This window comes from Pristis pectinata, chromosome X, assembly GCF_009764475.1.
Source record: "Pristis pectinata isolate sPriPec2 chromosome X, sPriPec2.1.pri, whole genome shotgun sequence".
Taxonomy (NCBI): domain Eukaryota; kingdom Metazoa; phylum Chordata; class Chondrichthyes; order Rhinopristiformes; family Pristidae; genus Pristis; species Pristis pectinata.
Window position 1 is genome coordinate 11,563,248 of NC_067450.1, and position 121,896 is coordinate 11,685,143.

The following is a 121,896-nucleotide window of genomic DNA, read 5'->3' on the forward strand; positions in this document are numbered from 1 at the left end:
TTAGAGAATTCTGTTGTGTTAGTTTGGGTATTTCCTTTGGTGCATTTTTAACCAATACATTTTCTACATCCTTTCTTATTTCTTCTACTTTGTTCTCAAACACGCTATTTTCACAATAATATTTGCCTTCATATTGTTCATTCTAGTGTGGCCAACAGCACATTCTATAGTTGTTTACAGAATGGTTGGTTTTATGCATGAAGCAGGTTCTATATAAAACATTCTCACATGGGGTTCTCCTAGTGCGGATGTGCACAATATTGTTACCATGTCATTTCACAGTTTAGGTATATGCACTGGTGACTATCACTGGACAATTCAACACTACGTTTCTCCTTTCTTTTACCTCGATCACATGTACCAAAGTTAAATTGTCTTTGCATCCTATTTTCCCTTCCAAGAACTGATTTTACTGTTAAAAGGTCTCTTTAGAGTATACTCCAATTTCAGTCACTCTCTCAGGTAAGTAACAGTTGATGAATATTGAATCTCCCACTTTAGGTAATCCCCACCCCTCTTCCCCACAAAACCACCTCCCCCCCCCCCAACCATGCTTCCACACTTCTTCCCTTTCCTAGCCCCCTTTTTTTCCTCTCTCTCCTTACCTTTGACCCATCCCCCGATGGATCTGTTCTCCACTCCTCCCCCGCACCTGCCTATCACTATGTGCATCTACCTATCACCTCCCTGTGCTCACCCCGCCTCACTGCTCTGCTTTTCCCACCTACAGTATATATTGGGCTTCCCCTTTTCCTATCTTCAGCCCTGAAGAAGGGTCCTGACCCGCCTGCTTTTCTCCACGGATGCTGCCTGGCCTGCTGAGTTCCTCCAGCATCATCGTGTTTTTCATCGAGATTCCAGCATCTGCAGTCCTTTGTTTCTCTAACAGTTGATGAGTTTTGGCAGTCACAGTCTCACTCCATATAGTTCCACTTCCCACTCTATCCTTCCCTGGAAAGATAAAGCAAAAGTTTATCTCTGCCTTGGCCCTTTAATATAATGCAGACTGTGAAGGTCTGGTTGATTAACTTATTAACATACAAAACCATTTCAGTATGTCAGACTCCTCATGTAATACATCCTGGGACTGATTCTGAATGCTCTTTCTGATGAGCTTCATGGTTTGTGCTCAGAATCAGCAATGGATTTTAAGTTGCATTGTAATGAGACAAAAGCAGTTCTTGAATACAATTGAATCAAACATGTTTTAAACTCAATTGCCTGATGACCAGCCACTAACCCACAACTAAAACCTTCAATTCGTACTATTAAAACTGATAGAACGTGCCAATGTCGTTCACAGAACAAACATAGAACAGTACAACAATGGAACAGGCCCTTCAGCCCTATCCCCCCCCAAATGCTTCCATCTGCCCATTATCCCTCCTTCGTCTGATTCCAATTATCACCTTCCTTACTTATCAGATTCCAGCATCCTCAGCCTCTTGTGCGTCCGCTTATCACCTTCCAGCCTCTGTCACTACCGCCACCCTCCCCTCACCTGGCCCCATCTGCTCAACATCCCCCTCCTCAGCTGGTTCCACCCAGCACCTGCCTCACCCCTCCCTCTCATCTCATTACACCGGCCTTCTCCCCTCTCCACTCTCATTCCTGATGCAGGGTCTTGACCCAAAACATCCACCATCCTTCTGCCTCCACAGATACTGCCTGACCTGCTGTTTGTTGGAGGGATATGGACATTGTGTTGGCAGAAGGGATTAGTCTAGTTTGGCGTTTAATTACTAGTTTAATTACTAGTTGGGCACAACGTTGTGGGCCGAAGGGCCTGTTCCTGTGCTGTTCTATATTCTATGTTCTCTGATTGAAATGTGCCATCCCAAATGACAGAATGAGTCATTCTTGACACCTTTCAGAATATCCAAAGGTAAGCAGGGCACAAAAATTCAGGAAATGCAGAAGTCCACGTCTGAAATTCAACATATTTCAATGTTGAGGTTTGTGCTCAATTCAGGCCACTGCTGGGGCTGTTTTAAAGAAGACTGCACCCAATTTAGCAATGATTTGAATTCGTATGCAAAATGAGCACAAGCCTCAGCTTCACTGGTGATTTGGTAGGTCCACAAAGTGGGAACTGGTACAATAGGCCAAATGACCTCTTTCTATGTTGTGTTGTTCTATGGTCCTATGAACAATGGTAACATTAGATCCCTTGATGATAGCACGAAGGATGAAGAGCGGGGGTATTTTTAGTTCGTGTTGATAAATGATCGGTTTGTGGCAGAGAAAAACCTAACAACCAATGTGCATGTTCAAATCCAGCAGGAGGCTTGATTAAACAAATGAAATTTGGGTGCAGCCCTGGCTTTGGAAATGCAGTGTAATTTTCACGTACCTGCATGTTTTGTAATGACCTGAAACTGGCTCCAATCCTGACAGATAAAGAAGTGACCTAACTTAATATCTTTCCTAAGAGGCTGCATCTTACCGTGGTGCAAGGGCTTGCATTCTCCAAGGTCTGTGAGGGCAGCATTGTGGTGCAGCAGTTAGTGCTGCTGCCTCACAGCTCCAGGGACCCGGTTTCGATCCTGACCTCCGGCGCTGTCTGAGTGGAGTTTGCACGTTCTCCCTGTAACTGCGTGGGTTTCCCCTGGGTGTTCCAGTTTCCTTGCACATCCCAAAGATGGGCGGGTAGGTTAATTGGCTAAATTAGTGTACGTTAAAAGCAAAAAAAATCAAATGGGTATGTGCAAGTGAGAATAAGTTGCAAGGGTACAGGGAAATAGGGGGGAATGGAACTGATTCCCTTGGGCTGGCACTTGATGGGCTGAATGGCCTCCTCCTGTGTTGTTACGTGTGTGTACTAGGGGAGGTCATCCAAAACAGACAGGTCAGAGCGTAAGAACTAGACTAAAGGCCCATTTACTACTCCTTCTGCTGCATTATTGCAAGCCAGCCAAGCACCTGCCTAGATAAGAATGCATTTTGTTATAGAAAGAGCACCAAGACGACAGTAGAACTGTGGCTGACTTACAGATGTAAACATCAGCTGTGGAGATCCAGGATCTGATGGAAGTACTTTGATTTAGTCGATGGATCGAGGCAGGAGATAGCCAAAGGAAGTTGCACATATTTATCACCGTTTGCGTTAGACAACAGTGCGGCACAGTGGCACAGCTGGTAGAGCCGCTGCCTCACTATATCAGAGATCAGGGTTTGATCCTGACCTCCGGCGCTGTCTGTGTGGAGTTTGCACGTTCTCCCTGTGACCATGTGGGTTTGCCTGGGTGCTCCAGTTCCCTCCTGCATTCCAAAGACCTGGGGACTGTTGGGGTAATTGGCCGCTGTAACATGCCCCTAGTGTGTGGGTGAGGGGTAGAATCTGGGGGGAGTTGATGGGAATGTGGGGTGAATGAAATAGGATCAGTGTAACTGGGTGGTTGATGGTCGGCACGGACTCGGTGGGCTGAGTTTCCATGCTGTTTGACTCTATGGCTCTGAAACATCTTGACCATCTTTACAAAAGCATAATCAGACACAATTTGACACAAAGCCAAAGAAAGAACTCTGCTTAGTCTGAAGTCATAACCTCCATCAGTGCATTTAAACAAGTCATCCAGCCCATGAACAAATTAGGATACTGGCATAGATTCATGATTATGGCGTGTGGGAGATTGGCTGGAGGAGCATTGGAATCCTGGAATATGGAAGTAACAAAAGCAAGGATGAGGGTTTCAGTAGCAGGTGGGCAGTGCTGGTGGTGTTGCAGGGATGGAAGTTGGTGCTGTAAGTAAAGGAGGGTATGGATCACATTCCAGAGTTCAGTAAAAGTGGGGCCAATCAGAGACCAAAAAAGGAAATGTTCACATAGAGGCAGAGGACATGGCTGGGTATTAAATGAGTTCTTTACATCAGTCTTCACCAACGAAGAAGATGCTGCTGGAGTCTCAGAAAAGGAAGCTGTAATTGAGATCCTGGAGGGGCTAAAATGAATAAAAAGGAGGCACTAGAAAGGCCAGTTGTACTCAATGTGGATAAGTCACCTGGTCCAGATGGGATTCATCCTGGGTTGTTGCAGGAAGCAAGGAAGGAAATAGTAGAGGTCCTGTCCATAATCTCCCAAACATCTGACAATTCAGAGGTGGTTCCTGAGGACTGGAAAACTGCAAATGTTACATCTTTGTTCACAAAAGGGTGCAAGGAAAAACCCAGTAACTACAGACCAGTCTGGATAAGTTTGGTGGTGGGCAAAGATCACAGACAGAACTTACAGTCACTTGGACAAGTGTGGATTGATTCGAGAAAACTAGCATGGATTTGTAAAGGGAGATTGTTTAGGACAGATGTGAAGGCTTTGGTGAGGGTGCAGAAGAGATTTACTGACAGGATTCCAGGGATGAAGGACTTTAGTTGGGGTTGCTCTCCTTGGAACAACGGAAGTTGTGAGAGATTTAGAATCATGAAGCATGTAGACAGAGCAGAGAGAGAGAAAAACTGTTCCCATTGGCAGAGAGTGTCATGGAATGAAGGTGATTGGCAAAAGAACCAAAAGTGACCTGAGGAAACTTGCGCAGCGGGTGGTTGAGGTGTGGAATTCACTGCTGGGGCAGTGGTGGGGGGAAGATTCAGTGTTCAGAGAGAGCTGGGTAAGTATCTGAAAGGGTAGAATTCACAGGGCTGTGGGAGAGGGTGGGGGAGTGGGACTGGCTGGATTGGCTCTTATAGAGAGCCAGTACAAACTAGATGGGCTGAATGGCCAAATTCCATACCAAAACCATTCTGTGATCCTGTGATGTGGAAAGTGACACTGCTGTATTAGCAGCACATAGGCAAGAAATAAGTAGTATGGTGGGGAAGGTGGTGAAATCGAGTGGTAAGTCTGTAGAAAGGGAAAGACAAGGCTGTGGGTACAAGCAGGTAGGCAAGGGGGTGGGGGGACAAGCAAGAGCAGTCCCACCCAGGTGATAATGGTAGGGAGCAAGAGATTGCAGGAATATGGTTAATCATAAAGGTTGGAGAAATCAGGCAGGATGAGGAGCGATACTTTACCACAGTCACAGAAATGTAGCCATTTATGACTTTGATGAGGACTTTTCCCATCCTGGGACAGGGATTGAAACCTAAGTGCAGGGACTTAAGCATGGAGATGTGGGAGAGATGGGCATGAGTTTGGGAAGCAACAACAAATTGTAACCAAGGTGGCACAATGGTGCACTAGTAGAGCTGCTCCTCACAGCTTCAGAGACCCGGGTTCAATCCCAACCTTGGGTCCTGTATGTGTGTGCAGTTTGCACGTTCTCCCTGTGACTGTGTGGGTTTCCCCCGGGTGCTCCGGTTTCCTCCCACATTCCAAAGACATGTGGGTTGGTAGGTTAATTAGTTGCTGTAAGTTACCCCAAGTGTACAGGTGGAGGGGTAGAATGTGGGGAGAATAAAGTGGGATTAGTGTAGGATTAGTGTAAATGGATGCTTAATGGATGGCATGGACTCAGTGGGACATAGGGTCTATTTCCTGCGCTGTGTGACTGTGACTGCCTATATTTAGGGACTGGAGGTTGGAACTGGGGTGTTATTTACAACACAGGGAGGTTGAGAGTCAGTTTTATTAGGGTTGGTGGGTGATGATAGAATGTTTTGTAAGGGAAGACGGGGAATGATTAATAATATAAGCTAGCATGCTAGACAGGAAGAAATATTTTAGTTCAGTTAAACCCACTTAATAAAATAATAATTGGGCCAATAACATCATAATGGAATTGAATGAACTGGATTGCTTTATGTGCTACTAGACGCAGGAGACTCTAACTAATAAGCATATTGTCAATAGTTCCTCTCTTGCTTTGCTCCCCTCTGTTTCTGAGTGGGAAGCACTTGGAAGAATTATATAGTCTCCTGCAAATGCTTTCCGCAATAATGTTGCCAAGTTCTAAACATGGCCCACATGATTGGCGTCTCCTAAGAATGTTTGCAGCAGTAAAAGCTGTTATTATGCTAACACAATTAATTTGCTGTGAACACATTTATTTTTCAAGTTATATTTTCAAACGCTCCTGAGGCCTCATTCAAACTTTCCTGATCTGGAAGATGTTGTGCCTGAAGGGACAGTAACGCAGAAGACATTTTCAGTGTGACGGATGTCTACAATTGGCTTCTGGTTGTGGGTGTCGTCAGAGCAAAATCCAAACGTGTGTGTGTGTGTGTGTGTGTGTGTGTGTGTGTGTGTGTGTGTGTGTGTGTGTGTGTGTGTGTGTGTGTGTGTGTGTGTGTGTGTGTGTGTGTGTGTTGCTTGCTTCCTCTCCTTCTCTCTAGCCTTTTGTACATCCATCTCATTCTCTCTGTAATTGCATACTCTGCTGTTTTTACAGCTCCCTGCTGCCTACTTGGAACACGGCCACCAATATACGAGAAAGCACAAGGTGCAGGACTTCAGTAAAAGTTAAGCAAAATGAATAAACTTTGTAATTCTTTCAAATTTTTCCCAATCAAAATGTATTCTATTGAATTATTCCCAATTCCTTTAAATGTTGAATTTCTACTCCCACTGCTACTCCTTGCACCTGCCCAAATGTGCACTTGGAGCTATGGAATATTATAAGGATCCATCCATGGGACTATCACTGCAGAAGGAAAGGGCAGGCCTAGATTCTGTGGTGCAGTGTAAAAGGCACACTACATGGTTATTGCATGGTGCATCAGTGATCTATTTGGAACAGGGTAATTGTGGGGGTGGATGGGGTGGGCTTCAGCTGGCTGGACATCCACACTGGGTGCAGGGCATGGGTGAAAGTCTGGGTCTCAGTCAGGAAGTTTGGAGGGGATTTGGATGCTGAGTGGGCTGGGGTGACAAGATCAGTGGGAGGGAGTGTAGATGGGGGCCATCAAGGGACACCTTAGGGAGGTCCCAGCCTGACATTCCATCAATGAAATCGAGTTGTCCTGAGAGTGCCCAATGGCAAGAACTTTCAGGATAATGTGGACTAATTTCCCTTGCAATTCTCCAAGAGTAACGTAGCATGGGGAATGATGTCAATTGTATACACTTGCAGAAACTGCAGAGAGTTGTGCACACAGCTCAGCACATCACGGAAACCAGCCTCCCCTCCGTGGACTCTGTCTACACTTCCCGCTGCCTCGGTAAAGCAGCCAACATAATCAAAGACCCCTCCCACCCCAGATATTCTCTCTTCTCCCCCCTCCCATTGGGCAGAAGATACAAAAGCCTGAAAGCCCAGAAACAATCATTATCGGGTTTCATTTCATTTTTAATATCGTGGCACTGAAATAAACAGCAATTTGACAGGTGCATCTTGCCAAGGTTGGTCACACGAAAGCCTCAAATGTTATGTGATCAGCAAATGTGATTGGCCACATCAAGTACAACTTATGAGTCTGTGCCTTAAGCACAGAGATTTTCCTAATGGAAGCTTGTTTGTGATATCAAGTGCAAAGATCATGACACTACCCTGCAATGCTCTGACTGTGAGCCAGCTTTCCCTTTTTTGCATTCTCCTCCATTAACTAAACTGTCTTGTGAAACAACCATGGCCTGGAAATTTGATCATGTAACATTAATTTTGTTTTAAGCACTAGGCACATGAAATTCAGCATTTCCCAAAGTGAATCGTGATTATGACCATTTCCTGGACATTTTACATTGCTCTGGAAATTGGACAGATTGTAGATTGTGCTTGCATGATGATGTGTTTTTGGTATGAGAAATGCACCTGTTGATGTCAACTATCATGCCAGCCAAAATTCTGAAGTTCGCCTGTCACTGAGCAGTCACACCCAAACAGATTTTCGGAACGCTCCTTGCTCTGCAGCTGAATGGTTTAAAGGGCCACTCCTGCTTTTAGTTGCAGCTTCTGAAGTCTGCTGAAGAATGCGCTGGAGGCTGACTGTACATTCAAAAAACTGTTCTAAATCACCAGAGACTCTGTATGTGACTCACTGCCATCTCAGCAACTGGCAGCTCCTTTCAGTGCGTGCTCAGATGGTGTTGTGGTGGGTAATGCCAGAAGACTTGGAACTGACCATAAGCTTGGTCTGGAATACACTTAGTGATCGAGCCTCCACAGCACTCTTGGGTAGAGAATTCCAAAGATTCCAAACATCATCTATAAATTCGCTGATGACACCACTGTTGTCGCCAGAGTCTCAGATGGCGATGAGGAGGCGTACAGGAGTGAGGTAGATCGGCTGGTTGAGTGGTGTTGCAACAACAACCTCGCACTCAACGTCAGCAAGACCAAGGAATTGATTGTGGACTTCAGGAAGGGGAAGTCGGGAGAACACACACCAGTCCTCATTGAGGGGTCAGCGGTGGAAAGGGTGAGTAGCTTCAAGTTCCTGGGCATCAACATCTCAGAGGGTCTATCCTGGGCCCAACACATTGATGCAATCATGAAGAAGGCACACCAGTGGCTCTACTTCGTTAGGAATTTGAGGAGATTTGGTATATCACCAAAGACTCTCACAAATTTCTATAGATGTGCGGTGGAGATCATTCTGACTGGTTGCATCACAGCCTGGTATGGAGGCTCCAATGCCCAAGATCACAATAGGCTGCAGAGGATTATAGATTCAGACAGCTCCATCAGGGGCACAACCCTCCCCACCATCAAGGACATCTTCAAGAGGTGGTGCCTCAAGAAGGCGGCATCTATCATCAAGGACCCTCACCATCCGGGACATGGCCTCTTCATGTTACTACCATCGGGGAGGAGGTACAGGAACCTGAAGACCCACATTCAATGATTCAGGAACAGCTTCTTCCCCTCTGCCATCAGATTTCTGAATGGTCCATGAACCTATGAACACCAACTCATTATTCCTTTTTTTGGACTATTTATTTATTTTTGTAATTTATAGTAATTGTATGTCTTTGCAATGTACTGCTGCCGTAAAACAACAAATTTCATGTCATGTAAGTCAATGATAATTAATCTTGTTCAGATTCTGATTCTGAGATTCAACAACCTCTGGGTGAAGAAATTTCTCCTGAATGTCCCACCCCTGAATGTCCCACCCCTTAATTTGAGACCTACTGTGCTCTAAACCCCAGGCAAGTGAAACATCATCCCCGTTGCTGTCTTCTCTGCAGGGTCAGCTCCATTCTCATGGAACAGCAGTCCGTTCCCACTGTAGAGCAATCTGCTCCTGGCTGAGCACAACTCTTGTGGAATCAGCCCCACTCTCCAGAGAGTAACAAAGGCCTTAAGGGTCTGTGCCTCCACGAAAGTTAAAAGCGGACCCCTCAGCAGCAGTAATGGAGAAGTGTTGATGCTGGCTGTTAAAGAAATGATGCTCTCAGGGCACCATTGCCCAATGCTGGAGACAGACGACTCTGCGCCTCTTGACATCTTTTGGATTTGGTCTGACAGGTTGGACAATGCACCAAGCAAATTAGTATGCAGACTCCTAACCTTCTCCTGAAAGCTTCCCCTCTGAGGTCATTATCTGGGTTTCTGTCTGGATTCCTCCAGGGAATTACTTTCGTATGGAGTTACCCTCCAGAGAGTCAGCACACTAGATTTCTTTTGGCTTCTGCCTGACTGCAGCCCACTAATGCCCTGACAGTGTCAGTATCTGAGCAGAGAAGATTTCCAGGAAGTTGCCTGGAATGGAATGTCTCAGCTATGAGGAGAGACTGGATAATCTGGGTTTGTCTTCCATGGAAGAGAGTACTCTGAGGGGGAACCTGATAGAAATATATAACATTATGATGGCATTTGCAGGGTAGATGGTGAGAAATGCTTCCTCAAAGCTGAGGTATCTATAACTAGAGGGCATAGCTTTCAGGTAAGGGGTAAGATGTTTAGAGGGGATCTGAGGGAGGTTGGAATCTGGATGAGGTGGTGGAGGCAGAGACTCTCACAACATTTAAGTATTTAGATTAGCACTTGAATTTCCAAGGCATAGAAGGCAACGGACCGAGTACTGGCAAATGGAATCAATATAGATGGGTACTCAATGGTCAGCATGGACATGGTGGGCCCAAGGGCCTCTTTCTGTGCTGTATGGCTCTATGACTCTAAGCAGGCTTTCCTCACTGCATCCTCTTCCTCTGCCGCCTTCTACTCCTTCTTCACCTCTTCCTTCTAATGTTCTGCAAATTATTTCTCTCTGTCTACACTGTCAACTCCCTTAATCCTTTTAAACATCTCAATTAATTCAGTGGGAATAAACAAAAGGGAGGATTTCCTCTGTGCACCACCTGTATTGAAATCAGCAACCTGTTTATAAAGAGCACACTTACAATGCAATTCCACAGAGAATGCAGAGGAGCTCCTTCCCCAAGGGCACTGACATAATCCCTGTTCTTGTTGGCAATCCATTGGTGTCTCAACCGTGAGAGTTTCAGTGACATTAAGAAGGAACCCTGCCATGGCTCAATATTTCCATTGATGTCACTGCAATGGATCTTGATGGTGTTTCAGGTGGTTGCACGCTGGTTCCTCCGATAGCACAATCGGACTGATCCTCAGGAGGGTCGTTCACTTCTCCTGGGTGAGTTCTTGCTGGCTCAGTGAACAACTTCATGCTGTTCGGAACTGAAGCTGTAAGTCCACTTCTGGAAACCGGATCCAGTGAATCTGGGCAATTGTTCTACACTGATGTATTATCTCAAAACTGGGACCATCCCTCCCTGCAAAAATCGACCCCACCTTACAGTTCGTTACACCCACCAGTTACATTGGTCTGTAACCACTCAGACACAAGCATTATGTCCCTTAATCAGTCCAGGTAGTTCTGCTATAATGCATGTTTCCACAATGAAAATTGGTTGTAATGTGATTGATGGATTAGGCAACACTGTTTGCAGCCGCATTGGTTATATTGTGATTGGGAAAACCTGTTTAAGTCTGTGCTTTGAAGGCAACTACAGCCTGTTCTGCTCTAATGTGATTTTCTATAATGCGTTAATTTCTGTAATTTTCTTAGGAACGCAACTATCATGTTATAGCAGAACTACCTGTACTGATTAAGGAACATAACATTTGAGTGATTACGAACCAAAAATAACTTCACTTCACCATCCCACCCCACCTCCTGCTCTCTGACACTACCTCTGCCTCTCAACTCTGCCCCCCCCCCCCCCCCGCCCTCCCCTACCTGGCTCGATTTGCCCGTCACCCTTCACCCCACCTCTGTCCACCAATCACCTACCGGCCCCTGTCTAAATCCTTCCCTGTCTCCTCCTTATACTGGCCGTCTCCTCTCTCCACTGTCAGTCCTGATGCAGGATTTTGACCCAAAACATTGATAATTCCTCCCCCTCCCCTCCCCCCCCCCCCCGCCAGATGCTGCTCGATCCGCTGAGTTCCTCCAACAGATTGTGTGTTGCTCCAGATTCCAGCATCTGCAGTCTCCTGGGTCTTCACTTCATGTCTCTTTTCTTTGCAATTTTTCCTCTATACCTGAAGGCATTGGCTTCCTTGCTGGGTTTTGAGGCTGCCTACCTTCATAGCCAAAAGGTCAGTACTCAGGAGGTGGCTGTGGAGGCTGGGCACTGTCATCATTATTCCTCCTCTGTCTCAGCTCCTGCTTTTCTGACGCTCTAGGTAATGTGAGAGCCAAGAGTTGCTCTGTTCCTTGGCACTTGCCACAATGCAGCAGGAGTATGCTGTCTGAGAAATACCTCTATAATACGTTTACTCATAGAATCACACAGCACAGAAACAGGCCCTTCGGCCCACCACATCCATGCTGACCATCAAGTACCCATCTGCACTAACAGTGACACACACAATGCCTGAGGAATACACATCCATGAGGAAGGGTCTCAGCCCGAAACGTCGACTGTCCATTTCCCTCCATAGATGCTGCCTTATCTGCTGAGTTCCTCCAGTATTTTGTGCGTTGCTCCAGATTTCCAGCACCTGCAGTCTTTCTTGAGTACCCACCTGCACTAATCTCATTCACCAGCACTCGGTCTGTAGCCTTCTTTGCCTTGGTGATTCAAGTGCTTGTCCAGATACTTCTTAAATGTTCTGTGAGTCTCTGCCTCCACCACCCCCTCAGGCAGTTCATTCCAGATTCCAAACCCCTCTCTGGGGGAAAAATTCTTCCTCAGATCCTCTCTAAATCTCGTACCCCTTCCCTTAAACCTGTGCCCTCTGGTTATAGACACCTTTGCCAAGGGGAAAGAGTTTCTCACTATCTACCCTATCAATGCTTCTCATAATTTTGTGTCCCTCTATTGGGTTTCCCCTCAGCTTACTCTGCTCCAAGACAAACAGACCCAGCCTCTCTGGTCTCTCCTCGTAACTGAAACACTCCATCCCAGGCAACACCCTGGTGAATCCCCTCTGCACCTTCTCCAGTGCAGTCACATCCTTCCTACAGTGTGGTGACCAGACCTGCACACAGTGCTCTAAGTACAGTCTAACCAGTGTTTTATAAAGTTGTACCATAATTTCCCTGTTTTTATATTTTGCACCCGTGCGAATGATGGCAAATATTACATATGTCTTCTTCACCCCATTATCTCACCTTATCTACCTGTGCTGCTGCCTTCAGGGATCCTTGGACGTGCACCAAGGTCCCTCTTTTCCTTAGTGCTTCCTACCATTTATTGTGTACACCCTAGCCTTATTAGTCCTCCCAAAATGCATCACCTCACATTTTTCAGAATAAAACTCCATCTACCATTGCTTTGCCCATCTTAACAATTCATCAATACCACTCTGTAGCCAAAGACCACCCTCACTATCAACACACCCATCAATTTTCACATCATCTCTGAACATACTAATCATACCTCCTTTATAAACATCCAGATTGTCAATGTCTATGACAAACGACAAGGGTCCCAGCACCAATCATTGTAGTACACCCTTGGTCACAATCTTCTAATCATAAAAAACAACCCTCTACCGTCATCCTCAGTCTCCTATGAGCAAGCTAATTTTGGGTCCAATTTACCAACTTGCCTTGGATCCCATGGGCTCTAACCTTTTCGACCAGTGTCCCATGTGGGACCTTGTCAAAAGTCTCACCGAAGTCCATATAGACCATATGGTGTGCCAGGGCAGGGCTGTGGAGGTTCAAAAACTGCAGCAGAGCACACTTCTGCAGGCACGCATCAACAGAAGCAGTCCTGAAACGATCTGAACTGACACCTTGGAGCAATGTTTCCCATTTTTTTGTTTGTTTGCTTTTATATCTTGGTGTTAGGTATAATTAAGAGGAAATATTTTCCAGCACTCTGAATGATTGGAGTTTACTGACATCAGCAGGGTTTAATCTGTTCATTGGGCAGATGTAAATGATGGCCCATAACACACACATCACTGAGCTGTAAATGGCCAAATGGGTGCCCCAACAGGATCAAAGTTTCTTGCACTGCAGCATGCCCACATATCCATGCTTCAGAATGTTGCCAATTAAATGCAACACTCGATGAAACGCACCAGACAATGACTTTGTCCAACAACTGTACTTCTTTGTAAATCGTGATTAATTCAAACAACTCAAAGATTCACTACGTAGTTTCAGACAAGACTCATTAACCCTTTAGTTACACAACTCTTCAGTTGATTTTCACAATTTGCAGAACCCACGACCTGTATTCAGGTATCACCCACTGTTGGTGAACGTGGCCAGGGTTCGATCCTGCTGAGTTCTTCTCCGAGTCCCTGACTCAGGGTCCCCTTCAGTGGTTGTTCTCCAGGGTCACTGCTGCTGCTCATCTCATAAGGCAATGTTTTGTACGTTTCTCTGCATACCTTCCAAACATTGCTTACTTCTTTATTGTCATTTGGACAGCTGTACTTCCAATCATTCTCCATACGGCTATGTGTTTCCTTAACAGATTCCTGCTTGTGCCATTCCACAATTACTTCAACCATTTGGTTCCTTAATTATCAGAATGTTTGAGCTTTTGTAATTTATCAAACTCTCCTTTCCACAAGATGTCAGTTCCCAAAACGTCCCCATTTGTGTTCTGCCCTCCGGATAGCTCACAGTGGGATGTTTACAGTGGAATAGTTCATAGGGCTGTAAAGCTGTCTCACCAACGTTCTCGGTCAATGCTGATTACGTGACCTTCCTTCACGGTGCTGCTTTGTTCTGTGGTTCGCAGCATCTCTTCCCAGTCAGCAGAGTGTCCTCCCAGAGCATGATGGGATACTTGACATCTCTCTGGCTCCTACAACAATGTAGCACGCCATGTCAAAGGGACAGTAGCAGACTCCTGGGTCCTATATCAACACATATCTTCACATGCATATAATCTAAGGTAACCACATTTAATCAGACATCACCACTGCACATGTACTCAGATACCATTTGCAGATGAATATGACAGGGAAGCAAAAGCTGAAGGTGCTTGTGGCATGTCGTACAGGAATCAGGGAACATCACACTCTTACATTGTAAGAAGTCTTGCCACAACTGTATCACTGGTGCACGTTCAAAGCTGGTAATTGAACGTCCACTCAGTCTCAGGTGATACTGGAAACACTTGCAAACATGTCCAGTACTAGTAGCCAGTCCTAGGTTCAGCTTGAGTTCATCACTCTGATTCAAATATCAATACTTGCAGAAAAGATGCAGGTTCCAGAACTCTGTAAATGTTCTCTTTGCAGCAATGAGGCATACTCAGTGATGAAACATAACACCTTCAGATCACCATAGCTGCAAGGGCACATAACATGTATTCCTTGTTCTTTTCAGGGTTACTGCAAAGGTAGTGAAGGGAGCCCCGAGCCACAGCCTGTCAGCCAAGAGTAGCTGCTGCAGTTGTCTGTAGATCAGGTCTGTAGGATATGGTGGCACCGACTGCTGCAGTAGTAGAGCACCCCACTGCACCAGTGAGTATGTCCTCACAGAGCACTACCTCAGATACTAGCATCACAAGGGAAGAGATTAGACTAGAGGAGGTATCTCACAGGGGGAGACACCTGGCACTAGCAGGCTGCAGTCAGCCAGGAGGGGAAGAGAAACTACCGTCTCAGCCCCACACAGGTTGAGTTGTGCTAACTCAGACAGGTTGGATGAAGGGAGGATTCAGGGGAAGGCCCTTGAGTGGACAATCTGAAGTGCTTGGACCAGTGTCCAGCTTGTTGGACTGGCTTCAAGAGATGAGCAGGAGTGTGGAGGAGTCCGTGTCCATATCCTTTCGGGAACTGGTGTCGAGTCAGCAGTACCTCACTTCCACTTCTGTGCCAGGCAGTGGCAATGCCCAAGTAACACAGCTGCTGAGAGAGCAGGTTTCCGCTCTATTGAGGCATTTCCAGTTGTTCAGAGCTTTGATACCCCTGAACCAGTGCGGGGCTCACTCCCAGTGACAGCAGCTTGCTGTTCTACAGGGCACCGGTGCTGCTTTCAGGGAGCAGAGGGCTGTGTTCCAAAGTTTACTTACCGGCCTTAGCAGGGTCTGGAGGCTATGAGCACAGTCGTGGAATCTGGGCAACACCAGGTGTGCCCCCTCTTGTCTGAATGGGACCATGAGGGTCCAGTTAGCAGTGTGGGAATGGAGGACTATTGTCCTCACTCAGGATGTCAGGATCTCTCTCGTGGCCTCTGGTTCTTGGGCACTGCCCTTCTCAGTGCCTCGAGCCTGGTTCCTCAGTTTACAGGCACACCTTACAGACTTGAGCTGGCTGATCAAGGGCTCAAGCTCACTGTGGGCATCTTAGAGCCATGGAGCTATACAGCACGGAAGCAGGCCCTTTGGCTCAACTCGTCCATGCTGACCAAGTTGTCTCCCTGAGTTAGTTCCATTTGCCTGCGTTTGGCTCATATCCCTCTGAACCTTTCCCATCCATGTACTTGTCTAAATGTCTCTTAAACATTGTTATTGTACCCGCCTCTACCACTTCCTCTGGTAGCTCGTTCCACCTACCCACCACCCCCTGTATGAAAAAGTTGCCCTTCAGATCCCTTTTAAATCTTTCCTCTCTCACCTTAAACCTCTGCCCTCTAGTTTTAGACTCCCCTACCCTGGGGAAAAAGACTGTGACCATTATCTACACCCCCCATGATTTTATTAACCTCTATAAGGTCACCCCTCAGCCCTCTATAAGATCCCAGCCTATCCAGTCTCTCCTTATAACTCGAGCCCTCTAGTTCCAGTAACATCCTCGAGAATCTTTTCTGCGCCCTTTCCAGTTTAATGACATCCTCCCGATAGCTGGGTGACCAGCACTGTACACAATGCTCCAAGTGTTGTCTCACCAATGTCTTGTACAACTGTAACACGATGTCCCAACTCCTGTACTCAGTGCCCTGACTGATGAAGGCCAGCATGCCACATGCCTTCTACACCACCCTTTCCACCTGTGTCTCGACCTTCAGGGAACCATGTACCTGTACCTCAAGGTCCTTCTGTTCTACAACACTTTCCAGAAGCCTGCAATTTGCTGTGTAAGTCTTGCCCTAGTTTAACTTCCCAAAGTGTAATACCTCGCACTTGTCCAAGTTAAATTCCATTTGTCATTCATTGGCCCACTTCCCAAGTTGGGCGAGGTCCCCTTTTAAACTTAGACAACCTTCTTCACCGTCCACAACACCACCCAATTTTGGTGTTGTCCGCAAACTTACCAGCCATGTTAACAACATTGTCATCCAAATCGTTAGTAAAGATCTTGAGAGGACATCTGTATCTCAGAACTAAGAGAGCGTGGTGAGAGTTGCAGGAAGAGTGACTAACTGCACCTCCATTAACAGGCTCAGGTGACTGTACAGTGGGCAGGCTGAGGCTCACAAGTCCAGACGGAGCAGTTCTCATATCCCCACATGCCGTGCGAGAGCTGAGGACTCTGTGGGAACAGAGTGAGATGGGGATGGTGGGACGTGTATTTGCTAAGTGCTTAACCTTGGGCCCAGCATATAGATGCAAACGTGAAGAAGGCACGCCAGCGTCTCTACTTTCTAAGAAGTTTAAGGAGATTTGGCATGTCATTGAACACTCTGACAAACTTCTCCAGATTTACAGTGGGAAGCGTTCGGACTGGTTGCATCACAGCCTGGTGTGGGAGCTCCAATTCACAGGAATGTAAAAGGCTACAGAGAGTAGTGGACTCAGCCAGTTCCATCACGGGTACAGCTCTCCCCACCACTGAGGAACATCTACAAGAGGCGATGTCTCAGGAAGGCGACATCCATCATCAGGGCCGTGCCCTCTTCTCGATGCTGCCATCAGGCAGGAGGTACAGGAGCCTGAAGACCCCACACCTCAAGGTTCAACAACAGCTTCTTCCCCACTGCCGTCAGGTTCTTGAACCAGTCTGAGAAACTCTAACACTATGTATTTCTTTTTTCTCTCTCAAGCTTGCACTAGTTTATTTTGCCCATGTGTAAGAAATGTATAATTTATGTTAATTTAAGTCTATGTTAACTTATGTTTGTCCTTGTCTTGTAAAGTACTGTGCTGCTGCAAAAAGTGAATTTTCATGGCATTTATACCCGTGTGTTAATGCCTATGACAATAAACCTGAACTTGAACCTTGTCTTTTCTTATAATGACGCAGAAAGGGTTCATGCTGGCTCCCAGGGGAGCCATCCCATCAGTCCTGTCTCCCTCTCCTTATTCCCCTGTAACCCTGCAACTGATTCTCTCTCACACACGCCCGTCAACTCCCCTTTGATTCCGTTTGCCATTCACCTTCACTAAGTGATAATTTACAGTAACCAATTATCCTATTGGCATGTCTTTGAGATTCTCTGACCTGTGATTTCTGATGATCCACAAGGCTATGATATTCACAATACATTAATGAGCAAGGCTCCATGTATATCAGTTGTGCCTGGAACACAGGAAAATAGGAGCAGGAGGAGGCCACTCGGCCCTTCAAACCTGCCCCACCACTCAATATGACCATGGCTGATCTGCCCCAGGGCCTCATCACCTTTTCTGTGCCAGTTCCCCACAGCCCTCAGTCCCCTGGTCTTTCAAAAATGTATCTACATTAGTGGGCTGAATCTCAAATAAAGACGAGTCGGAGTACAGGAAGGAGATGGAGAGCCTAATGGCATGGTGTCATGATAACAACCTTTCCCTCAAGAGAGCCGGTCATTGCCTTTGGGAAGTGGGGTGGTGTACACACTCCTGTTTACATCAACGGTGCTGAGGTGGAGATAGTTGAGAGCTTCAAGTTCCCAGAAGTGAACATCACCAATAGTCTATTCTGGTCCAACCACGTAGACGCCATGGCCAAGAAAGCTCACTAGCGCCTCTACTTCCTATCCGGATGCATCGCGGCTTGGTATGGTAACTGCTTTGCTCAAGACAGCAAGAAACTACAGAGAGCTGTGGACACAGCTCAGCACATCACGGAAACCAGCTTCCTCTCCATGGATTCTGTCTACACTTCTCACTGCCTCATTAAAACAGCCAGTATAATCAAAGACCCCACCCACCCCGGATATTCTCTCTTCTCCCCCCTCCCATTGGGCAGAAGGTACAAAAGCCTGAAAGCACGTACCACCAGACTCAAGGACAGCTTCTATCCCGCTGTTATAAGACTATTGAATGGACCTTTTGTAGAATAAGATGGACTCTTGACCTCACAATCTACCTCGTCATGGCCTTGCATCTTATTGTCTGCCTGCACTGCACTTTCTCTGTAACTGTAACACTTCACTCTGCATTCTGTTATTGTTTTCCCTTGTACTGCCTCAATATACTTATGTATGGAATGATCTGCCTGGATGGCACGCAAACAAAAGCTTTTCACTGTACCTCGGTATATGTGACAATAATAAACCAATTACTAGTTGTGAAGTACATCCTCTTTACAATCTCAGTACCTTTGGAAATGCTAACAGTTGGGAGAAATTAAGTTGAAAACAATCAGAGTACTTCACTTAAGTAAAATAGCAAAGAGACTACAATGGAAAAACAGCGCAGTTTGTCTGAAGGACTTGCTTGTTTACACATGACGTTTCATGTCCATGTACAATTAACTTGTTTCAACAGCAGAAACACAAGTGAAGAAATCTGTATTTTCTCACCTGAAATGTAACTTCATTGTGAATATGTAAATCTATTGAATCTGCATCCCCACCTGAAACCCCATTAAAGTGAAATACCATCATAGGTGTAACCGCTTTGTAACTTATGAAATTGTGTTTGACCACCTGGAATGTAATTCAAATATATGATTTTGTAAACATTTTAAAATTGTATTGAACAACTGACACTGATACTAGACTTGAGGGAGGAGAAAGCTGAGGTTCTGTTTGCTCAGGCCAAGAGTGGAATAAAAAACATAGGGTTAGATCAAAGGCAAGCTGCAATTTCAGATGTTAATGGCTAATGGGGTTTCACCTTAACAATATCACTTCTCAGTCATGAGGTTATTGTATCCAGGAGAAGGGTGAAATCAGGTGGGTAACTGAGGCAGGGTCTGCAGTTGAAGAAGGGTGACCACGTCAGTCACCAACAGACGTTGAAAGGTGGACCATTGAGACAGGGGCTATGGTTGGGGAACAGTGACCGGTAGTCACTAGAAGTCATGCCTCATCAGATTGTTAGTGGACTGACCTCAGACAATTGACGTCATAAGTGGGGGTCAGTTCATAACACAGGGAAATAGAGAGAATGGGAAGGATGTCATAATATCAGTTGTTACAAGAAGATGATTAGAATCTTTATTCCTCTGTCCACTTGGTGGTCTCTTTGTGTGACAGAGCTCAGAATAGAGTGCCTGCTTAAGCAGTCTGGTGTCAGACATGCCGATGACATGTCCTACACAATGGAACCAACAAAGTATAATTGTGATCTCAACTCTGGAGATGTTGGACTGGGAAAGGACACTGACTTTGGATCACTTCCAGTGAATTTGGAGGATTTTGCAGAGGCATTCGGTGTTCTCTCTCCAGTGCCTTGAGACATCTGCTGTAGGTAGTCCAGGTCTCAGAAGCATACAGGTGGACAGGGATCACTGCTGCCCGGTAGACCATGAGTCTTGTGTCAGGTCTGAGGTCGTAATCTTCAAATATCCTATTCCTCAATTGACCAAAGTTTGTGCTGGTGCATTGAAGGTAGTGCTGCTCAACCCTTCCTGAAGAAATGCAACGTTCCCACTGACTCCTGCGAATCTCTGGTCCACCACTGCTCAAAGTGGAGAAGGAGCATTCGGGATGGTGTTAGGAACCTCAAGACATGAATGACATCTCACAACCTACGACCACCCACGTTTCAGTCACTTTCTTCCTCATCTGTGGAAGAGCCTTTGGTTGCCCCGTTGACCTGATCAGCCACCACAGGACCCACAAAACGGAGTGGGATCCTCGATCCTGAAGGACTGCCGGAGAAGGAAAATCTCTCATCTTCAAGTGAAGATGACCCACCACAGCGTAAAGTATTCAGGTCTTTTGTTATCTCCCAGTCAGGACTTCTGTGGTGGCGATAATTCAATGACTGGCCCTTGTAAACTTCGGGAGGCAGGGAGAAAGACCCCAGTCGTCTATGACTATATAGAGTCATATATAGATATGACTCAATGTAACTGCACTGTGTAATGAATTGACCTGTACGATCGGTATGTAAGACAAGCTTTTCACTGTACCTCGGTACAAGTGACAATAATAAACCATTACCAATACTAATACAAGAGCATTCCTTCCAGCAGCCAGGTGCCAGCTTCAGGGAAAGCTTCGTGGGGTAGTGGTTGGGTTTCCAAACCGACATGGAACATCATTATTAAAAAAGAAGTGAAAAGTGATACTTTATTGCCATTCACCCACATGCTATAAAAACACGTGGAGGAACGAAATGTCATTTCCCCCAGACTCTCACAACAGAGGACATACATAAAACGGAGGACATACAATAAATGCAGACAAAAACATTTCGCAAGTACAAATAGTGCAAAAAATGGTATATACAGAATACAAAATTAGTGCAGGGTTAGTGCAAAACCGAGTAGGACGAAGAAAATACAGAACTCAGTGTGTTGCACTAAATGTATACACATGTTAAGCAGCAGCCAAAGTTCTTATACGCCGTTGTGCAAACCAGGGCTTTTGAAGCAGCATTTGTCTGAAACTGCCTCCAGGGTATTCAGGAGCCTGACAGCCTGGGGAAGAAAACTGTTGTGCAGTCTCGTAGTTCTGGCCCGGATGCTCCGGTACCACTTGCCAGACGACAGTGGGACAAATAGGTTGTGGGAGAGATGAGAAGGGTCATCTATGTTTCTGCAGACCTTGCGTGTGCATCGTCTGTTGTAGATATCCAGGATGGAGGGTTAATGGATTAGTGTAGATGAGTAATTGATGGGCAGCATGGCTATTTTGTGCTGAAGCATCCACTTATATGACTCCATAGCTCAATAATCTCAAAACTAAGAGGCACGGTGGGCGAATAGATTGCGATTCATAATCTCAGAGGTTTCCTTTGCAGCCAGATATTTTGTTCCATTAAAGTTGTTGCCTCATTCATTTAGCTTGTGCTGAGTGAAGCCATTTAAGTTAACAGTAAATTCTGGGCATGCTTCTCAGGCTTCACTTCCCCGCTCTTAACCAAGGTAAGTCGGCCAACTACACGGGACTGTTAGTGCAGCTGTCACTTCAAAGCACAAGATGTAAACGGATGCAACATGTACATTGTCTTCATGTGCTGTGGGAGTATGATGCCCTGAACTCGTGTGACAGCTCGTGTGAATTCCTTGACAAAGCTTCACAGTATCTTTCCAAGGAGAGGGCAGCAAGCCCAGCTCTGTGAGGGCAATTGAGGATACCATGTCCAGCTTACTTGGTGCATTCTGGCATTAGGGAGCAATCAATGCTGTCAGCAGCGACTCCTATTATCGGACTCCCCTCCAGCACGATGATTTAAGGTTATTTTTAATAGTGGATCCATACAGGTTGTTCAAAGGCTGATAATTATAATGGTGTTTTCTTAAAAATCCAACAGTAACATAGAGTAACACCACGATGCGTGCAATCCCATAGGTGGAAGGAGCAGCCAACGAGATTACAGCCCATTGGTATGAACATTGAATTTTCCACTTTCAGGTAACCCACTCCTCCGGTGCTCTCCCCCCATCCCCACTCACCCGTCCACCTAGTTTTCTTCTCCCTTTGTTCATTCCTCCCATCCCCTTCCCTCACCTGGCTCCATCTGTCCATCATTCCCTCCCCATCTGGTTCCACCAATCGCCTCCCAACCTCTATCTCACCCCCCACCTCCCCCCACCTGGTTCCATCTGTCCATCATCCCCTCGCCACCCGGTTCCACCAATCACCTACCAGCCTCTGTCCCATTCCCCCTTCGTACTGCTTTATACTGGCAATATTGCCTCTTCCCTCTCACTCCTGATGCAGGATCTCGACCTGAAATGTTGACCAGATGCTGATCGACCTGCTGAGTTTTTCCAGCATTCTGCTTTGTGAGCCAATGAGTAGAGATGCCGTCAGAAGTGGGAGGATGATTTCAGTGCTGCTGCTGCGACATCAGAAGGGCAGTCAATGCCTCATGCCTTGCTGCCTGAGCTATGTCTGTCATTGAAAATCATTGTTGGAAGAAGATCACGGAAGGGTTCAGAGGGATCGATCTGCTCGAACACATTGGTACACACTCCAATGTGGTCTTTCTTTTGCAGGAGCTTTGTGGGAGCACAGAGGTCTGAATGTGGCTGTTAAAGTATGATCTTCGGTCTGTAATTGCACAGATTGATATTTCAGTTTCCCTACAAGGAGGCCATTCAGCCCATCAAATCGATGCTGGCTCTCAGAGCATTCCAATCAACTCATTCCCTCACAATTCCCTGTAATCTATTCCCTCTTAGATGCCCATTAACTCCCACTGATTCTCTTCCCACCCACCCACACAATGGGGACAATTTACAGCTGTCAACTTACCCACCGACCTGCACGTCTTTGGGATGTAGGAGGAAACCAGAGCACCTGGGGGAAAGCCACGCAGTCACAGGGAGAACGTGCAGACTCCACACAGACAGCACCGGAGGTCAGGATCGAACCTGGGTCTCTGGAACCGTGAGGCAGCGGCTCTACCCGCTGTGCCACTGTGCCACCCTCTATTGAGTTCCTGGGAGTAGTGACGTGGATCTCATTGTGGTGTTGCTCAGCTATTATGTTTGTAGCTCGGAAAGCCCCTGCACCTGAAAGATGATTGACAACTGTGACTGCCCAAGGATGGGTGAGTCAGGGGAGCTGCAAGTATACCTGGAGCGGGCCATTAGGAAGGTCCCTCTGTTGGTTGACCGTCAGTTGGTCATTGAGAGAATCTACTCCTTTCTCTTTGACAAGTTGTGTGTTGTGAATGGGAACTCTAATGGTCACATGAGTGCAGTCAGTGAGTGCCTGCATTTTGGGGAACCCTGTAAATGATGATACAAAGGTTGGTAGTGTTGTGGATAGTGTAGAACGTTGCTGTAGATTACAACAGGATATTGATAGGATGCAGAGCTGGGCTGAGAAGTGGCAGATGGAGTTCAACCTGGATAAGTGTGAAGTGATACACTTCGGGAGATCGAATTTGAAGGCAGAATACAAGGTTAATGGCAGGACTCTTAGCGGTGTGGAGGAACAGAGGGATCTTGGGGTCCACGTCCATAGATCCCTCAAGGTTGCCACGCAGGTCGATAGGGTTGTTAAGAAGGCATATGGAGTGTTGGCCTTCATCAGTCGGGGTATTGAGTTCAAGAGCCACGAGGTAATGTTGCAGCTATATAGAACTCTGGTCAGACCACACTTGGAGTATTGTGTTCAGTTCTGGTTGCCTCATTATAGAAAGGATGTGGAAGCTTTAGAGAGGGTGCAGAGGAGATTTACCAGGATGTTGCCTGGATTGGAGAGCATGTCTTATGAGGATAGGTTGAGGGATCTAGGCCTTTTCTCTTTGGAGAGAAGGAGGATGAGAGGTGACTTGATAGAGGTGTACAAGATGATAAGAGACATGGATCGAGTGGACAGTCAGAGACTTTTTCCCAGGGCGACAATGGCTAACATTAGGGGACATAATTTTAAGGTGATTGGAGGAAGGTATACGGGGGATGTCAGGGGTAAGTTTTCTACACAGAGAGTGGTGGGTGCGTGGAACGCACTGCCGGCAGAGGTTGTGGGGGGCAGATACATGAGGGACATTTAAGAGACTCTTAGATAGACACATGAATGATAGAAAAATAGGGGGCTATGTGGGAGGGAAGGGTTAGATAGATCTTAGAGCAGGATAAAATGTTGGCACAACATTGTGGGCTGAAGGGCCTGTACTGTGCTGTAGTGTTCTATGTTCTATGTAAAGGCAGCAAGTGCCTGTACCAGTCTATCTGCCCCTGTGGACAGAAGGAGAATTAGATGATGTCTCCTCTGTGGGAGGAGAGTGTGTCAATGACCTTCCTAGCGGTGAGAGGCAAATTTTGAGAGGTGGTATATATCAGTAGCTGAGGCCTGGAATGCTCCTGAGGCTAAGAAGTTAGGAGTGACAAGGAACTTGTGTGAGTCTATATTTGAGGGTTGATGAGATCACACGTTATAGAAGCACAGCCCTCAGAAACATTGTTTCTCTGAGGTGCAGGTAGGAGAGTGTAGACGAGTTGGACAAGGTGTTGGCTGCCTAGCTCTTCACTGCCTCTTGTACCTGTCATCTTACATCCTGTGCTCCAGTCTGTGGTTCAGGTCAGGTGGATAGGTCGGGTGGGGAGCCATTAAATGATGGAACAGTGGAGACCCAGGGGAGGTTTGATAAACTGAAATATGTTGAGGGACAATGCAAACTTCCTGCTTTGGGTCCTTCAGTTTCCCCCAGGATCATATTTATCTCAACAATATTGCTTTTAAGTCGTATTACCAGGCTAATCCACACCTTCCCCCTGACGGACATACACTTTGCATTCGTTCAATTTGTCCAGTTTTCTACACTCTCCGTTCCTGTTGTGCCGTCTCAGTCCATCTCTCTCTCTCTCTCTCTCTCTGACTTCCTTTCTCTTCCCCTGTCCCTGTCTCTCCATCTGCCTGTCTCTCTGTAACCATCTCTCCTGTATCTGTGCCCCACCTGTCTATCTCTCTTTCCCTGTTACTCTTTCACTCTTACTCTCACTCTGTCTCTCTGTCTGTTGCCTTTCTTTCTCTGCCTCTCACTCTCTCTGGATCCCTGTATCTCTGTCTTCTCTCTGTTTGCTCCTCTCTGTCTCTCTCTCTGTCTCTCTGTCTCTCTCTCTCTCTCTGACCAATGTCTCTGTTGTCCTCATTATCTCAGTGAGTCCTAAATCCAGTAGAGATGTGGGTCATTCTTTCTCTGAGATCTTCATCTTCATATTTCCTCACTGACATCAATAAGGTGTCACGTTTTGTTATATTGATAGCCTGTACACTGACAATAATAGTTTGTGCATTTTAGAATTACTGCCTTGTCCATAAAGACTCACCACTAGGTTTTAATAACTACTGCTTATTTTTTAGTGTTTTAGTTACAATGCATTTTAAATAATTTCAGTCATTTGATCTGTCAAACCAGAGCTAAATCCTTTTTAAAGGGCAATCCCTCCGATTATTAAAAAAAATCCTGAACATTTAAATTCCCTATTTAAATTCAAAATTTCTCTGTCAAGCTCTGTCCTTTCTGATGCTCAGCTTTACAATGTTTGAGGCAATTTACAATTCTGTGATAAACCAAATGAGATTTTGAGATTAGAAAGTGTTTGACACAGTATATGGAGAAAAAAATGTGTTCACCTGTTGGGAGAACACAACCAGTTCCATACAATAGAGAGTCACGAATAATTTCTTTCCCCAGAGCGAGGTGAGACCATGGAACACTGTCCACAGGGAATGGTTGAGGTGAATAGTATGGATGTATTTATGAGGAGACATGAGGGAGGTATGAACAATGGGATTTGCTAATAGAGTTAGACAAATAAAAGAGGTAGATGTGGAGCATAAACACCAGCGTAGACCCATTGAGCTGAATGGCTTACATCTGTACTATCCTGTAGTCACTGTTACTGTTGGGAAATGGAATTTTCCCGTTTCAGACATCAGTAGTAGAATAACTCCATTCCCACTGCAACTCAACTCTGTCCAATTTGCCAATCCATTGAAGCCAATGGAAAAGCACAGCAGGTGAGATGTCAAACGGTGGCCAATCCACTCCCGTCAGGTCCCCGTCACCACAGAGAGTTAAATCTGGCTCCCTCCTGGCCATGGTAAGCATTGATTGGCCTTGCTGAGTTTCCTTGTCTGCTGGGTCCTTGTGGATCGGGAGACTGCAGTCGTCCCAGATTTCTGCTCCACGTTCTGGGACAGCTTCCCTGTGGGAATAAAACTGTATGTACTTGGCCTGACATTACTGCTTCAGTGCAACATTTTCCAATTTCTACTCCAGCATTCCCTTCTGCATGAGGTTTGGCAGTTAAAGAAAGACCCTGCACTTAGATAGTGCCGCTCATCTCCCTAAAATGTACCAACGTACTTTCACAGTCAATTAACAATTTTTGAAACACATTCACTGTTGTTTTGAGGCAGTTAGTGCTCAATTAGTCACCAATTTGCCATCGACAATAACATCAATTGTGAAACGTAAATTATCTTTACACCAATCTCCAACAACCATCAAAAGGGTAAAAAAAAACTTTTGGAGTAAAAACAGAAAATGCTGGAAATACATTGCAGGTCAGGCAGCATCTGTGGAGACAGAAGCAGAGTTAATGTACCTTTTGTATCACCCGTCTGGGGTGGATTCAAAGCCAAATTATTCTTGCACCACTCGGTCCCTTCTTTGCAAGAAGGGTTGGATAAGTTGACTGTCAATCAGAGCACAGCCACATTCACACAGCCATTCCCGTAATGCCCTGCAGCATAAAAAATTGCGAATCTTCTACCCCAGTTGTATCCCAGTGAAGAAAAGCCACAATATTACAGGCCAGACTTTCCCCAGATTTTGCACGTTGTCTCAAAATCAGAAGAAGGGGCTTACTTCTTGTGTAATTGATTTTTTCCTGTTCTACACAGGCTGGAATTCCTTCTTAAAGTGCATGGGGTTTCTCATTCTCAGCAGATAACGTATTTCAGGAAACCTTGTATGAGTCCAGATTTGGTATTGGTATTGGTTTATTATTGTCACTTGTACCGAGGTACAGTGAAAAACTTGTCTTGCATACCATTCATACAGATCAATTCATTACACAGAGCAGATACATTGAATCAGTACAGAGTGCGTTGAGGTAGTACAGGTAAAAACAATAACAGTACAGAGTAAAGTGTCACAGCTACAGGGAAGTGCATTGCAGGTGGACAGTAAGGTGCAAAGGTCAAACAAGGTAGATTGTGAGGTCAAGAGTCCACCTCATCGTATAAGGGAACTGTTCAATAGTCTTATCACAGTGGGGTAGAAGCTGTCCTTGAGCCTGGTGGTACGTGCCCTCAGGCTCCTGTATCTTCTGCCTGATGGGAGAAGAGAGAAGAGAGGATGACCCGGATGGGTGGCGTCTTTGATTATGCCGGCTGCTTCACCAAGGCAGCGAGAGGTATAGACAGAGTCCATGGAGGGGAGGCTGGTTTCCGTGATGTGCAGGGCTGTGTCCACAACACTCTGCAGTTTCTTGCGGTCCTGGGCAGAGCAGTTGCCATACCAAGCCATGATGCATCCAGATAGGATGCTTTCTATGGTGCATCGATAAAAATTGGTGAGTGTCAAAGGGGACACGCCAAATTTCTTTAGCATCCTGAGGAAGTAGAGGCGCTGGTGAGCTTTCTTGGCTGTGGCGTCAATGTGGTTGGACCAGGACAGGCTGTTGGTGATGTTCACTCCTAGGAACTTGAAGCTCTCAACCCTCTCGACCTCAGCACCGTTGATGTAGACAGGTGCATGTACACCGCTCCCTTTCCTGAAGTCAATGACCAGCTCTTTTGTTTTGCTGACATTGAGGGAAAGGTTGTTGTATGACACCATGTCACTAAGCTCTCTATCTCCTTCCTGTACTCTGACTCATTGTTATTTGAGATATGGCCCATTAAGGTGGTATCATCTGCAAACTTGTAGATGGAGCTAGAGCAGAATCTGGCCACGCAGTCATGAGTGTACAGGGAGTAGAGTAGAGGGCTGAGGACACAGCCTTGTGGGGCACCAGTGTTGAGAATAATCGTGCTGGAGGTGTTGCTGCCTATCCTCACTGATTGTGGTCTGTTGGTCAGAAAGTTGAGGATCCGGTTACACAGGGTCGTGTTGAGTCCCAGGTCTCGGTGTTTGGTGATGATTTTGCTTGGAATTATGGTATTGACGGTGGAGCTGTAGTCAATAATTTTTTAGTCAAGGATTTTTTTTCCTTGCATGGAAATTCTTGTGCTAGTTTTGATCAGTCACAATAATTTTAACCTTCAAAGGAAGACACCAAGGCAAATTCAGTTTGAACTGTTTCCAATGGTACCACTGTGCTGGTTACATTAGTCTTGTACTGTGATTTGGAACCTGGATAACCCATGTCATAATAAGACTGTGCACGTTCTCCTCCATGACCAAAGAACCCTTGAAGAGAATGGAACAATTGTCTTTGGTGTCTGGTGAGCACACAGTGCAGAAATGATCTTGGAGTCCAAGTCCATACCTCCCAGACAGTGACCATGCAAGTAGATAGAGTGGTAAAGAAGGCGTATGGCGTGCTTACCTTCATTGCCAGGAGCATAGAGTATAAGAGTCAGGAAGTCATGTTTCAGTAGTATAAGACTTTGGTTAGGCCACACTTGGAGTGTTGTGTGCAGTTCTGGTTGCCACATTACAGGAAGGGTGTGGAAGCTTTGGAGAGGGTGCAGAGGATGTTTACCAGGATGTTGCCTGGATTAGAGGATATGCGCTATCAGGAGAGGTTGGAAAAACTTGAGTTGTTTTCTCTGGAGCAGCGGAGGCAGAGGCAAGACCCGATAGAGGTTTATAAAATTATGAGGCACAGGTAGAGTAGACAGCCAGAATCTTTATCCCAGGGTAGAAATGTTGAATACTGGAGGGCATAGGTTTAAGGTGAGAGGGGGAAAGTTTAAAGGAGATGTGCGGGGCAAGATTTTTTACGCAGAGAGTGGTGGGTGCCTGGAATGCGCTGCCAGGGGTGGTGGTGGAGGCAGATACGATAGTGGTGTGTAAGAGTCTGTTAGACAGACACGTGAAAATGCAGGCATGTGCAAATCATGTGCAGGCAGAAGGGATTTAGTTTCAGTTGGCATCGTGTTCAGTACAGACATCATGGGCCAAAGGGCCTGTTCCTGTGCTGTTCTTTGTTCTATGATCCCAGGTTGCATCCTTGTCATGTGGCTCTTTGGGGCAGTTGGATATCTGACGTAGAGAGAAACCCAAGCTGGTTCAGTATCAGGTTGACAAGTCTGTGCAGGAGGAGCGACTTGGCTCCAATTTCTCATCAGTAGATGTGCCAGCAGTATTGCTCACCATGATCCTCTGCATGACCTCACCTACCACACACACACACACACACACACACACACACACACACATTCATCTCCTGCTGCAGAAATCTACCCCAGTGAATGTAAACACTCTGCACAAAGTGGAAATGCCGTCCAAAGGATCTATTGCACTGTTATTGATGGTTCTTATGGTCGAAGCTTGATTTCACAGCTATGCATAATGGATATTTCCGACTGCCTAATTATTGCCTCTCGTGGGTGGAGGGTTGGGGCAGGTGTAGGGTGGTTGCATGATGGGTGTCACTGATTAATCCCTGGGGTCGCTATTCTTCGTCACTGCTCTTCTGATGGGTCATAAGACGTTCGTACCCTCTTGCCATTACTGCTCTACTTTCTGGGTCTTCATGGGTCACTTAAATAGCAGGAGGGACAGAATGAGGTTGGGTGGTTGCTCCTTTCCTGGAGGGACTTCACGATCTCTGGAACCTGTTGCCAGCTGGTACACTGGGCAGTAAGTCTCTGCTTCCCCTTCGAGAGGGAGGCAGACTGGAACCTGACTGATCCAGAGCTTGCATCAAATAGAACATCACAGATAACACCCAGACGGTGCCAGCTTCTTGTTTGGTTTTGATCACCGTGTGAGGTCAAAGTGGAATTTTCAAGGAAACCCTTCCCAGTATTGGTCCGAGGCATTTTCCTTGAGGATTTTTCCTCTCCTTGGCATTTCACAGCTGTGGGGATGGTGGGCCATTGGGGGCTTGTGTGGGTAGATGGGTGGTGGGGTGCCTGGTAATGATGATGTAGCCATTGGAATTGGAATTGGTTTATTATTGTCACACATACCAAGATACAGTGAAAATCTTTTGTTTGTGTGCCATCCAGACAGATCATTCCATACATAATTCGTTGTGGCTATCCCTCAAGGTCGAGGATGATGGTCTTCGTTCCGTTGATCTATTTATGGGCTCTCAAGTGGCTTATGAGTCCAGTCTTGGCTCTGAAGGTTCTTCCGCATTCAGGACAGGTCGTTCCAGGTGGCAGATTGGGTTTCGGTTGTTGCTGCCTCACTTTCCATTTTCTTCTCTTTTCCTCTAATTCTGCACATCCGTTGGCTTCGAAAGTTGCTGTTCCTTCTCGGATGATGGTTTGCCAAAATTTCCTTTCCTTGGCATTGGTTTCCCAATTGTTGATGTCGATGTTACATTTCTTCATGTTGGCTTTTAAGATGCCTTTGAATCTCTTCTGTTGTCCGCCTCTTTTATGTTTGCCTACTTTAAGCTGGGAGTAGAAGATTTGTTTCGGCAGACATTCGTCTTTCATCCGAACAACATGACCGCTCCATCTTAGTCGGTCCTTGATAACGTAGGCTTCAATGCTTGTTGTTTTTGCTTCATTTAGCATGCTGACGTTGGTTCTCCTATCTTCCCAGCTGATATTTAAGGTGTTTCGAAGACAACGTTGGTGGAACTTTTCAAGTGCCTTCAGATGTCGTTGGTATGTTGTCCAGGTTTCTGATGCATACAAGAGCGTTGGGATCACCACTGCTTTAAGTACATCGAGGTAGTAAAAGGAAAACAGAATGCAGAGCATCGTGTTACAGTTACAGAGAAAGTGCAGTGCAGGCAGACAAATAAAGTGCAAGGGCCATGATGGGAGATCAAGAATTCATCTTTAGCATATGAGAGGTCTGCTCAAGAGTCCGATAACAGTGGGGTAGAAGCTGTCTTTGAGCCTGGTGGTACGTGTTCTCAAGCTTTTGTACCTTCTGCCTGATGGGAGAGGGGAGAAGAGGGAATGTCCGGGGTGGGAGGGACACATCACAGTAGAGGCACAGACTACTCGGACCAGCTGGTCTTCTCTGCATATCATTTTTAGCTGTTTGCACATGCCAACTCCTCCCACGTTCCTGCTGCTGGGCGTTCAGTCAGGATGTCCTACGATCACGTGGGAGTAGACCAGAGGGTCATTGTCATCTCATGTCGATGGATTCTCCAACATGATGAATCTGGGCGGGAGAGAGTGATGAGTACTGGGGATCCAACACGAATTACAGCATTCCCAACAGACCACAAGTTTGCCTCTGATAGTGGGAGCTCCATTGAAGGTGGCCACAGAGATAGCATCAACCAGACTTGTGGGTACTTTTCTGTGACTGACGATCTCGTCCATGATGGCATTCGGACCTCGCAAGCTGATCCTCAAAAGACTCCATGAATTATCAATAACAAATTTCCTTTATGTGCCAACCCCAGAATGCCATTGATCTCGAAGGTCGGTATCTGAGGTTGGACCTGGATTGACACTCCTTTCACCATTTCTCTGCTACCACACCCTCCCCCCCAACACCTTTACTCATTGTGACTACCAGTGACCTAGATTTTTGTTACGCAAAACTAGGAAAGGATGTGGGGTTAAAAAATTGAGGTTGGTCACAGACCAGCCACATGGCAGAACAAGCTTGAGGGGCCAAAGAGCTGCTTGTTTCCTACTTTTCTGTGACAGGTGCCTGGTGCTTGCTTACACCGAGGCCTAACTTCAATCCAACTTCTTGGTTTGTCCTTGCACTATAAACACTAATGGAAGAGTACGCCATAAGATAAGATATTTATTTATTAGTCACATATACATGGAAACACACAGTGAAATGCGTCTTTTTGCATTGAGAATGTGCTGGGGGCAGCCCGCAAGTGTCGCCACTCATACAGCACCGACATAGCATGCCCACAGCTTCCTAACCCGTACGTCTTTGGAATGTGGGAGGAAACCGGAGCACCCGGAGGAAACCCACGCTGTCACAGGGAGAACGTACAAACTCCCTACAGACAGCGGCCGGAATTGAACCCGGGTCGCTGGCGCTGTAATAGCGTTACGCTAACTGCTACACTGCTGTGCCGCCAATAAATGTCTTGCCCACTTGCACCATCTTTAGGGTGATTCAGTACTTCCTCTGCTGGCTTTCATTGACGTTTGCACCAGTACTGTTTTCTTGTCACACAGAGAGCATGTGTGAATGCCTGTGTGCAGGTTGAAGGAGGATGAACACGCATAAAATGCTGGAGGAACTCAGCAGGTCAGGCAGCATCTATGGAGGGAATTAAAAAGTCGACGTTTTGGGCCGAGACCCTTCATCAGGACTGGTAAGGAAGAGGGCAGAGGCCAGAATAAGAAGGTGGGGGGAGGGGGAGGAGCACACGCAGGCAGGGGAGAGGTGAGTCCAGGTCGGAGGGGAAAGGTAGGTGGGTGGGGGACGGGGGAGAAGTAAGAAGCTGAGAGGTGATAGGTAGAAGAGGCAAAGGGCTGAAAAAAGGAGGAATCCGGTAGGAGAGGGCAGTGGACCATGGAATAAAGGGAAGGAGGTGGGGAAGAGATGGGCAGGTCGCCCCAGCTATACCTGCCTATTCGTCGGCTATGTGGAACAGTCCATGTTCCAAGCCTAAACTGGGACATGACCTGTCCATCTCCTCTCCTCCCCGACCCCATCCTTTATTCCATGGTCCACTGCCCTCTCCGACCGGATTCCTTCTTCTTCAGCCTTTTGCCAGTTCTACCTATCAGCTCTCAGCGTATTACATCTTCTCCCCCTTCCCCACCCACTACCTTCCCCCTCTCACCTGGACTCACCTATCCACTGCCAGCCTCTGCTCCTCCCCCTCCCCCCACCTTCTTATTCTGGCTTCTGCCCTCTTCCTTTCCAGTCCTGATGAAGGGTCTCGGCCCGAAATGTCAACTGTTTATTTCCCTCCATGAATGCTGCCTGACCTGCTGAGTTCCTTCAGCATTTCCAGCATCTGCAGTCTCTCTTGTGTCTCAAAGGAGGATGTGCTATGATGTCACCAACCAGGAGGTTTCAACAAAGACCTCCAACCAACCTTCCTGGACCTATCCCAAGTACGGTAAACTCTTGTTTATCCCACAGTTATGCATCCAAAATTCTCATGTAAATGGCAAAAATGCCTGAGAATATTAAGTAATTTATTTTATGGCCAGGCACGGTAGCGTAGCGGTTAGCATAACGCTATTACAGCATTAGCGACCCGGGTTCAATTCTGGCTGCTGTCTGTAAGGAGTTTGTACGTTCTCCCCGTGTCTGCGTGGATTTCCTCCGGGTGCCCCGGTTTCCTCTCACATTCCAAAGACGTACGGGTTAGGAAGTTGTGGGCGTGCTATGTTGGCACCAGAAGCGTGGCGACACTTGCGGGCTGCCCCCAGAACACTCTATGCAAAAGATGTATTTCACTGTGTGTTTCGATGTACATGTGACTAATAAAGAGAGCTTATTTTATAAAATAAGCTCAGTGAATTTTATTTTGTGTTATGCAAAATAAGTGTGAAAAGCCATTTTTAGTATATTTACATTTATAACATAAGGGCTGTGCAGTTATAGACTGGAGCAGCAACATCTTTGAAGGTCTGAGACATAATGTGATGGTGACTACAGTCATTCATTTGGTCTATTTTTGCTGTATTTTATATTCATACTGTTTCTCCCTAAATTATAGAATTCCAGTGTAAACCTTTGTTAGTTAAAAGGCTAAGAAGATGACATATGGTTCTGCAATTTATTTAAAGGTTTATCCTTGGAATACTTGTGTGTGATATACAGTAATGTTTTGTTGAACAGTTCTCATCCAACCAGGACCCCACACTCCCCATGGACATCAGATGGCTGAGATTTTACTGTATCTGTATACCTTGTGAATGAAAGTGGTCAAGAAATTGAAAAAGAAATATCTTGAACAGTCCTTCTAGCGTGCAGGGGTCCAGGGGTCTCAAAGGTAACTTTCGAAGGTTGGTAACCCATCTCTGTGGTGTTAAAGCCTGGGGGTACCTGATGTCCAGCTTCATATATACAAAGATCAGATGAGTTTATTGTCACATACACCAGGGTGCAATGAAATTCCTTGCTGGTGTGAAGCTCACAGAGTAATCAGTGTACATGGTAATAAGAAGGACAAATACAAGTACAGTGATAGGCACAAGACAGTAGAATGGTGCAAAGTTTGTCGTGCAGACTGAGGTAGTGCAGAAAGAAATGCTACAGTGACAATAACGGAGGAGGTGCAGTTCAGAGTCTGAGTACGTGGCAGCCCCACCGGGAAGGGGATGTGAGAGAGGTGACTGGTTCAGGAGTCTGACAGCAGTGGAGAAGAAGCTGTTCTTGAGTCTGGACGTCCGGGCTTTCAAGCTCCTGTATCTTCTCCCAGAAGGTAGGAGAGAGGAAAGGGAACGGCCAGGGTGACAGGCGTCCCTGACGATCCCGTCAGCCTTCCTGAAGCAACGCACGGTGAAGATGGACTGAATGGGAGGAGGTGAGGAGCCTGTGACGGACTGGCCAGTGTTTACCGCTCTCCGCAGGTTCTGTCGGCCCAGAGCAGGGCAGTTGCCGTACCAAGCTGTGTGACTTGGATGTTTGGAAGTGTCAACAGTTTCTAGGAGAGATTGAGAGGAAAAACTGCAAACTGAAGGCAAAAAGCAAGAGGGTAACTGTAATGGAGAGAAGCACCCTTATTGCATTCAACCCCTGGGCTGATGATGGAAATCCATTAAGCCTAGAAGACACACAATGGTACATCACACAGCTTCTGTGATCCACCTTCTTATTCCTTCTCCTGCATTGGGATAAGGGGTTTTCTGAAAGTCACAACTGCATCTGTGTGCAATTCCACCGCCATCTAAATCACACCCAAAAAACATTCCCACCTGACCTCTAACTCGTTCACCAATTCTCGCCTGCCTCCGTTCTCTGCTTCCTTTCACTGTAAATCGGTTTATTGTGATGCATTAAAGTTACTCGATAATTATCGAGGTTTAGAGTAATTATCGTTTCTCCCGCTCGTGTGTTATCGGGCGGGTGAGGATACACTCCTTTCTCCTCCCCCTGGTTTCTCTGCTATTCCTCGAGCGTCCCGCTGGAGGGAGTGGATTCCGGGTCTAGGCAGTCGCCACACCAGCAGTGACCGGCAAAGGTTCAGAAGCTGCGGAGAAATCAGAATGCGGAATGCATCCGTTCATTTAACGAGAGAGAGTGGGAAAAAACATGCATTCAGATGCATAACAGGTAAGAAGGAGCCCATTTGGCCTGAGCTATTACATTTCCCAGCTGACTGCAAGCAGAAACTGTGTTTCTTTCGATTTTTTTTTCAAAAACGCAATCTGTCAAATGTCATTCAATCAGGGAAGGTGGTAAAAATCCGTTTAAATCAAACCGATTCCTCCAGCAGAATCCTTCAGTGATCCCAGGGAAAAGAACCTTTGGAATCCGATTCCTTCTACACTCTGTGCTATTTTTTTTCTAGCAGAACAAAAAAAAAACTCAGCCATGAACGGTTTGTATGTGGGATAGTAGAATTTTTTAAAAAACACATACGACTGGTTTGTTTTTTTTGTAGCTTGGCAACCATTAAATGCAGAGAAAGACAGAATCCCATCCTTGGATATTTCATTCAATGTTGTTGGAGAGGTGAGTGCAAATCGGCCCGCAGTCTTTATCCCATTGCAGCTGAAATGCATTTTTTTTTAGTAACTATCGCTGATATGCTGTGAGATTGCAGTGTGGGTTTCTGCAAAGCTTCAGTGGCTGGGACTGCAGTCGCGTATTTATTGCTCATGTACAGTAGTAAGATCGGTGATCATTTTAAATCCACGCACAACTCAGATTTGTCAATATTTAAATTAGTAATGAGTTTTTTTTGAGGGGGGGCACTGTGTGTTCTGCAGTCATATCACATGAGCATGGTGGATGCATGTTGAGGATGGCAAGTTAATGAGCTGCTTGTGATTTTTATTAAACTCTAATTTGCTGGAATGCAGTATTGGGCAGAACCACACACAGTAAACAGCATCCAAAACAGAAAATCAGTAACTTCTATTTACATAATGCTTTCAATGTTAAAAGATACTTAACGGGGCAAAATTCGATACTGGGTCACCTGAGGAGGTTTCAGAAACAGGTGAAAAAAGGCTTGAAGGAGGAGGTGGTTAAACAAGTGTTTTAGAGGGAGCAGATGAAGGCAAAGCTAATTCTGGGATGAGAGGTTTGTCCCATCAAGGGAGGCTAAACAGGTTGGGTCTATGTTCCTTGGTCTCTAGAAGAATTATGGGTGATCTTGTTGAGACACAAAAGATCCTAAGGATGTGCAACAGGGTAGATAGAAGGGTCTCGACCCGAAACGTTGATTGTCAGTTTCCCTCCACAGATGCTGCCTGACCCGCTGAGTTCCTCCAGAGCTTTGTGTGTTGCTTCAGGTTCCTGCATCTGCAGCTTGTTGTGTCTCCGAGGCAGGGTAGATGTTGAGAAGTTTCCACTAGTGGGAGAGTCTTGACCGAGGGGACGCAGTTACAGGATTAGAGGGCGGTCATTTAACACTGAGGTGTGTAGAAATTTCTTCTCACAGAATTCTGTGGAATTCTCTGCCCTGAGGGTGGTGGAGGCCGGATCATTAGGTATATTTAAGATGGAGGTGGATATATTTTTGAAAGATCAGGGAACTGCAGGCTGTGGGGAACTGACACAGAAGAGGAGTTGAGGCCCAGGGTAGACCAGCCATGATCATACTGAATGGCTGGGCAGACTTGAGGCCTACTCCTGCTCCTGTTTTCTTGTGATCCTGTGTCAGGGGTGGAGCAATAAACTTGGAGGAGTGCAGCTTATCTCGAAGTGTTATGGGTCTGGTTACAGAACTAGGGACAGTGAGATTGTTGTGGGATTTGAAAACGAGGGTTCGGATATTGAAAGTGAGGTGTTCCCGGACCAGGAGCCAATGTCGGTCAGTGCGCACAGCGGTGATGGATGAACAGAACTTGCTGCAAGGTCGAATATGGTTCCACATATAGAGTTATTTCTTCTGGTTTTGTGCTCACTTTTCAGTATGTTTCCTTTGGTCACCTCCGAATGGGCAGTGTGAGGGCACTGGATTAACACCTACTGTTCACGCCATGAAATTGTAGAAGAGCCTTCACCAGATCACTGTGGGACTCAGAAACTCCACCAGCCAGGGAGTCGGGTGCTTTGTTCACACTGTTTATTGGGTAGGTGTTTGATTTGGGGAGGGGCCAGGGGGAATGACAGTAAGAATTAAACGGTGACAGAAACAAAGGACTGCAGATGCTTGAATCAAGGTGAAAAAAACAACAAGATGCCGGAGGAGCTCAGCGGGCCAGGCAGCATCCGTGGAGAAAAGCAGGCGGTCAACGTTTCGGGTGAGGACCCTTCTTCAGGACTGAAGCTAGGAAAAGGGGAAGCCCAGTATATAGGAGGGAAAAGCAGAGCAGTGATAGGTGGACAAAAGAGGGGAGGCGGGGTGGGCACAGGGTGGTGATAGGTAGATGCAGGTAAGAGATGGTGATAGGCAGGTGTGGGGGAGGAGGGGAGAGCAGACCCACCGGGGGATGGGTCACAGGTAAGGAGAGAAAAAAAAGGGTGAGAATAAAGAGAGGCTAGGAAAGGGAAGAAAAGAAGAAGCGTGGTTGGGGGGGTGGGGGGCGGGGTGTGGGGATTACCTAAAGTGGGAGAATTCAATGTTCATGCCGTTAGGCTGCAAGGTTCCAAGACAGAAAATGAGGTGCTGTTCCTCCAGTTTGTACTTGGGATTCTCCTGGCAGTGGAGGAGGCCGAGGACTGACATATCAGTGATGGAGTGGGAGGGGGAGTTGAAGTGACTGGCAACGGGCGGATGCAGATTTCTAATACAAGGGGTAGCTAAGATCTGTGTTGAATCCTGACCCTTAAAGTCTGGGGTGATTCAGCCAAGACTGATTCTCCTGTCTGTTGTCATAACCGAAGAGAGTTTGAGCATTTGCAATCAAGGACCCAGCGGGTGTTAATTAGCACTAAATTGGAAATCTCACTCAGAAGATGGCTGTTGTGGAACTGCAGGAACAATATCTGATGCACAAGGTGCCTCCCCAAGGCAGAGACTTTGATACACATTGGGAAGACTTTCAGTCAGCACTCTTGACCTGGGAGTGCTTGTTACTGTCACTGAAATGGGAAGGGCTCCACTCTTCCAGCATTAGGGCCCACACCTTCAGGAACATAACATTCACTAATAGAAGGTACTCGGTTAATGCACAGGAATGAACAGCGCCAACTGAAAACAGTCTGCCAAGCAGCCAGTAGAGGAAAACAAAGATATACAGAAAATGTCAGCACCCTGAGGAGCGTTGATGTACAGAGGGATCTTGGGGTCCAAGTCCATAGCTCCCTGAAAGTGGCTGCGCAGGTAGATAGGGTGGTAAAGAAGGCGTACGGCATGCTTGCCTTCATCGGTTGGGGCGTTGAGTATAACTGTCAGGAAGTCACATTGCAGCTGTATAAAACTTTGGTCAGGCCGCACTTGGAGTATTGTGTGCAGTTGTGGTCGCCCCGTTACAGGAGGGACATGGAGGCTTTGGAGAGGGTGCAGAAGTGGTTCACCAGGATGCTGCCTGGATTAGAGAGTATTAGCTATAAGGAGAGGTTGGACAAACTTGGGTTGTCTTCTCTGGAGCGTCGGAGGCTGAGGGGAGACCTGATACAAGTTTATAAAGTTATGAGAGGCAGAGATAGAGTAGACAGTCAGGGTCTTGTTCCCAGGATCAAAATGTCAAATACTAGAGGGCAGAGGGTTAAGGTGAGAGGGGGAAAGTTTAAAGGAGATTTACAAAGCAAGTTTTTTACACAGAGAGTGGTGGGTGCCTGGAACGGGCTGCCAGGGGAGGTGGTGAAAGCAGATCCAACAGCAATGTTTAAGATGCATTTAGACAGACACACGAACAGGCAGGGGATGGAGGGATACAGACCATGTGTGAGCAGATGGGATTAGTTTAAATTGGCATCATCGTTGGCATAGACATGGTGGGCCAAAGGGCCTGTTCCTGTGCTGTAGTGTTCTGTGTTCTGTGTTCTCTATCAGTTTATAATATTATTCAGAGGGCAGAATGGGCAGCAGAGGAGAAGGGGGGAGTGGGACCACTGGGGAAAGAGGAAATGCCTGCTGTATAGAGGGCTGATGTTCACAGATTCAGACTCAGGTCAGATTAAAGTTCAAAGTCAAGGTGGAGTTTATTGTCACACGCACAAGTCCATGTGTGCACAGGTGCAATGAAACACTTACTTGCAGCAGCATCACAGGCACAGAGCATCATATACACAACATTCACAAGAAAAACATCAATTAAACAAGAAAGAACACAATTAAAACATTTCGGTGGTGTTCCAAAGAGTCGATACAGAAGAGGAAATGTGCAGACGGATCAGGGACGCAAATAGAAATGACAAAATTATTGTTCAGAGATGTTACTTTGCTCCCTATTGACTGGGACGGAGGGGGAGCAAGTGGGGAAAGGGAATGGAATCCTGTGCACGGATTCTCCCCCCAAACAGGCTGTTCACATCTACAGGGGCAGTGGGGTCATCCGAGTAGTCAGGAGTCCTGAGCTCAGTGAGTGATCGCTTTGGGAGCAGTGACCAAGGGAGAAGGTCTAAGGACCAAATACCAAACCAAGGGCACCAGGTTGGATCAGAGCAGATGTTAGAAAGGTGCAGCACAAGGTAGGAGAGGTGAGGTAGAAAGAGAGGATAGATAAACCTGGGGATTTTGATTAAGGAAGAAATTACAAAGAAGCAGATCAACTCTCACTGTTAGGACAGAAACCCTTCTGTGTTTCCAGACATGGTGGTTAAATACAAGGGATTAGAAAAGAGCCAACATTTGAACAAGGTGGCGTGTGGAACTCATTGCTGCAATAAAAATGGATAAGGGAATATGGGGAAAAGAAGGAAGAAGTTGGGAAGTGCACAAGCAAAACAAGGGATGAGGACTTGGGGGGATAAGAAGGATAGGACAGTCAACTAGTCAAGAATGTGGAAAATGGCTGAGATACCCACTAGTATTTCACTTCAGTGTTTACAATATGGGGAGGAGACAAGTCATGAAATGGTTGGAACTGAAATAATAGCGAGTGTGATAATTATACGGAAAGGAATAGGGAAGTTAAGATTCATTAAGTACATTGAAACCCATAATCAAAATTGACTATACATAATTGAATTCATTCCCTAAACCAAAGACAGCTACCTTGCTGGAAGTTGTATCGAAAGATATTGGGACAGGTGCATTTGTGAGATGATCATTTAGTCCAGGGAGCATAATGTCTCTCTGCTGCCAGAAGTGTCGACTGTACAGATGAATAGTGGGGAAAATACGGGCTGGAGTCTTGTGTCTTTGGATCAGACAGTATTGGTAGCCTGTTCCACAGCAGGCGATTAAGTGGTTCGGGCAGATTGTACGTGGAGTGTAGAAGGCACACACTCCAACAGAATTGCAGCGTTTCTCTCTCTGGCTTATTGTGGTTTTCTTGTATTGAGCAATACAGATAAGAAATATAGAGATGGAATACATTCATGTAACTCAGCTGGTCATTGGAAGTAGTCAATAAACATTTGTTAGTCAATGGGATCTAACATTCATTGTCAATTTACCCTCCCACTCCACACAATCTTAACAAATTCTGTCATAATAATGTTAATCACTAACCACAGGACAATTCACGGTCTCAACCCCTGTGATTCACTGTCAGTGAAACAATGAAATTACTGAAAATTCAGAAGCTTGGAATGACTTGAATCGGTGTGTTAGGGTAAGAGCTTCATGTGGTATTACTAACATTCTGTCCATTATTGCAGAATATATTCTGTTAAAGTGATTGTGAGCCAGATTATTATACTCACACCATTTCAAATCATTAAAATGAAGTCTTTGAAACCTCAAGCCGTTGAGGCTGTACCTGTTTAGAATTTCTAACTTTATTCTCACAGTGAGGTTTTTGAGATGGTAAACAGAGGTGAACGTCACTTTATGAAAGTTGTACATTCCTCCTTTCATCGGGTCCTAAAATGCCCTTCCTGTAGACAATCTACACTGCGGCACAGTGGCACAACTAATAGAGCTGCTGCCTCCCAGGCCCGGTGACCCAGGTTCAATCCTGACTTCTGGCGCTGTCTGTGTGGAGTTTGCACGTTCTCCCTGTGACTGTGTGGGCTTCCTCCAGTTTCCTCCCACATCCCAAAGGTGTGTGGGTTGGCAGGTTAATAGGTAACAGTAATTTGCCCCCAGTGTGTGGGTGAGGGGTAGAATCTGGGGGGAAGTTGATGGGAACGTGGGGAGAATAAAATGGGATAGGTGTAAATGGGTGGTCGATGGTCGGCACGGACTCAGTGGGCCGAAGGGCCTGTTTCTGTGCTGTATGACTCTATGACTCTAATAACCAGAGCAAAACTGACTAATATTCCTGATATGAGGGTACTTCTGCACTATAAATGGAAGACACATCAGATAAACTTCTGGAGGTTGCTGCATGTGTAAGCTGGTCTGGACACGGTAAAGCCAGCTGGGCTTCTGGAATCTCAACAGGCAGCCAGGGCCAATATCTTATCTCCTTAACCAATGAGATTTATGAACGGATGGAAAATTTGTCAATTCAGACATAGAAAATTGAAGGAAGGGAAAGATTGAAGCATGAGAGAGAAAAAGAGGCAGACAAGGTAATAAAAACCTTTTTTAAGATCTGAGTTCTTTTGAATCTTTAATAACAATTTACTACATGCAAGAATGAGACTGAACAGTTTCAGTTGTTCCCTTTCTGGGTTAGAAAAGTTGACTGGCATTGCACTGATAATTATCACATTGTTGAAAGGATACCTGTGCTGCTAATTGCCAGACTGAACTTTCTGTGGTGAGTTTAATTGGTGTAGATCCAGCAAATTCTTCAGAATAGCAGTGAGGCTGAGGGCCAGATGCTGTGGATACGAATGGTTGGTTGACCATGCCCTGGGGAACCAAAACTCCCAGATATTGCTTGTCACCCTGAACTTTCTGGCTGATTTGCACATAAAAAGGACGACCTCTCTCTAAGTACATCTGAGATGATGCATCTGAAAACAGATGGCATTGTGGGGGAAAGAACATGCAGTGATGTCACTGGAATCATATCCAGTCTACACCTCAATATAGTGCATGATTGAAATATTCTGTCTGAGACTTATAATTTGAATGTTAATTACTTTTCTATAAATAGGCAAATTTACAGGCTCAGATATTCCCTGCTTGAATCCTTCCGTCTTTCTACCCGCATTCTTCATTTTCTCCAAATAGAATAAACCTGCTTCAGAGCACAAGTGACATTCCCTCAAGGGGAAATGAACAGTTTTCAGGAAGTGAGGAATCTGTGGATAAGATTCTGTAAGGCTGTTGGCTCAGGCTGGAGACCAGAACCAAGGAGCATTATGTCAGGATAAAGGACTGGCCATTTAGGACTGAATTACTTGCTCGGGGGGTCATGGGTCTTTGGAATTCTCTACCTCCGAGAGCTGTGGAGGTGGAGTACATTGAAGGCTGAGGTAGATTCTTAGTCTTTAGGGGAATCAAGGGATAAAGAGACTAAGCAGAAAAGTGAACGAGTCACAGGGTCAGCCATGATCCAATTGATTGGCAGAATAAACTCAAGTTGCTGCTTTCTCATGATGTCTCCACCTCTTTCTGGTAATTGTAGTCAAAACTAGCCTGTATAAAGATGAAATCATTCAGCTATTCAACTATCGGATTAATGAGCTCGAGTATAAAGTGGTGATCCTTCACTATCAGCGTGCAGTTAGTGTTTAGATCAAGGAGCGTGGGCAACCTGAGGTGTTTTTCTTAAAACTTGAAACTGAAACACAACATTCTGCAGTCAACAAAATGACAGCTTGCAAGAAATCTGATCTGATTTTTCACGGAGTGTCACATGATGAGCCTAAAACTACAATCGTCATGGCAAGAGGGAGATGAATAAAAAAAAGGGGCATTTGGCAAAACACTTCAGTCAACAATCATCAAAATATAGAATCTGTACAGTGTCATTACTTCAGGGCACTGATGCCTGCGATTTCAATGATGCTGTTCTCTGTGGCTTTACAGAGTACAGCGTGCACAGTATATTAATTCATTGTGCAAAGTGGGTGATATCAGTCACTTGTTCTTTGTTCTTGGGGATGAATAGCAGCCTCAGAAGGACCTTGTGCTAAGAATTAAGTAGGGTCACTGAGGTCATTTCTGGACAGGTGACGCTGCATAGATTTTTAGAACAACTGTGCATTGGAACCGTAAAGGAGGACTGCACGAGGCGAGAGCTTCGAGTTTTGAGGCTTTAGAGAAGAATTAGAGTGGGAGACAGAGGCAGAGGGTTATAACTTGTTTTCAACTCTGGAGGAAGACCTTTTAGTAGAGGTTAATGAAGAGGCTGCAGGCTCATGTGGACTATTTATATTAGCACAGACCAACCAGCTTGATTCTTGTTGGAAATACAATGTAATTCTTTGTAACTATGCAATATGGAACATTTTGAACTTGTAGGGGAAGCAGAGAGGAAGACTTTAAAGGAACATTGACCGCTAGGGCACCAGAGCTGGTAGAACCACTACCTCACAGCTTTACCCATCTGAGTTCAGCGCTGTCTGTGTGGAGTTTGCACGTTCTCCTTGTAGCCGCGAGGGTTTCCCCCCGGGTGCTCCGGTTTCCTCCCACATCCCAACGACGTGCGGGTCAGTGGGTTAATTGGTTGCTGTCAGTTGCCCCCAGTGTGTGGGTGAGGGGTAGAATCTGGGGGGAGTTGATGGGGATGTGGGGAGAATGAAATGAGATTGGTGTAGATGAGTGATTGATGGTCGGCATGGACTCAGTGGGCCGAAGGGCCTGTTTCTGTGCTAGATGACTCTATGACTAACAGCAGAGAGAGAGAGGAAACCAGTACTAATCGAGTTTGGAGGCTAGAGAAGGATCACCTCTTGGATATTGGAGGCAGTATTCAAGTTTTGGTGAGAAACAGGCTTTCTCAAGAGCTACAGAAATAATTGGCACAAAAAAAGAGCCATTCCTTTTGGAGACAGCTTTAGTACTGACGAAGATGGAGGCATGAGCATTGAATTCTCCAACTTCAGGTAACCTGCTCCCCCTCTGTCCCTTTCCTCTCTCCTCCTGATCTCCCCAGTTCCTCCCACACCCACCCCCACCCCCACCACCCTGTCTCTTCCCCCTCCCCCACCCACTCCATCCGCCCACCACCCACACACCCCTCCCACTGGGTCCCGTCCCCCCCCACTGTTCCCACCTGCCCTCCCCACCTCCCTTATTTGGTTCCATCCTCCACCTTCCTCTCCTGTCAGATCCCACCATCTGCAGCCCTCTGTCACCTCCACCTCTCACCTCCCAGCCTCTGTCACTGTCTCCACTCCCCCCTCCTCCATCTGTCCATCCCCCCTCCTCACCTGGATCCACCCATCACCTCCCAGCTCATGCCCCACCCCTTTCAGTCCAGATGAAGGGTCTTGACCCGAAATGTCGACTGTCCGTTTCCCTCCACGGATGCTGCTCGACCCGCTGAATTCCTCCAGCAGACTGTTTGTTGCTCCAGATTCCAGCATCTGCAGTCTCTTGTGCCTCCATCCCTTGATTCCCTGAATATCCAAAAATCTATGTCTTGAGTACACTCAGTGACTGAGCGTCCACAGCCCTCTGGGATAGAGAATTACAAAGAATCATCACCCTCTGGGCGAAGAAATTTCTCCTCATCTCTGTCTCGAGTTGCCAGCCCCTTATTTTGAGACTGTGACCCCTGGTACTGGAAATCCCCAGCTAGGGGAGACATCTCGACCTTGTCCAGTCTCATAAGAATTTTGTACGTTTCAATGAGACCACCTCTTAATCTCCTCAACTCTGGAGGGAATCAGCTCAAACTGCTTAATCTCCCCTCAAAGGAGTACAGTCCCTTCCCAGGACTCAACCTAGCAGTACCTGCAGTGATGCCGTTACCTCTCGGACCACTGTGACCACATCCACATCTTTTGGGACAACCCCCACTGACGCTATGCATTGGAGATCGAAGGACTAGAAATTGGAGTGCATAGTGTCTGTTCTGATGTGCAAATCATCCAGGAAGACTCTGTCACAGTTATTTTAGCACGATAGCCCCCGTTTCTGGTGTCACACTGCTCATCATGAAACTGGACCAAGTACTTCTCGGTTCTGTTTATCCCAGCACAGTGGTTGTTTCACTGACATCATTTGCGCACGTGGTGATGTCACCAATGTGCGCGGCACGCAACTCTGACTTACTGATGGAAACTGACGCAATAATGTGCAACCTACGACCGTTGTTTTTACCTCACAGTAAGACGGGGAGCAAACCCTGCAGCAAGTCAGCGAGGAGATGTAGATGAGACACCAAAGTGTTGTTGCTGCATTTGCAACACTGCACATATTTTCTACATAATTTATGGGTCTCACAGAGCTTATTGCAGTCTTAAAAATCCATGCATGGCACAGATATGCTGTGATCTCTTCCAAAATAGTGAGCCCCATCTTGCACTGGTATGGGACGAGAAACTTGACTTGTGAGGAGTGTAGACTGGGGAATGTTGGCGTTTGATGGTCACGTGCAACTCATACAGTGAAGATGAAAAACACTATGATGCTGGAGGAACTTAGCAGGTCAGGCAGCGTCTCCTCCAGCATCATAGTGTTTTTCATATGGGACCCACCTAACCCCCGCATCACCCTGTCACTTTTTCCCTCATTTCCATGGCTGCCTTTTCTGAGCCTCAGCCTCACTGATGCTGCTCCAGTGAGGCTCTGACCCACTTCCCATGATTTCCTGTGGTAAAGACATGGCCACTGCGAGGTCTTTGGACAGTGTGGTTGGGCTGGGAACTGTGCAGGACACATTTTAATGCACCAGTAAGGTTGCAAACTAGGCTAATGATTTCTTAAAAGTCAATTTTCCCAACTTTGTGATTTTTTTTGGAATGGAGGGGTGTTGATAATTGGACATCAGTGCTGGTAGCAGCCAGATAAGGGTGAAATCTAATTGGTAGGGTTAAGACTGTAATTGAAGGCCCCTTCATTTAACCTGATGACAGAGAAGGAAAAGATCTTGTGCAAAGCTGTTTGAGTGCCAGTTATTGAGTGGTAGAGGAACAAATGCAGAGCTGGCTGAGAGTAGAGAAGGAACGAGCTTCTGTTTATACAGTCCCCTCCCTTGAGCTTGTGATACACGGCTGCTGAGACCCACTGGCTTACCTTGCCAACACCATAGTAAGCGTGAGTGGAAAGCTTGTCATTCCCCATAATTCTATTCATTTTAAAATAGTTATGGAAAGAGATAGGACTTTAACTTGTGGACCAGTCCAATACTGGGGCAAGGCTAATGTTAATGGTGTTAGACAGGAACTTTCGAAGGTTGATTGGGAGAAGCTGTTTGCAGGTAAAGGAATATCTGGCAAGTGGGAGGCTTTTAAAAGTGAGATGGGGAGGGTTCAGGGCCAGCGTGTTCCTGTTGGAGTGAAGGGCAGGGGGACCCTTGGCTGATGAGGGATATTGAGGCTCTGGTTGGAAAAATAAAGAAGGATATGTCAGGTATAGGCAGCTGGGATCAAGCAAATCCCTTGAGGAAGTGTAAGGGATATAGGAGTACACTTAAGGAAACCAGGAGGGGACATGAGATACCCATGACAGATAAGGCAAGGAAGAATACTAAGAAATTCTATGAGTATACTAAGAGCAAAAAAGTAACTAAGGAGAGAATAGGTCCCTTAAGGATCAGTGCAGTCGTCTACATGTGAGCCACAGGAGAGATTTTTTTTATCTTCCTTAGCCCCAGGTGAGGTACTGGAAGACCAGAGGGTGGGTAATGTTGTGCCTTTATTTAAGAAAGGCTGCAAGGACAAGCCAGGGAACTACAGGCCGGTGAGCCTAACATCAGTGGTGGGGAAGTTACTGGAGGGGATTCTGAGAGACAGGATCTACCTGCATTTGGAAAGGCAAGGACTGATTAGAGATGGTCAGCATGGCTTTATGTGTGGGAAATCGTGTCTGAATTTGATTTGAGTTTTTGTGAAAAGGTGACCAAGAGGATTGAGGAGGGCTGGGTAGTAGATGTTGTCTACATGGACTTTAGCAAGGCCCTTGACAAGGTCCCGCATGGTAGACTGGTCTGGAAGGTTAGATCCCATGGGATCCAGAGTGAGTTAACCAGTTGGATACAAAGTTGGCTTGGTGGTAGGAGGCAGAGGGTGGGAGTGGAGGGGTGTTTTTCAGACTGGAGGCCTGTGACCAGTGGTGTGCCGCAGGGATCGGTGCTGGGTCCTCTGTTGTTTGTCATCTATATTAACGGTTCAGATGAGAATATAGGTGGCACGGTTAGTAAGTTTGTGGATGACACCAAAACTGGTGGTGTGGTGGACAGTGAAGAAGGTTGTCCAAGGTTACAACAGGATCGGGATCAGCTGGGGAAGTGGGCCAAGGAATGGCAGATGGAGTTTAACTTGGACAAGTGTGAAGTGATGCATTTTGGGAAGTTAAACAAGGGCAGGACGTACACAGTGAACGGCAGGGCCCTGGGGAGTGTTGTAGAACAGAGAGACCTGGGGGTACAAGCTCCCTGAAAGTGGTGACACAGGTAAACAAGGCGGTGAAGAAGGTGTATGGCACGTTTACCTTCTTTGGTCGGGGCACTGAGTACAAGAGTTGGGATGTCATGTTACAGCTGTACAGGATGTTGGTGAGACTGCACCTGGAGTACTGTGTGCAGTTCTGGTCGCCCAGCTGTAGGAAGGATGTGATTAAGCTTAGAGAGGGGGCAGGAAAGATTCACAAGGATGTTGCCGGGACTGGAGGGCTTGAGCGAAGGAGGCTGAGGGGTGACCTTATAGAGGTTTATAAAATCACGAGGGGTATCGATAAGATGGATTATCACAGTCTCTTCCCCAGGGTAGGGGAGTCTAAAACTGGAGGGCATAGGTTTAAGGTGAGAGGGGAAAGATTGAAAGGTGACTTGAGGGGCAAGTTTTTCACACAGAGGGTGGTGGGTATATGGAACAAGCTGCCAGAGGAAGTGGTAGAGGTTGGTACAATTACAGTGTTTAAAAAACATTTGGACACCTTCATGTATGAGAAAGGTTCAGAGGGATATGGGCCAAATGCAGGCAAATGGGACTAGCTCAGGCATGCTCTATGACTCTTAAATTTCAGCAGGCCATTGTCACAATGGAGCAGAAACAAGAGAGGATAGAAAGAGAGAATACAGAGAAGGAATTTAAACCGAGCTAAAGGAAGATCTGATTTAGAGTGCACTACAGTGTACCCCCTGCATGAGAAATGACATAACCACTTAACCACATTCCTTCCTTCCTTCCTTCCTTCCTCTCTCTCTCTCTCTCCCTCCCCCTCGCCGGGGGGAATCGGTGGGCGTGGATGTGGTGGGAAGCGCAGACAGTGGTCTTCAGTTGCTAGTGTTAATGCCTGTGAGGATGTTGGCCCTTGGTTATACTCACCTGCACATTTAGTTCCCATGGAGCCAAATGAGCAGTGCAGCTGAGGCCAAATATTCTCTTACATACTGAGTGCTGGTGACATTTCCCTCCCCCACCCCCCTCCCCTCCTGCCCCATCCCAACTTCTGGGATCTTTCCAGACAGCCAGAGGAATTGGTGTAAGAACAGCATACAGCATACGCTGGTCTAGTGTAGAACTGGGTAGTACATCCAAACTGGCATTGCTACAAGGTAGCCAGCAGGATAGAATTATCCAATTTAATGGGGTTCCTGACTTTCCCAAGAAGTTGGGTGAAGTCAGTGACACCCACGAGCAGACGCAGTTAACCCCTTTGACCTGTCGGACAGAGAGAATTATCATTGTTCAGAAACTGTGTACGTAGTTCATTACATGACCTCCTTATAACATATAGTCACTGTTGTAATGTAGGAACTCTGGTGGGCCCATCTGTACACAGCAAGATCCCACAAACCACCTGATAATTGCTTTTGTATTCACAATGCTGGTTGAGGAATAAATATTGACAGTGCTCTTCTTTGAAATGGTGCACCTGAGATCCTTTGTGTCCACAACAGGGTTTATTGACTTGCCTGAAACAGCAGTGTTGCACTCCTTCAGTATTGGACTTCTTGCAGGTGGTGGGATGAATCCGGAATCTTCTGCCTGCACTGCAACCATCACTGGTTGCAATAGTTTTTAATGTGTGGTTGGAATCCCACATAGTTGAGAAAGATTGCATGATTACTGCATTTACTGCAAGCAAGGGAATCTAGAAGAAAAATTTCTTAACCTTCTCACTGGTGTTCCTATGTATTCATTGCACTGATACTTTGAACGTGACTAATTGCAGCACTGTTATAAAGTCAATAAAAATTAAATTGCTGGTAAATTGGTTTATTATTCACATGTACTGAGGTACGGTGAAAAACTTGTCTTGCATACCGTTTATACAGATCAGGTAGTACAAGGGAAAACAATAACAATGTAGGATATAGTGTTACAGTTAAAAAGAAGGTGCAGTGCAGGCAGACAATAAGGTGCAAGGCCATAACGAGGTAGATTGTGAGGTCAAGAGTCCATTTTATTGTACTAGCGAACCGTTCAATAGTCTTATAACAGCGGGATAGATGCTGTCCTTGAGCCTGGTGGTACGTGCTTTCAGACTTTTGTATCTTCTGCCCGATGGGAGGAGGGAGAAGAGAGAATGTCCAGGGTAGGTGGGGTCTTTGATTATGTTGGCTGCTTTAACGAGGCAGTGAGAAACGTAAACAGAGTCCATGGAGGGGAGGCTGGTTTCCGTGATGTGCTGAGCTGCATCCAGTTTCTTGTGGTCTTGGGCAGAGCAGTTGCTGTACCAAGCCGTGATGCATCTGGATAGGATGCTTTCTATGGTGCATCTATAAAAATTGGTAAGGGTCAAAGGGGATATGCCAAATTTCTTTAGCCTCCTGAGGAAGTAGAGATGCTGGTGAGCTTTCTTGGCCGAGGCGTCTACGTGGTTGGACCAGGACAGGCTGATGTTCACTCCTAGGAACTTGAAACTCTGAACCCTCTCGGCCTCAGCACCGTTGATGTAAACAGGAGTGTGTGCACTCTGTCCTGGAAACAAAATTCAACTCTGGTTTGCAAGAATTCTACAGTAATCCAGTTACACAAGTAAATTTTGGTAGCTCCCCATGCCATTGAGTAGTTCTTATGGAGATATGTTTAAAATTTGCTATGGTACTTACAGTGATGATTATCCCAAGAATAAAAATTGGACTTCCAAAATTGATCAAATCACAGGCAGATAAACCTTGTTTCGCCTGTTAAATGTGAAGTAGAGCTATCATCCGCATGCAGAATGTGTAAAGATGAGAGGAGCAAAAATTTCAAGCAATATCATTTCTCTTTTCACAACACAGAACAAAACCTTGTGACAGCAATAGCAAAAATGAAGGTGTGATTCATCACTTAAAGTTATTTCAGTGAAGGCTGAGGTAATAACATGTTTCTAAAGCTTTTACTAGATTCTAAGACTGAAAAACATCATGGACACAAAAAAACCCAGCAAACAACATCACTAAGAACGTTTCATTTTCAAAATCTCAGAACGTTTTGATGATGATTTTCAATTTGCACATCTTTATCTCACTCGAATGAGTTGCCCGAAATAAGCATTGAATCTATCAGTTTGTTTTATAGAAATTGAGCACAAAGTATGTTTTGGTACTAAACCAATAAGGTGGATGTTTTTCCTTCCTACAGTGTGTTAAAACCAATGTCTCGGAGGAGGGAAGAATGCACAACAATTCATTCAACAGGGATCTTCAGAAACCCATCCTCTTTCTGACAGTACCTTCCTTGTAACCTGCTGGAATATTTCATATAGTACTTAAGATGTTGAAATATAACATGTCACCCGCGTGGAGCCCCAGCTGTACCACAGAATGTGTTTGTTCTAGGTTAGGACATATTCTTTGAGGAATAAGCTCAGACTATTTTATACAATGTCCTCCTAGCAAAGAGGAAAATCATCTTATTAAGAAGCAGATGACACATTGTCAAGATACATTGCATAACTTAAGACATCTGTTTTCAAACAAATCTTAGTCCCCTCTCTGGATGATGAAACGAGATAGTCTGCCGCTGAGAATCTGGCTGAAGGTCTTAATCTTGAGATTGATTTTGACAAGCTAAACCATCCCCATAGCACTTTAAGCCAAATTGGAGCATGTGTAATGTAGACGTCGAAAGAAAATGATCAAAGTTGGTGGAAGACTTCCTTTGTGTACTCCGACAAGAAACCAACCAAGTTGCTAAATTCAGACTTTCAATCCCAGTCTCAAAAGATTATTATGAAAATGTTTTTGAGTTCAGTAACGCAGTGTTGGAGCAAAGAAACAAGCAGCTTGAATCAAAGTCTTGTGAAAGTAGGGTATCAGGTCCAGTGAATGTTAGAATGTCTTGTGCTAACTTCACTAATGTGCCAAAAATTCTCCAGAGTTTCAATAGCAGCAAGAAGCCAAATTAAGTACAAGAAGGAAGAAATGTTGTGAAAATTGTTGAACCACAGGGGGAATTCTGCTGAGATAGTCTCACATATGTTGTTTGACTCAAACTTCAGCATCTCAGGAGGTTGTTGGATACCCTTGGGTGACTACAGTGTCATGAGACTTGACGATGGCAGCTTGCTCCTGACAAGAAGTTAGGCTTCGTTGCTGGAGCTTGTTCCTAGGCAACCTGATGTCACCACCCAGCTGCTGTCCTGACAAGCGATGGACTCAGGCTGTCGCTATTCCTCTGGCCGTTGAGGGTTGGTCTGATCAGAACTAGACCCAGTGCTTGTCATGTCCGTGGGCTTCTTTGATGTTGCTGAAAGCACTATCACTTTGACCAGGCAGAGCTAACAACAGGACATTCTGTACTGAAAGCAGCCATTCTCATTTGAAGATGGTGTCTGGTACAACAATGTACCAAGGTCATGCATCATGCTACATTCAGTTCTGAGAGGTATCCTTGCATATACACACTTGAAACACTGAATGCTTTGGTGAATAGGGGAGAGGTTTTATTTTCATCGTTAAACTATTTGTTTAGTTTGGCAGTTCAATTCTCTTGTAGTTTTAAGTTGCAGTGATATACGGTGGTAAAAAAGCAGCCTTTTGTCTATTAAGTAGTTGAGACAAACCAGCAATGGTCACCCGAAGTTAGGTGAAAGAGATACCAACACCTGCAAAACTAAACCTGTGGTCCTAGCTTAAAGCACAGTAAGTGTTTAGCATAGCATCCTATGGGTATAGTGTCCCTAGAGTGTTGGTTTTGGTGAGTAAGGGACTTTGCTGAGGTTAGGGTCATTGTGGCCACACCTGTAATAAGTGTCTGCAGCTCAAGGAACTTTGGCTCAGAGTTGATGAGCAGGAGTCTGAGCTTCAGACACTGATGCATCAAGGTGGGGGTGGGGTGGGGAGGGGAGGGGAGAAATCACCTGGATACTTTGTTCCATCCGGCAGTCACATCCCTTAGATTATGTACTGCAGAATCGGCCAGTCAATAAAATGTGGAAAACTGTGTGGCCGTCCAACTTTAGAAACCAATAGAAAGGCAGAATATTTTTTAAATGGGGAGGGACTGAAAGGTGTTGGTGTTCAGGGGAATGGAGTGTCCTTGTACACGAATTACTGGAAGTAAATATCAGGTACAGCAGGCAATTAGGAAGGCATATGATATGTTGCCCTTCATTGCAAGAGGATTTGTGTAAAGGCATCTCGCTCCGTTTATACAGAACTCTGGTGAGATCGCACCTGGAATATTGGGTACAGGTCTGGACTCACAAGAACACAAGGAAATAGGAGCAGGAGTAGGCCACTCAGACCCTCAAGCCTGTCCTGCCACTCAATATGACCATGGCTGATCTATGCCGGCCTTAACTCCTCTAATGTGCCAGTTCCCCATAACCCTCGATTCCTCGATTGTTCAAATATTTATCCATCTCCACCTTAAATACATCTAATGATCTGGCCTCCACCACCCTCGGGCAGAGAATTCCACAGATTCACTGCTTTCTAAGAGATTTCTACACACCTTCAATGACCAGCCCCTTATTTTATAACAATGCCCCCTTGTTCGTGACTCTCCCACCAGTGGAAACATCTCAACATCCACCCTGTCAAGCCCCTTATATGTTTGAATAAGGTCACCCCTCATTCTTCTAAACTCCAAGGAATACAGACCCAAACTGTCTGGCTTCTCTTGATAGGACAACCCTCTTCATCCCAGGAATTACCCTGGTGAATCTCCTTAGGACTGCCTCCAATGTTACTGTAAGGGGACCAAAACCATGCTCAGTCTCCAGGTGTGGCCTCACCAACACCCTGTACAACTGGAACAACACCTCCCTCTTCTTAAACTCCAGCCACTTTGCAATAAAGACCAACATCTGTTTGCCTTCGTAACTACCTGTTGGATCTGCCTGTTAATGTTTAGTGATTCATGCACTAGAACACCGAGATCCCTCTGAACTTCACTCACTTGCAGTCTCTCTCCATTTCGATAATAACCCACCGTGTGATTCCCCTTACCGAAGTGCATGACCTCACACTTCCCCACATTCAACCCCATTTGCCAGGTTTTCACCCAATCACTCGATCTATCTGTATCCTGTTGCAGAACCACAATGTCCCATCACAACATGAGCTTCTGTTGAATTCGGTCGGAGAGAAGACTCAAAAGACCACTGTTCTCGTTCAATCTCTTTATTACTTGATCCGAGGAGAGAGCACCAAGCCAGGCATCTACGTCCCGGACTGGGTGGTCTCTGAGATACATTGACCTACATACATTAGTCAGGCAGCATGGCATTTATTTTCTACATTGTGATTGGTTACAAAGGAATTTACTTAAAAAAGTTACTGTTTCTACAAAAGCTATAGTTCCTTAATCTTTTCAGATCATCTTGTTCCACCAATTATCTTTGTATACATAAGGTTTTTCATGGTGGGCTCGGGGTCAGTTTAGTGGAACAAGAGTCAAGTGTGCAGACTTGCTGAGACAGGAACTGATTGTACTGTATAATCATATCTCAAGGCTGAAGAAAACTAGCTGAAGCAAGCAAAAGCTCTGAAGCAAAGCACTGCAAAGCAAAGCACAGCTATTTCAAGCAGTCTATTACAGCCATAGTGATGTACCCTTTAATTCTCTTTTCAGGGCTCACAATCTTTTACTCTCCTAACCTTTCGTTATACCTTATACACATTCTCACTTCCACCTATTTTTGTATCATCAGCAAACTTGGAAACCTTGCATTTTGTTCCCTCCTCCAGGTCATTCATGTAAATAGTAAACAATTGAGGGCCAAGTACAGATCCCTGGGGCGCACTCCACTAGTTACATCCCTCCAGGCTGAAAAGGACCCATTGATTCCAACTCTGTTTTCCATGTGAAGCCAGTTTTCAATCCATGCCAACACACTTCCCCCAGTACCTTGGGCTCTTGATTTATGCACCAGCCTCTTATGTGTCACCTTGTCAAATACCTTTTGGAAATCTAAATACACTACATCCACAGGTTCCCCTCTATCAACCCTCACATCCTCAACGAATGAGCAAATCTGTCAAATGTGATTTACCTTTCATAAAACCATGTTGGCCAGGTTTGATTATATCCAGCTGTCCTAAATGATTAGTTGTTTCCTCTTTGATTATTGACTCTACCATCTTTCCAACAATAGACATTAAACTAATTGGACTGTAGTTCCCAGCCTTCTGTCTTCCTCCCTTTTTGAACAAGGGAGTCATGTTGGCTGTTTTCCAGTCTCTGGTATCCTCCTGGAGTTCAGCAAGTTTCGAAACATTTCAACCAATGGGTCCACCATCTCTGCAGCCACTTCCTTTAAACCCCTTGGGTGCAGTCCATCCGGCCCTGGTGATTTATCAGCCTTTAGCCCTGTGAGTTTCTCCAATACTTTATTCCTTCTGATTGGGATTTTTACAAATTCCTCCGTGTATTTTTGAAATGAGCCCCTCTGTTATCTTAAAGATATTTACAGTGTCCTGCATGGTGAAGACAGATTCAAAAAATTGATTTAACCTTTTATTAATTCACTAGCCTCATTCTGTACAGCTTCCACACTTAACTTTAAACCTACTTACATATCTCCCTACTTATGGAAGGATATACTTGCAATGGAGGGAGCTCAGCAGAGGTTCACCAGATTAATTTGTGAAGGGGAGGGTTTGTCACATGAGTAGAGATTAAGCTAACAAAGCCTGTACTTATTTGTGTTTAGAAAAATTAGAGGTGATCTTACTGAAATGTATAAACTTCTTACTGTGCTTTACTGGGTAGTTGGTTCCCCTGACTGAAATGTCCAGAACCAGGGGTCACAGTCTCAAAATAAGGAGTTGGCCATTCAGGACAGAGATGAGGAGGGATTTCTTCACCCAGAGGATGATGATTCTTTGCAATTCTCTACCCAAGAAGGCTGTGGGGACTCAGTCTGAGTACACAGAACATAGAACAATACTGCACAGGAACAGGCCCTTCGGCCCACCATGTCTGTGCTGAACACAATACTGAATTAAACTAAATCCCTTCTGCCTGCACATGGTCCACATCCCTCCATTCCCTGCTCATTCATGTGTCTATCTAACAGTGTCCCACCACCTCCCCTGGCAGCCCGTTCCAGGCACCCACCGCTCTCTGTGTAAAACAAAAAAAACTTGCCCCACACATCTTCTTTAAACTTTCCCCCTCTCACCTTAAATGCATGCCCTCTAGTATTTAATATTTCTACCTCGGGGAAACAGACTCTGACTGTCTATCCTATCTATGCCTCTCATAATTTTATAAACTTCTATCAGGTCTCCCCTCAGCCTCCACCGCTCCAGAGAAAACAATTCGTTTGTCCAACCTCTTCTTATAGCTCACACCCTCTAATCCACGCAATATCCTGCTAAACCTCTTTTGTACCCTTTCCAAAGCCTCCACATCTTTCCTGTAATGGGGCGACCAGAACTGCACACAATACTCCAAGTGCAGCCTAACTGAAGTTTTGTACAGCCGCAACATGATTTCCTGACCCTTGTATGCAAAACCTTCAATTCTTTGGGACAAAGATTGATAGATTTTGAGATATTAAGGGAATCAAAGGATATGGAGTTAATGCAGGCAAGTGGTGCTGAGATAAGAAATCAGCTAGGGGAGTGAATGGGGGAGCAGGACGATAATAAACACACGTAATCTTTTAACTGTTTGCACACATATAACTAGATAATTATTTACAGAGCTCTAAATACACAATTATAAATTCACTCAGTCCTTTAGTCTTCTTGACTAAGAGCTGTACTTAACATCTCTGAGGTGTCTGCTTCAGACATTGGTGATCCCAGTAGGTCTCACCCACAGATGGTATAAAATTCTGTACTCTGACTGTTGCATCAACATCATTATCCCCAGAACTCTGGACACATTGTTTCACTTGCTGTGGCTCAGTTTTCTCGCTAGTACCTGCATCCAGTGCAGACTTTACATAAACTTTAACACAAGCATCTAATTAAAACCTACAACACACTCAGTTATACAGTGTATTGTGCTCACTACTAAATGGCATTAACTCAACAGTAACAATCTTCGCTTTAGCCGGCTTTTTTTTAAACCAAAGAAAGGGGCCTCTTTCTTCTTGTCTCGGTTCCTGCACTGTCGCTCATTCTGACTTCTCTTCCAATTCCTGCACCATGTTTCTTTCCTTTCCCCTTTGAACTTCTGCTGTGGACCCATTCCCTGTTTTTCCTCTTTGAGGCCTCCGCCACAACACTCCACCCACAGACCCAGTCTGCTGGAGCTGCAACACACTGAAGATCCTAGGTTGCCCCAGTCTTGATCTTCCATTGCCCAGGTTGTGAATGGAACTGTTTGGACCGAACTTGTTGCACCTCTTGGTGTTCTCAGTCTGAGATTCTTGAGCAACACTGATCATACGTGCATGATGGGAACTTGAATGAGGTGAGTCACAATTCAGTCCACAGGGGCACCCCTGAGCTTCTGTTACCTGCCACCTTACTTCCCCCTCCCACTCTGACCTATCGGTCTGTGGCCTCCTGTACTATTACAACTTAAGTTCGAGGAACAGCACCTCATCTTCTGACTGGGTACGTTGCAGCCTTCTGGACTCAATATTGAATTCTCTCTCCTTCCCCCTCCCATTGGCATCTGGTCAATCCTGTTTGCTGTAAGATGGATGACATTTGTCATCTTGTGCTAGCAAATATCAATAGTTGGTGCGCAGCTGGAGCAGAGCTTGTGGTTGGGTTTGGGGTCAGGATCGGGAATGCTGGGGGTCAGGAACATGTATAGGTTTGCAGCTGGAGCCAGGGACCGGAGTTCTGTATTTTTCAGTGTGTTTTGAAACTTGCAGAAGTTGTTATACTCATGGAGGAGTTTCATTGCTGCCTTGGTATCATTCCCAATGGCCTGAGATGTATCCGTGTTGTTTTTGTTATCTGCGGGAAGTCCATGCTTCTGCCCCTTGTGAATAACGAGATACTGGATACGTGCATTAGATACACAACATCCACAAGAAAAATATAAATTAAACATAAATTAGATAAGGAGGAACACAATTAGAACAAAAATAAGTCCACTGAAGTTCAAAGTGGTCAAAGTAGTCTTGTGTTGCTACTGCTCTCCTGCTCTTGTATTTTATGCTGTGGTCAACAAAGGAAAGCATCCCGTGTGTCTTTGTAACCTCTTTATTGACCTGTCCTCTGCTGGTTTGTGGACATGCATTCCAAGTTCCTCCGTTCTCCAATAACACTCAATATTCTCCATTTATTTTACATTCCCTTGCCTTGTTGCTCCTCCCCAGATTCATTACCTCACCCTTCTTGAGTTGAATTCCATTTGCCATTTCTCTGCGCATTGATATCTCCCTGCAGTCTACAGCTTTCCACCACTGTCAGACAGCTAGTCTTGGTTTCCTCTTTGAACCCTAATCACTACCTCCGTATAGCAACACAGTGACTACTTTGACCATTTTGCACTTCAATGGACTTTTTTTGGTTCTAATTGTGTTCTTTCTTGTACAATTTATGTTTAATTTATATTTTTCTTGTGAATGTTGTGTCTCTAATGCAATGTACCTGTGATGCTGCTGCAAGTAAGTTTTTCATTGCACCCATGCACAAGTGCATGTGACAATAAACTTGACTTTCATCTGCAAACTTCTTTATCATGCCCCCAACATTTAGATCTAAATCATTTGTCTATGTTACAGAAAGCAAAGGGTCAAGTTCTGAGCCCTTTGGAACCTCTTCTGTAAGATTCCATAAACCACAAACATGAAGTAACTGAAGGACTGATGAATGACATATTTTGTGGGAAGTTTATCGAGGGGCAATGAACCACTACCTGTGGAGAAATAATATCACACAGCTGCTAACAGGTGAAACGAATAAGAACTGAATGTTCAGTTGACATCAGGTGAAGCAATCTCAGGTTGTGATGATATTGAATGTACCCATTTGAGTCCTAAATACAAGTCAAGACCATGTTATAAATGTCCACTAGTACCTTCACTTTAGGGAGATTATCAACCCACGGTTCAAGGACTAATTTACTCAACTACTTTAGTCTCTTTTCTGAAGGGGTTCAGTTGTCAATAATCACTGCTTCAAATGGTGGACCCCCCTTCCCGACCAAGGAGGGGATAATTCCAGCTAACGAAGCAGATTAAACAGTTACATTATTTTAAGCACATTTTATTCTGAGGAGTAAATTCTAACAGAGATTATAATTTGGCAAGGGGTTTTCGAAACATAAGTACAATTCTTACAAACTAGAATAACATACCAACGAGTTGCAGGCAAACAAGTCGTCCGTCATAGAAAGACGGCTCTGGGAAGAGATTCTTCTTGTACTGAGGCTGAGGAGTGGATTCTATGTCTTCATCTCTGTAACTCCTAACAATCCTTACTGCCTTCCAATACTTATACTGTTTTTAAATATACTGTAGCTGATGACTGTAGTCATCTAGTAACTGCATTGATCGTGTCAAGTGGATGGTGCATGTTGGTCAGGTTAATGTGGACAATGTTGGTTCTCCTGATCAGATCACAATCCTAATCAGGCCTATGTGGACGGTATTGTTTCTGTTTATCAGATTAAGAGGATGCGCAAAGAATACTAGTTGGAAATTTAAACTATTTAATGATAAACATCTTGAACCTTGGACAGTTTCTTCTACTGTGCTAAAGAACTGAGGTTAGCTATAAGCATCTTCAGGCTGGACAATAAATATCCACAGGGTGAAGCTAAGTTAGGGTGCAGATGGGTTTAACTAAATCCAAGTGTAATGAGACTAATCTTGGGTGATACCACTCTTTTTTTTTGAAAGCACACCTAGTAACGGGATGTGACAACAAGTAACGTTTGCAATGGATGAAGCTATCACTAGCTGAGCAAAACCAGTTGATACAGCCAGTACAGCCGCTTCCTCACAGCTCCAGTGACCCTGGATCGATCCTGACCTTGGGTGCTGCCCCTGTGGAGTTTGCACATTCTCCCTGTGACTGTGTGGGTTCACAAGGTAGGTTAGTCGGTGAACTGCTAGCTGTTGGCTGCTGTAAATTGCCCCCAGTGTGTAGAATCTGGGGGAAGAAAAGACGACAGGGAAAACTGATAGAGGAAGAGGATTGCTCTGTGAGCCGGCATAGACACCAAGGAGTGAATGGCCTCATGTCATAGAACACAGAACAGCACAGCACAGGAACAGGCCCTTTGGCCCACCATGTCTGTGCCGAACATTGATGCCAATACAAACTAATCCCATCTGCCTGCACACAGTCCATATCCCTCCATCCCCTGCCTGGTCCTGTGTCTGTCTAAATGCCTCTTAAACATTGCTGTTGTATCTGCTTCCACCACCACCCCTGGCAGCCCGTTCCAGGCACCCACCACTCCCTGTGTGGGGGGTGGGGGAGAGAAAACTTGCCCCACACATCTCCTTTAAACTTTCCCCCTCTTGCCTTAAACTTATGTATTTGTCATTTCTCCCCTGGGAAGAACTCTGACTGTCTACCCTTTCTCTGCCTCTCATAATGTTATAAACTTCTATCAGGTTGCCCCTCTCCACAGAAAACAATCCAAGTTTTTCCAGCTTCTCCTTGCAGCTAATATATTCCAATCCAGGCAACGTCCTGGTGAACCTCTTCTGCACCCTCTCCAAAGCCTCCACATCTTTCCTGTAACAGGATGACCAGAACTGCACACAGTACTCCAAGTGTGGCCTCAGTTTTATACAGCTGTAACATGACTTCCCAACTTTTATACTCAATGCCCTGACCGATGAAGGGCACCTTCTTTACCACCCTATCTACTTGTGCTGCCACTTTCAGAGAGCTATGGACTTGCACCCCAAGACCCCTCTGTACATCAATGCTCCTTAGGGTTCTGCCATTTGCTGTACACTATTCTCTTGCATTTGACCTCTCAAAGTGTATCATCTCACACTTGTCTGGATTAAACTCCATCTGCAAGTTTACTAATCAGACCACCTATATTTTCATCCAAATCATTAATACATTTTACAAACAGCAGAGGTCCCAGCACTGATATTTGCAGAACACCACTGGTCATAGACCTCCAGTTGGAAAAACACCCCTCCACCACTACCCTGTCTTCTATGATCAAGCCAATTTTATATCCAATTTACCAACTCACCGCAGATCCCATGTGACTCAATCTTCTGGACCAACCTACCACGAGGGACCTTGTCAAATGCTTTACTGAAGTCCATGTAGACAACATCCACAGCTCTACCTTCATCAATCATCTTCGCCACCTCCTCAAAATTCAGATACTGTGTTCAGAAAGAAGATATTGTATGCAATTCTGGTCACCCCCATTACAGGAAGGACTTGGAAACTTTGGAGAGGTTCACCAGGATGCTGCCTGGATTAGAGCTATAAGGAGAGGTTAGACAAACTTGGGTTGTCTTCTCTGGAGCGTCAGAGGCTGAGGGGAGACCTCATTGAAGTTAATAAATTATGAGAGGTAGAGTCTTTTTCCCAGGGTAGGAATGTCAAGTACTAGAGGGCATACATTTAAGGTGAGAGGGGAAGGTTTAACGGAGATATGTGGGGCAAGTTTTTTTTAAAAAAATACACAGAGTGGTGGGTGCCTGGAACGGGCTGCCAGGGGGTGGTGGTGGAGGCAGATACGGCAGTGGTGTTTAAGAGGCTGTTGGACAAGCACATGAATATGCGGGCAGAAGAGATTTAGTTTAATTTGGCATCATGCTCAGCACAGACATGGTGGGCCAAAGGGCCTGTTCCTGTGCTGTACTGTTCTGTTCTATGTTCACTGAGCCCCTGATTACACTCAGTCAGCTGTGTAGGACAGACCACACTGTCTGCATGCCTGACCCCAGACTCCTGAAACAGACCCTCTATCCCGAGCTCTGTCACAAGATGAGATCACCAGGGAGACAGAGGAAAAGATTCAGGGATGAGCTCAAAGCCTCCTTGAAGAAATGCACTGTCCCCACTGACTCCTGGGAATCTCTGGCCCATGACCGCTCCACATGGAGAAGGTGTATTCGGGACAGGATTGGGAACCTTGAGTCCGTGCATCGGGAGCACACGGAGACCCTGTGTAAGTGGTGGAAGGAGTGCCCCACCTCACAAACTACCCACCCACCCCTGCCCCATCTGTGGGTCCCACATGGGTCTCACCAGTCACCTCAGGACCCACAGAACCTGAGGGGAAGCAAGTCATCCTCGACCCCGAGGGACTGCCTCAGAAGGAGGAAAAGATCTGATCATAATTCGAACTTTATCTTAAACCCTGTGCGTATTTTACCAAAACAATTTCTATTTATGAAACACCTTTAACACAGTCAAAACATCCCAAAGCAATTAAAGTGTTTATTTTATTGCGCAAGACTTGTCACACCTAAACCTGTCTGTTCACATGTGTTATTGTAAGCCTGATGTAAACTGAGTTGACCAACTTTATCCTGCTTCTTTTAGTTTTTAATTCAGGATGATCCTCATGAAACCTGTAATGACTCACAGTTAAATCTTCTTTTCTTTCCATGAGCTGAACCTATGATGTAGTTATGCAAGGGCGATTAACTTTGATTCTGACAGTTATTTCTGTTCAATAGCACCAAATTTCAGAAATGGGGTTCAATGCATCAGTGTATTCAACAGAGGATGGATATCTAGCCCCTGTACTCTTCGCTACACAGCACAAGCTCCCTCCAATTGGCACTTCTCACTCAACAACCTGGCATGCTCTGGAAATGAGGATCACCTCTATATATGATCAGTTCCATTACTACTTGGCATTATGGATCTCGCCCCACCAGAGAGGGTCATCAAAGATTTGACACCAGGTCTCATAAGGAGATGTTAGGTGCCCAAAATAATGAGGGGTGAGAGGTGACTCACCCAGTTGTGCTGCATTTCTTAGCATCTAAAGTATGCACAGTGCAGCAATCGAACTGTGGTCGGCTTGCTCTGGCTAGTTCAGTACACCAGGACCAGACATCTACCAGATGAGTCATGGATAGACTGTTTATCATTTTCCCTCAATCTACAGCACATGGAATTTAATTTACAGAATTTAATTAATGACGGTTGACATTGCTATGCAAGATTTAAATTCTTGGAGCGCCTGATTTAATAAGCCATTTCTTCAAAATGTCTTTAGAGAAGTATTACAAGAAATGACTCTCGTCTCTGCTTGCCTCCAGCATGCGTCCAGTCAAGAAGCCCCTTTGCTGCCTTTTACTGGTGACGTTGCCTCTAGGAATTTTTTTCCTTTGTCTCTGGCCGCTGAAACCGTACCACATTGTGGATGTGAAGTACCGAATTCCCAGTATTTCGGAGAACTTTCTGGAACACGGACTTTGGGAGCCCTCTGATAAATATGCCCACATTTCCTTCAAAGTGAAAGAGATGGTGGCTGGGTGAGTCTCTCTATTGATCCAGTGGCTGATGTGATGTACCTTTAAGGAGTCAAACTCTGGAGCACTTCAGTGTAAGCTTCATCGGGGATATTTAGAGGAAGTGGATACGTTTTTGAAAGAGGGTGATGGGCAGGTGGCAGAGAAGAGGTGAGGCCTGGGGCAGATCAGCCATGGTCATATAGAATGGTGGGGCAGGTCAAGTGGCCTGTTGTGGGAAAAGTTTCTGTCAGGTCTCAGAAGTAGAGGTATCTGGACACGGTCTTTGGATTTTAGAAAGAATTTACAGGAAGCCCCCGACTTACAAACACCCGTACTTACAGACTGACCTTCATTGTCAGTTTGTAAGCGGGCCCAGCCCCCGATCCTACCACAGCGGCAGTACACCTTCTTTGGCCCAACCCCGGGCCAAGTGCGCATGCGCAGCCAGGGAACCCCAGGCCAAGTGCATATGCACGGCCACTGTTCCAAGTTACTTACAAAATCGGGTTACAAACAGTCTCAAAAACAGAACTCATTCACAACCCAGGGACTTCCTGTATTTACAAAGACAAACACAGGAACGGAATACCAGGAATGGATGCACGCACACACACACTCAGGTAATCACAAAACATGAGGGGAGTCACAACAGGGGTAAAATGTACACACACATTGAGCTAGTTACAACTGGGCAGGGAAAAACACAATCCAGTGCCTGAACCCCTTCCTACCTCTGGGAGGAGCAACATCTCTACACTACTGGGAATCTACTGAAAAACAACCCTAAACCCCTGTGGGCACTCACCCTAGTTTCAACCCCAGCAGCAATCAAGAGCACAAGGGTCACACACATGTGGCATGCTTTATTGTGCTGGAGAGCTGGGTGGAGCTAGCTCAGGTAATTCAAGAAGTCCAATGGGTCGTGGCCAGGTATGAGAGGTGTGCACAGGGACCAATGGTCAGAGTGTGCTGCTAAATGGCTGGGTGGGGCTAGACCCTGATTGACAGTGGTGTCATTTTCGACCAGTGTTCAGTGGTGTCACATGACAGCCATGACCTTTCACATTACATGGCCTCCTCCTATTTTCTTGTGATCACCAGCTATTAAAGCTAAACTTGACAGAAATTGACAAGCAATGGATCTGACTGCAACCTGTCACTGCTCAGATTTGATTGGACTGGATTAGCCAGTCCAATGGATTAGCCACTAACCCATAGGTGGTGCAGTGGCGCAGCGGGTAGAGCCGCTGCCTCACAACTTCAGAGACCCAGGTTCAATCCTGACCCCCGGCGCTGTCTGTGTGGAGTTTGCACGTTCTCCCTGTGACCGTGTGGGTTTCCCCCCGGGCGCTCCGGTTTCCTCCCACATCCCAACGACGTGCGGGTCGGTGGGTTGATGGGCCGCTGTAAATTGTCCCCAGTGTGTGGGTGAGGGGTGGAATCCGGTGGATGCCAAATGTAGGTAGACGGGAATGTGGGGAGAACAGATTGGGATTAGTATAAATGGGTGGTCGATGGTCGGCACAGACTCAGTGGGCTGAAGGGCCTGTTTCCTTGCTATGACTCTCTGTCTCTATAATTCTGACCTGCCACTGCCCTTAGACAATGGTTTAATAAAAATCAACCTTGCCTTTTACAAATGAAATTGCTGCAAGAATTGCTTGTCCCTTTGAGCTTTGAAGGTTCAGAGAGTGGGCTAATCCAGTCCAATCAAGTCTGAGCAGTGACAGGTTGCAGTCAGATCCATTGTTTGTCAATTTCTGTCAAGTTTAGCTTCACTAGCTGGTGATCCCAGTGGGGTAACTGGTATTGGTGCAAAGATAAGCCAGAGGAAGTGGCACATAAACTCACAGATTTATAGCAACGTCAGTGAAGATAAAACTGGGGAGATGTGTGTAATGGACAGCTGTTCTACTAGGTCTCATTTTATATGGTTACTCAATGTTCAAATGATCCCTTTCTGCAACTCTAATTGTAGATCGGTGGGATTGAGCCACAAGTAAGGCAGTTAATTCTTTCAAAAAGGAGGTGGATAACTCTCTGGTTGGGAATGGGATCAGTGGTTTATAGGAATGGGTATAGACTGAGGTGATAAATATTCTTCAGGATCCATTGGCTGTTGCAGGAAAGAAATGTTGAGACGCACAAGAAATTGAAGGTGCTGGTATCTTGAGCAACAAACTGCTGGAGGAACTCAGCGGGTCGGGCAGCACCTGTGGAGGGAAATGGACAGTCGACGTTTCAGGTCGAGACCTTTCATCAGGACTGAAAGAGTGGAGGGGAGGTAGCCGGTATAAAGAGGTGGGGGGAGGGGTGGGGCATGAGCTGGGAGGTGATGGGTGGATCCAGGTGAGGAGGGGGGAGTGGAGACAGTGACAGAGGCTGGGAGGTGAGAGGTGGAGGTGACAGAGGGCTGCAGATGGTGGGATCTGACAGGAGAGGAAGGTGGGGCATGGAACCAAATAAGGGAGGTGGGGAGGGCAGGTGGGAACAGTGGGGGGACGGGACCCAGTGGGAGGGGTGTGTGGGTGATGGCGTGGATGCTGATTTTCTTAAAGTAACAAATACATCAGATTGGTTGTATTAATTGTAGAGATGATTTTAATTGTCTTCATAATCAAATTCATCACCAAAAACAAAGTTACTTAATCTCACTGCTGGCTCATTGGATTCTTACTTCGAGGAGTAAATTGATTTGAGAACAGGTGGATGCCTTGGGTTACTATCTGAAGGGAAGTAAGTGTCAAATTGATGGCCATTGAAGATTTTACCTCGGGGATCATTTTATGGCCATTATAGCTGCATGAAATTTGGATCCTGTATGTCCCAAAGCGCAAAGATCCCCCGTGGCATTTTGAGAGAGGAAATATTCATCTCATTGACAAACAATCCAGTGCCTTTCATTGAATCACCAGGAATCATTAGAATGAACATAACCTTCTTACAACAAGTTGTAAGGAGAGGTATATACCTAAATTGATGGAAGATGCAGAGTCAACATGTTCAGATGTTTTGTACCTTTAGTTATGCAAGGCAAATGAGGTCGCTCAGAGTGTTGAGTTATTGCACATTGGTTAGACCACACTTGGAGTACTGTGTCCAGTTCTGGTCGCCTCATTATAGGAAGGATGTGGAAGCGTTGGAAAGGGTGCAGAGGAGATTTACCAGGATGCTGCCTGGTTTGGAGAGTATGCATTATGAGGAGAGACTAAGGCAGCTAGGGCTTTACTCTTTGGAGAGAGGGACGATGAGAGGACACATGATAAAGGTGTACAAAATATTGAGAGGAATAGATAGAGTGGACAGCCAGCGCTTCTTCCCCAGGGCACCAATACTCAATACAAGAGGGCATGGCTTTAAAGTAATGGGTGGGAAGTTCAAGGGAGATATCAGAGGAAGGTTTTTCACCCAGAGAGTGGTTGGGGCATGGAATGTGCTGCCTGGGGTGGTGGTGGAGGCAGGTACATTGGTCAAATTCAAGAGATTGTTAGATAAGCATATGGAGGAATTTAAAATAGGGGGATATGTGGGAGGAAGGGGTTAGATAGTCTTAGGCGAGGTTTAAAGGTCGGCACAACCTGGTGGGCCGAAGGGCCTGTATTATGCTGTACTGTTCTAGGTACTGCACATTCAAATAGTGGGGTATCCCACTTTGGAAGGTTGGGGTATCACATCCTGTCGCATTTTGGACTGATGGGTTATCCCATTTGTCAGTCGCTGGTGAGTTCTGACGACACAACTTTCTTTTTCCCTGTAGGCTACTTCCAAAGAATGACTGCAGTTGTGATAAAGGGGAGCCCGTGCTGAAGCTGCCGTTCACCAGGCACCTTTTCCATCAGGTTTCTGTCCACCAGTTTCAGCAGGTCTTCAAAGAGGCAGAGCGAGAGGAACTGAAGAAAAGGAGGCAGCAGGAATATCAGCGTTTTCTAGAGAGGTACGGGCAGCTGGAAACTTATTGATGCAGTGCCCAGGTGTTTGAAGTGGCCAACAGCTGTGGGCAGCAGAGTGGTGCAGCGGGTAGAGCCGCTGCCTCACAGTTCCAGAGACTTGGGTTCAATCCTGACCTCCGGCGCTGTCTGTGTGGAGCTTGCACGTTCTCCCCGTGACCGTGTGGGTTTGCCCTGGGTGCTCCGGTTTCCTCCCACATCCCAAAGACGTGCGGGTTGGTGGGTTAATTGGTCGCTGTAAATTGTCCCCAGTGTGTGGGTGAGGGGTAGAGTGTGGGGGGAGTTGATGGGGATGTGGGGAGAATAAAATGGGATCGGTGTAAGTGGGTGGTTTATGGTTGGCATGAACTCAGTGGGCCGAAGGGCCTGTTTCCATGCTGTATCTCTCTCTGATGCTACGAGCATGCGTCCATACATTCTGCACTGGCAAGTGCACACTCTGAACCACCATGTTTGTTTAGGCTCCAGTATAATCTTCCAGAACCCATGCTTAATGCAGCCCTTGGTCCCTTTACCGATGTAAACAGGGAAGCAAAAGTTTTTCAGGACCTGCTGGGAACCAGGTCTGCACTGCCCAAGGTAACCAGATCCACGTGCAGTTTGAAAGGGAGTCTTTAAATGGATGGTTGGGAAGCTCACTATCAAAATAAGAGGTGTTCAAAAAATATACTGAGCTGATTGTGGAGGTGGGAGAAAGACCTGACACCATAGCAGTCCTGAATACTTTTGCTGGCCGCCCTTTGTCACGTGCCCTCCCTCCTCACTACCGATCGTGTCATTAGTCAGTCGCTGCGGTGACAACAGACTCAAGTCCACCCTTGTGAAACTAGCCAGACACTTACGGACTCTGGTTCAACACCCTCAGCCCTTCCAACAATATACTGAGAGACCCAAAGCCCAATTTTGCTTGTGTCTTGGGGTTGTGCTCCCAGCGAACCCACTGTTTCAGTCTTGGAGTTCTCTGCAGAGACTGGGCACTGTTGCCCTGATTACCTTCGTAACTGTCTTTAATGTTACGCATTGCACAAGATCAGTTGGACTAATCCAGCGGCAAGTATCCTTGAGCACGGTCTTCAGCTGCTGCCAAGCTATTTGGCTTTGAAAGCAGCTCCCTTAATGGCTCGATTAAATGCACCCTTCAGTAAACCACACACAGCAGGAAGACTCCAGGATTAGTAAATCAGGACTGTCATTTTCCAGACTAATCCGGTTATGTCGTTGTCATCTTAATCAGAGGGCTGGGATACAGGTTCAGAGGTTGATTTTAAAAAAACCTGGGCTGTTTAAAGTCAGTTAATGAAATAAGTTTGGAATAAAAAGCTGGATTTGGTAATAGTGACAATGGAACTTGTGGACTGTTGTAAAAATTCATCTGGTTCAGAAATATCCTCAATCTGTTGCCTTTACCTGGTGTGGCCAACACAGGTCATCTCTGGGTAATGAACGGGTTCCGTTTTTACAGTTGTCCATAAGTCGATTTTGTCTATAAGTCGGAAAATACTCAAAAATCATTTGATGGTCACCACACCTCCACAGTGTTGTGATGAATGGCTTCAAAAGCACATCAGACTGATAAAAAAGAACAATTACTAAAAGTAGAGAGAGAGGAAACTAGTTCTGCCATTTTTGTTTCTTTTTCCAAAGGTAGTTTATTCAGTGATTACAGAATCACATTAATACAATATTACAGTATTCCACGATTCACACTATATACAGTTTCAAATTAAAACACAGACGTCTCTATCCAGGACGCACTCGAGCCCCTGTGGCGCCCACTGGTCCCGGAAAGCCCCTATTGTACCCGTGGATACTGGGTGCACCTTCTCCAGGGACACACGGGTGCGGACGTAACCCTGGAAGAGGGGCAGGGAATCGGCTCGGGCAGAACCCTCAACTGCCCGCCACCTGGACCCATGAATGGTCACCTTGGCCAGGCCCAGGAGCAAACCGACCAGGAGAACCCCGAGTGAACCAAACCCCCCACCCCGCCGCACCGGGTGACTGAAGATCAGGAGCGTGGGGCTGAGGTGCAGCCAGAACTTGAGGAGCAGCCCCTTCTGATACTCAAATAGAGGATGCAACCTCTCACACTCCGTATCTACATGATGCAGCAGGTACAGTAGTGTAGCGGTTAGCGTAACGCTTTACAGCGCCAGCGACCCAGGTTCAATTCCGGCTGCTGTCTGTAAGGAGTTTGTACGTTCTCCCCATGTCTGCGTGGGTTTCCTCCGGAAGCATGGTGACACTTGCGGGCTGCCCCCAGAACACTGCGCAAAAGATGCATTTCACTGTGTGTTTCTCTTTCCACGGAGAAAGATCTTTGACCTGAAAGGTTGACTGTGTTCCTCTCCCCACAGATGCTGACTGACCTGCTGAGTGCTTCCAGCATCTTTTGTTTTTACTTCAGATTTCCCAGCATCTGCAGTTTTAGATTTTTCCTGTGGTCTCCGTAGATAAGATACCTTTATCAGGCACATGTACATCGAAACACACAGTGAAATGCATCTTTTGCATAGAGTGTTCTGGGTGCAGCCCGCAAGTGTTGCCACGCTTCCGGCGCCAACATAGCACGCCCACAGCTTCCTAACCCGTACGTCTTTGGAATGTGGGAGGAAACCGGAGCACCCGGAGAAAACCCACGCAGACACGGGGAGAACGTACAAACTCCTTACAGACAGCGGCAGGAATTGAACCTGGGTCACTGGCGCTGTAATAGTGTTATGCTAACCCAGCTGCACAATATGTGGTGTGGGTACAGACCTACTGGGAAGTGGGGTCTTAAAGTGGGAAGGAGGGGTGTGGAGAGGTATAGGGAGAAAGTTCTAGAAATGGGGCCTTGGCAGCCGAAGGCTTGGCCACGAGTGGTGGGGGCAATCCATATCACTGCAGGGGTCCAGTGACCAGCGCAAGAGTCGAGGTTAATTCACACCACGCTTGAATGTTGGCGTACCACTTACTACAGGGTCAGCTTAACCTGGGTGAGAGCAATTCTGCAACTTTCCAAGTGTCTGAGCCCCTGTTGGGAAATTCATCTCCTCACTATTGGTCTGATTTTTTTTTTGTTCTCCCTAGCACAACTTTTCCAGGGTAAAACTCTGCAACAGTAGTGCAACATGCAAGATCTGCCCGTCGTGACACCTTTTCCTCACTGGTCTGGAAAATGACAGTCCTTATTTACCAACCCTGTTTCTCCTGACACAGTGCTATATTAAGGGCCAACATTCGGACTGCATTCTTTGCTCTCGCTGAGACCTGTGTCATCCCTGGCCTCACTCGTGCTGGGGCTACTTCGAGGGTCAGGGTCATGCCCAGCTTCTTGACCTCAGGACCATTCCAGGCTGCTGCTGATCTCTTGCCACATCTCACAGTTTGCTGCATTAGAGAGGTCCCCAAACTCCTCCCTCGAGGAGAGGAGACTTCATCTCTTCTCCTTCAGTCCCTGGGGGCAGGCAGAGTGACCATGGACATCTGTCTGCACTGCAGGTTTACCCAGAGTACAGGTGTTCATCTCTATGGCAGGAGTACCTGGCTGCTGTCCAGGTCTGTGGCCCTTTTACCCATGGAATATACCCCCTATGGGCATTGTTCTTCACCAGCCAGTTCAGGTTCCTCTGATTCCACCTCCCCTCCCCCACCATCCTCTCCCCGGAAGCATGGAGTCTCCCACCACCCAACAACTATTCATTCTGTAGCAACACTCCCCTGTGGCCGCAAGAGTGCTGCATGTATCATGGTGTGCCCCTTTAAGGGCTTGCTACAAAGATCGCACCTCCAGGGAAACCTGATCACACGGTTCCGCAAAGCCCGCAATTGTAGATCTTGTTCTTGTTGCTATTTTTCCCAAACAGTATTCGGGCGACTGTTTTAAGGCCACAAAAAAGTATAGAGTAATTTCAAGGCCACTGGTAAGCTTTAACATTCAAATAGCTGCGTGCATGTGCCTCCAGGGATTCTGGGTTGCTTGGCTGTTATTCCTAACATTTCCTCATTGACCTTGCACTCAATCACTTGAATGCCAGTTGGGTTTAACTTTGCAGCAATTACATCCAGGCTCTGGATTCTCGTCGAGAAAATGTTGCCTTTCTTTTCATGAGCTTCTCCTGTTCTCTCTTTCTTCTCTCTGATCTTTGCACAGGTCCCATTCCCCCGCTGACGTGATGATCATTGCGAAAGCCAACACCCCTTTGGAGTACCCCACGCAAGGGCTGCAAGTGCGGCCCCTGAAAACCATTGTGATACCAGGTCAGAAGGTGCATGATGCTAGCTTATACAAACAATCCAGCACCACGTTATAATAGAATCACCTTACTGGGAAAGAGAATTGTGGGGTGTGGTGCTGAGGTGGGTAAACAGGGCCATGGTGCAGATCAGCCACAATCATACTGAGTGCCAGTACAAGCCGGAAGGGGTGAATGGCCTCCTCCTGGTCCTGTTTACCAGGGTAAGGCTGAATAACTTCCTATGGGTGCCATTCGATGTGGGTTGCAAATATTTACTAGAGACTTGATTGGTGTTATTCCAAAATGTGCTCCATGTAGCCGACTTTCCTTCAATTCCTTTGAATTACACCTGGAGTGGAACCAGAATAACAGTGCTAGGCAATGCAACTAATGAAAGAACTTGTGGGGACCTAAGAACTATGCTAAGTGCTGTACAAGCAACAACGTGCTGTAGAAGTGCAGTCAATGTAGGAAAAGTTTACATGTGACAAGATCCTGCAAACGGCGATGTGATAATGAGCAGATCGTCTGTGTTGGGGGGTGAATATTGGTCAGGCCACTGTGGGGGGGAATGCACCTTCAGATAATGCCACGTAATGATGAAAAGAGAGATGAATTTGAAAAGAGAGATGGGGCCTCGTTTTCACATATCTAAAAGCTACCTCTGCCTGAGCAGCAGGTCCTCAGCACTACGCTGGTGAACCATCTCTGATTACGTGCTCAAGTCTCCAGAGTGGGACTTGAACCGACAACCAACAGCCTTCCAACTCTGAGCCAAGAGTTCTACCACAGGAGGCGCTGCTGAAGAACCTATGGCCTATATCTTGGTGTAAGATTTGGAATCCGCTATAGTACACGATTTGGCCCAAATCATCAGTGTTAAGTGTAAAGTGAAAACTGACCAACAAACATTGAACGCATTGTAACTACTTGACCATGGCCTGGGAGCTGATGACCCTTTTGCAATAGATAGTTTCCAATTTGGCGCTGAATTGGAAGATTTGTAACATGGTGCCCCATGAAGACATTGTGCTGATGGTGGGTCGGTTACTTGGTTATGAGACGGAGTGAGTGACCTTTGCCAGCTGTACTTTTCTTGCAATGTGTGATAAGTGCAAATGCCACGGAAGCAAGGTGTAGATTAGAACTGGGTCAATATGGCCATTTCTGGGCTGGGTCCAGAGACCACCGAGTTGTCAGATTGAACTGCTTCGCCAAAGTCCCATTCAAGCAAGTCTTTACCAAGTCCGGCCTACATCTGGTTGGCTCCCAATGGCCTTAAAAATCACCAGTGAAAGGTGCAAATGTGGCCTTACCAGAGTTCCTTACATCCTGAGGGCAGAATTTTAAAATGAATCCAAAGGATTATGTGACCCAAACCTTAATACTTTTCTACTTCCTTTATGCAGGTTTAAGTTTACAAGCTCCATCTAGGAAACTGTATCGGGTAAGATATTTACAACCAATCAGATCTTGTAATTTTATAACGTGTTCTCATTTGCTTCTGTTTGCATGAAGGTTGTTGATTATTGAAAGAGGTTCCAACATTTCAATACATCCCTTGCAATGAGAAGAAAGCATGGTTGTTTTACAATTTGCGTGACCCAGGTTACTTAAGGAGTAGAGTGTTGCCTCTGGCATTAATCCATTGTTAACCTAGGCTGTTTAAACAATCTGATAACATGCCCTGGTATCGAGGTGACGGATGTTTCGTCTGTAGGGAAGTTGATGGGGATTGGGCAGGAAAGTGAATCTGAGGCCAACGCTCAGGTCAGCTGTGGTCATAATCTTGGTGGTGCAGGTTTGAGGGGTTGAACGTCCTACTCCTGCTCTTAGGTATCTTGGTTCAATCTCCTCCACAGCTCTATTGAACAGTAGCTTCTTCCTACACTTTCTCAACTGATGCTTATATTATTTATTTAAGTAAAGATCTCTGTTGCTGTAAGGTCTAGGTGGAAGGAACTCAATTCCCATCCTAAAGGATTTGGTCTAAATGTGCCTCTGGATTGAAAGAGGGCCACCAGAAAAAACTGGAAACCACTGTATAGGCTGAGGGACATTTTGGGACCAAGTAGAGGAGATTCTTACCAATAAACGTGATTGTGTGGTGCTATTTTCTAGTGAAACGTGATTATGGCCATTTCCGGTCAAATTGCTTCAGTCTAGAACTTTGACCAACCCCTTCCCGGCCAGGAACTGTGCGGGCGCCATTGAAGCATCTTTCCCCTGTCGGACGAGCATCTATTGACGGCAATATTCATGCAAGGTAGTTCTGGCAGGTGAAGTCACTTTGGTACACGGTTCTCCTGTTACTGAGCAGTCACAGCCTAACCAGGTCTCCACAGAATTCTTTCCTCTTTTGCAGACCCTTTTGAAGTTAACTGAACCTAACTGAATGCTGTAACTTAGTCATAGTCATAGAGTCATACAACGCGGAAACAGGCCTTCGGCCCAACTGGTCCATGCCGACCAAGATGCCCATCTAAGCAAGTCCCACTTGCCCGCGTTTGACCCATATCCCTCTAAACCTTTCCTATCCACAAACCTGTCCAAGTACCTTTTAAATGTTGTTAATGTACCTGCCTCAACCACTTCCTCTGGCGGCTCATTCCATATACAGACCACCCTCTGGGTGAAAAAGTTGCCCCTTGGGGTCCGATCAAATCTCTCCCCACTCACCTTAAACCTGTGCCCTCTAGTTCTTGATTCCCCAATCCTGGGAAGAAGACAGTGTGCATTCACCCTATCGATGCCCCTCATGGTTTTACACACCTCTATAAGGTAACCCCTCATTCTCCTATTCTCCAATGAGTAAGGGCCAAACCTGCTCAACCTCTCTCCATAACTCAGTCCCTCAAGTCCCAGCAACATCCTCGTAAATCTCCTCGGCGCTCTTTCCAGCTTAATGGTAACTTTCCTATAGCAGGGTGACCAAAACTGTACACAGTACTCCAAGTGCGGCCTCACCAACATCTTGTACAACTATAACATGACGTTCCAACTCCTGTACTCAGTTTTCTGACTGACAAAGGCCAGTGTGCCAAACGCCTTCTAGAGTTCAAGGTCACTGTCTCTCTGGACCTCCCAGCCTCCGTATCGTTCCAGCCGGCTGTGACTGACCCCTGCCACATCTCTCTGCTTGCTGCTCGCCGTAGCATGAGGGAGGTTACGATGCTGCCTACTTGGGGGGAGGGGACCCTGCGGCACTGAATACAAGAGTGAGCGGGGGGTAGGTAGGTGGCATTTATGTCATTGCCAGCTTCCCCAGGCTTTCGGTGGGTTTTGGCTTCTGTATACTCCCAGTGTCGAGACTTGAAGGGCTTGGGGTTGCTTTCCAGCTGCTTCTTCATTGTTATAGTCGCAACATTAGGGAGCCTTAGAGTCATAGAAGGCAGAAACAGGCCCTTCGGCCCACCATATCCATGCTGACCATTGAGTACCCATCTACACCAACCCCATTTACCAGCACTTGGTCTGTAGCCTTCTTTACCTTGACAATTCAAGTGCTTCTCTGGATATTTCTTCAACACTGTGGGAGTCTCTGCCTCCACCACCCCCTCAGGCAGTGCGTTCCAGATTCCAACCCCCCCCCCCCCACCTCTGGGGGAAAATATTCTTCCTCAGATCCTCTCTAAACCTTCTACTCCTCCCCTTAAACCTCTGCCCTCTGGTCTTGGACACCTCTGCCATGGGGAAAAGTTTCTCACCATCTACACTATCTATGCCCCTCATAATCTGACCTTGTCCACACCGATCTACCTCGTGTGGAGAGCGTGGGGGTGGGGGAGTGACCAGGTCACAGTCCTGGTGGAGACAGAGACCCGTCTTCACACCGAGGAGTCCCTCCATCGATTTGTGTGACACCACAAGTGTGTGAAATGGGACAGACTCAGAACTCATCTGGCAGCTCAAACCTAGGGGTCCATGAGGAGCTGTGGACCGTCAGCAGCGGAACTGTCCACTCCCACAATCCGTAACGTCACGGCACACCCCTTCCTCCACCATTACTGCCAGATCCCCCCGGTCCAGCGAGCAGTGCAGAAGGACATGCTGGGAGCAGCAGCAGATAAACCTAAACACAGTGAGGTCCCAGTCTAGTGAAGATGCGACACAGTCCGTGTGCAGGCCAAACGGTAAAGCAGCCCTCAGTACACGGAGCCAAGCGACCCCACGACTGGAGGATCAGATCACACCACGTCCAGTCGTGAACGGTGGTGGATAATTAGACGGGAGGAGGAGGAGGATCCAAGAACATCCCCGTCCTCAGTGACGGTGGGACCCAGTGTGTGGGTGCTGGGGACAGGGCGGAGGGATTCACACCCGTGTTCAGTCAGAAGTGGCGAGTGGACGATCCATCTCAGCTCCCTCCTGAGATCCCCACCATCACAGAAACCAGTCTCCAGACAATTCGATTCACTCCAGGTGATATCAAGAAACAGCTGACAGCCCCGGATACAGTAAAGGCCACGGGACCAGACACCATCCCAGCTGTAGTACTGAAGACCTGTGCTCCAGAACTGGCTGTGTCTCTGGACAAGCTGTTCCAGTGCAGTTACAACACTGGCATCTACCTGACAATGTGGAAAATTGCCCAGGTACGTTCTGTTCACAAAAAGCAGCACAAATCCAGTCTGGCTCATTACCACCGAATCAGTATACTCTCGAACATCAGCAAAGTGACAGAAGGTGTCATCGACAGTGCTATCAAGTGCTGCCAGAAACTCAACTGGACCAACCAGATAAATACCATGGGTACAAGAACAGGTCAGAGGGTGGGTATCCTGTGGTGAGTGACTCGCCTCCTGACACCCCAAGGCCTTTCCCCCATCTACAGGCACAAGTCAGGAGTGTGATGGGACACTCCCCACTTGCCTGGGTGAGTGCTGCTCCAACAGCTCTCAAGAAGCTCGACACCATCCAGGACAAAGCAGCCGCTTGATTGGCACTGCACCCACCCCCCTAAACACTCCCTCCCTCCACCACCGGCGCACAGTGACTGCAGTGAGTACCGTCTACACAACGCACCGCAGTTACTCACCCAGGCTACTCCAACAGCACCTCCCAAACCCGCCCCCTGCCTCCCCCACCCCAAGAAGGACAAGGGCGGTAGGTAGAGGGGTACACTACTACCTGCAGGTTCCCCTCCAAGTCGCACACCCCCCTGACTGGGAAATATATCGCTGGCCCTTCACTGTCACCGGGTCTAAATCCCGGAACTCCATCCCCAACAGCACTGTGGGAGCACCTTCACCAGAAGGACTGCAGCAGTTCAAGAAAGCGGCTCACCCCTACCTTCTCACGGGGCAGTTAGGGATGGACAATAAATGCTGGTCTTGCCAGTAATGCCTGGATCCCAAAAAGTGAATTAAAACAAATCTACAGTGCCTTTCTGAGAGGGTGCAGCCCTGTCAGAGATGCTGTCTTATGTGTGAAGCTTTAACTCAAGGCCCCGTCTCTTAGGGTGGACACAGTAGGTCCCACGACAGGAACTTGGAAAGTAGGGGAGCTCCTCTTGCTGTTCTGACCCATATGTTTCCCTTAACTACTGTCTCCATAACAGGTTAACTGGCCGTTATCTATCTGCTGGTAGTGGGAGCTTGCTGTGCACAAATAGCTGCTGTGTTAGCCAGTCCCATTTGCCCATGTTTGGCCCGTATCCTTCTAAATCTTTCCTATTCATGTACCTGTCTAAGTGTCTTTTAAATGTTGTTAGTGTTCCTGCCTCAACCAATTCCTCTGGCAGCTCGTTCCATATACTGACCACCCTCTGGGTGAAAAAGTTTCCCCTCAGATCTCTTAAATTTCTCCCCTCTTACCTTAAGCCTGTGCCCTCTAGTTTTTGACACCCCAACTCTGTGAGAAAGACTGTGACCATTCACCCTATCTATGCCCCTCATGATTTTATAAGGCTCACTTGATCTGGCCTCCAGCTATGTTAGGAGCTGACCTGGTTCTTAAATTGACTTTCATCAACCAGTAGCATCTTTTTGAGCTACTTTTGCATCTTTTCCTGTTTCTTCCTGGTTGGCCTTTGCACACGCAGTCAGGCAGGAGATTTCCTGCAGTGCTGGCTGATGCCTGATCGCCTGACTCGAGCTACAGCCGAGCTGTGTGAAACATCGACCATGGCAACCCGTAACACAGGGGCTTGCTGTGATTCAACATCCCAGGATGCAAGTCAGATGTAGCACTGTGGCAGGACAGCAGAGGGTACCAGAGATCAGCATCCTGCATTCACTAGACCACAAGAAGACAATAGAAGCAGGAGTAGGCCACTCGGCCCCTCAAACCTGCCCCGTTATGGCTGATCTATGCCAGCCTTAACTATTCTTCTAATGCCAGTTCCCCATAACCCTCAATTCCTCGATTGTTGAAGTATTTATCCATCTCCACCTTAAATACATCTAAGGATCCGGCCTCCACCACCCTCAGGGGCAGAGAATTCCACAGATTCACCACCGTCTGAGCGAAGACATTTCTACACACCTCACTTTTAAATGACCCTTGTTTTGTAACAATGTTTCCTTGTTCGTGACTCTCCCACTAGTGGAAACACCTCAACGTTCACCCTGTCAACCCCCTCAGGGTCTTGAATGTTTGAATAAGGTCACCCCCTCATTCTTCTACACTCCGAGGAATACAGACCCAGACTGTCCAGCCTCTCTTGATAGGACAACCTTCTCGTCCCAGAAATTAGTCTGGTCTCCTTTGGGCTGTCTCCAGTGTTACTATATGCTTCCTTAGGTAAGGGGACCAAAACTGTGCATAGATAAGGCAAGTTATCAGAGTAGGAAGAGCAGCGTAGTTAGGATGAAGATGTGGCTCGAGCAGTGGTGCAGGAGGGAGGGTTTCAGATTCCTGGGGCATTGAAACCGGCTCTGGGGGAGGTGGGACCTGTACAAACCGGACTGTCTACACCTGGGCAGGACTGGGATCAATGTCCTAGGGGGATTGTTTGCTAGTGCTGTTGGGGAGGGTTCAAACTTATACGGCAGGGGGATGGGAATCCGTGCAGAAAGACAGAGGGAAGCAAAGCAGAGACCAGAGCAAAAGTTAGGAAAGAGAAAAGTAAGAGTGGAGAACAGAAACGTCAAACGCAAAGGACACGAAGGTTACTGGATTCTAAAAAGACAATGAGTGTAAGGGCACTTTATTGAATGCCCGTAGTATCTGAGACAAGGTCAGTGAACTTGTGGCACAAGTCAATACAAAGGGGCACAAAGGACTGCAGATGCTGGGACCTAGATGAAAAACACGATGATGCTGGAGGAACTCAGCAGGCCAGGCGGCATCCGTGGTGAAAAGCAGGCGGTCAACGTTTCGGGTCAGGACCTTTCTTCAGGACTGAAGATAAGAAGTGGGGAAGCCCGCTACATTACAGAAACATGGTTGCAGGGTGGAGATGATTGGGAATTAAATATACAAGAGTATCAGGTAATAAGGAAAGATAGGCAGGAAGGTAAGGTAGGTGGGGTAGCGCTCTTAATTAAGAATGAGATCAGGGCGATAGTGAGAGACGATATAAGATCAAGGGAAAAAATTGAGTGGAAAAGCAAATTGTGCAGAGGATGCGGAGAGTCTGCAGAGAGATATGGATAGGTTAAGTGAGTGGGCAAGGGTCTGGCAGATGGAGCACAATGTTGGTAAATGCGAGGTCATCCACTTTGGAAGGAAAAATAGAAGATCAGATTTTTATTTAAATCGTGAAAGACTGCAGCATGCTGTTGTGCAGAGGGAGTTGGGAGCGCTTGTGTATGAATCGCAAAAGGTTGGTTTGCAGGTGCAACAGGTTATCAAAAGGCAAATGGAAGGTTGCCCTTCATTGCTGGAGGGATTGAACTTAAGAGCAGGGAGGTTATGCTGCAACTGTACAGGGGACTGGTGAGGCCGCACCTGGAGTACTGCGCGCAGTTCTGGTCTCCTTACTTGAGGAAAGATATACTGGCTTTGGAGGTGGTGCAGAAGAGGTTTACCAGGTTGATTCCGGAGATGAGGGGGTCAGCCTATGAGGAGAGATTGAGTCGCCTGGGACTATACTCACTGGAATTCAGAAGAATGAGACGGGATCTTATACAAACATATAAAATTATGAAAGGGATAGATGAGATAGAGGCAGGAAAGTTGTTTCCACTGGTAGGTGAGACTAGAACTAGGGGACATAGCCTCAAGATTCAGGGGAATAGATTTAGGACGGAGATGAGGAGAAACTGCCTTTCCCAGAGAGTAGTGAATCTGTGGAATTCTCTGCCCATGGAAGCAGTAGAGGCTATCTCATTAAATATATTTAAGACACAGTTCGATAGATTTTTGCATAATAGGGGAATTAAGGGTTAATTGGAAAAGGGTTATGGGTTAAGGGTAGGTGGATCTGAGTCCACGGCCAGATCAGCCATGATCTTATTGAATGGCGGAGCAGGCTCGACGGACCAGATGGCCTCCTCCTGCTCCTATTTCTTGTGTTCTTATGTAATTGATGGGGAGACACTGATTTTAACCCTGGGAACGTGGTCTTGCTGTATTGAATATATGGGCAGACTGTTCCCAGCCAATTCTCACCGACACTATGTCGGGTGCATGGAAACATCAGGATTCTCATTAGCCCCTTCAATTTGGACAATTGTGAAGTACCGATGGATGCACCAATTTGCCCTTCAAACCCCGCCCATTGGGAGCAGTCTATACAGGCCCATGGTAAATTGGCCCCCAGGCCTCATTACTGGTGAGGGGTTGAGGTGTAGGGGGTTTGTGGTGAGTAATGGTGGCAGTGGATTGAGATTGGGGTATGCAGTTAGCAAGATGTGGTCTTGGGTTTGAATGTAGAGTTGGGAGGGAGGCCTCCAGTCCGATACTCCTGTCTGTGCAATCAAAGTAGTTTTTTTTAAGCTGAAGTTCAAGTTTATTGTTGCCATAGGTAGACATACCCAGGGTATAATTGCCATGAAAATCAGCTTTTTACAGCAGCAACACAGTACATTACAAACATAAATTACATAAATTAACATAAATTATGCATTACTTATATGACAAAATAAACACAATGACATTAGTGCAAGTTGAGGGAAATACAGTCTGAGGTAGAATTCGGGTTTCTCAGACTGGTTCAAGAACCTGACAGCAGTGGGGAAGAAGCTGTTGTTGAACCTTGAGGTGTGGGGTCTTCAGGCTCCTGTACCTCCTGCCTGATGGCAGCATCGAGAAGAGGGCACGGCCCGGATGGCGGGGGTCCCTGATGATGGATGTCGCCTCTTGTAGATGTTCCTCGATGGTGGGGAGAGCTGTACCCGTGGTGGAACTGGCTGAGTCCTCCAGCCCGACAGGATCCTGCGCATTGGAGCATCCATACCAAGTTGCATCACCACCTGGTATGGAGGCTCCAACGCACAGGATCAAAAGAGGCTGCCAAGGGTTGTAGACTCAGCCAGCTCCATCACGGGCACAACCCTCCCCGCCATCAAGGACATCTTCAAGAGGTGGTGCCTCAAGAAGGTGGCATCCATCACTAAGAACCCTCACCACCCGGGACATGCCCTCTTCTCGTTACTACCATCGGGGAGGAGGTACAGGAGCCCGAAGACCCACACTCAACGATTCAGGAACAGCTTCTTCCCCTCTGCCTTCAGGTTTCTGAACGGTCCATGAACCCATGAACACGACCTCATTATTCCTCTTTTGCACTATTTATTTATTTTTGTAACTTAAACGAATTTTTATGTCTTTATGTCTCACACTGTACTGCTGCCGCAAAACAACACATTTCACGACATATGTCAGTGATAATAAGCCTGATTCTGATTCTGAATGCTGAAAACAGGACTTGCTGTGTCTGCTCTTTGTATCGCATTCCTCGATCTGCTTACTATTTGGTTAAAGCCTCCATTAAGCGAAACCGACAGAGGGAGGCGTTCTGCTCCCATCTAAGTTTGAGCTGATCTGATTCTCTGTTGCTCTTGTCAGAACTCAAGAGTCTTGTTCACCCATGAACATGGCGTCAATGTTTTTGTTTTCAGCTGTCTTCATTGCCTGTCTGCTCCCTTTCTCTGTAATCCCCACTCCTATAATCCTCTGGGCCCTCTGCACTCCTCCCAGTTTTGCCTTCTCGTCCAATCCTAAATGCAAGGGCGGCTCAGTGGCGCGGCGGGTAGAACCATAGAACCATACAGCACAAAACAGGCCCTTCGGCCCACCATGTTGTGCCGTCCCTCAGACCACCCTCACACTATCTAACCCCTTCCTCCCGCATATCCCTCTATCTCACATTCCTCCATGTGCCTATCCAACAAGCTCTTGAACCTGTTCAATGAATCTGCCTCCATCACCACCCCAGGCAGTGCATTCCATGCACCAACCACTCTTTGGGTGAAAAACCTCCCTCTGACATCCCCCCGAACCTCCCACCCATAACCTTAAAGCCATGACCTCTCGTCTTGAGCATTGGTGCCCTGGGAAGGAGGCGCTGACTGTCTACTCTATCTATTCCTCTCAGTATTTTATATACCTCTATCATGTCTCCTCTCATCCTCCTCCTTTCCAGTGAATAAAACCCTAGCACCTTAAGCCTCTCCTCATATTCAATAGTCTCCAATCCAGGCAGCATCCTGGTAAATCTCCTCTGCACCCTCTCCAACGCCTCCACATCCTTCCTATAATGAGGCGACCAGAGCCGCTGCCTCACAGCTCCAGTGGCCCAGGTTCGATCCTGACTTCGGCTGCTGAGTGTTGTGTGGAGTTTGCACGCTCTCTCTGCGACTGCAGAGTTGTGGAAGCTGGAACATTCAAAGTACTTATGGTGGAGGTAGAACATTTCTTGTAAGATTAGGGAATTGACGGTTAAGGGGAACTGGCACAGAAGAGAAACTGAAGCCAGTGTAGATCAGGCTGCGATCGTGTTGCGTTGCGGGGCAGGCTTGAGGGGCCGAGTGGCCTGATCCTGCTTCTGTTGTCTTGCATTCTTGCCTGCGTGGGATTCCCCCCAGGTGCTCTGCTTTCCTTCCACAGGGTTGGTGGGTTAATTGGCGGCTGTAAATCGCCCCCAGTGTGTGGGTGAGGGGTAGAATCTGGGGGTGGATCGATGGGAATGTGGGGAGAGTACAATGGGATCAGTGTAGGACTGGTGTAAATGGGTGGTTGATGATTGGCACGGACTCGGTGGGTCGAATGGCCTGTTTCGGTGCTGTAGGATTCTATGCCTCCATGTAATCACTTCACCATTTATAGCCGGACCTTCAACTGCCCAGGCCCTTAACTATGGAATTCCCCCATCTTCTTTCAAGACATTCCTTTAAACTAATCTGTGATTGCAGTTATAGCCCATGTGTCTCTCTATATATGGCTGGGTGCCAAATGATGTCCAATCACCTTATTGTGATGCATGGTGATGTTATACAAGGACAAGTTGTCTTTGTGTCTCCAACACAAGTTGTCGTTGAGTGACCATTGTTCGGTTAAAACCAGGAACAGAAAATCCAAAGTTTAAATCTCAGCCAGAGGTGTCTCCTACTAATTGAGGTGAATTACTTTGAGTGAAGTTCTTGCTGACTACAGGATTTCCAAAATTATCTGTTCAAACCAGTTAGGCAAAAAAAAAGCAGGAATTATGCAAAGCATATTTTTACAAAGGAATCTCAAAAATGTTACATTGCCTGTTCTCCCTGAGAAAAACAGGCCTGAGTTCACTGGCAAATCTATTCTGCTCTCACATAGTGTAGTCGCTACCCACCCACTTACTCTGCTACCCACTCAGAGCACACGCCCCTTTGGCACTGCTGACTGACACCGGCTGCACTGCATTGTTGATGTGTCGGGCAGTCCTTGTTGACGAGGAATTGTGTTGCTCCTGGGTGTGTCTGTCTGTGTGGTAACTATTCACAGAGAGAAAGTCTATTCACAGCCAAGTCATCAGGAGCTGACAGTCTTCACAGATACAAATTCAGATTCAGATCAGCTTATTGTGATGTGCACCAGGGTGCAATGAAATTCCTTGCTTGTGTGAAGCTCACAGAGTAATCAGTATAGATATTCATAATAAATACAATGACGGGCGCTAAACAACGGAACGGTGCAAAGTTTGTCGTGCAGACTGAGGTAGTGCAGAAAGAGATGCTACAGTGACAATGACAGAGGAGGTGGAGTTCAGAGTCCTAGAACGTGGCAGCCCCACCGAGAAGGGGATGTGAGAGAGGTGACTGGTTCAGAAGTCTGATAGCAGTGTGGAAGAAGCTGTTCCTGAGTCCGGACGTCCGGGCTTTCAAGCTCCTGTATCTTCTCCCAGAGGGTAGGAGAGAGGAAAGGGAACGGCCAGGGTGACAGGCGTCCCTGACGATCCCATCAGCCTTCCTGAAGCAACGCACGGTGAAGATGGACTGGATGGGAGGAGGTGACGAGCCTGTGACGGACTGGGCAGTGTTTACTGCTCTCCGCAGGTTCTGTCGGCCCAGAGCAGGGCAGTTGCCATACCAGGGCTGAGATGCAACCTGTCAGGGTACTTTCTATAGCATGTCTGTAGAAGTTCGAGGGAATCCTCATGGACAAGCTGAACCGTCTCAGACACCTAAGAAAGTGAATACACTGATGTGCTTTCTTGATCACTGCACCAGTGTGAAGGGACCAGGTGAGGTTGTTGGTGACACGGATGTCAAGGAACCTGAAGCTGTCAACTATCTCTACAGCAGCTCGGTTGATGAGGACAGGGTTGTGTTCACCCCCCACTTCCTCAGGTCAACTACCAACTCTTTTGTCTTGCTGACGTCAGGTGCCTGAATCCCATCATTCCCTCTCTGTTTCATTTCCTTTGAATTTCCATCACACGTTCTCCCTGGAACTAGGGCCTGTTTCAGGGTGAGCAGCTGCCTCGTGGACGGCAGAGGTGAGGAGGAGATCCTCGAATCATTGAGGTTTTGCACGTGATTCACTGAGCACACTCTACGCTGAGACAGAGAGTCGTAGGTCACGGGGAACAGGCAGGGAGGTGGAGCTAAGGCCACGATCATGTCCTTGTTGAGTGGCAGAGTGGCTGTGAGGGGTTGGATCACCTCCGCTCCAGTTCCTGGTTCTTATGTTTACACTGTAAATGCATCATCCTTCACCTTCACCCTACTGGCTGAGTTCACACTGTTCGGAAGAGAATTCCTTACTGCACCTTCTATCCCGATAATCCTTTCCCATCACAACCGTGGAGCCCCTCCTCTTCCTCAGCCTCCCCTCCTCCGCAGCTCTGCATGGGCTGTGGGGCCTGTCTGTTGTGTCAGGTGGATGGAAAGATCCCATAGCACCGTGACAAGGAGGGGGCCCCAAAATCTATCCCTCAACCAAAACTGTCGAAGCCTTTTATCCAGTCCTGATCACGTTGCATTTTGTTGTTACAAGTTTGCAGACGATACAAAGGTTGGTGGTGTTGTGGATAGTGTAGAAGATTGCCAAAGGATAAAGCAGGATATAGATCAGTTGCAGATATGGGCGGAGAACTAGCAGGTGGAGTTTAATCCGGGCAAGTGTGAGGTGTTGCACTTTGGGAGATCAAATGTAAAGTGACAGTGCACTGTTCATGGCAGGACCCTTAACAGCATTGATATACAGGGGGATTTTAGTGTCCAAGTCCTTGGCTCCCAGAAAGTGGCCGCACAGGTTGATAGGGCAGTAAAGAAGGCGTACGGCATGCTTGCCTTTTGTAGTCATGGCAATGAGTTCAAGAGTCAGGAAGTTATGTTGCAGCTTCATAAAACTCTGGTTAGGCCGCATCTGGAGTATTGTATTCAATTCTGGTCACCCCATTACAGGAAGGATGTGGAGGCTTTGGAGAGGGTGCAGAAGAGGTTCACCAGGATGCTGCCTGGATTAGAGTTATATGTGCTATACGGAGAGGTTGGACAAACTTGGGTTGTTTTCTCTGGAGCGTTGGAGACTGAGGGGAGACCTGATAGAAGTTTATAAGATTATGAGAGGCACAGATAGAGTGGACAGCTAGTATCTTTTTCCCAGGGTTGAAATATTTAATACTAGAGGGCGTACATTTAAGGTGAGAGGGGGTAAGTTCAAAGGGGATGTGTGGGGCAAGTTTTTTACACAGAGTGGTGGGTGCCTGGAATGTGCTGCCAGGGGTGGTGGTGGAGGCAGATACGATAGAGGAGTTTAAGAAGCTCTTAGATATACACACGAATGTGCAGAGAATGGACAGATATGCACATTGTGTAGGCAGAAGGGATTAGTTTAGTTAGGTATTTAATTAATAGTTTAATTAGTTTGGCAGAACATTGTGGGCCTAAGGGTCTGTTCCTGTACTGTACTGTTCTGTGTTCTATGCCAGACGCCTTCACCACCCTCTCTACCTGTGATGCCACTTTCAGGGAACTATGCACCTGTACTCCGAGGTCCCTCTGTTCTACATCACTCCCCAGGGCCCTGCTGCTCACTGTGAAAGTCCTACCCTGGTTTGACTCCTCAAAATGCAATACCTCGCACTTATCTGAATTAAACTCCATTTGCCACTCCTCGGCCCACTGACCCAGCTGATCAACATCCCTCTGTAAATCCTGAGAACCACCTTCGCTGTCAGTGATACTATCTATTTTAGATGGATCTTTCTCATCATCCAAGAAGCTCTGGGTTTGTTTATCCTCCCTTTGCTCTTCATGGGCATGTACTTCATCTAACCCCGAACCGTCTCTTTCTTAATGTCAGCCCATTTTCTACTGCAGACTTGCCTGTCAACATTTGGTTCCAATTTACCCATGCCAGATTCACACTTCTCTGCCTCTCTCTGCCTCTCTCTCTCTCTGCTCCTCGTGGGATATACGACCATCATTTCCCACTGGGCTCTCTGTGCCTGTAGCACACTAACCATATTTACCGCACTCCATTCAAATACAGCTGTCGTAAACTAATTATATCATTTTCATTTTCAGATACCTCAGCGAAGTCCTCACGCTGAACTAATTTAGTGCAAACTATCTATTTGCATTTGTACCTTTCATTTCATCTCATCCTTTTTCCTGACTCAGACTATTTGCTGAGGCACTCTTAGGCTTGTATGTTCTGCCCTTTGCAATACCCCCAAACTGTCACTATCCTGCTTCATTGCCTTCTCCTCCCTGAACCCTGATCTTCTGTTGCCAGCTTAGTTTTCCTCCGATGAAAAACACAATGATGCTGAAGGAAGTCAGCTGGCCAGGCACCATCCGTGGAGAAAAGCAGGCGGTCTCTGTAGGCTTCCCACCAGATCAATGGGAAATCTCTGTAGCCCTCCCACCAGATATAGAACATCACAGCACAGTACAGGCCCTTTGGCCCACAATGTTGTGCCGACATTTTATCCTGCTCTAAGATCGATCTAACCCTTCCCTCCCACATACTCCTCCATTTCGCTATCATTCATGTGCCTAAGAGTCTCTTAAATGTCCCTAATATATCTGCCCTCACAACCTCCTGCCGGCAGTGCGTTCCACGCACCCACCACTCTCTGTGTAAAAAAATTTACCCCTGACATCCCCCTTATACCTTCCTCCAATCACCTTAAAATTATGCCCCCTCATGTTAGCCATTGTCGCCCTGGGAAAAAGTCTCTGACTGTTCACTCGATCTATGTCTCTTATCATCTTGTACACCTCTATCAAGTCATCTCTCATCCTCCTTCTCTCCAAAGAGAAAAGCCCTAGATTGCTCAACCTATCCTCATAAACTATGCTCTCCAATGCAGGCAGCATCCTGGTAAATCTCCTCTGCACCATCTCCAAAGCTTCCACATCCTTCCTATAATGAGGCAACCAGAACTGAACACAATACTCCAAGTGTGGTCTAACCAGAGTTTTATAGAGCTGCAACATTACCTGGCAGCTCTTGAACTCAATACCCTGACTAATGAAGGCCAACACACAATACTCCTTCTTAACAACCCTATCGACCTGTGCAGCAACCTTGAGGGATCTATGGACGTGGATCCCTCTGTTCCTTCACACTGCTAAGAGTCCTGCCATTAACCTTGTATTCTGCCTTCAAATTCGATCTTCCAAAGTGTATCACTTCACACTTATCTGGGTTGAACTCCATCTGCCACTTCTCAGCCCAACTCTGCATTCTATCAATGTCCTGTTGTAACCTACAGCAACCTTCTACACTATCCACAACACCAACAACCTTCTACACTATCCACAACACCAACAACCTTCGTGTCACCTGCAAACTTACTAACTCACCCTGCCACATCCTCATCCAAGTCATTTATAAAAATAACAAAGCGCAGGGATCCCAGAACAGATCCCTGCGGAACACCACTGGTCACCGACCTCCAGTCAGAATATGTTCCATCTACAGTCACCCTCTGTCTTCTATGGGTGAGCTAATTCTGAATCCACACAGCCAAGTTTCCCTGGATCCCATGCCTCCTGACTTTCTGAATGATCCTTCCTTGAGGAACTTTATCAGACGCCTTACTAAAATCCATGTACACCACATCTACTGCTCTACCTTCATCAATGTACTTTGTCACATCCTCAAAGAATTCAATCAGGCTTGTGAGGCACTACCTGCCCCTCACAAAGCCATGCAAACTGTCCCTAATCAGCCTATGCGTCTCCAAATGCCCATAAGTCCTGTCTCTAAGAATCTTCTCCAGTAATTTGCCCACCACTGAAGTAAGACTCACTGGCCTGTAATTCCCAGGGTTATCCCTACTCCCTTTCTTGAACAATAAGAGATTTCTGTAGACCCCACCAGATCAATACGAAATCTCTCTGGACTCCACCAGATCACTGGGAAATCTCTGTAGACTTCCCACCAGATCACTGGGAAATCTCTGTTGCCTTTTCCCCAGAATTGAAGCAAGACTCTATATTCTAAGTCAATGGGAATATAATGTACTGTCCCATCAGGTGAATGCGGATGGGGCGGTGATTCCTTCTGCAGGTTATTGGGCACAGCTGGTGTTCCCTGTGACTGGGCCCATCACTGACGTTGGGTGCAAGCGTAATTTCCCAGAGTTCGGTGGGACCACAGATACTTCTGGAACCTTCCCATGAGGTGATGATAGCTCCGACATTCAGCTTCACACCCAGCTGATTGACAGCCCTCCTCCTCCACCATTAACCCCTTCCTAGCCCCTCAGTGTGAGAGAGACCCAGCTGATTGAGGTGGGAACTGGAATGGGAGAGGGCTGGCCGTTCTCCCTGGCTGGGAATTTCCCCGAGGCTTTCCTTTCTCTGGAGCTTCCTGTGTTTAATGCTCTGTGAGAACTGGCGCTGAGATAAAGCTGTCAGTTCACACCGTGGGCCCGTCGGACTGCCCTTCCACACTCCACCCCCAGAAGCTGCCTTTGAACTTGCCAAGCTGCCCTTTCCATTGTGGGTCTCCCAGGGCCCACTGAGATGCCTCAACTATCACTGGCACCAGCCTGCATCCAAAAGAGCTCCCAAAACACCAACCACATTATTTACTTCAATGTGTTTTGGACGCCAGTAATGAGGTTGAGGTTAGAAGGTAAGTCACATCCTTGGGTAGAAGCTTGACCCTAAGGCTGGAGCTCTCAAGCTGGTTGGCTTGAAGTGCGCCCTCTGTTATTGGTTAGTCACAGGACAGTGGGTCAACCTGGAAAACCCAGTCAACCTGTCAACTGACAACTTGCCTTGAAGGCTCATCATTAAAGTAATTAAAGCCCCTCTGTAACTTGTCAAGAGGAAGCGTTCCCAGCTCTCTAATCAGGTCCTTCCCAGCCTCCGAATACATCCTTGTCACGGTTCTGTGTTGGGTCTTGTCAAAGATGCCAGCAGCTCATTCCCAAAAACTTTGAACTCATTTACCCTGCTAATTAGAAAGGGAAGGGGTGCAAAAAAGCGAAAGGATTTCAATATTAAATGAAGATGCGTACAATGAATGAGTCAGTGTACGATGAACTGTGTAGGTCGTTAGCCCTTGAATGGTTCTCGTTTAATTTACAGGTCATTGGAACCAGATGCTGTTACCACCACTTCCTCTCTACTTCAAACACAATAAGCTACACAGAGTGGCTAAATATAACCCGGCTTCAGCAAGTGGCCCTGTTAATTTAAAGCTGATTTCTCTCCAAAATCTAAATCAGAAACAGCCAGGCTGCTTTTGTTTTCCTTTGGCAGCGTCGACTTTCATGAGAGAGAGAGAGAGAGAGAGGGAGAGAGTCTATTTCTTTGTCCTGTTTTGCCCCCCTCTCTCCTCTCTCCACAGGTAGTCGTCTTGGCCTGCACTCAATGGCAAGATGAAGGAGCCATCCTTTGCACCACCAACCCTTGTGCCCACACCCAGCATCCCATCTGCAGACACTGGTCTACTGGACGTTGACCCTGCACAGTACAATACACTCTTGGACGTGCCGACTGGAGATGTCTGCAGGCATTTTGTGTTCAGTAGGACAGACTGGGCCAAGTGAAGGCCATTCGGTCCCTCAGGCCTGTTCTATCGCACCATGGCTGACTTGTATCTCAACTCCATTTCCTGCCTTTGCTCCGTCTACCTTGACCTGAGAAAAACTCTCCATTCTTGACCTTGAACACTCCAATTGTCCCCCAGTATCCACAGTGGAGTTTCCACTGAACCTAGTAAAAGGAATCATACATTGATTTCAAAGACGTCAGCCATTTGATACCAGTACTATCCCACTAATGTCACCTGACCACAGTAACAGGGCAGATGGGGGTTCCATTTAAACCAACCAAAGGCGGCCACAGTGTGGCATTCCTTCACTGGAAACCCAGTGACCTTCTGACTGCAGTTGGTGGTGTGGTGAGTCGGGGGAAAGTGACCACAAGGGCTGCAGAGGCACGGATACAGGTGGGTGGGCAAGGAGGTGGCAGGTGTGGTGTGGAGAAATGTGAAGTTATTCACTTTGGTAGGAAGATTCGAATGGCGGGACTTGGGCCAGAGGATTCCAAAGGTTCACCACCCTGTGAGTGAGGAAATATCTCCTCATCTCAGTCCTCAACGGGCGACTCCTTCCTCCGAGACTGTGACCCCTGGTCCGAGATTCCTCAGCCAGGGGAATCATCCTTCCCCCCATCAAGCCTGTCGAACCCTGTAAGTTTTGATGAGATTTCCTCTCATTCTTCTGAATTCAAGAGAATACAATCCCAGTCTACTCAATGTCTCCTCACGTGGCAAACCTACCATCCTGGAACCAGTCACGTGAACCTTCACTGGACTCCCCCTGTGGCAAGTACATCCTTTCTTTATGTAAGGAGACCAGAACTGTCCACAGTGCTCCAAGTGTGGTCTCACCAAACCCCTCTACAATTGGAATAAGGTTTTCCTTACTCCTGTACCCAACCCTCTTGTAATGAAGGCCAACATACCATGTCCTTCATAACAGCTTGTGACACCTGACTTGTGTGCAAGCACACCCTTTGAATGTCAACACTACCTGTTCAACAAACACTCTGCTTCCCTTCTGTGTATGAGCTCACATGGTGGATGAGCTCACATTTTTCCACATTATGTTCCATTTACCATGGTCTCACCCACCTACTCAGCTTGCCCTTATCCCCCTGAAGCCCTGAAGCCACTCCCCACTCACACTGCGACCTCATTTAGTATCATCAGCAAACTCAGAAATGGGACACTTGGTGCCCTCAGCCAAGTTGTTGACACACATTTACTGTCACTGAGCTGTTTTTAGAAACGGTTGGCGCGGTGGCACTGCAGATATTGGAGCAATCTCGTTGTTCCAGTGACCCAGGTTCAATCCTGACCCTGGGCGCTGTCCGTGTGGAGTTTGCACATTCTCTCTGTGACTGTGTGGGTTTCCCCTCGGGTGCTCTGGTTTCCTCCCTCATCCCAAAGATGTGCAGGTCAGTGGGTAAATTGGCTAGCATATGTTGCCCCCAGTGTGTGGGTGAGGGGTAGAATCTGGGGGGAGTTGGCATTGGTGTAAATGGGTGGTTGATGGTCAGAGAGGACTCGGTGGGCAAGTTGGAATCACTCCCATTCATGCTGCTGTTTTGTGGTCCTCACTATCTTGTGGGTCTACTTGCAAACAGAATTCCCACATCTCATCCAAGGCTAAATCTGTATCCCAGATGCTCAGCTTTCTCTTTTGTGCCAAACATTTCTTTTCCCCTGAACATTTGCAAGTTCCCTACAAAGTGTCTCTAAGAATACAGCCCCCATATCTGGAGAGACTCTTCTAGCACCTTTCCCCTCAGTTTATTGGCCACTTTGAGCTCAGTTGCAAACACTCTCACTAAGTGGGAAGAAGGCAGTGTATTTCAAGGAAAATATCTCGCCTACAGTCCCAGTACAGCGCTGAGGGAGTGCTGCACTGTCAGAAGAGCCACCTTTCAGATGGGCCGTGAAGTTAAGGACCTGAGTGAAGGATCACAGGAGGTGTCCTAGTGAACATTTATCCCTCAGCCAATGTCACTAGAGCAGATTACATGCTCCTTATCAGAGTGTGGTTTGCAAGATCCTGTGCATGCAAATTGTGTTTCCTACATTGCAAAGTGCACTGCAGTTTACAAATAGTTCCTCAGCTGGAGAGTTCTGTGGGCAGCTCTGAGTTTGGGAGGGCTGCTACAGTCGTTTCTTGTTGCTTGAGTTTATACAAGAAATAACCAGTTGGTTGTGGGCTGTGTTCCACCGATCCCAGCCTTTGCCTGTTGCTACCTTCCTGGTCACTCTTTATTGATGCTACTCTGGTTGGGGCTGCTCTGTGTTTCCCTCATTTGTTCCTCCTGAGGGTTAAATACATCCTCTTATTGAAGATTAAAAAGCTGCAGATGCTGGAAATCTGAAACAAAAACAGACAATACTGGGAACACTCAGCAGGTCAGGCAGCATCTGTGGAGAGAGAATCACAGTCCAGGTTAAAGACCCTTCGTCAGAACTGGGAAAGAGAGAAAGCAAAGATAGTTTTAAGCTGCAGATAAGGTGGGGGTGGATGGGTCAGACAAAAGGAATATCTCTGAGAGGGTGAGACCAAGGTTGTCGTGAGGATAAGCTGTCGAGAGTGAAGTACTCTCAGAGTGTGAGAATGTAGACGAAAGAATGTAGGGGTTGCAAAATGCAGAGCAGGAGGACATGCCCGGAAGGTCAGGCTGGGCACATCCTCCACTCCCAGAAAGAAAATAGGGAAAATTTCACAGATGGATGACAGATAGAGACAGAGAAATCAAGTTACCTGAAGTTGTAGGAGTTGACATTGTGTCCAGAGGGCTACAACGTGCCAAGATGGAAGATGAGGTGCTGTTCCCCAAGCATATGTTGGGCCTCATGCAGGCTACAGACCGATAGGTGGGAGTGGGGTGGAGAATTAAAGTGACAACAACTGGAAGCTGAGGGTCACCCCTGCAGACTGAACACAGATGCTCTGCAAAATGGTCACCTGGCCTGTGTTTATTGCCTCCATTGTAGAGGAGGCCACATTGTGAACACCGAATGCATTATGCTGGGTTGGAGGAAGCATAAGTGAATTACTACTTCACCTGGAAAGTCTGTTTGTGCACCGGGTGGTGGGGAGGGAGGAGGTGAAAGGACAGGTGTTGCATCGCCTGCTGTTGCATGGGAAGGTGCTGAGATGTGGAGGTGGTTGGTAGAGACAGAAGAGTGGACCAGGGAGTCACGAAGGGAAGGGTCCCTGAAAAGGGAGGAGAGGGGAAGATGTGTCTGCTGGTGGGAAAAATGTGCAATTTCACAATCTGCTCCAAAAAATATGTGTGATTCAGACCCTCAACAGTGGGTCTGTTGATGCACAGACTTTTTTTGCTCATAATAGGCTCCTGTGATATTCACAAAAAAAAAAGAACTTGCCCTTAATCTGCGCTATGACGCCTCAAAGTTTATGCATCTCTTTCAAGTGCATTGTGGTCGGATTGCAAGCAAGTGGTCGCAGGTTTTTTCTTGATCTTTGGAGTGGAAAGATGCTCCGAGCTGTCGGAGATTGACAGTGCGGTTCTCGTGGTGATACTGAGGAATCTATGCTATCTGTGCCTGCAGAGCACTTGATTGAGGTTCCCACGCAGTCACTGAAAAGGCCAGCATTTATTGTCCATCCTTAATTACCCCTGAGGAGGCAGCTAAGTGTCAACTGCATTGATAGGCCTGGAGTCACATGAAGGCCAGACTGGGAGGAAACAGCAGAATTCCTCCCCTGTACAACGTTAGTGAATCAGATGCAACAGGTGGGCTTTTACATCGTAAGAACACAGAAAAGTAGGAGCAGGAGGAGGCCACTCGGCCCCTCAAGCCTGCCCTGTCATTCAGCGTGATCATGACTGATCTGTCCCAGGCCCCATCTCCTCTTCTGTGCCAGTCTCCCAGAGCCCTCAGTTCCTGATCTTTCAAAAATGTATCCACCTCCACTTTAAATACTTCTAATGATCTACCCTCCATAATCCAAAGATTTGCCACCCCCTGCAAGAAGTTCCTACACACCTCAGTTTTACATGACCACCTCTTAATCTTGTAACTATGTCCCCTCGTTTGAGACTCTCCCGCTAGTGGAAACATCTCCACATCTATCCTGCCATGCTCCCTCAGGATTTGATATGTTTGAGTAAGATCACCCCTCATTCTTCTAAACTGGAATATGGAGTCATAGGGTAATACAGCACGGAAACAGGCCCTTTGGCCCAACTGGTCCATGCTGACCACAGCACCCTCCCTGCTTGTCCCAGTTGACCGTGTTCGGCCCATAACCCTCCAAGCCCCACCCCTCCATGTACCTATCCAAACACCTCTTCAATGTCCCAATTGTACCCGCCTCGACCACTTCCTCTGGCAGCTCATTCCAGGTACTCACTGCCTTCTGTGTGAAGAAGTCACCTCTCAGGTCTCTTTTAAATCTTTCCTTTCTTATCTTGTATCTGTACCCTCTAGTTATGGACTCCCAAACCCTGGGGAAAAGACTATGACCGTCCACCTTATCCATACCCTTCATGATTTTATAAACTTCTGTGAGCTCACCCCTCATTCACCTATGCTCCAAGGAATAAAGATCCAGCATGGCCAACCTCTCCCTATAACTCAGGCCCTCTAGTCCAGGCAGCAGCCTCGTAAATCTCTTCTGCACCCTCTCCAGCTTGACAATGTCTTTCCTATAACAGGCTGACCAAAACTGTAGACAGTACTCCAAGTGTAGCCTCACCAATGACTTCTACAACTGCAACATAATGTCCCTACTCTTAAACTCGATGCCGTGACTGATGAAGGCCAGCATGCTAAACGTCTTCTTCACCACCCTGTCTACTTGCACTAATATATAGATATAATCTAAATTATTTAGCCACAATCCAGCAGTTTCAGGATTAATGTAACTGAGATGCTAGCCTCACCTTTAACCTCAGCGAGAATTTTCTCTTTGAACAGTGTGTGTCTGGCTCCATTGGGAACTTAACCCAATGTTTTCAAGCTGAGCAGCTGGGACGTCCATCATGGTCTGGGCTGCTTCCATCAGTGTTGCCGATTATAGCAGTGTCAGGGCCCCAGAGCAACTCCCTCAGGGCCACAGACATCTCTAGGGTCACCCCGTAAGTTAAGCCTGCTCTCCGCCATTGACGGGCCACAGGTCGGCTGAATCGGAGACTTCCCTGGGCAGTCGACTGCTTTTGATCACTGCATATGTAAAATGTTCAAAGTCTGACTTCCACGGTAAAACGTGGCACTTCCAGGCAAATGGCCATCGGATGCAGGGCTTTAGATGTTATCACATGACTCAGAATACAGTTGGAAGTCTGAAGACCAGGACTGAACCACAACTGTGTTTCTCCTCTTTTCCTTGCTTGGATATCCCCAGCACACGTCATTCTAGGTCGAGATGTGCCATCCCAAGTTTCCATTAATGCCGACTTTGTACTCAGTTACCTGGCGGTCAACAAAAGAGGGTTGTGAGGGGGTGTTGCCTCCCTCCTCTCGGGTCCAATGGAGTGTTGAAACCCAACGTGGCGAATGAAAGGAGATTGAAATGAAACGATTGCAGATTTACTATCTAAATGGAGAGAGATCGCAGATGAGTGGAGTAGGGGTGTTTCAGGGCGTGAATCAAAAATAGTTAGCGGATAGGTACGGCAGTGGTTAGGAAGGCAAATGAAAAGTTGGCCTTTGTTGCAAGAAGGTTGGGGTTTAGAAATAGGGAAGTATTGTTACAGTTGTACAGGATATTGTTGAGGCCACACCTGGAGTATTGTGCATCATTTTAGTCACCTTATTTAAGGACAGATATACTGGCATTGGTGACAGTCCTGATGGGATTCACCAGGCTAATTCCCGGGATGAGAGCGTTGTCCATCACAAGCGGCTGAAGGAATTAGATCTGTATTATTTGGAGTTTAGAAGAATGAGGGGTGATCTTTTTGAAACATATAAGATCCTGAGGGACCTTGACAGGGTAGCTGTGGAGATATTCCCACTAGTGCAAGAGGTTTGAATGAGGGGACATAGAGACATTAAAACTCAGTTGCATCAGAATTTCTTCTTGCGGGGGGGGGGGGTAAATCTCTGGAATTTTCTGCCCTGGAGGGTTATGTAGGCTGGATCAGTGGGGATATTTAAAAAGGAAGGACATTTGTATCCGTATCGAAGGAAAGATGTGCTGGCCCTGGAGAGGGTCCAGAGGAGGTTCACAAGAATGATCCCGGGAATGAAAGAGTTAACGTGTGAGGAGCGTTTGATGTCTCTGGGTCTGTACTCGATGGAGTTCAGAAGGATGGGGGGGGGATCTCATTGAAACCTACTGGATACTGAAAGGCCTGGATAGAGTGGACGTGGAGAGGATGTTTCCATCAGTGGGAGAGTCCAGGACCAGAGGGCACAGCCTCAGAATAAAGGGACGTCCCTTTAGAACAGAGATCAGGAGGAATTTCTTCAGCCAGAGGGTGGTGAATCTGTGGAATTTGTTGCAACGGAGGGCTGTGGAGGCCAAGTCATTGGGTGTATTTAAGGCAGAGACTGATAGGTTCTTGACTGGTAAAGGGGTTAAGGATTATGGGAGAAGGCGGGAGAATGGAGTTGAAAAATAAATCGGCCATGATTGTATGGCAGAGCAGACTTGATGGGCCAAATGGCCTAATTCTGCTTCTATATCTTATGGTCTATCTTATGGAGGTAAATTTTTGAAAGATCAGCGAATTAAGGGTTTTAGGAAACTGGAACAGAAGAGGGCCTGGGGTAGGTCAGCCATGATCGTGTTGATTGGCGGGGTAGGTTTGAGGCCTAATTCTGCTCCTAATTTCCTGTGTCCTTAACCACAGGAAGCTAACGTATGACACGGCACATGGCTGTGCAGATATCCTCTTCACATTGCTCATTCAGCCTCTTGTCTCATGCAGGTGAATCTAACAGCAACTTTGGGAACTTTTGACGTGGCAGCTGAGGTCGATGAGGTGAAAATCGAAGGTGTAGGGCAGATGCATCTGTCTCTGTCGAGCTCGCGAGTGGACAACCTGAACCGCCAGCTCCAGTTTGTCACGTACACCAACACCGTCTTCAACCCCAACACGGCTGACACAGGTGTGTAGCCGGGACGCAAAGTCACCCGAAAACGGGGAGGAAGTAATGAATTACGCTGTAGAGGTGGGAGAACAGGAAGGGAGGAGGTCAGGTCAGGGATGTTACGGTTAACTTAAGAAAAGATAACTTGCGTGACTTTGTTGTAATCTACAGCGAGGTCTTAACCTGGCAGCTAAGGTGAGCTAGCAATGATGATCCAATTAGTCACGTACTGAGTCCAATGCTCCTCTGATGAAGGGAAGTGGTTTTCAGTGGCTCTGTTTTGTTAGGTAGCTGATCATTGCACATGTATCACTCTGCTTCAGGATGAAGTGAGAAGATCCTGTTTGGATAACAAGTCTAAAGTAACTGTCGTTCCCTTTTTTAAATATGTTTGGTATGTGCGGTGCAGGCTAGGTTCTGTTGAATCAATCAAAATAACCATGGGAAAAGTTGGAATATATAGTACAGAAACAGGCCATTTGGCCCAACTGGTCTGTGCTGGTGTTTATGTTCTACGCCAAGCTCCACCCACCCTTTTCATCTCACCCAATCAGCACATTGATTCACCCTCATACTTTCCTAACGTGAGTACATCCATGCCATTTACCTCAGCTATGCATTGTGATAGAGATTCTCATCATCCTCTGGGCAAGGGAGTTTCTCCTAAGTTCCCCACTGGACTTATTAATGACCATCAACTTAGTGCTATGGACTCTCCCTCCTCAACATGGAAACATTTCTTACTAAAAACAATTTTAGTTGCTTTCAGTACTCTGTGTGGGGAAAGGAATTGTCCACGTTTTGGGTTGAAACCCTGCATTAATTCCTTTCCCGCCCCACAGATGCTGCTCGACCGGCTGAGTTCCTCCAGCAGATTGTTTGTTGCTCCAGATTCCAGTGTCTTTAGTCTCTTGTTTGCTTGGCTCTTTTGACAATGCCGAGGTTATGAAGCAAAATGTTTCCACATTAAAGCTTCTCACAGGAAAATACTAGTGTCAATTGCTATTCTTCTTAATGTTTCATTAAGTGATAAAACTTTCAGTGGTAAGATTGGTGGATCATGACCAAAAGGATTACAGAAGATATTTGTGATATTTGAAATAAATCTCCATTCCTTTGTTGATAGATTTTGCTACTTGTTCATGAATGATTAGTTCCTTTCACATGTTCCCAGATTTTCACAGTTCCTTATTTAAAGGTTACATGTCTATTTTCCACACATTTGACATATTTCTCTGATTTCTCTCTGCTTTACGCTTGTGAAATGGAGCGCGTGTGACTCTAAATTTCCTGTTAAGAGACTTGCTTCTACATGTACATTATGTGCACCTTTTTCAGTGTGCCTTCAACTCTGGAATCCCTTCGCTAAATCTCTCTCTTCCTTTAAGACTCTGCTTAAAACCTATCTCTTTGATAAGACTTTGGTCAACAGCACCAAAATTCCTTGCCTAAATCAGTGTCCCCTTTTATTAGATTATGCTTCTGTGAAGCCTTGGAACATTTTGCTGCATTAAAGCTCTATATAAATAAAAGTAGTTGTTGGTGGTGTTGTAGCTTTTTTAGGTACTTCTATATAATTAATTGCGGGAAGTTAAAACTCTAAGTGCGGCTTAATTTTTTTTTTAAATCAAGTGACAGTAAAACTCCAATAGTCCGGCATGCTTGGGACTTTGGTGGTGCCGGACTGATGGATTTTTCTGACAGATACTCTTGTGCATACCACATCTGCCAGTTAACACACGCTCCTGGGGAATGGAGGAAAGGAGGTGAAGTCTCCTCTCCTTGAGGGAGGAGTTTGGAGACCTCCCTAATGCAGCAGTGAGCAACAAACCGTGAGAGCAGCAGCCTGGAATGGTCCTGAGGCCAAGAAGCTGGGAGTGACCCTGGCCTTCAGGGGCAAAGCAGTCTGAGCACATGTGAGGTCACAGAATGCAGGGGAACCAGGGCGAATGAAATTTGGTTGTTCTGGGACGATTTCAGACCAGTGAGGTTGAAAATCATGCTGGAGATGAATTTTGAGTGTTACACAATGTTGATGTCATTTGGGGGGGGTGGGGGGGGGGGAAGTTTCACACCAGGAAACGTTGCTAGCGCAAATGAAAATCCCGCCGAAATGTCAGATTTCCCGCCCAGCGCCAAGACACCCAGACACGCAGTATTGCTCTGTTATAGCTTGCTGATCTGGAACTCCACAGCACTGCTTTCATTGGAATTTCTGGGTCCCAGTGTTTTAAAATCTGTGACTATCCTGATAACTCATTTGGGAATAGGTGTAACTAATGCAGAAGGTCTTTAGAGATCGGTGATGCTGCAATTTTTAGCCATTTTCCTAGGATGCTTTGGAGACCTTCTGCATAAAGTTGAGCTGGGGACATTACAAATGTATCAGTGTCACAGCTCAGGGAGGTGACAGGTTCAAGTCCAAGTCAAGTCGATTTCATTGCCATGTGCACAAGTGCGGTGAGGTACAGGTACAGTGAAAAAATTGCTTGCAGCAACATCACAGGCACGTAGATACAGACAACACACAGAACATAAATCATACAAGGCAGTGAAGAAAAACCCTGTGCGAAACAAGACATCAGTGCAAAAAAAGCCACAATCAGAGACAAGTCCACGGCAGTGCAAGAGGTGGTCTGTAGTGTTCCGTTGCTGGGGTAGGGTTAGGGTTGTGCAGGTCGGTTCAAGAACCTGATGGTTGTAGGGAAGTAGCTGTTCCTGAACCTGGTGGTGTGGGACTTCAGGCTTCTGTACCTCCTGCCCGATTGTAGCAGCGAGAAGAGGGAATGGCCTGGATGGTGGGGATCCTTGATGATAGATGCCGCCTTCCTGAGGCAGCACCTCCTGTAGATGCTGTCAGTGGTGAGGAGGGCTGTGTCCGTGATGGACCGGGCTGTGTCCACTACTGTCCTCGGGTTTGATTATCCCTCAGTCTCCTGAGTTCACTGATGGAATGAAAGATCACTTCCTGGTGGTGAGGGAAGGGTGAGATTTTTTTCCTTATCCCTAGAGTCTAGACTGACAGTAGAGTACCGGGGTACATACACCTTGATGGGAAAAAAGTGGGGTTGTGATGCCTTTGACAGTCGAATAGTACAGACTCGAACAAGGTGAGTCCCCACTTGCGGCTGGAACTGGAGGGGGCCAGACCCAGGGAATCCTTGACCACCTCTCCTTTCCCATCCCGGCATCGAGGATAAGGTGCGAGGGCTGCATTTATTACATAAAACAAAATGGCTTGGCTGAGTGAGAGCTAGGGTGGGCATTGTGTACTGTGTCAGAGCTGGCTGGCTCTGAGGGTCTGTCCTGTGGGCTGTGGTTCAGCTGCCATTGGCTGTCCGGTGTTTAACGTGTTAACTCCCGCCGGTCTCAGTGTGTGTATTTTACATCTTGCAGTGCAGCTGGAAACTGATGGACACCAGGCTTTTTTTGTCATCAAAATCCGACATGCCACCATCCCAAAACTATACAGCTCCGGAGACCAGCCAGGTCAGTGCTATTAATCCAGGATTAATGGAGATGTCCCATCAAAGTCTCTCCAGCCAAGTCAGCCACAGGCACACTCTCTAGCCTTTAGCTGTCCCGTTAATGCAGTCTCGTGTAACGTAGCTTTGAATGTGACTGAAATCCCAATATTTTTGCTGTAACACGAAATGTTTGCCAAGGCTGTGCACGACTTTGCAGGACAGCGTTCCTGCAGCGAATTCCCTGCTTTTTCCAATTGGCCCTGCTCCCGAAAGGCTGCAGGGTGGGAGATACAGGGAGATACTGTTGGGCGCAAATGGAGTAAACAGAAGGCATTGCTTCTCAATGGGCAAGCGTCAGACACGCAACTGCGCCAATTCTCGATAAGCGCACAATTGCTGCAATGCTTATGATGTGTTTCACTGTGTGAATTTGTTAAAGTACTTTCATTTTCTGTGTGCTCAGCACCAGAGCCTGCCTAGTTTATCTCAGCTGCCAATTCCCTGCCCTTGGTGACCATGTCCCTTTGGCAGTGTTGTTCAGTGGTCAGCTACTAGGCATCTCCTGGGGTCTCTGGATCGCCCTCCTTAAACCTACTACCCCTTTTACTGGTAGTGCACTAGGACCAGTGGAGGGGGTTCATCTGTGGGAGGAGATGAGTTGCCTGTTGCAAGACGTTTGGTCAGGTCCCTCAAAGACATTGCAGAACCTTCCCGTGCAGCAGCTTACTTCATGAAATGTACTGATTGTTATTAACTATGCATGTAAAAGTAGCCATTTTGTGCATTGCAAGATCCCAGTAATGGCAAAAAGATGAATGATCATTACATCTATTTCATTCTTGTTCTGGATTAAAGGGGAAATACTGACTTGATACCAGTTCTTTGGGTTGTATCCCAGTGTCCTTGAAATCCAGCTGCTATAGTTAGAGTCATAGTGTCGTGCAGCATGGAAATAGGCCCTTCGGCCCGTCATGTCCATGCTGACCATCAGGCACCCATCTACACTAATCCCATTTACCAGCATCGGGTCCATAGCCTTCTATGCATTTGGATTTCAAGTGCTCACATATATACTTCTCGAACCACCCCCTTAGGCAGTTCGTTCCAGATTCCAAACACCCTCTGGGTGAAAACGTTCTTCCTCAAATCCCCTCTCAATCTCCTACAACTTGCCTCAAACTTATAGCCTCTAGTTATAGACCTTTCTGCTCAGAGGATAGGTTTGGCACTAACTACCCCATCTATGCCCCTCATTGTTTGGTGTACCTCTGTCAGGTCCTCCCTCAGCCTCGTCCGCTCCAAGGAAAGCCAACACAGCCAATCCAGACTTTCCTAATAACCGAAACACTCCATCCCAGGCAACACCCTGGTGAACCTCCTCTGCACCCTCTCCAGTGCAGTCACATCCTTCCTGTAGTGTGGTGACCAGAACTGTACACAGTGCTCCAGCTGCGGCCTAGCCAATGTTTTATAAAATTGTACCGTTACATCCCTGCTCTTACATTCTATGCCCCAGCTAATGAAGGCACGTGCCTACTTAACCACCTTGTCTACCTGTGCTGCTGTCTTCAGGGATCCTAGGACTTGTACACCAAGGTTCCTCTGTTCCTTAGTACCTCCTAAGATCCTACCATTTACCTTGTCCTAGCCTTATTAATCCTCCCAAAATTCATCACCTCACATCTTTCAGGATTAAATTCTATCTGCCATCTCTTTGCCCACCTTTAGCAGTTCATCAGTATCGTTCTGTAGCTGGCCTACCTTCCTTGTGATCTCTGATATCACCAATTTTCATGTCAACTGCGAATTTCCCAATCCTGCCTCCTATATTCATATCCAGATCGTCAATGTATATAATAGACAGTTAGGGTCCCAGCACCGATCCCTGTGGTACACCAGTGGGTACAGGCTTCCAATCACAAAAGCAACCCTCCACCATAATCCTCTGCCTCCTCTGACTAAGCCAATTTTGGATCCATTTTGCCACATTACCTCAGATCCGATGGGGTCTTACATTTTGAACCAATCTCCCTTGTGGGACCTTGCCAAAGGCCTTGCTGAAGTCCATGTAGACTGGATCAACTGCATAACCCTCATCGACACACTTCATCGCCTCCACAAAAAATTCAGTCAAGTTGTTCAGACAGGATCTCCCCTTAACAAACCATGCTGACTTTCTTTGATTAACCCCTTTTCAAGTGCAGATAAATCGTGTCCCTCAGGAGTTTTTCCAGTAACTTCCCTACCGCTGATGTTACATTAACAGGCCTGTAGTTACCAGGCTCATCCCTGCTGCCCTTCTTGAATAAAGGAGCCACATTCACTATCCTTCAGTCATCCGACACCTCACCTGTGGTCAGTGAAGACGTAAAAATCTCCAGCAGGGTCCCAACAATCTCCTCCCTTGTCCACCATGGTAACCTGGGATACATCCCATCTGGCCCTGGGGATTTATCCACCTTTAAGCAAACTGAGACATGTAATACCTCCTCCTCTTTGATGCTAATTTGTTCTCGTTTTCCACCACCTCCCTCCCTGAATTCTCCAATTTCTCTCCTTTGTGAATACAGATGAGAAGTATTCATTTAAGGCCTTACCCAGGTTCCCAGCTCCACGCACAGATTGTCCCTTTGGTCCTTAATGGGCCCTAATCTTTCCTTGGTTCTCCTCTTGCCCTTAACATACTTATAAAAACCTTTTAGAATGTTCCCTAATCTTGTTCATCTGTGATATTTTGTGCCCTCTCTTTACCCCCTCCAACAGTCTTTCTGTAGGGATTGTCCTGTTTTCAGTTCTTGATCTCTGTCATAAGCTTCCTTTTTGTCCCTTATTCAACCCCCGATATCCCTTGACATCCAGGGTTCCTTGGACTTGTTGGCCTTTCCTTTCATTGTTATGGGAACTCGTTGGTCCTGAACTCCCATTACTTCATTTCTGAATGACCCCACTTGCAGGTGCAGACTTACCTGCAAGTACCTGCTCCCAGTCCATTTTTGCCAGGTTCTGTCTTATATTGAAATCAACCTCCCCTCAATCCAGGACCTTAATTTCTAGCCCATAACAACCTTAAAAATTCCACAGTTATACCTACCCAGTCTTGATGAAGGGTCTCGACCTGAAACATCGACTGTCCATTTCCCTCTATAGATGCTGCCTGACCTGCTGAGCTCCCCCAGCGTTTTTTGTGTTGCTCCAGATTCCTGCATCTGCGGTCTGTCCTGTCTCTGAAATGTTTTCCCACTGACACTCCCCTCACTTACCCAGCCACACTCCCTAAGATTAGGTCCAGTACAGCCCCTCTGCTGTTAGACTATCTATGTACTGGTTCAAAAACCTCTCCTGGACCCACTCTAAGATTTCCACCCCCTCTAAGCTTTTCATACTGAGGCGATCCCTGTTAATATTGGGGAAGTTAAGGAGAAGGTTCAGGAAAATCCCCTATTACTATTATCCTACGAATTTTATACCTCTGATTTACCTGCATATCTGCTCTTCTATCTCCCGCTGACAGTTTGGAGGCCTGTTGTACACCCACAAGCAAAACAATCATCCCCTTTTTGTTTCTAATCTCCGGTGTTACAAGCTTGCAGGAAGAACTTCCAAGGATATTCTCCCTCATTACTGCAGAAGTGTACTTCTTGATTAATATTGCAACAGCACCTCCTCTCTTACAACCCACCCCAGTCATGCCTAAAGATTCTAAACCCCAGAATATTGATTTGCCAGTCCTGCCCTTCCTTCAACTGTGGCTGTGTGATAGCAACATGCAACATTTCCGCATGTTAATCAACCCCTCGGTTCACCTGCCGTATTAGTCAGACTCCTTGTATTGATGCCCTTTCCAGAACTGATGTATTAGCTGAGACTTTGTGTTCAGCTCCTCCTTGCAGTTTAAGCCCACGACCCTTTGATTCAAGGGCAGGATTCCCATGGAACTGAGTTAATGTGCAAGGAAACTCAAACCTTGTGGATTTTTAAGACCTTTGACTGGGAGAATCTCAAGAATGTTGATGGGTTTCTTTGTGTATCACACTCGCTGAGCAGACAGAGACAGAATCCTTCCAGTTCAGTCAGAAAGTGATAACATGCACATTTCAAATTTCTCACAGGTATCTCCTAAAACAAATCAACTCTGAGTTACCAATAGCTATTGTCGCCACCCGTCCAAGAATTAAAGAATAATTTCCTGGACAGTTCTGCAAGCAAGATCAAAGGGGCGTTTAATGAAGTGTTTTTTAAAATTTTCTTGCTCACTTGTTTGTTAGCTATGAACCGTGTTGCCGTGCTGAGTAGTTAAAGATGGGAGATTTTGTGATGGAACGTCTGAGCTGAGTTGACAACCATGGATCTTGCCCGAGGCTTCAAGCTGTGTGGAGGATATCTTCGGATTGTCCCTCTGAGGGAGGCTGAAATTTCAGAGGAGCGAGGGGGACTGGCGGTCAGAGGTTGTGGGACTCTGAAGGGATGTCCCTCAACTTTGACTCTGAGGTGTATTATAAAGGAGTTTTGTAAGACAGTTGATTCCAATTTGGAAGACTGATACTCATTTTGTAAATGTAGGCTACTTTTAGCAAGGAACTATAAAATGGGCAGAAGACTGAGATCCCTCACCACAAGTACTCTCACATATCGAGTGAGCCAAAACGTGACCGAAACATTTGGAAGGTTAAAGCCACAGTTTTATTAACAAACAATCTGCTGGAGGAACTCAGTGGGTCGAGCAGCATCTGTAGGGGGAAAGGAATTGTCGACATTTTAGATCGAAATCCTGTGGCAGTCCCGATGCAGGGTCTTGACCTGAAACGTCGACAATTCCCCCGATGCTGCTCGACCCGCTGAGTTCCTCCAGGAGATTGTTTGTCGCTCCAGATTCCAGCGTCTGCAATCTCTTGTGTCCCCGCTGTTTTATGTCCTCACTATAAAATAGCACCACAGCCCACTGACTACCTCAGTCACCAAATAAAAATCAGATTAGTTAAGGATTTTAGAATGAGCAGAATTAACAAAGCTAAAAGAGCAGTGGCTTCATAAACCACTGAATTTCCCTTGACGTGTAAAGCCTGTTACAAGTAGTGACACCTTAGCACTTCTGTGCCAGACTTAAACTGTTGTGCAGTAAAGTTTTGACTTTATGCAGTGGTGTGAAATACTGAGCAAGCAGCATGCTTAATGTCTCTCCTGATTTGTATTCCCATTGAAGCATCTAAAGCTGTGACAGAGGCAGTCCTCCACATTCACACCAAGCTGTGAAGCAAGCTCCCGAGAGAACCTCTCAGAACGCAGTTGTATCAATCAGTATAGTGACCATCATCGAAGCAAGGCAGGAACTCCTCATGGTGTGGGATTCCAGCATTTCTGATTGGCCACATTTAGTTCCCCTGGGTTATTAAACTTGGTCATGCTCTTCCAGGATAGCATCGCTGCAATCGTTTGGTTTAACATCCCCTGAGCAGACAGCTTAACATCCGTAGTAAACAACACCCTCCAACAGTGGTTATCCCAGTATTGACCTTAACCTGGACAAAAAGACTTCTATTTCATGACTTCACCAACACTCCAAAGCACTTTACAGTCTTTTTTCAATGTTGTAATGAAGAAAATGCAGCAACCAATTGTGCACAGGAAATTCCCGTAAAGAACAATGATCAAATAATCTTCTTTTGTGGTAACATATGAGTGATAAATATTGTCCAGGACATGATGGAGACCTCCTCTACTCTTAGAAATAATATGGGACCTATCATGGCCCACCTAAGAAGGCAGATGGGGCATTGTTCTTTCACAATCAAAAGGCAGTGCCTTTGGCAAAGCAGGGCTCCCTCAGAATGCCATTAGCCTAGGATCATTAGCCTAGGCACGGTGCCCAGATAATTATGCTGACCCAATAGATTAGGAGGTGCCCTGACATAAAACGTTGAGTACAAGTTTGCAAAGCTGTGGGTACACAATCCCACATGGATCAAGCAGGGATGTGTATAACAGAGAGCAAACAAAGGCAGAACTGTTGGTCGGATCAGCAATAGTGGCTGATGTGGTCTGGCCAAACTCGCCTGGGTTATCTGAATTGAAGCTTGATGTTTGAATTTTTGTAAGTGTGCCTCCCTCTTGAAGAGATCATTTCAGAACATGTTGATCAACCTGCAGAAAACCCAACAGCAAATGCTGGAAACACTCAGGCAGCATCTGTGGAGAGAGAAACAGAGTTAATGTTTCAGGTCAAAGACCCTTTGTCAGAACTGGGAAGAGTTAGAAATGAAATCAGTTTTGGGTTGCAGAGTGAGGGGGTGGAGCAGAGGGAACAAAAGGGGGAGGCGTGTGATGGGGAGGGGAGTGGGGGAGACAGAGTGACAGAAGTGATGATGGGTTGGTTGAGGGGGGGAGGTGTGAATGGAGGAGGTGTGATGAGGAGGAGATAAATGAAATCTGAAATATCTGGAGGGAGAAAAAATACAGAATGTTGGAAATGTCAAACACAAACTGGAAAGGTTGGTCATCTGAAATTGTTGGATTCAGTGGTGAATCCTGATTCATTTTCAGATAACCAACCTGTCCTGTTTACTTTTCACATTTCCAACATTCTGTATTTTTTTTCTCCCTCCTCTTCAGGTATTTTATTTATCTCCTGGTATTCACGCCACCTCCACACACGACTTCCCCAGCCAGCCCACCATCACTGGTCACTCAGTCACCCCCACCCTCCACCCCATTCCACTTTTGTTCCCTCCCCTTTCCTCTGCAGCCTAGAACTTGTTTCCTTTTTTTTTAACTTTTCCCAGTTCTGTCGACCTGAAACATTAACTCTGTTTCCTTCTGCCTGGATGCTGCCTGGCCTGCTGAGTATTTCCAGCGTTTCCTGTTTTTATTTCAGCTTTCTGCGGTTCTTTTTAGTTTGCTTTGGAACATACCAAGAAAGGTGGGGGCCAAAAAAAAAATCAACGGATAAAGAGAGAGAGAAGCAGAAAATAAACCATGAGCTAACTCCATGCCAAATCCTCACCTTGTTAAGTTTTGGACCAAATCAAGAGATAGCAGAAATTGCACAGATATCTCCCTTAACACCCTCATGGTATAGATCAGCCATTAACTTGCCAAATGATGGAACAGACTTTAAGGCCTGATTGGCTGCCTCCTCTTCCTGTAACTCTTAGGTCCAGGACTGTGGGGCAGTTCAGTGGCATTATATGGAAAGAGTGTGTTATATCTAATAAATCACTTCAAAGAAAAGGTGGTCACTAACTATTCTCTGTGTTTTAGGATATAACGTCAGTGCATTGGTGACTATAGCAACCAAAACATTCTTAAGGTACGACAAGCTGAGGGAGCTGATATCGAGCATTAGGAAGTTTTATCCCAATGTCACCATTGTAATCGCAGATGACAGCAACAAACCACAAAAGATTGAAGGACCGTTTATTGAGCATTACATCATGCCATTTGGGAAGGTGTAGTATGGTTTCTCTTTACTAAATGAGGCAAGAACCAAACAAGACAGGTGTGAGCTGGGTGTGTACAACATATGGACATGTGGTAACAGAGGGAGATAGTGAGTAGTTTAGGAACAGCATCGTATCTCTTGCTACTTTTGAGGGAGACAATTGGAGAATGTCAGGTTGATACAGGAGGAGGTTCCTCATCTCAGTGTTTCCTTAAGAAGAGAGAGGCATCAGAGGCAGAGACCCACAAACCTCCTATTGGCCATTTCCAGAGTCCTGGGAAGAGATTTTCTCCCTGCACTCCCAGCTTGGGAAATGGGACACGGGAAGAAGGGCGAGGATGCTAGACAGGGCAGAATGTAAGAAAAAATTAAACAATAATTTAAGAAGGAAGCGGGCTTCTTATATCGCGTACATCAATATTATGTAGCATTTTCAAAACTTGATATATTCACACTCTCCCTTTGTTATACGGGTAGTTCTGCTATAACACAAATTGGATATAATACAATTGATGGATTAGGGAACACTATTTGTACTATGCGGGCTGAATTGCTTATAAAATCCCGTTTCCATGTAACCACCCTGCAGTAATCAGACACCATTGTCTCTGAAGAACGCAGGCTGCCAGTTTCACCGCGGGAGGCCACTTAAGGGAGTTACTTTGGAAATTGACAACAATAGTTTCCATTGATATTTGTGCAATTTTACTTTATTAAACAATGTAACATACAGCCTTCAGATTCTTGGCCTGCAGTAGCAGAATAAACTTATAGCTATTAAAAACACCTTTAGTTTTGAAAATCCTGCAGGAAAAATAACTTTGTTATTGCGAGTCTGAAACCCTCTAGCCCCTAACCTGGTTTCTCCCATTGTCACAATTGTTTTTATAATGTGATTTTCTATAATGAAAGGTTTCTTAGGGATACAACTATATCATTATAGCAGAACTACCTGTATTGATGTCCTGCATAGACTGAATAGGAGCTGAACAGAGTGTGGAACTCTCTGTCCACAGATGACCCTTCCTTCTCTAACCCTTACCTTGCATTGTATCGCCACTGCCTCTTCATTTGTCTTGTCTTTTCTTCCACTTTTCCCTCTACGATGCTCCTTCAAACCTATCTTTACAACCATACTTATGATCACTTGCCCCAGCCTCTCCATATGCAACTCACTGTCAAATGCTGTGTGATAGCACTCCTGTGGTGCACCTTGAGATGTTTTGCAATGTTAAAGGTAACACATTGCTGTTTTCTTATCTTGGTGATGCTAAGCACCATAAGAAGTGGTAACACTGACTACATAATACAGGTCATGCTGAATATATAATAGAATCTAAAATACAGTCACTACTTTCCAACCCTAATATATTCTCCCTTGCTATAAGTAAAGCATGTTGATATCTTTATATTCTACCTTTAATGCACAGAACATCTCAAGGTGTTTTGCACTCGGATATCCGTCTTGAAGTGACAAAGCAAGGAGATTAGAGAAGGTGGCTGAGGCCGTTGTTAAAGAGGTTGGTTTTAAGGAGGCATTTGAAGCAAAACCAGATTGGGGAAAGTGGTTGAGACTGTGGGGGCAAGATGTCTGTAGGTTTGGCTGCCAGTGTGTGTGGTGAGAATCTGGGAGTCAGTGAAGGCAGTGAGGTGGGTGAACTGGATTCGGTGTGGATTGGGGTACAGAATGGAATTTGGGAAGAGTTGGGGAGGGCAGACCTTGCGAACACGGTGAGAATTATGATTAACACTGATGTATTTTGTGGATACCTTGACAGTCCGAGACCAGATCCACCAAATGTTTGGCGGATTAATTTGGTGAAGTGAGTAGAAAATATGCTCACCTTTGGAGCATGTTCTAAACATTGAGGAGCCATCAGTCTGGGGGTGATGGCTTTGTTATTCTCCGATGCTGGCCCTGCTGAGGTTTTATTTCACTGTTAATCTGGGGCAGGTAAATGCATCTCTGGTAGCTGGGAACTCTGACACCCTTCTTGCTCCCTGGAGGGGAAGGGTTGTCTGCATCCCACTAACCTCAGCCATGGTCCTGTGACCATGATAAAGGGGGGGGGGGGGGGGGTGGCTATTGGTCCAAAGCATGAAAACCAAACCCTCTTTGGTGGTCCGGGTGGATGCCCTTACCTTCTTGAGGGTGCTCTGCTCCTGCATGGGTCCAAGGAAGCTCTAGTGTCAGCCCCTTCCCCCAGCTCTGCAGTGCATGCAAACATTTGCCTCATGAGGGGCAAGAGGTGGTCCTGCCTTTTACAAGAAGTAAAATGGAGAGCAGGCAGAATGGGTGGGTGGCAAGTGAGGGGGAAAGCATGCAAAGGCACAGTTCTCCTGCCCAATCATCTGAAGAGACTGGCAGCAAATTTCAATTGCAGATCTGTGTTGTTCTCAACATCTAACAGAAGCGATAAGCAGCCTTGCATCCTTTTGTGGGAATTGTATTGCACCTCATGTATTTTCCCAAAATGTAACACCTCACACTTTTTCATGTTGTGTGCCATTCCACAGCCTGTTTGCTTGAGGTGTCTTACAGGGTTCCTCACTGTTAATTATACTTCCCAGCTTTGTGTCATTTCCAATGTTAAAATATTGTCCTGTACCTTTAACCCATGAACACATCACAACAGAACTGAACCCTGGCAAACATCACTCCCAACCCAAAGGCAATAACTTGCCACAACTGGTGTCTACCCTTCTGTCAATTTTTTATCCAAGCTGTTACCTCCCTTTTTCATTCCTTGAGCTCCAATTTTATTCAAAAGCGTCATTGTGTGAATGGACAATTAGGCAAATTAATTTTGGTTGTTTCGGGGGAGAGGGAGAGCCCAGCAGGAAACGCTGAATGTGTGTAGATATGCACTCTGCACAAAACGCTCATTGAGTCAGAGAGAGATTCAGCACAGAAACAGGCCCTTCAGCCCACCAAGCCTGTACCAACTATCAAACACCCATCTAAGCTGATTCTTCCATTGATTCTCCCCACACGTTCCCATCAACTCCCCCCAGATTCTACCCCTCACCCACACACTGGGGACAATTTACAGCGGCCAATTAACCCACCGACCCGCACGTCTTTGGGACGTGGGAGGAAACTCCACACAGACAGCACCGGAGGTCAGGATTGAACTCAGGTCTCTGGTATCGTGAAGCAGTGTCTTCACCCGCTGCACCACTGTGCTGCCCAACATTGCCCAGTATGGAAGAAAATTAACATGAAACAAGCTCTTCCAGCAAATGAAACTTCTTTTTTAAAGAAGTATAACATATAGATTCATAGAGTTATACAGCGCAGAAACAGGCCCTTTGGCCCATCTTGTCCATACTGACCAAGATGCCCATCTACGCTGATCCCATTTGCCCGCACTTGGCTCATCTCCCTCTGAACCTTTCCTATCCATGTACCTGTCCAGATGTCTTTTAAGCATTGTAGTTGTACCTGCCTCAACCACTTCCTCTGGCGGCTCGTTCCACATTCTCACCACCCTCTGGGAAAAACCTACCCCTCAGGTCCCCTTTAAATCTTTCCCCTCTCACCTTAAACCTATGCCCTCTAGTTTTAGACTCCCCTACCTTGGGAAAAATACTGTGACTATCTACCCTATCTCTGCCCCTCGTGATTTTATAAACCTCCATAAGGTCACCCCTCAGCCTCCTTCACTCCAGAGAAAACAGCTCCAACTTATCCAGTCTCTCCTTATAACTAAAGCCCTCCAGTCCCGGCAACATCCCTGTGAATCTTTTCTGAACCCTTTACAGCTTAATCACATCCTTCCTATAGTATGGTGACCAGAACTGCACACAGTACTCCGTGTAGCCTAACTGATGATTTGTACAACTGTAACACGATGTCCCAACTCCGACACTCAGTGCCTCGGCCGATAAAGACAAGCATATCATATGCCTTCTTCATCACCCTGTCTAACTGTGTCATCACTTTCAGGGAACTATGTACCTGTACCCCTCGATCTCTCTGTTCTACAACGCTCCCCCAGGCCCTGCCGTTCACTGTGTGCGTCCTGCCCTGGTTTAACTTCCCAAAATGCATCACTTCACACTTGTCCGAGTTAAACTCCATCTGCCATTCCTTGGCCCACTTCCCCAGCTGATCCCGATCCTGCTGTAACCTTGGACAACCTTCTTCACTGTCCACCACACCACCAGTTTTGGTGTCATCCACAAACTTACTAATCAATCCACCTATATTCTCATCCGAATCGTTAATATAGATGACAAACAACAGAGGACCCAGCACCGCTGCTCACAGGCGTCTAGTCTGAGAAACACCCCTCCACTCCCACCCTCTGCCTCCTACCACCAAGCCAACTTTGTATCCAACTGGCTAACTCACTCTGGATTCCATGTGGTCTAACCTTCCAGACCAGTCTACCATGTGGGACCTTGTCAAAGGCCTTGCTAAAGTCCATGCAGACAATGTCCCTGCCCTTATCAATGCTCTTGGTCACCTCCTCAAAAAACCCAATCAAATTTGTGAGACATGATCACCCACTAACAAAACTGTGCTGACCATCCCCAGTCAGACTTAGCCTTTCCAAATGCAGAGCAGGAAGGGCAAGCACCCCACGTTGCTTTGATTTATGCCTCAAACTAACTGGCACAATTTCACTTGTATCCCCAGAGGCCTGGAGTTTACAGACCATCCTTCCTCAATTAGACTTGTGAAATCAATTCACCCGAATCTGTCTGATCCAAGCCAGGGAGGAGCTCTACTTAACTGATTCTCAGGGGGTAGCAGTTAAATCACTGAACTAGTAGTCCAGACACCCGAGTTCAAATCCCAGCATAGCAGCTGTGAACTTCACTTAATAAATCTGGAATTTACAAAACTACAGTCAGTGGTAAACCACTTCATTGCTTTAAGAACCCATCTGGTTCACTAATGTCTGTCAGGGGAGTAAATCTGATGTCTTTGCCCATATGTGACTCCAGACCTACCTGCCTGAAATGGCCCAGAAAGCCTCTCCGTTCGAGGGCAGTTAGGGGTGAGCGATAAACGCTGGCTTTGCCAGTGATGCCCTGGTCTTTAAAAGTGAATACTGCCGTTGAATCCCTGTAATGCCATCCCAACTACATTTGGTAACCATGCCGACAGCTCTGTGCTGTCCTGCAGTTTGGTCATCTGTCCTAATATCTCCTGATGTGATTCAGTGTGAAATCTTGTTTAAGACTGCTCCTGCCAAACCCTTTAGGGCATCTTATTGCGTGAAAGAGTCCGATTTAAATAGATTTTGTTTAGTCATTTTGGTCAGTGTTTTGAAATCATTACATGCTTATGGCTGCACGCTCATTTGTTAGGCTTTCAGTTATATTGGTTTCGGGCTCCAGGGTTTTTCTGGAGTGCTTTTAGTAGACGTTAGATGTTGAGAACAAGTGAGGGAATTTCCGATCTCCAACAATTTTTAAAGACTGTGCTGCCTTTTAAATGCCTGCATTTGGCCTTGGTGGGATGGTAATTTTGTAGCAATTCTCACTCCTATCCTAGTCTCCATGATAGTCACCAGCAGTCACTTCCTTAAGCCCCATCAGGGAATTAATTCCAATGCACCATGAAGCAGTCAGAGCTGAATTTTAATTCAAGTGGCAGTTTGCATTTGAAGAAATCTTTTAAACCAGTCTGAGTGAAACTTGCCACTGAACGACCAAAACAAAAATCCCCCGTGTAAAAGCAATTTGCCAACATCCCTTGCTCCTTCAACTCTTTCCCCAGGCAGGCTTTTTGCGGCCAATTCATAGTCAGTGAGGAGATAGAGGTCGGGTTGAGCTGTGTCACGGACACTTTCTCGGATCTGTCTGTGAGTTTGCTGAGAAATAATAGACGTGTGATCTCCACAGGGTTGGTTTGCTGGACGGAACTTGGCTATCTCCCAAGTCACAACCAAGTATCTACTCTGGGTCGATGATGACTTCATTTTCACTGCAAATACCAAAGTTGAAAAACTAGTGGACATTTTGGAGAAAACAACCCTGGACTTGGTAAGAACTGAGGTTTAATGTTTCAGTTGTCAACAAGTAGCTTTTGTGTGGGATCGGGCAACCCTGGAGTGCACTCCCATCTGGACTTAAGTACCAGTCACTTACCCACTGTTTCCCACACAGTGAAGTCCCCGTGTTGATCTTGTTTTCTGGCTGGCAGCTACAGGGGACGTAAGAGATGGGGGCAGAGGTAGGTTGGTCAGCCTCTCAGACTTGCTTCGCCATTCAACATGGCCCATCTGATATTGGCCTCAACACTTCTACGCCCGTTCTCTGTTACTTTTCACCTCCTCTATCGACTCCTATAATCTTGTCAGTTGTATTCTCGATTATATTCAATGACTTCCTCCACGGATCTCTAAGTAGAGAATTCCAGAGATTCACAACTTTCTGAAAGAACAAGGTCCTCCTCATAGAGTCATTCAGCACAGAAACAGGCCCTTCGGCCCACCAAGTCCGTGCCGACTTCTCTGCCTGCACTAATCCCATCTGCTGCATTAGGAATGTATCCTTCTATGTCTTCCCTACTTAAGCGTTTGTCTAAATGCCTCTTAAACATAGTGATTGTATCTGATTCCAGCACTTCCTCTGGCAGCACATCCTGGATACCCACCATATCTCCATCTTCAGCGAGTGACCCCTCACTCTGAAGCTATGTCCTCCAGTTCTAGATCCCCTCACCAAGAGGAACCATGCTCTTTCCATGCAAGTGCCTCTGAGATGTCCTCCTCCTTTCTGAATTGTGGCTTCCCCTCTACCAAAGTTGACAGAGCTCTTGACTACATCTTGTCCATTGCTTGCACCTCTGCTCTCAACCCCTCTCTCCCTGGACAGAGCAAGGATAAGATAAGATATCCTATTAGTCACATGTACATCGAAACACACAGTGAAATGTATCTTTTGCGTAGAATGTTCTGGGGGCAGCCCGCAAGTGTCGCCACACTTCTGGCCCCAACATAGCACGCCCACAACTTCCTAACCTGTACATCTTTGGAATGTGGGAGGAAACCAGAGCACCCGGAGGAAACCCACGCAGACACACGGGGAGGATGTACAAACTCCTTACAGACAGTGGCCGGAATTGAACCGGGGTCGCTGACGCTGTAAAGCGTTACGCTAACCGCTACACTACCGTGCCTGCAGAGGTCCCCTGGTCCTCACCTTCCATCCTGCCAGCCTCCGTATTCAACGGACCATCCTTTGCAAGGTCTGGTCTTCCTAACCAAGGAAGGATATACTTGCCATAGAAAGGGTGCAGTGAAGGTTCACCAGATCAATTCCTGAGATGGAGGGCTTGTTATAAGAGGAGAGGTTAAGCACACTGGGCCTGTATTTTGGAGTATGGAAGAATCAGAGATGTTCTCGTTGAAGCGTACAAAGTTCTCATGGTGTTTTACAGGGTAAATGTTGCCCATGGCTGGGGTGTCTAGAACTGCGGATAACAATCTTAAAATAAGGGGTCAGCCATTCGGGACAGAGATGGGAAGAAATCTCTTTACCCGGAGGGTGATGATGCTTTGGAATTCTATACCCAAGAGGACTGTGGAGGGTCACTGAGTATATTCAAGATAGAGACTGGTAGATTTTGGATATGGGGTTAGTGCAGGAAAGTGGGGCTAAAGTAAAAGATGGATGATGGTTCAGGTGTGAGGCATGGTTTTGAATGATGGCTCAGACGTGAGGGATCAAGTGGTCTATTCTTGTTTCTATTTGTAATGTTCTTATGGTTCATTTGTCATATTTTAGTCCCCTCACTTAATCTGCCTTGCAGACATTTTGGCATAGAGATCGCTTTATTGCATTTTAATGACAATAAGATAGTGTTTGGATCACCCTAATCCTCATTCTGAAAGGTAGCCATCTTCAGTTGCAGGGCTCCCAGAACAGCATCTTTGGATTTCCCCGTGTAACAGGCACTGTGTCAATTTCAGCATCTGCTATGCTATTGATCTATTACAAGTTCTCGCAGCTACTGGCACTTAGTGTTGCAGCTGCAACCTCAGCTATAATGCAAGCAGCACTCTTCCAGCTACTGGATTGTGTTGCTGCTGAAAGAATGGATGCTGAAGTGAAGCAGGGGGGTTGGGGGTTCGAGTGTGGGGGTGGTAGGGGGCAGAGGGTTGGGAGTGGTGGAATTGTGCTCCCGGGACAGATTGGCGAAGAGCAGTGCCTGAAGGAGGTGAACTGGCTGTGCAATGGGACCAGGGAGACCTTCCAGAGCTACAGCCGTGTGATTCTGGCAGGGAAGTTAACAGGGAGGTCTCTGTAAGGAGTAAAACCACATGAGTGGAATTTATGAAATCCTGAATTGGGAAAGGTACAATTCCAGCAAATCTTCTTTGCTCTCTGCCTGCTCCTTAAGGCTAAAGGAAAAGTGGGTGAGGTCTCCTCTCCTTGAGTGTGGAGTTTGGGGGACCTCCCTAATGCAGCAAACTGTGAGATGTGGCAGAGATCAGCAGCAGCGGCCTGGAGTGGTCCTGAGGTCAGAAAGCTGAGAGTGACCTCCATAGGCAAGGCAGCCAGCCACGTGTGTGAGGTTATACTGAAGGTCACAGGAGTTCACAGCTCTCAGCGAGACCAGGCATGCAGTGTGAGCACTGGCCCTTTAAACAGCACGAACTCAGGGAAATAAAACCTTGTTTGTCAGGGAGTAAACAGGAACCAGTGAGGTTGGTGAATATCAGTTCATGTTCTGAGTCATTTGGGGAAGTTTTACTTTGGAAAAAATTTCCAATGTTAATGCAAATCCTGCTTGAATGTCAAGAGTCAGATTTCCTCCTGGGCATTGAGAGACCTGGAAATGGCTGCAATTTTCCTCTCTCCAGGTTAAACTTATTCTCACCTACACAGCAAGGTTTTGGGAAGGAATTTTTTGGGCCTTTGCATCTTGAATTTCTGCCCATTTTTGTATTACCAGCAAACTTAGAAGATATACACAGTCCTTTGACTTAATTCATTAATATAGATTGTAAAAAGTTCAGGCCCCAGCGCTAATACTTGTTGCACCCCAGAAGTTACAGCTTGTCAATCTGAAAATATCCTGTTTATCTCAGCTCTTTAAGTTAAACAATCCTCTACCTATGTTAATACATTTACCTTAACCACATGAACCTTTATCTGATATAATGGCCTTACGTGAGGAACTGATATTAGTTCCCTATTAACCATCTCTCTTCTTTCTCAATGTCCATTTGGGACATATCCAGGATCTGGAGAATTTCAGGTGACGATCTCTGCAGCTGCCTCATTTAGAATCCTAGGCACCAGTCCCAGGGATTCTGCAGCCCTTAATTTGCCTACATTTGTTTTCTATTGACAGTGTTTTTTCACTCTCTTTTGGCCCTTGATTTCCAACTAGTTTTAATCTTCTTTTAGCCTCTTCTATTGGGAAGGGAGATTAAAAATATTTATTCTACATCTCTGCCATTGCTTCATTTCGCTTTACTAGTTTTTCTCTGTCTGAACTTCTGAGGGACCAATATTTGCTTTTGTTGTTCTTTTCTGATTTATGGACTTACAGAATGTTTTACTACCTGTTTACATATTTTTTGCAAGTTTACTCCCTTATTCTGTTGACTCCTTTTATATCCATTTTTCAATTATTATTGCTGGTTTCTACATGTTCCCACAGTCCTCAGATCTGCCAATAATCTTTGCATCTATACAAGTGTTTTCCTTTCACCTAAAGCCATCCATAAATACTGTTCTGTTAAATTCTCCACTAGCTTCGCCAGATGTCCACTTGTTGAGAATTATGAAATATTTCTGTAAAAATCTACCATCTTATACTTTAACCTACTGCCCAAGTTTACCTAGGCCAACATTATAAGACTATTATAAGGCTGTTATAAGACTACTGAACGGTCCCCTAGTACGATAAGGTGTACTCTTGACCTCATAGACTACCTCGTCGTGGCCCTTGCACCTTATTGTCTACCTGCACTGCACTTTCTCTGTAACTGTTTATTCTGCATTTTGTTATTGTTTTCCCTTGTACTACCTCAATGCACTGATGTGATGAAATGATTTGCATGGATGGCATGCAAAACAAAGTTTTTCACTGCACCTCGGAACGTGTGACAATAATAAATCTATTTACCAACTTGCCCACCACACCCATGTAATTACACTTATTTAAATTCAAGACTTGAGGAGTTAAAATTGTTACTATTAAATTAATCTGCAGGTCATATTATCAGTGCTCCTTGCCAGAGAATAATTTACTCTGAGATTACTAATTAATCCTGGTCTAAGATATTTTGCTCCCAGATTGGGTGCAAACATATTGTTCTATGAAATTCTCTTGAAGCTGTTCCATAAACTCGCCCTCAAAAGTACCTTTGCCAATTTGATTTTCCCAGTCTCTGTAAAGATTAAAGGCGCCCACCCTGATTATTACATTACCTTTGGTAAAAGCCCCCATTTTTTTGCTGTTCAGCATTATAGCTACCAGCTATTTCTGCCTCATAATAAGTAGAAGGGGGCGGCAAAGTGGGTAGAGCTGCTGCCTCACGGCTTCTGAACTTGGGTCATGTCTGTGTGGAATTTGCACGCTGTCCCTGTGACCATGTGTGATTCTACCCGGTGCTCCGGTTTCCTCCCACATCCCAAAGACATGTGGGTTGGTTGGTTAATTGGCCACTGTAAGTTGCCCCCAGTGTGTGAGTGGGTGCTAGAATCGGGGAGAATTGATGGGGATGTGGGGAGAATAAAATGGGATTGGTACAAATGGGCGTTTGATAGTCAGGATGGTTTCTTATTGTCACGTGTACCGAGACACAGTGAAGAGCTTTTGTTTGCGTGCCATCCGGACAGATCATTCCATACATAAGTACACCGAGATAGTAAAAAAGAAAACAGAATGCAGAATATAGTGTTACAGCGACAGAGAAAGTGCAGTGCAGGTAGATAATAAGGTACAAGGGCCACAACGAGGTAGATTAGAAGATCTTTAACATATGAGAGGTCCATTCAAAAGTCTGATAACAGCAGGATAGAAGCCGTCCTTGAGTGCGGTGATACATGTCCTTCAGCTTTTGTATTTTCTGCCCAATGGGAGGGGGGAGAAGAGAGAATATCCGGGGTGGGAGGGGTCCTTGATTATGTTGGCTGCTTTCCCGAGGCAGTGGGAAGTGTAGACAGAGTCCATGGAGGGGAGGCTGGTTTCCGTGATGGACTGGGCTGTGTCCACAACTCTCTGCAGTTTCTTGCGATCTTGGGTGGAGCAGTTGCCGTAACAAGCCGTGATGCATCTGGTTTCTATGATTTATGGTTTTTGACTCTAGACTGCATAGCCCTGCTGTTTTTTCAGTGCTTTGCAGTTGAAAATGATCTGCTAAAGCTCTCATTGTTCATCTAAAATGTTATTGTAATTGTGTCTCATTGTGTGACATGTTTGAATGGATTTTTGTTTAGTACTGCAATTGTTTAGCACTTTCCCTGTTGCTCATGTGCCCTACTGCAGGTTGGAGGGGCAGTACGAGAGAAAACTGGCTTTGCCACCACTTTCCGGCACCAGATCAGCGTGGAGCAAGGGGGAGAGGAAGGCGACTGCCTACACACTCGTATGGGTCACTACCACATCTTGCAGGGCTTCCCGAATTGTGTGGTCACCGATGGTGTGGTCAACTTCTTCCTGGCCCGCACGGACAAAGTGCAGCGGGTGGGGTTTGACCCCAGGTTAACGAGGGTGGCACATTCAGGTGAGGAGACGTTGTGTCTCGACGTGATTAGCCGGGGGTGGGGGGGGGGGGGGTGGTGCGGCTGGTGTGGAGTAAAGTTGGTGATTCACCCACTGTCCCTGTGCTCTCTGCCTGACATTTATTCTGGATCTAGTGACACCTCTGTTTTAAAAATCTCATCCTTGTGTTGAGGATCTGGTGATGGTGCTGCGGTTAAATCACCAGGCTGGTAATCCAGAGACCTGGACCAACAATCCCGGGGCCTGAGTTCAAATCCTACAGCAGCAACTGTGGAATTTGAATTCAGTTGGAAATCTGGAACAACTAATAGTCTTAATAACAATGAACACACAGACGACCAGGTTGCTGTAAACCCCATTTGATTGACTTTGGTTGGCTCTTAAACCATTTTGTTCAACAAACATTGGTAGCTTTGCCAGTGAATCCCAGAAACTGAAAAATAAAAAGACATCTCTCCATGGCCTCACCCCTTCCCCATCCCTATATCCTTCCAGAGGCCTCTTACGGTCTACGGTTTCTGCGCTCTTTTTAGTTCTTGGCATTCATTTTGAAAGAGAATCAACAGATTAGAAAAGTGATCCTTCACCCCTCCTTGGTTCACCAATCACTTACCGGCTCCTGCCTCACCCCTCCCTCTCACCTCTTTATACTGGCTATGGGCCCTCTACACTCTCAGTCCCGATGCAGGGTCTCAATCTGAAACGTCGACCATCCCTCTGCCTCCACGGATGCTGCCTGACCTGCTGAGTTCTTCCAGCAGTTTGTTGTTTAAAAAATTGACTTGCGTAGTCAGAAATGTCAGTGAAGGCCCTTCTGATTTGATCTTAATTCCCATGTACACAACACTCTGGTTGCTTAACTTTGTGGCTGAGACAGTTGAGAGAGCTAAAGCTGTCTGGAGATTCCCTGGCGGGGTACTGTGTTGCAAAATGCTGTGGTACAGCAGCTTCAGTGAGCCGGGTTCAATCCTGTGTGTGGAGTTTGCACATTCTCCCTGTGACCGTGTGGGTTCCCCCCGGGTGCTCCGGTTTCCTCCCACATCCCAACGACGTGCGGGTTGGTGGGTTAATTGGCCGCTGTAAATTGCCCCTGGTGTGTGGGTGAGGGGTAGGATCTGGGGGGAGTTGATGGGACAGTGTGTAAGTGAATAAGTTGCAGGGCTACAGGGAAATAAGGAGAGGGGGAATGGGACTGATGGGATTGTTGCTCTGGGAGCTGACATGGATCCAATGGGTTGAATGGCCTCCTGTGTGATTATAAGCATAAGATAAAATGGCTTGCTGAATCTGTCGATGCTGCCTTGTGGATTGAGCTAACAGTTCCGTCATATGTTTCCTGTTGACAGAGTTTTTTATTGATGGACTGGGCCTTCTCCATGTTGGGTCATGTGACGACGTCACTGTGGATCACGCCACCAAGATCAAACTGCCCTGGAGCAAGGCCGATGAAAATGAGAAAACCTACAAAGAATTCCGATATCCCAAGTCGTCAGAGGCAAACGTCCAGCTGAAGCATGGGCTTTTTTACTTGAAAAACAGGTTTAAGTGTATGATCAAGAACTAAGACCAGGGACCACACTGAAGAAGGGGAAAGAAAGAGACTCCGAAACTAATCTTTAATGTCGTGCCTGATGTCAAGAGAGCTAAGAACTCTTAAAGAATTGAGCAAAATGCTCCAGTGTTTAGGATTAGGGCCTAAGTTTTACATAACAGTCACCTCATGAAGAGCTTTAAGAAAAGCTGGAACTTAGATTGTAAAGGCTGCTAAAGATGGAATTCCAGAGCCAAGAACTAAGAATTCTTTTTTTAAAACTGGCTGAGTTTTAAAAGTAGTTGTGTTTCAAGTCCATTTCTGAGTCTGAGATAACTTAACCCTGTGTTCGATCGTGTTCTACCATGCCAATCACTTGGTTATCACAAGCTAGATGTTAGAATTGACCTGTTCCAGACTCAGTTACTATAAAAGCCTTTCTCCCACGTTCAAAGTTAATAATGCAATTTGCCAGAATAAATGACTCTTTAGTGATTAATTGATGACCTAGTTAAATGATCTACATCGGTGAGACCGGACATAGACCAGGCGACTGCTAGGCCAAGCACCCGCGCTCCGTCCACCGTGACCTCCAGGATCTCCCGGTTGCAGCCACTTTAGTTCCCCTCCCCATTCCCACCCCGACGTGTCTGTCCTCGGCCTCCTCCACTGCCAGGGTGAGGCTAAACGCAAACTAGAGGAACAGCCCCTCATATTCCCCCTGGGAAGTCTACAATGGGCATTGAATTCTCCAACTTCAGGTAACCTGCTCCCCCTCTGTCCCTTTCCTCTCTCCTCCTGATCTCCCCAGTTCCTCCCACACCCACCCCAGCCCCCGTCACCATCTCTTTCCCCTCCTCCATCTGCCCACCACCCACACACCCCTCCCACTGGGTCCCCTCCCCCCCCACTGTTCCCACCTGCCCTCCCCACCTCCCTTATTTGGTTCCATGCCCCACCTTCCTCTCCTGTCAGATCCCACCATCTGCAGCCCTCTGTCACCTCCACCTCTCACCTCCCAGCCTCTGTCACTGTCTCCACTCCCCCCTCCTCCATCTGTCCAGATAAAGGGTTTCCACCTGAAACATTGACTGTCTATTTCCCTCCGCAGATG

General features: G+C 46.4%; 1 protein-coding gene across 2 annotated transcripts; it reads left to right on the top strand.

Annotated features, from left to right (window-relative positions):
* The first annotated feature begins 35,221 nt into the window (after positions 1 to 35,221).
* On the top strand, positions 35,222 to 121,281 carry b4galnt1b (beta-1,4-N-acetyl-galactosaminyl transferase 1b). 2 transcript variants are annotated; one of them, XM_052009544.1, is made up of 11 exons: positions 35,222 to 35,335; positions 62,853 to 63,068; positions 66,805 to 66,981; positions 71,130 to 71,236; positions 72,624 to 72,661; positions 96,486 to 96,666; positions 100,045 to 100,137; positions 107,370 to 107,557; positions 113,410 to 113,550; positions 119,015 to 119,252; positions 120,598 to 121,281. In XM_052009544.1, exons 1-11 carry the CDS (start codon positions 35,325 to 35,327, stop codon positions 120,813 to 120,815), a joined length of 1,608 nt encoding a protein of 535 aa, XP_051865504.1. In that variant the 5' UTR covers positions 35,222 to 35,324; the 3' UTR covers positions 120,816 to 121,281. The 2 variants fall into 2 exon arrangements, with proteins under 2 accessions (XP_051865504.1, XP_051865505.1); XM_052009545.1 differs by lacking the exon at positions 100,045 to 100,137.
* The last annotated feature ends 615 nt before the right edge of the window (positions 121,282 to 121,896 follow it).

Excerpts from the sequence above, each read along its gene's own strand:
- b4galnt1b (XM_052009544.1), top strand. Across the intron at positions 63,069-66,804 it reads GTGAAAGAGATGGTGGCTGG|GCTACTTCCAAAGAATGACT; the intron begins GTGAGTCTCTCT and ends TTTTCCCTGTAG. Across the intron at positions 119,253-120,597 it reads AACGAGGGTGGCACATTCAG|AGTTTTTTATTGATGGACTG; the intron begins GTGAGGAGACGT and ends TCCTGTTGACAG.